This window comes from Prionailurus viverrinus, chromosome A2, assembly GCF_022837055.1.
Source record: "Prionailurus viverrinus isolate Anna chromosome A2, UM_Priviv_1.0, whole genome shotgun sequence".
Taxonomy (NCBI): domain Eukaryota; kingdom Metazoa; phylum Chordata; class Mammalia; order Carnivora; family Felidae; genus Prionailurus; species Prionailurus viverrinus.
Window position 1 is genome coordinate 152323491 of NC_062562.1, and position 144179 is coordinate 152467669.

General features: G+C 38.7%; 1 protein-coding gene across 1 annotated transcript; it reads right to left on the reverse strand.

Moving 5' to 3' along the window:
• Window positions 1-18137: 18137 nt before the first annotated feature.
• LOC125154000 (protein Shroom3-like) lies at window positions 18138-88234 on the reverse strand. The gene is given in 16 exon segments (XM_047837596.1): window positions 18138-18495; window positions 19232-19462; window positions 48090-48226; window positions 60060-60156; window positions 72869-73009; window positions 80397-80473; window positions 81725-81820; window positions 83873-83952; window positions 86733-86871; window positions 86874-86964; window positions 86966-87165; window positions 87167-87216; window positions 87219-87317; window positions 87320-87390; window positions 87392-88138; window positions 88215-88234. Coding segments are annotated over 16 exon segments (2634 nt in total).
• Window positions 88235-144179: the final 55945 nt, after the last annotated feature.

Here is a 144179-nt window from a genome sequence, read left to right on the forward strand (position 1 = left end):
AAACTCATTAAAATATGTAAGCTCAGCTTTTGTCAATTTGTTTTTGTCTCTTATTTTAAATATCAGCAAATTATACTTTTTCATTACCTTCGTGGTGTTCCACGTATGCAACACTAAACTCTGAGTGTGTTAGTTTGATTTGGCAGTTTGTATCTTTGTATTTTTGTTTATTTTTTCAATTAAAAAATAAATTTTGATCCCTGTCTTAATTTTGGGGGGGGATTTTTTTTAATCCCTGTCTTAATCTGTTTGGGCTGCTGTAATGGGCTGGGTGGCTAATAAACAGCAGAAATTCATTTCTCACAGTTCGGGAGGCTCAATGTCCAAGATCAAGGCACCAGCATGGTAGCCTTCTGATGAAAGCCTTCTTCCTGGTGCACAACTGGTACCTTCTTACTATGTCCTCATATCGTGGGAGGAAAGAAGATCTCTGTACAGCCACTTTTATAAAGGCACTAATCCCATTCATGAGAGTTTCACCCTCATGACCCAATCACATCTCAAAGGTCTCCCTTACTAATATTATCCACTTTGGTAGTTACGCTTTGTACATATGAATTTTGGGGAGGAAGGGACACAAACATTTAGATTTTAACAATCCCTTTACCTTCCACTGTATTTGGAGTTTATTCTGTTATTTTAACTTTTCAGATTGGATGCATAGCTCAGTATGTTTCAGGTTTTTAACATTTTCAAATATAATTTTAAAGATCAAATTTTTCCTTTGAGAATAACTTTAACTACATTAATGCGTTTTTAATATGGAGAACTGTTATTGTTATTCACTTGTAAGTATTTTCTAATTTGCATTATGATTTTTTCCTTGAATTTTTTTTGTAAGTTTAAGCGATCTGGAGGTTTTTCTTTTGGTTATATTTAAAATTAATTGCATTGTACTTAGAAAACATGGTCTGTGTTTTTTCTAACTCATGTGTGTGTGTGTGCGTGTGTGTGTGTGTGTGTGTTTGATTTGTTTCATGGCTTAATATATAGGTAATTTCCATAAATATCTTTTTATGCTGAAGAATCCAGCCTGCAGTGTTGAATATGTAGTTCTATACAAATCCATTGATCAAGCTTGTTAATTGTGTGGTTCAAATGTTCTCTATCTTAAATGATCTCATTTTTATTTGATTGATCTACTAATGACTGAGATTCAGCCACCATGGTGGTGGATTTATCAAGTTCCTCCTATACTTCATTCAACTTGTACTTTATTGTTTTTGAGGCTGTATTATTTGGTGCCTTCAGATTTCAAATTGACATATCTTTCTGGTGAATGAGATTCTTCACTTTGTTAAAGACTTTTGCCTTAGGTTTTATTTATCTGAAAGCGATAGTGGTTTCATTTTGGTGAGTGTTTGCCTGTTATATAATTTCTCATTCTTTCTATTTTTATGATGTATGTGTATCTTTGTAAGCAATATAGGTCAGAAATCAAAATTTTTTTGAAAATGTTTTTTTAATAAATAAACTCAATCCATTTAAATTATTTGGATTATTAATTTTATGTTATCGATATATTCTTACTTGTGTGCTCCTTGTGCAGTACATATTTTTTCATATTTTCTCTTTCGCATTTATTTTGATATTAAATAATTGTGTTTTTCATTTTTCTTTTCTTAATTGGACATTATATACTGTCTTTTTAGCTTATGAATAATTACTCTTATTAGTAACTTAATTACTAATAGTTACTCTTAAATTAATACTAATAGTTAACTCTTGAGTTACACTTAATTTTTAAAATAAACAATATCTTTACCCTTCTTTCTATCAAAACAAGTACCCTAGAAGGCTGTCACTCAAATAACCCATTTCTCAGATATCATTATATTATCTACTGTTTTAATATGATTTTAATGGTGATAATCTTTCAAATTATACATTATTATTACTTTTATACATATCTATGTTGACACACTTATCTACGTGTTTGCAATTATTTTTGCCTGTCATTGTCCCTTTTATAGTAGACCTTTTTTTTTCTGGGATCATTTTCTTTCTTCCCAAAGTACACCTTTTAGGCTTTCCTTTGACGAGGGTCTGTTGGTGGTAAAATTCCTCAGGATCATTTATTTTTAAAGCCCAAAATATTTTTATTTCACCTTCATTTTGGAAAGACTGCTTTTTCTGTGTATCCAATTTTAGGTTGGCAGTTCCTTTCTGTCAACTCTCTGAATATATGTTATTACACTTTGTTTCTAGTTTCATTTGTTACTAGTGCGAGACCAGCTCTCAGGATAAACGTAGCTCTTTTGTTGGTCTTTATTTTTTTTTCTTCCAGTCTCCTTTTAGTCTGCCTTTGGTGTCTGCAATTTTACTACTGTGTATCTAGCAAGGACTACTTTTAATTAAACTATGTGGCGGGGTGCCTGGGTGGCTCAGTGGATTAATCATCTGACCTCAGCTCAGGTCGTGATCTTGTGGCTCCTGGGTTTGATGCCCACATTGGGCTCTGTGCTGACAGCTCAGAGCCTGGAGCCTGTTTCTGATTCTGTGTCTCCCTCTCTCTCTCTCTGCCTCTCCATGCTTATCCTGTCTTTCAAAAATGAATAAATGTTAAAAAAAACTATACTGACTCTGATGATTCACGTCTTCCATGTGTTTTGAATATTCTTGGCCATGAACTCTTCAGGTATTACTTTTCAGCAGCCTCTTACTGTCATCTCCTTCTGTAAATGTCATCACAATTAACTTTCCCATCATTCTGTATGGTTTTTGTCCTTTTATGTTGCTATGAAGTGGTATTCAGAGACCAGAAAATTTTTTTTTATATTTATTTCGAGACAGAGAGAGAGAGATTGAGAGAGAGAGAGAGAGAGAGTACACTGGGCAGAGGCAGAGAGAGAGGGAGAGAGAATACCAAGGAGGCTCCATGCCGTCCGCACAGAGACAGACATGGGGCTGGAACTCATGAACAGTGAGCTCATGACCTGAGCCAACACCAAGAGTTGCACGCTTAACTGACCGAGCCACCCAGGTGCCCCTAGCAGCAACAACAAAAATTCAAACTATAATGGAGTTATGTGAGTATAGTATATTAAAGATTATATATTGTTTCATTAAAAACCCCACAAGACTGAGTGTCTTCAAACAATAATTATCATTTTCTTATGTTCCTGTGGGTTGGCTGGATATTTCTTCCATCTTTTTGCTTGGAAGGAGTGATTATGTCAATGGACAACTGTCAGCATGGCTACACTCACATGTATGAGCCTTATTTAGCCTTTTTATGGCTAAAAGCAAGAAAGCTTTACTTTAGGAAGTAAAAACAAACAAAAACAGGGAAAAGCCATTTTTTTTTCTTTTCTTTTACTGAAAAGCAGAGAAGATTTAAAAGATTATTTGGGCATGTCAAAAAGACTCAGTAGTCAATATGAAAAAGCTGCCAAAGCAGGCCAGTTTGATAACCCTTAAGAAAAAATACACCAATATGTTTATAAGTTAATAATAATATTAATTTACAAAATAATGGTGTTGAGCCCTTGCATGGCTCAGTAGGTTAAGCGTCCAACTTTGAGCTCGAGTCATGATCTCACGGCTAGTGAGTTCGAGCCCCATGTCAGGCTCTGTACTGACAGCCCAGAGCCTGGAGCCTGCTTCAGATTCTGTGTCTCCTCTCAGTCCCTCTCTCGCAAAAATAAATAAACATTAGAAAACAATTTTAAACAGTGTTATTTGGACATTTGGAAAAGGCTGTGGATCAAATGCATTGTTTTGAAAATTGGTAAAAGAATAGCATGACGCTTGGGCACCTGGGTGGCTCAGTCGGTTAAGTGTCCCACTGGTGGTTTTGGCTCAGGTCATGATCTCATGGTTCTGTGAGTTCAAGTCCCACATCGGGCTCTGCACTGATGGTGTGGAGCCTGCTTGGGATTCTCTCTGACCCTTTCTCTCTGTCTCCCTCTCTCAAAATAAAAAAGTAAACTTAAAAAAAAAAAAGAATCACATCAAGCTTTTATCCTGTCTTTCCTTTTTGTATTAGGCTTCAAGGTAATCAAATGTTGATAAGAGAAAATTCTCTTTGTAGATGCATTTGAACCAATGGTTGAAAGAATGACGGAATTGAATATTGCCATTTTTGCAACCCAGACTGAAATAATGGATCTCGGCAGTAATTATTAATTGTTAACATCAAAAAGGAGAGACAAATAGACACTACGTGTCTCTTGATAGAAGTATGCGATGCTACCATAAAAAAACCATGCGAAAAAAACAAAGCCAAAACAAAAAAACTTGAATCAGAGCTTTAGATCTAAGTACCAATGTACAGCATATAAGAAATAGAGGAACATGTTAAATGACACCACAGAGCGGCAATCAAAAAAATTCAGTTTGTAATAAACTAGAGAAGATAAATGTCTAGCTGCTTCAACAAATAGATTTCAGGAAAAGGAGAAAAAAAGATGGTGGAATGAACTGTTGATTAAAACAGCTTAAGGGACATAAAAACAATCACAGTGTATAGCTCTCATTTGAATCCTGATGAAAACAAATCATAAAATACAACATTATGAGATAATTGGGGAAAACAGGAGTCTTTTTTTAAGGGTGATAAGGGCATTGTGCCTGTATATTTTTAAAGATTATCTTTTAGAGATAAATACAGAAATGTTTATGGGTTAAATAAAATGATGTCTGGAATTTACTTCAAAATTCAGTAGGGAAAGTAAGGGGCATGTTATCAAACAAAGTTTCTATGAGTAGACCACTGCTGCACATTATTGATGGGTCATGGAGATTTGTTATATTATTTGTTATATTATTCTCTCTACTTTTGTATATGTTTGAAGATTTGGATTTAAAAAAAATGGTGCTAAAAGGAGAAACTAGTTTTCCGTGGTGAGGTTAGGATTTGAACAGAGGTAGGAATAAAACCACTGTAGACTAGAAAATAAACTGGAAAATTTTTATGGTTTGTTACCAGCTCATATTTTTGATTGCCTGTTTCATTTCTTTAAATACATTAAATCTATGTTTTAAAAAAAGTTGTATCCCATTAAAAAATTTTTTTAATGTTTTTAATTTATTCTTGAGAGACAGAGACAGAGTGTGAGTGGGGGAGGGGCAGAGAGAGAGAGGGAGATACAGAATCCGAAGCAGGTTCCAGGCTCTGAGCTGTCAGCACAGAGCCCGATGCAGAGCTCGAATTCACAAATGGTGAGATCATGACCTGAACCGAAGTTGGACGCTTAACCGACTAAGCTCCCCAGGCTCCCCAGTTGTATTCCATTTTTGATCATTGTAACAAGTTTGGTGTTTTGAGGTCCAGTTCTACTCTGTTGTTGTGTAACTCAGCCTCTTCTGGCATTTACTCATTAGGTTCTCAAAAATTTACTTAAATTAGGAAAGAAATCAAAATAACATCACTTCACAGCAAAATATTGAAAGCAAGTAAGAGAGCTTTCAAGTCAGAAAAAAAAATGAAGCCACAAATTCACCACTTACCATCTGAACTTGGACAGATTACTTACTATTATTTTTTACATCCAAGCTTACTCATCCTCAAAATCTAGACGGTAATAGATATTTCAGAGAATTCCTGTGAGAATTAATGAATAATTCATGGAAAATAGCACAAAGCTGATATGCTTAAGTACTCTAAAAATGGTAGCTTTATATAGCTATATCTATATAGATATAGATATATGTATAAATATATCTTTATATATGTGTGTGTGTGTATATATATATATATATATATATCTCACTAGCTATGATTCCTGAATTGGGGAGTAATGTAGATAAATCTCACATTTGCATGTAAAACCACCAAAGGATTTTTCCTTCATGTCCATTGACCTGACATCTAATCTTTAGACTAGGAAATCAGATATGTAAATAATGCTACATTTAAAACTGGGCTTGGATTGTGTAACTGACAACACTCTTAGAAACCACATCTAACATTTTCGGGGTGCCTAGGTGGCATAGTTGGTTAAGCATCCGACTTGGGCTCAGGTCATGATCTTTTGGTTTGAGGGTTTGAGCCCTATATGTCGGTCTCTGTGCTGACAGCTCAGAGCCTGGAGCCTGCTTCAGAGTCTGTGTCTCCCTCTCTGTCTCTCTGCTCCTCCCCTGCTCATGCTCTGTCTGTCTCTCTCAAAAATAAATAAACGTTAAAAAAAAAAAAAAAGAAACCACATCTAACATTTTGGACCAATCACATTGAGTAACAGAAATGAAATATACTTGGTTATTCCATTATCTTTTTTTTTTTTGTTTAAAGTAAATGATGTATCTTCTTTAAAAGAAGTGGAAATCTAGGGTTTACAAGATTGAAATTGTGAAATTCAATTGATGAAATTGTGTTGAGTGATTTAATCCTTTGCACAAATAATTGACTGCAGAGCATGGGTTGAGTGTATTGTTGGTTTCCGAATGATGGTCTTAATTATGGTCTACGCATTAGAAATTAAATCATTGTATAGTTTTATTTGTTTGAAATTAGAGCTTTCTTCTTACCCCAAAGGACTACAAGGAGGAAATGCTTCAGTTATTAACCCTTTCAGGACACCAGAGTCAATTACCCTAATACTGCCTTGGCATCCCGAAGAAACAATTCCATATATGTTACTTCACCAAAACCGCACAGGAATAATTTCCTACTTGAGAATCTACTTTGTACGATGCACTTCAGTGACTCCAAAGATCATTTTTCAGAATCTCAAGGGCAGGTCTCTCCTTTTGATTTGAATCAAAGGTTTCATCTACAAAGAAAAAATATGAAGAATGACAGTGTCTTTCCGTTTGTCATGCTCAGTTACAATTGTACTGAGTGATTCATGCAACAGAATCTAGCACGTCATATATCAATTTTTTTTTGTCTGAAGGCCTGCAAGATATCTCACTCGTATGAGTGAAACTGGAAACTGGAACTATTTTCTAAGTAAAATGCTAATTCAAGTCCATACACCTGTTGTATGTGTTTCTAACATAAAATTCATTCTGGCCATCAGCTAGTTTACCCTCTTCTTTCTTTAGAAAAGAAATGGATGCTGAGACAAACCAGAAAATCAAAATCAAATAGTTTAGCTGCATTTTTCTTGTTATTCATTTATTTCACAATTGCTCAATAGGCACCTGTTGGTCACGCTGTAGGACCCAACCTAGAATTCTTTAATTACCTGACAAAACGCACTGGATCTCCAGTACTATTCAAGTACACACATGTGAAAGACATAAGAGGTCAAAAGTAAAGTCAGCACATGCATATGGCATTCCAGGGACATATGCAGTATCTTCTCTCTCCCTCCACTAATCCTTGTAAGTCAATTTAAAATAATGACTGATTGGGGCACCTGGGTGGCTCAGTCGGTTACGCGTCTGACTTCAGCTCAGGTTATGATCTCAACAGTTTGTGGGTTCGAGCCCCACGTGGAGCTCTGTGCTGACAGCTCAGAGCCTGGAGCCTGCTTCGGATTCTGTGTCTCTTTTCTCTGCCCTTCCCCAACTCACACTCTGTTTCTCTCTGTCTCTCAAAAATAAATAAACGTTAAAAAAATAAAAAATAAAATAATGACTGATTATTTTTTCGTCTCCCACATAATTACAGTCACCCTCAAGGATGATCTTTATATTTATTAATTTACTGCACTTTGCTTCTTCAGGAGACAGACAAATCAGGATGATGACATTTGCCGGGCCCTAAGCTACTGGTGGCTGCACAGTGATTCATGGATGTGTCCTCAGGAAGAGCCATTTCATCATCTGGGGCTTCTATAAAATTTGAAGTTAAAAAAATAAAACCGTGTGCGTGTGTGTGTGTGTGTGTGTGTGTAGGGTGACAATCCTCTCTCTCTTCCTTATTCCAGCAAGAACTGAGACACAATTGTCAAACTTCTCTCCCCTGCAGTACACATTACTTTGGATTGTTTCCTTTTGATAACATTTTCTCCCTTTCAAAGCTCTTTAGTTTGAAGATAGAAAATGCACCTGTAATATGTTGAGAGGGAGAGAGAGAACACTGTGATTTTTTTCCCTGACTTCTACACCCATTGAAGAATTTGTGTGAAGGTGGACGTCTGAGACCCCGCTGCAGGAACACAGATAGGTGAAGTTTGGATAGTTGCTTTTGCTGGAGAGCCAGGGGATCACTTCACAGCACTATGCTTGCAAGGCTAGCCCTCTGAGACTATTGATTTTCTCCCGGCTACTTCCCTCTTCTCCTAGTTATATGGAACTTTTAAGACATTTTAGCAAGGCCATGTTTTTAGGTGATGCATTTTATTGATGATAGAGTTAGATTCTACGCGCAGGGCTTATTCCTGACTACCGAGAGGTAATTAATGACTGTCCAATCTTGAGAACTCGCTGTGGCTGCTCACCTATGGAGTTCGGGGGAAAGGAGGCCAGAAGCCAGGCAACAGGACCCACAGGCTGTCCATCTGAAGTTTTCTAGCTAACAAGCCACCTGAATGAAAAAGCATCCCAGCCAGGGGAGAAAGGGACCCCATCTAACCAGTGAACAATGAGATGAGATAGTTCATTGATTTGTCTTGGCACTCTATCAACACACTGCCGCCCAGATTCAATACGTGGGATTTCCCTCCTCAAAATAGTTCTTGCTCAATGTTTAGACTTCTTTAGATCTATTTGAAGTTTCTGCTTGGAGACATAATTTCATATATTTAAGCAAAATCAACCACTGGGAACCGATAACATAAAAGGAAAATGTTCGAATAATAAAAGTTAGTAAAACATGAGCCTATCGAGTTAAAGCACATTTATTTATCGAATCACGAAGGGTAAGTATCACAAAAACCCAGACATCCAGCCTCCCTGGCAAGACTGGCATCTGTATTGGTTCAAGAAGGTGCATTTATGGTCCAGCTGCCTTGATAAGCAGCAGTTGGGCAAGTGTATGTCACAGAATCATATCTTAGATATTAGAAAGGGCACTGAACCATCACAGGCTTGTGGACTTGGGACAGCCAAGTCATAATATAATTTTAAAGGGAAGTCTAATTCCCATTTAAAAAAATGAAACAATCCTTTCACCTTAAGATGTGTTTAGCCAACAAAACAAGCACAGGTAACCCTTGCTTTTGGAATGTTGGCATTATACCACTTTGCTTTTATGAAGGACCTACATTAGCACCTGTTTTCGCTAATTAGAAGAAATCTGAAGAGGATTTTCTCTTTTTTTTTAATTTGAGAAAGAGAGAGAGAGAAAGAGAAAGAGAAAGAGAAAGAGAAAGAATCCCAGGGAGTCTCCACGCTCAGTGTGGAGCCTGATGCAAGGCTTGATCCCACAACGTGGGATCATGACCTGAGCTGAAGTCGAGTCCAACGCTCAACTGACTGAGCCCCCCAGGCACCCCAGAGGACTTTCTCTTTTAGGAAAAAAGGAAAAAAAGCAAAAAATAGCTTCAGCCAGCCCTTACAGAGGCAGCAACCACCCTGAGCAGTGAGAGTGGTCCCACCCAGCTCCTTCCCCAGAAACTACACTCAGCATCTCAGCATCAAGTCGCCAGAGCCTTAAACTGTGTCTGTGGGAGTCTGTGCTCTCTCTCAGTTTATTTTGTGCAGCCGCTACCAAGATGTATCCTAAGGTATCTGAAAAGCCTAAGAGAGGTGAGTTTTTGAGTCTAGGAACATTCACAGTTTTTTTCCATATACATTAATGGTAATACCTTCTTTGCTTTATGCCAGTTAAGTTTACAAAAATTTTCATAGAAGCACTGTGCTTCCGGAAAGTGGGGGGGGAGCCTGTATGATTCTAGTCATCATTCTATACGTTTTATACACATCCTCTTTGATGAACACTGGAGGAAGTCTGAGATGATGAAAAGCAATGCATTTGTTGCCTTGCTCTCAAGATGCCACCTCTCTTTGAGAAAACTGAACTAAAAGGCTCCGAAAAATAAGTAACAGGTAACAAGGTATGACAAAGCTGTATGAGACCACGTTCAAAGCTGTATGGACCTAACATGGAGACTTTCCTTTCTTCCATGCAGGTAAGTAGGCTAGCTATGACCTCTGTCAGTTGCGCCTCCCAGTTTTCTGGCTTTGGTCCTTGCAAAAGGACCTTGATGTACCCTTTCGTTATATGAAAGACAATGGAACTTGAAAGCACAATTGTTTACAGTGATGAAAATTTGGATTTAACTGAAATGTCCCAAACTATGAGTAAAGATTATGGACCATCTATCCAAAAGAATATGTAGCTATTAAAATGATTTTGTTGCTCTACATTTACAGAGTTGAAAAAAGGTTGATATCCAGGGAAACAGCAGGTTATAGAATTTTTGTAAAACTATTAGAAGAATAAGACATTTTTTCCTCCACATTTTGGATATAAGAAATGCCACATTTTCAAATTTCACTACCGTATATAGTTAGGGGGCAGGTAACCTGACATTGTTACCAGGGATTTGTATTAGCACGAGACCTTTGCAGAGTCTGGTGTAGTCCTTCTGAGAGGTCACTGTGGCCCTGGGTGCTCTGTCTCATTCTCTACTGTCCAGGAGGATCCCCATCCCAAAGGACCTGGGTGACCCTCTCTTCCCAGTGAAGGGAAACTTCTCTCCCCGGGGGACTGAAGGAGGAGTCTCAGGTTGGTAGATTGAGTCTGTGAAACTCAATTTCTGACTTCCCTAAAAATGAAAAAGTGAAGCCATTCCCCTCCTTTCTGATCTTTTTATAGTGACAAAAAATAAAGAAAAACCATGAATAAGTTTCCCTGCCAGTCTATAATGCATATAATTTATTATGTATGCATTGTATGATGTAAAGATTGAATGGATATATAACCAAAACATTGACAGGAATTATTCTAAAATGTCCAATTATGCTATTATTTTCTTCCTTTTTTTAAAAAAAAGATCTGTGTCATCTAGTTTTTCTCATTTTTCATTTTACAATAAATATAGATTGCGGTCTGTAATAACAAAATGATGAATTTTTGGTAATAGAGCCTTGTCCTTCTATATGTTTAAAAGCCATTTTAAAATATTTCATAAATAAGGGATACATTAAAAAATTTAAGTTTATTTATTTTGAGAGAGAGGGAGTGTAAGCAGGGGAAGAGTATAGAGAAAGAGAGAATCCCAAGCAGGCTCTGCACTGTCAGCACAGAGCCTGATGTGGGGCTTGAACTCACAGTGAGATCATGACCTGAGCCCAAATCAAGAGTCAGATGCTTTACTGAGCTACTCAGGTGCCCCAAGGGATACATTATTTTAATGCTTCTTTATTGATTGTGTGTGTGTGTGTGTGTGAGAGAGAGAGAGAGAGAGAGAGAGCGAGAGCATGTGCATGTGAGTGGGGTAGGAGCAGAGAGAGAGAGGGAGAATGAACTGTGAGATCATGATCTGAGCTGAAATCAAGCGTTGGACATTTAATGGACTAAACCGCCCAGGGGATACGTTTTAAAAAAATCATTTTTAGTGCTCACAATGACACTGTGATGTAGGTGTATTCTCCCTCATTTATCAATGTGATAACTATGTTATGAGGGATTCAAGTTGTGAACAAAGTCTTAGAGACTAGTAAATTGCAGAGTGAGAATTTGGAACATGCCTTCTCAATATAGATGTGTGTGGTTTTTTTTAACCAATCTGATTTTAGGGAGAAATACTAATTTGAATAATTTGTTCTTGGCTAATTTAAATTTATAGGATGCATTTGCAAGGCAAAGGTCGTCTCTCTAGTGGATCCTCTGGAAACCTCATTTGCTACTCTAGAGGGGAGAGAATGAAACAAGGGAGTGGAGACACAAACTTAGCAGCTTAAAACCACACAATTTATTGTCTCATAGTTCTGTAGGTCAGGAATCCAGGGGCTCAAAGAGCTCTATTCCAGGTCCCAAAGGACTCAAAGGACTGAAATCACGGTTCTGGATGCTCTAGGCTTTTATCAGAGGCTTTGGGAGACGGTCTGGTTCCAGACTCATTCAGTTTGTTGGCAGAAATGACTTACGTGTGGTTGTAGGAGTGAGGTCCCATTGCCTTGCTGGCTGTTGGCTGGGATCATTTTCAGCATGGAGAGAGCCACTGCAGTTTCCTGTGAGTCTTCCTGAGTGTCTCTGATTCATCTCTGCTGCCCCAGCTCTTCTCTGTCGTTAGCTAGAGAAACTCTGCTTTTAAGGAGTCAAGTAATTAGATTGGGCTCCCCTGGATAAAACAGGCTACCCTCCCTAATTTAATCCATAACCTCAATTATATCTGCAAGCCCCATCACAGCCCTACCTAGACAGTGTTTGAATAACCAGGGGATGGAATCTTGGGGGAACATCTTTAAAATTTTGCCGGTTGCAAATATTTTTTTCCCTTCAAAACCTGGAGATACGAGTACCCACACTATTTTCAAAAGGTTAATATGGTTTTGATAACCTCCAAAGCTATGCCTAAACATTTGATACATTTCAGATATTCAGAGAGATGGTTCCCCCAAATCCACACCATGAAGAGTTTTGTCTGTAGGTATTTCAGAACAGGGTTTCTGAAGTCTCACATGAGTGTGTATGTTCATCCTTGCTGGGAAAGTGGAACACAAATGTATTATTCCCAAGCAATCCATGATTTCATTGAGAGTTGAGCCTCTGTAAGGTTCAGGGGTAAATACCAACGTGAAAAGACCTCGTTAGTACACAAGTGACCTGGTTATCACATAAGCTTACAGTTCCACAGTTTGGGTATCAGTTCACAGCATAGCTGACTGTTGACTCACTTTGTAGACATTGGTGTTCATCTAAACAGTATTCATCACCAGTACTCTGGCCAGGATATACAGTTTTACCATGAATTTGGTTGCTATGAACATAAACTGAGTTCAAAGAGATAAACTTTGACGACTGGATAAACATCCAGTCCCCTAGACCTCTTCCCCACCCCCCGCCCCGGTCCTTGTTTTTAATGAAATAACCCAGTTTAGCTTTATAAACTTTATCCTGACCTGCCATAGACCACTTCCAAAAGAGTATTACTGTCTTTAAGGGATAGGCATATTCCCATAAATTAGCTAAAAAGTGGACCCAATTTTGCCATTAGAAAGTATAGATATATTCCTCTAGCGAGTTGCTCTCTTCCTTAGCAGAAAACAACAACAACAACAACAAAACCTAAAAGAGACAACACCTGGAAATATACCAGATGATAGATAGATAGATAGATAGATAGCTGTGATGGATAGATTAGATTAGTAGATAGATAGAGATAGATAGATAAATGGCAGGAGACAGTGGAGAATCTGAGAGGTTAGACAATACATTTTGACAAGGAAGCCTGAATGAATTCTGAAATGGAGATAAGATGAGTGGATATTGTTAAGGTAGATACATGTTTCGGAGGAATCAGTAAATAGACCTTTAAACCTCTGGTATTGCAAAGACCAAACTTCCTTTTTAAGGAAATTAACGAGAGTAGTAGATTATGACTCTGGTTCCCAAGGAAGGGATGCAGAATTTACTTTGCCTTTTATCCAAAGTCAAGGGGCATGGCTGGTGGGAGTAGAGCCTAGCAGAGATAGTAGGAAGGACCATGATGCTAACTAACATCACATTGTCGACTGCTGTTGTGGTCTAACATATGATAGGCAACTGCTGTCATGGCCTAACGCACGATAGGTTTTTTGGTTTGTGTGTGTGAGGGGGTGGGTGGGTGTTTGCCTGGGGAGGTATAGGACTAAGATGTCTTTATATGTAGAAGAGATTGATTTTAAGGAATCGGCTCAGTGATTATGGAGGCTGACAAGTTCAAAATCTGCAGGGTGAGTTGGCAGGCTGCAGACCCAAGAAAAGCTGATGCTTCAGTTCAAGTCTGAAGGTTATGCATTGGCAGAATTCCCTCTTGCTCAAGAGGGAGTTCAGTCTTTTCTTCTATTTAAGCCTTCAACTGATTAGATGAGGCCCACCCACATTTTGGCAGGGAGGAGGGGAGGGATGTGCTTTACTGAAAGTCCACTGATTTAAATGTCAATCTCATCTAAAAACATCCTTACAGAAATATCCAGGGTAATGTTTGAGCACATATCTAGGCACCGTGGTCTAGCCAAGTCGACATATAAAATTAACCATCACAGGAGATTGTAAGCTTGATCTTTTGAATGTGTAGTCTGAATTCTTACCAGTTTAGAAAATTTAGTTCACATGGTTGTAAAAATAACATCGATGCTACTTGTATTTCTAGGTTTGGATTACTTAGCCTAACAGCGCAAGTATATGTAAATGATTTCAGATCCATTATAAATACTAATATCTGTTAGCCCTGAGTACCTATTATGCCAGGCACTGCACTGAGTGTTTAATACAAGCAACCTACACGATAGATTATTCCCACTTCATAGATGTGCGGTTTGGAAGTAATTGATTGGCCTGTGTGAGAAAGAGTTAAGGAGCAGAGATGAAATCCAAAGTCAGTCTTCTCTCCTGAAATCTTATCTTTATGCCATATCGCTTTGCCTTCCATCTACCATGAGTGCTAGCTAGAAACCTGTCACTTTGATCTGTTTAGGCTATCCACAAGTTGGCTCTTAACGTCATAGCTTAAAAAAAGGCAGGAACATCAGATATTTTTATGATAACTTCAGTGTAATTAATATGGTCAATGGAAATTGAAATGTTTAAGAAAGTGTTTCCCAAGCTTGATTATTATGCAATAGTCTTTAATTATTAGCTGAAAATAGGATATATTTTAGCATTCTCAGATGGCTCTTATCTAATTAATATGAATAACATCACTGCCAACATTTCTTGAATAATTGTGTATATTCTACATAAATGGTTGCAGAAAGGAGCTGTCAGAACAGCTAAATGATTCTCTCTTGTGTTGCTAGAAGCACATATAATTTCAACCTCAGTCCAGGCTGGCTGGGCTACTGTCTTGCTGAAAATTCTATTAGAGTCAATGCTCTATATCTGCCTCTCTGTGTTCGTTGGCAAGGACCATGTGACAGCTCCCAAGGAAAGGAATCCGAGTAGTTCTATAATTTATTTGTTCATTTTATCCATTTATGAAAGGAAACAAGAGCACCAGCCATTTGGGAAAGGATTTACATAATATAATTAAATGTGATCACTGCCTTCCTATCTCAATATGCCGATGCAGTTGATAACATCCCAAATGTTTTTTAGTCCTTGTCTCCAATCTACCTTGAAGTCCCCTAAATTACATGGTCGCCCTGTTATAAGCCATTGAGGAGTTTGGACTTGAGGCACACATGAGGGCAGTAGGGGTGAAAGAGGACAGGTATTAGAACTGAGCCCACATTCTGCCAAGATGAACATATTCTTACATTATCCATCACTTCCGGCTGGGAAATGTGACAGACACTACCGGTTACCAACCCAACAGGCTTTCGTCCTTCCTTGCTGGTTGAGTCCTGATTTCCACTGCATCTGGTCACGTCTGGATGGATGAGATGCTCGGAGCAGTGGCAACCACTTAGTGACCATGAGAGAGGCTCCCGTGAGTAAGTGACACATGTTGAGTTTAAAGTCAAAAGAGATCCAGATATTGAAACGAACTGCTTGAATAAATCAGTCTTGGAGCTGTCTCCTCTAACTTACTATTTGCGATAAAAATGTTCCCTAATTTATTAACCTGTCGCTCCAGGAACAAAATGGGCTGTCGCCTTAATCTTGACCTTTCCATCCTCCAGAATTGTGAGGAAGGGACGTCTGTTGTGTAAGTCACCCAGTCTACGGTATTTTGTTATAGCAGCCGGAGCCGACTAATAAACATACCGTTTATTCTTATAAGACTTACCAATCATATAAGGACCTTCTTAATGAGTACACAGGTTGAGGGTGCCCAAGGGTTACATTATTTTGACATCTAAGAAGACAAGAAGGACACTTCAGGAGGGGAAAGGATGCATCCATTTTTTTAAATTGTATTTCTCTTCTTCTCGATGTGAATCTCTGTGGGAGCATGTCCAGGAGTCGGCGGGTGGCGGAAGGGAGCGCTGATCTCCTCTCCAGAGTTCAGTAATTCTGCAGCGCGTGTTCCTTTTGGAAGTTTGTTTTCTTTCTGCCTCAGAGAAAATGGCCCAGTTGGTAGATGAAAGAGGGAGAGAGTGTGGTGATGGTTGTCTGATGCACTCCTGCGGAGAAAGAGGTAGACAGAAGGAGCCCTCCACCCCAGCCTGGTGTCGCCGAGGCCTTCGTGTCATGTACATACACAGGGTTTTAGAATCTTTGATTTTGTACTTAGCTGACATTCAGACAGGTGAGTAATAGCGTGATGACCCAGGTTATTCATGGAAGAGTTGGGGCTTCATGGTCACCCACATCCAGAGGTCAAAAAAAAAAAATTCTTCACTTTCCACATAGCAGGTGAAGTCTTTGACGATTATAGTTTGAGCTCTTTGAAGCTGCCAATCCCAGGAACAAAATTTACTAACCACGAAACGTACGTTGTTCCTTCCGCTCTCGTGCATTTATTACTAAGTGTCTTTCAATCTTGATTAAAAAATTAATGTGGACTTTTTGTTTGTCAGCGGATTTAGGCAGAAGCACATTGTATCTTTGGCTTTAAAAGTGTCCAGGTTTCTTAATGAAGCGTTAAGAAAGGTCTTCTTACACCTCTCTCAAGTGGGGAAAAAGAAGACCACATTTGTTTTCATTTTAAAATGTTTCAGAAGCATAAATGGGATTTTGCCAACAGCATTTACCTCTGAGAAGGTGACTGGGTTAGCAGGGAGCAGCAGCAGAGGGGAGCTCAGATGTTTTACTTTATATCCTTTGAGTTACATCGTAAAAAATTTGTTCTTCAGGAAGAGAGCTATATAGACACTTTTGAAAAACAGGCTTTGGTATACGCGGGGATTGGAATAATCCTCTTTTATTCTATTTTAGAAAGCTATTAGGTGTTCAGGAAAACACCCATCTGAGGAAAAGTTCAGGCACAGACACCAAACAGATCAGTGTCTGACTTCTGACTCTGCCTCTTTCTGTTTGCAAGAGTTCTGCAGAATATTGGACACCTTCGCGTTTCCTCGTATACGAAATAATGGTAATAAAACACTGAAGAGCTTTTGTACTGACTGGAAAGGATATATGGTCATGTCTGTTACAAGGTAGATGTTAATAAAGTACTGGCTGTGTGACTGGGGGCCAGATCCCCGAGGCTGATGGATATCCCTGTTGATGGGGGCCTGTCCTGGTTTACCAACTGTCCCACTCTAACTTCTAAAAAAAAGGTTTATTTAGGGGCACCTGGGTGGCTCAGTCGGTTAAGTGTCTGACTTCGGCTCAGGTCATGAGCTCGCGGTTTGTGAGTTCGAGCCCCGCATGGGGCGCTGTGCTGACAGCTCAGAGCCTGGAGCCTGCTTCGGATTCTGTGTCTCCCTCTCTCTCTGCTCCTCCCCTGCTCATGCTCTGTCTCTGTCTGTCTCTCAGTAATAATAAATAAACGTTAACAAATTTAAAATGTTTTAAAAATGTTTATTTATTTAGAGAGAAAGAGAGTGAGAGCGTGAAGGTGCTTGAGTGGGAGAGGGGCGGAGAGAGAGGGAGAGAGAGAGAGAATCCCAAGCCGGCTCCACACTGTCAGCACAGAGCCCCATGCGGGGCTTGATCCCACGAACTGTGAGATCATGACCTGAGCCAAAACCCAGAGTTGGTCCTTTACCCGACTGAACCACCCAGGCGCCCCTCTCCCACTCTAAGTATTATTAGCACCCCTTGTTCATTCTCAAATCATTTGAATTGGAGGCGAAATTACATGGTCACCCTGTTATAAGCCATTGAGGAGTTTGGACTTTATACCAGAACTTCTGGGGAGCCTCTGAGGGAGAATACGCCCCAGAGTTAGTATGATTTCTGAAATTTTCGCCAATCCAAGGGGATGTCTGCGTGGGTAGTTACCTACGTATGTGTCCGGAGCAGGCAATGGTGAACGCCTAGAAGAAAGAGACTCACGTGGCCGAAGGAGGCCCTGAAAGATGAACCCGATGATGGAGGGAGACAGGTAGGCAATGAGGCCACACTGGAGCTAAGCTTTGCACAGCTGCCTGCCTCGCCTCTGTTGCTGGTTTGTTCGCTGGTTAAATTTCAGGACTGACAAGTATGAAACTGTGAAGATTCCCACGAATTCAGATTAAATTGGATTCACTGGCTAATACAGTGTTATTATTAGAGACTGAGTCATTCACTCCGAAACCATTCTCTGATACATTTTAGAAATGAGCGTTTAGAAGATGCGCCACTCTTCCTGTTTGGATTTGCTGGATGGACCACCTACCTCAGAAGGGCATATGGCATATGAATCAGGGGATAGGATCGTCCCTGTGTGCACAGGCAGACACAAAAGCACAACCCCGGGTAAAGGTTTAGACTTAGAGACAGTCTCAGGTGGAGATATTAGCGAGGTGCTCTCAGTTTTCTGAAGCAGGGAGTACTCTCTGAAAGGTGGGCGTGTATTCGCTCGTGGGGGAGTCCAGAACCAGATCAGATTCCATTCTCGTTCTGGTTGGTCTGCATCAGGGGATGTCTCAGCCTTCCCCAAGGAGCTTCCAAGAAAATGTACATGCTGGAGCACCACACCGGATCTACTAAATTAGAATGGGTGGGTGGAGGGGTAATGAATCTTGAAAACCTTCCCAGTGAATCTATCGCGGACTCTTCGATTCAAAACTAATGATCTAGGCCTGTGGTCCTGCAACCGTTGTGTGACTCAGGATGACCTGACCCTCAGATTTCTGGGCCTTGCTGCTAAGGCTTTGGATTCATTTGTCTAAAGTAGGGCTTGAAGATACCTATGTGTAACAGGTTCCAGGTAAAACTGTCCACACTTTGTGAACCACTTCTGAAAGTTCTTCTTCATCCCTGTTCCCACGGCTTTCTTGCAAGAGGTCTTAATTTATTTCTGGCCCAGACTATTACCTTAGGTTCCCATCTTTTGCTACTACCTTCTACCCCAATTGTTGCTAAAGTAATCTTTCTTTTTTTTTTAATTTTTAAAAGTGTTTTATTTATTATTTTTGAGAGAGAGAGAGAGCGAGCGCAGACAGGGGAGGGACAGAGAGAGAGAGAGAGAGAGGGAGACAGAAGATCCAAAGTGGGCTAAGTGCTGAGAGCAGAAACCCAATGCGAGGCTCAAACTCACAAACTGCAAGATCGTGACCTGAGCCGAAGTCAGATGCTCAACCAACTGAGTCACCCAGGGGCCCCTAAAGTAATCTAAGTCAGAATCATATCAGAACTCATGCCTTAAAGCGTTTTAATGGCTTCCCACTTAATCAAGTCTCAATGTCCTTTGTGGAATGACCCCATCATCCCTGCTACCGTGCCAGCCTCTTCTCCCACCATTGAACCACGCTCTGAGGCTTGCCTTCAAAGGAGGCCAGACTCTCCCAGAAGGCAGTGCCTTTATCATTGCTGTTGCAAAGCACAGACTTTGCAGAATTCCTATTCAAACTTCTACGGATCCACTTCCAGCTTGTGTCCTTGGGCAACTTATTTCTACCTCTTTGTTGCTTTCTTCTTCTGTAACAGTTGACAACATCGTGCCTACCTCTAGAATGATATGGAAATTAAGTACATTAATTATACACACACATTTTATATGTGTGTGTGTGTGAGAGAGAGAGAGAGAGAGAGCACATTTGGAAAGGTGCCCAGCAAGTCGTATACACTTAAAGGTTAGCTGCTGTGGGACCATCTCTTTCAGAGAATCTCCCACTCAGCTTTGAATACCAGTTTGCATAACACTTCCTTTGAGGAGACAGTCCTGTATTCTCTACATAAAGTGTTTCCTTCCTTGATCTCTTATAGTATTTAATTCATGTCTCATAACACTTAGGGGTTCTTTGCATTCATCCCTAAACCTCTAAAGAGAGATTTTTTTAAATTATTCTTTGATGATACTGCTCTTCCCGAAGCCTAGCCACAGCGCTTTTGGTTGCATGGCCACTTTGCTGAATGACCAAGTGGGAGACTCTAACCGCTGGATCCTGGGATTTCTGGAACCGGAGCATCATGATTACGAAGCAAGAGAACACCTGATGCCTGAAACAAGGAAGCCAGCGCCACATGGAAGAGAAGCTGGTAGTCAGTTGCATCTTTCTTTTGTGTCTCTCAAACATTAATATTGGCCATTCACAAATTGTACTATTATTTTTTCTCAAAAAATGTAAGAAGGGAAAGTCCTAAAGAGATGAAGAATCAGAAATAGTGGATGTTTTTGTGTAGGGAATGAAAATAACTCAGAGATTGGGAGAAGTTTTATATGGAATGTGTATATATATATACATATATATATATATATATATGGTGTAGAGCTTGTACATTTTTGCAAGATGTATGCCTCCATGGAACCAACGCTCAGACCACGATATAAACATTTCTTGGGGCGCCTGGGTGGCTCAGTCGGTTGAGCGTCTGACTTTGGCTCAGGTCATGATCTCACAGTCTGGGAGTTCGAGCCCCACATTGGGCTCCGTGCTGTCAGCTCAGAGCCTGGAGCCCACTTCGGACTCTGTGTCTCCCTCTCCCTCTGCCCCTAACCTACTCGCATTCTGTCTCTGTCTCTCTCAAAAATAAATAAACATTAAAAAAAATTTTTTTAGGAAAAGACATAAACATTCTTTTACCTCCAAAGCCTCTTTTATAGCCATTACCAGTCATTCTCCCTAAAAACACCACTGATTTTATTTCTATAACCACTTTTGCCACTTTTTGAGTTGTACGTATGTGAAATTATACCACAAGTACTTTTGTGTCTTGTGTCTTTGGTTAATCATTTTACCTAAGAGGCTTGGCCCTATTTTTGAGTGAAAAATAGTTTATTTTTTTATTGGTGTATAGTTTCTACTATTAGAATACACCCTGATTTATGTATACATTGTATGGTTGATGGACATTGGGTCATTTATAGTTTTTGACATATAAAATCACGCTGTTGTGAATATTCTGATAACAAGTCCAGTAGTCCAATTGTTTGGGCACGGTGTGGCAGGTGGACCCTGTGGTCACCCCCAGTGATTTCTACCTTCTGGTATCCGTGTCTTTGTGTTATCTCCAGCACTCCCACAATGAGGATAGGACCTGTAGCTTGCTTCTAACCAATACAATATGGCGAAAGTCATGAGATGTCTCTCCATTGATTAGGTTACATTATGTGGCCAAGGTGATATGTAACTCCTATGATTGTGTCATGGTACAGGTGAGCAGAGTGGAGCAAACGTTTTGTTTTTGGCTTGATGAAATGAGCAACTATGATAAGAAAACACCCTTTAGCAAGGAATTATGGGTGGCCTCTAAGACAGCTGGCCTCCAGCCAACATCCCCTCCCCACCCCCACAACAAAACTTGGGGTCCTTAATCATGAGGTTGCAAACAAATTCTTCCAGCAATCTGAATGATCTTTGAAGTGGATTCTTCCCCAGTTGAACTTCCAGATGAGAAGACAGTCCAAATGTTTACTTTGATTACAACCTTGTGAGACCCTGAACCGAAAATGCAACAAAGTTGTTTTCAGCTGCCCCACCCTTAAAAGTGTAAAATAGTAAATGTGTGTTGTTTTGAGCTGCTAAGTTTGTGGCAATGAAAAACTAATATGCATGGGATATGCACATACTGAACTTTAGTAGGTAATGTCAAATTATTTCTAAGGTGGGTTTATCAATATACACTAGCAGTGAATGACTTTAAATCGCTTCACGTATTTGCCAATATTTGATACTCTCAGGATCACTTTTCATTTTAGCCATTCCAGTGAGTATGGATTCAATTTGCATTTCCCTGACTAATGACATTAAGCATCTTTTCATCTGCTTATTGACCAAGTGTATATCTTCTTTTGAGAAGTATTTGCTCAAGTCTTTTGCCAATCAATTTTTTATTGATGCATTTTTAATACAGTCTAGATGTGAGTCCTTTTTCATCTATGTGTATTATAAAGATGTTCTCTCACTCTGACTTACCCTTTCCCTTTCAGTTGGTGTCTTAATGAATAGATGCCATGATTTTAATTTAGTAATCATCTGATTATGAATACTGATTAATTAGGCTCTATTATAGTTAGTACTTTTTTATAGTTAGTTATTTTTTCATGGTTAGTGTTTATAATGCCCTACTTACGTATCTTCCAACATTCAGGAACGTGTATTGTTTTACCTTTCACATTTAAGTGTATTATGTGTAATTTATTTTTGGGTATGGTGTTTGTGTTTTTCCATAAGAATAACACATTTTTCCAGCACTATTTATTGGAAAGATAAATTTTCCCCCATTGAACTGTAGTCACACCTTTGTTACATTTGTGGAGATGTGTTTTAGGACTCTGCACAGATCTACTTCCTATATTGTATCAATAGCACACTATCTTAATTATAACAGCTCTAACATAAGTCTCTTATTAACATAAGTCTTTAAAATTTTTTTAACGTTTACTTATTTTTGAGACAGAGAGAGACAGAGCATGAATGGGGGAGGGTCAGAGAGAGAGAGGGAGACACAGAATCTGAAACAGGCTCCAGGTTCTGAGCTGTCAGCACAGAGCCCGACGTGGGGCTTGAACTCACGAACCGCGAGATCATGACCTGAGCCGAAGTTGGATGCTTAACCGACTGAGCCACCCAGGCGCCCCATCACATAAGTCTTGATATCTGTTAATAAGTACTCTTTTTGTAGTTCTTTTTCCAAATTGTCCTCAATATTCTTGACTCTGAATTTCCATTTAAAAGTTATAAGTGACTTGTTGATTTTAACAGAAAAAGTATTATTGGGATTGTGGTTGGGTTTTGCATTGAATCTATAAATATGTATGAGGATATTTGACATTTTTATAATACTGGTTTTCCAATCTGTGGCATAATATAGTCTTTTATTATTATTTTATAATACTGGTTTTCCAATCTGTGGCATAATATAGTTTTTTAAATTTCCTTGATATTTTGTAGTTTTCTCTGAAGATGCATTAGCATATCTTTTATTAGATTTATTCATAGGGATTTGATGTTATTTGATATACTTATTTTAGATTTTAAACTTTTTAATCTTCTATTTGGTATTAGTATAGAAACTTTTTAATTGTGGCCTTGTATTTGTGTGATCTAGGAACTTCGCTGAATTCATTTATTAATTCTACCAACTTATAGGTTACTGGGGATTTTCTATGTACAAAATCATGTTGTCTGCAAATAATCACATTTTTATTTATTTCTTTCCAGTCCGTGTACTTTTATTTCTTTTTCTTGCCTTATTGCACTACCTAAGACATCCAACAAAAGGTTAAATGGAAGTTATAGTGGAGCATCCTTATCTCACTTTGGGTCTAAAAGATTAAACTTTCAAAATTTCAACATTGAGTATTCTATGTCCTCTAAGTTGCTTTTAAAGATAGCTTTCTATTCATAGTCAGCTACAAGTATCATGAGTACTCATTAAATTTTAATGAATACTTTTTCTGCATCTTTTGAGATGATTACATAATTTTTCTTCTTATTTTTATTAATATGGTTAATTATATTGATTGAGTCCTAAATGTTAAAACAAACTTGCCTTCTTGAAATTATTAATTCCTTACATGTTTTTAAAGAATTCAGTGAAGCCATCTGGGCTTATTTAATGTGAAAAGGTTTTTAAGAAACAAATTAGGGTGGCTCAGCTGGTTAAGTGTCCAACTCTTGATTTCGTCCAAGTCATGATCTCATGGTTGATGGGTTCAAGCCCCGTATTGGGCTCTGCACTGACAGCATGGAGCCTGCTTGGGATTCTCTCTCTCCCCCTCTCTCTGCCCCTGCCCACTTGTTCTCTCTCTCTCTCAAAATAAATAAGCTTTACAAAAAAAATTCATAAAATATAAACAAAAATTAGGGACACCCGGGTGGCTCACTTGGTTAAGTGTCCAACTCTTGTTTTCGGCTTAGGTCATCATCTCACCATTCTTGAGTTTGAACCTGGCATCAGGCTCTGTATTGACAGCATGGAGACTAGTTGGGATTCTCTGTCCCTCTGTCTTCTGCCCTGCCCCCACTTGGATGAGCGTGCACTCTCTCTCTCTCCCTCTCTCTCTCTCAAAATAAATAAACACTAAAAAAATTAAAATCTTAATATATATTGGAGCATTCAAACATTTGAAAATTTTCATTTTTCTCTTCTCTTTAGCACATGATTATACTTTGTGTTATCATTCTTTTAGCAGTTAGCCTAGGGATGACATACATGTATTTTTGACTTATTAGATCGACTTTAAATATATTTATTACCAACTACCAGAAGAAATGTGAAAAGCTTTAGGACAACTTTAAATATCATCTCTTTGTACTATTGCTGTCATGCTTTTTTATGCTAACTATACTTTACAGCCTTGAAATCGTTATTATGATTATGTAGTCAAGACTCATTTTTTTTTTTACCAGTTTATTTAGTCTTTTCTGGCTTTATTCTTTCTTACATGATTGTGCTTCTGCTTAGAACTATATTTCTTTATTGCCTAAAGATCTCCCTCCATAATTCCTGCTAATGATAAATTAGTAGCTTCCTGAAAATAAGAATTTAATCTTAACCTTCATTTTTGAAGGATTTTTTACCAAGTGTAGAAGTCTAGTTTGGGAAGTATTTTCTTTAAGCACTTTAAAGATAACGTCCCATTACCATCAGATTCTATTATTTCTTTTGAATAATTAGCTATTAGCCTTCTTGTTGGTCTTTCAATATAAATTTTATGTTTTATTTTGGCCTCCGAAGAGAGCTTAATAATTCATTCTTGGTTAATGTGATTCTACTTTTTGATTGGAAAAAAAAAAGTGAAACTGATGAATTTTCAGCACTACGTAGAATTTACTGGAGCATACACAGCACTGGGTTATTAATTGATTAATAATTGATTAATCAATTAATAATTGATTAATTGATTCCGCAGATCTGGTTCTGATTTTTGTTACCATTAACTAGCAATGTGGCTGTCAGCGAATAAAGGCCTCCATTTTCTTACCTGTCAAATGAAATTATTGGACTTGTTGAAAAGACCCCTTCTCTTTCTATTATAATTCTATGATTCTGGTCAGAAATGCTCTTCTGAGCAAGAGAAGGAAAAGTGCAAAGCAAAACATTTAAATGTCATTGTCCTATATGCCCTACGTGTCAGTCTACCTAATTCTGAAATCTCTTGGTTGTGTGTAACTACCACTATAGTACACAAAGATGGTACACGTAAATGGAATACATTTCCTTCTGACAGTCTGTGCATTTTTATGAATGCATTGGAGCGATCACAGGTTAGCTTAATAGAGTTAACTAGGATTTTCCGCACTTCGGGAGAGGATTTTTCCCATTATCATTGAATGGACTTGGCAAAGAAAGCCATGTATACACTTGATGCCCGCCCTTATTAGGTCACTTTACGGTGCTGTGCTTCAAAATAGGAGCTTAGTTTCCAAAGGACCTGGATTCAGATCCTTGCTGTGTAGACTGGGAAAGATATTTAACCTGCCTTTATTTCCGTTTTCTCAGCTGTCAAATGTCCGTAGTAGTAACACTTGGAGTGAGTGTGAAGTTTCAGTGGAATGATCCCTATAAGGCACTTTACATAGACTCAGGTACATACTAACAGTTTCACAAATAGTAAGTTATCATTATTTATGTCCCAGAAACTGGGGTAGTAACGCAAATGATGTCTGAGAAAGTTGCCTAGCTGATTTTGTATGTCCGTCTCATCCTTTCGACTTCAGTGCGTCTGTAATAGTTTTTGTTGTAAAATCCACAGGTTTATAGAATGAGTTTGAATGGGTTTTCGCTGTCCAGAGAAACAACTCTTCCTTCCTCATGATGGTGAATTATGCTTTCTTTCCATTATCTTAGGTAGCTACTGCTATATAACAAAATGCCCGAAACCTAAGTGTTTTAAAGCAAGCAACAATTGTACTTACAGTTTGTGTTGGCCAAGAGCGACGGTGCAGTTTAGCTGGGTCCTGCAGCTTTGAGTCTGTCTTAACACTCTAATCAACAAGTATCAGCTGGGGCAACAGTCATTTCCACACTCCATTAGGGCGAATCCTCTGTCCAAGCCTACTAACATGGCTGTTGGCGGGCTTCAGATCATTACTGATTGTTGGCCAGAGATCCATTCCTTGACATGTGGGCATCTCTGTAGGGTTACTCACAATATGGCAGTTTGTTTTCTCCAGTGCAGGGACAGAGAGGGAGAGGGAGAAGCAGAGGGAGAGGGAGGGAGGGGGGGGGGAGAGAGAGAGAGAGAGAGAGAGAGAGAGAGATGGAAGTCACCATTGTCTGTTACCTAATCTTAGAAGTGACTTCCTATCACTTTTACCATATTATGTCATTTAAAAGGAAGTCACTCCATTCAGCCCACTCAAAGGTGGGGATTGCACAAGATCATAGACACTAGGAGTCAGGGATCATTGGGGGCCATCTTGGAAACTGCCTCCCACACCACTGGAATGAAATCCAGATCCTTAAAAATGTTTACTCTTCCATTCAACTTGGTAAGGGGAAGGAAGTAACACCAAGTAGGTACAAGATAGAAATTGTTTTACATGTGTTTGCATATAATACTCACCAACCCCATGTATTAAATATTTTTATCATATTGGAGATTTGGAAGAAGTAACGTAATCTTCCCCACCCCCCTAAAAACTCCCTCTAAAACCCCTCTGTTTATAGCCAAAGCCTAACAAATTATGTTAATAGGATTGTTATTTTTAAAAACAAACGAGTAGTTTTTTCTAGATGACTCTAAATGATAGAAAAGATGTAGATGCTGGGCTCTAAACTTCCCAAGGTGAAGAGGGTAGGTAGGACAGTATACTGTCACACCTGTGCAATTCAACATCGTAACAGCTTCCTATTGATCCAGAAAACAGAATTGTCTCTGAAAAACAGAAGAACTGATTAAAATCTCTGCCTCTATGATTACTTACAGCATCTGCTTTGTGCCCTGGGGTCCTCCTTTATTCTTAATCCGTCTGGAGTTTCAAAGGTTCCTTTTTGCACCTGGAATCAGATGAATCTGTGACTCTCATCAGAGAAAATGTTAGAGTTAATTTATTCCTCAGAAAAGCCAAGACACCTATGCTCCACAGCTAACTAACATTGAAAATGGAGCTCAGACTTTCCTGTTCTTTTGTTCTTTGTATAAGGCAAATAGCATTGGGGAGTTTAGAGTATAGGCATATTTAATTCAAATTAGTCAAAGTATGCTTAATTACAGAGAACTAACATGTAGACACATAAAGCCCTTTAACAAAAGTTTAACTGCTAAGCCTTGTACTGTGTTATGCTTTGGCTACCAAAAAAGTTGTTGAGGAAAAATCAGTCTTTCTGGATGGACAGACTCTAATTTTGTGACTCCAAGAATAATTTGGATTGTAGAAGCCCGGGGAAATATTGAAATCTACACTCTTTCTAGGAAAATGCACATATTAACATACGTGCAAAATTTAATACATTGTAGAGAATTCACAGACCCTTATTAGTTTATACATGGATGTCCAACTAAGAAACAGTGCTGGGATGGAAAATGGAAATTTATTTAATTACTTTATTTTAAAGTTTATGTATTTATATCACTAATTCATATATATTATAAATTATATATAATATTATAAATTACTAATTTATGTATATATTTATTAACTTATGTATGTTTATATATAATTTATAATTATTTTATTTATTTAAATGTACTAATGAGGACATATTTATGGGAAGAAGTATATGCTTACGAAGAAGGCTTTTGAAACTTCCTTGAGAGATCTCAAGTGCTCTTACATGAGGACAGTATTGTGGAATATTATGGAATAAAGGAGGTACTTCTGTTGTAATAGTTCTCAAACTTTTGAATAAAAGGGCATAACCTGAGAAACTTGTTAAATGTGTACGTTCCAAAGTACAGCGTAGGAAATACAGTCAGTAATATTTTTGTAACTTTGTATACTGGCAGATGGCAACTAGACATAGTGAGCATTTTTGAATGTATATAAAAGTCAAATCCGTGTGCCCATGACATTAATATAATATTGTATATGAATTCTATTTCTTTCCTTCTTTGAGTTTTTATTTAAATTCCAGTTAGTTGACAGATAGTGTAATATTAGTTTCAGGGGTACAATTTAGTGATTTCAACACTTACATACAACACCCGGTGCTCATCACAACTATGTTTCCATTGAAAAAAATAAAAATAAATCCCTGGGGCCCTACCACCAACGTTGATTCAGTAGATCCTAGGTGAGGCTCAGGAATTCGAGTTAAAAGAAGCATGCAGGAGTTGCTAAGCCAGGTGGCCCCGGAACAAGGTTAGAGAAAGGCTTAGAGCAGCTTCCACTAAACCAAGTGTCAGACTTTCTCTCCCACTTGGATGAGCCAGGAGTCGTGTGTCAACATGCCCTTCTCTCCCGCAGGCTTTCAGGAGGTTTTCTATATTCCATGTGAAATATATCTTGGAAAAGTCCGGTGTAACTGGAAACAAAAAATGGTCCAAATGAAAAATAACAAGTCTTGAGATCTGCTAATACTAGACTCCAGAATTCAACAGAATTTTCTGCCAATGCCCAGGGAGCCTTCTACCATGTAGGAGAAGTGAGAACTCTCAAGACAGACTGTCCCAACTGATGAGGGGTGTGGTAGTCCAAGCTTGGTCTGCTTTCATTCTCAAGTTGAGCGATCTGATAAGTCTCTCCAGCTCCCCAAGGAGGAAATAAAGAGACCAAGAGTGGGGCTACAGAAAATTTCTGCCTGCGGAAACCGAGAGCAGGGGAAAGTGTTCCACCCAAACACCCTTGGTTCTGAGATTATTTTCATGTATTTTATTAATTATAATGTTATCAGTAATGGTTATTTTCCCCTTTTAAAGAGGCTCAGCTTTAAAAAGACACTCAAATCAAGGCTGACTCAATCTCTCTCTGTCACACACACACACACACACACACACACACTCAGAGACATATCCATACACCACAGATATACAAGACAAAGTCAGACAGGATTACTGCTTACATTTGACATGGTGCGTATGACCATACACAATCTTTTTACAAGAAAATCGCCCGGTAGGGGAGGAGATTGGAGCTAGGGGACTGCTTTCAAAGGTGCAGCTTGAAGAGCCAAGAGAGCAGAAGTCAAAATGGAATCTCACAGCTAATGCATACAGTTTTCTTATTATTTTTAAGATTAAAATTTATTTTTATTTTTGACATGAAAATTTAAAATCTTCATTCTTATAAAGTTTTATAGGCATGATGCTCTTCAGACTCCTTTGTTTGTCTTTCCCCAGTCTTGGATAGCCTGTGTGGATCTCTGTGGGCTTATATGGTGGGTAGGAGTGGAAGAGACAGAAGGCAAATTGGCCTTAACCCCAGGAAAGCCAGATTCGCTCAAGGATCATCAACAATGTTCTTCTGTTTCCACCCTCCAGGCATCCTTCCCCTCCCCCAACATACACCACTCCTGGAATGACAGCAGCCACCCAGATTTTATCCTCAGAAATGTCACTAACCACTAACTAATGAATTTATCATGATTCTATCCATTCTATTCGTCTCTCTGTGTTTTGCTTTTGCTGCCCCATGAGCCCTAAATTATCTCAAAGGCCCCTTCTAGTTTTGTGATCAAAGGTTTATTCTGGCTGGCATAGCCACCTCTGTTTTAAATTTTCTAAGACCCTAAAGACTCCCTAGAGAAAATTCCAAGAGTCTCCAGAATTAGGTGGCTTCCCCAGGACCTGGAGTGATGTGGATCTGACCCTCCTTGGTAAAAATGTAAACATCCTTTTAGGGAATGCTACTGCTCCATGGGTTTTACTCTGCTTTCTGCATATTAATATGCCCCAGAGGTTTTTGGATCAAAGATTCCTCGTTTATCAGATAGTCGCCGAAGCAGGGGGATTAGAAAAGCAGGAAATAGATGGATTGAGGTGTACAGGACATAGGAAATAGCGATGACAGAGGATGGAGGACGGAGAGCAGAAACGAGGGGACCAGGAAGCATCTCAATTGCATCAAATCACCTGGGGAATTTACTAAAGTGGATATCGTGGAGTTCAAACCAGACCTGTTGAGCAACGTCGGGGGCCAGGAGTGGGGACAGTCTTCATTTTGAATAAATTGGCGAAATGTATCTGCTTCACATCGATATTTGAGAGTTGTCAGATTAGAAGCTCAGGGGTCAGGGAATTCAAATGTGGGGAAGTCAACATTTATCCCCTAAAGGGATAAATAAATAAATAAAGTACTAAAAATAGTGCAAGCAAAACATGAAAGGGGTATCGCCTGGTTCTGCTTCTTTGGGGCAATTTTTATCACCCGGCAGGGCCGGTACTTTCTTCTGCTGGACCCTTGTGCCCCAGTCAGTGCTTGTGGCTGGTGTAGAAAGCAACCAGTGGCTGATTGCAAGGGTAAGTGTGTTTCCCTTCACATGGTTAGCTTGATGCTCCTTTCTTTTTCTTTTTTTTTTTTTGAGTTATAAGATATTTATTTATTAAAATATTTTAAATATTTATTTTTGGGAGAGATTGAGAGAGAGAGAGAGAGAGAGAGAGCAAGCAGGAGAGGGGCAGAGAGAGGGAGACACAGAATCAGAAGCAGGCTCCAGGCAGAGCCCGACGTGATGCTCATGACCTGCCCCCAAGTTGGAGAGTTAACCATCTGAACCACCTCCTCTCAAAGTTCCTCCACTGTGAATTCTTGAAAATCCTAGCAGGGGAAAAAAAAATCAGCACGGCTGCCTGTTAGCGTCAGTAGGACAAGAATAGTTTCTAATTAAACTCTTATGTCTTTGATTTAAAACTCCGTTTACTGCCATAATTCACCAACTTAAGGCAGCTGTTGATTACAGGAAAGTAAACCTTGAATCTTTGCAGGTTGTGACCCCCTTCAGGGCCTCATCAACCTTCCCAAAAGGAATACCACATGTGCCTTCTTAAGGAAAACTGAAAATTTGTCAACATTTGATTCCTTCCTCTTTGCGACTCTTTCTTAAATCATGGAGAGGCTGGCTGAATTCCAGATGTAGACTGTTATTCTTGCCTGCATTATTTCCAACCTAACTTCAGGGCCTGCTGGTTTATTTGGGATGGATATAAAGGTCATATCCTCTAGATTGTTAAGGTAGCTAGTTGTAGCCAGCAGATGAGATGGGCCAGCAGCACCTGGTTGGGTTTCTATTAGCCTGATGGGCAGCGAATCCTTCAGGGTCCATTGCTCTTTGGGGTTTTCCTATTTTGGGGTCCTGTTCCCACCCAGTTCTGGCTTAGAGATAGGAAGACCGCATAAGAGTCTTCTCCTGTCTCTTCTCGGGTTCCTCAGGAGGCTCCTCTTCCTAGGGCTTCCTCCTTATGACTCCCTATTTTAAAGAGCGGTGTCAGGAAGAGAAGGGGGTGGTAACTAGAGAGAGTTGTTTAGAAAAGGGTAGCTGGCGAGCTCATCCCATTCGAGTCTCGGCCCAGCTGGCTGCTGGTAGAACTATTAAGACTCAATAAGCGATGCTGCTGTCTTTGAAGGTGGGCTTCATGAACATGGCAGTACAGTTCAGGTAAGACTCCTCACTGGGTATTTGTTAAGATGCCATAGTTTGACTAAGAATCTAACAGGAGGGATAAAGAAGTACATAGAGTACTTTCGTTTAAACGACATGACTTCTACTAGTTGCTTCTAAGAGTCATTTTGAGAGGTTGGTCAAACTAACTAACTACCTTACTCTCATTGCCTACCAAATCAACTGCTTTTTCTGTGTGCAAAAGATGATGTGAAATGCATGGCTTACATGCACCAACACTCTCATTCTTGGTGTGCTTTGAGATGAGGGAGCTTATGCTATTGTAACAAGTGACTTCATAGAGTTTAGGGACCCTCTCTTGCCATGAGGGAGCCCACAGACTTTACTTGAGAAGTGAGACAGCCAAGAATAACAAGGCCTATTTGTGTGAAAACGCAAGTCATGTTGTTTTGACCTATAATGACAACGTTTGAACCAAAGCAGAAGACCTGAACTCTTGTTCTGCCTCTGTCAGCATCATTTTAGGGGGTCTGGGTAACTTTCGGCTCCTATGGTTTTAATTCATTGGTGGAGAATGTTGAGAATAACATTAACGTTGCTTCACTTTATGTTTTCTGCTCTTGAAAAAAGAGTTAACTATCTCATCAAAATAGATCAAGCTATGAGAAGTAGTAGTTTCTATAAGCTTCATAATATAATTCTGAGGACAAATTGCCCATAGAATTGTGTCTGATGCAACGTGAGAACTATTACTTTTCCTCAGCCCTTTGAGGCAAATCCTACTTTTCATCATGCTATAGGGGGGAGAAACTGAGGTTTAGGGAGTTTGAGTAATTTGAGACCACAAAGGTAATGACTAGCAGTGTTAGGACTAAACCCCAGATTTGTCTAATTTATATCCTGAACCTTGGATTTATGCACAGTTGTTTTTTTTTTTTATAAGTCTCTGGAAAAACTAGTGTGGAATGTAAGTTTCATATGGTGTTCACATATAGATACCAGCTGGCTCTATGTAAAGCTTCTTGAGTTTAAGAGATAGTGGGAAATGCCACTATATATATTATATATGTATACAACATACTAGCTCTCCCTCAAGAAATCATCCCACTAAAGTGACAAACATTTGTCTGATTGCTTCTAGATGAATTCTGATACACTGATGTATGCCACAGTTCTACACTACATTCCGTTGTCTGCCAACAAGTCTAGTATCATGAGAATTAATCTGACTATCCTACCAGCAAAATGTTCTTATCTCAAGTGAGGTGTTTCATAGCTGCTCCTGCCCTACCTCGATTTCCCACTTCACCTCCCTCAATTGGTTTACTATTAATGTCTCATTTGCGGGGGCAATGTGAGAAGCAAAACCATCCAACCCAGCTGGATTCCATTTAGTTCTATTGTGTCATCTCCGCAGAGACCGAAGTTCCCATGAGACTGAAGACTGGTAGATGGAGGCATGAATAAATTAGAGGCTACTCTTCACCACTAGTTGCTATACAGGTGATAGATCTCTTAATGCAGATACTTGGGATGCTGAGAGGATCTATGCTGGCTTCCAACTCTAAGATATTAATTCTGTTCAAGCGGATGTCCCCATGGGGAGTCACATTGCTTGAAGGCTCTTTATTGATTCACGTGTAGGTGCACTAATTTGAAACATAGAACCGACTCTTTGACATGTCTTTATTGATTTCAAAAGGTAAATTACATGAAGCTCCCTTGTCAGTTCCCAACTACAAAGTAATCATGAACCAGGGCTCTTTAAACATCTAGTTGCCTGGTGGATATTCAGTCAGATGCTATTTCTACCTTCATGTCACCAAGGCTCAAGGCAGATAATCTTCAGTTCAGAATTGATGCTTTTAGGTCTTCTGGTGTCATTCACAATGTGGTGAGTTACTTTTCTTGCTTCTCTATGGTTATCTAGCATTAAAATCCTAAATATCTGAGTCCAATCTAAGTTTTGGCGATGGATTATTCCCTAGATCTATATTACGTGCCATTTGAAGGCTACTGAAGCATCAAATGAGCCAGATTCTTTATTTTTTTATTTTTTTATTTTTTAATTTTAATTTTAATTTTTATATGAAATTTATTGTCAAATTAGTTTCCATACAACACCCAGTGCTTATCCCAAAAGATGCCCTCTTCAATGTCCATCACCTACCCTCTCCTCCCTCCCACCCACCATCAGCCCTCAGTTTGTTCTCAGGTTTTTTTTAAATTTTTTTAACGTTTATTTTTTTATTTTTGAGACAGAGAGAGATAGAGCATGAATGGGGGAGGGTCAGAGAGAGAGAGAGAGACACAGAATCTGAAACAGGCTCCAGGCTCTGAGCTGTCAGCACAGAGCCCGACGTGGGGCTTGAACCCACGAACTGCAAGATCGTGACCTGAGCTGAAGTCGGATGCTTAGCCGACTGAGCCACCCAGGTGCCCCTGTTCTCAGTTTTTAAGAGTCTCTTATGCTTTGGCTCTCTCCCACTCTAACCTCTTTTTTTTTCTTTTTTTTTCCTTCCCCTCCCCCATGGGTTTCTATTAAGTTTCTCAGGATCCACATAAGAGTGAAAACATATGGTATCTGTCTTTCTCTGTATGGCTTATTTCACTTAGCATAACGCTCTCCAGTTCCATCCACATTGCTACAAAAGGCCATATTTCATTCTTTCTCATTGCCACGTAGTACTCCATTGTGTATATAAACCACAATTTCTTTATCCATCCATCAGTTGATAGACATTTAGGCTCTTTCCACAATTTGGCTATTGTTGAGAGTGCTGCTATAAACATTGGGGGTACAAGTGCCCCTATGCATCAGTACTCCTGTATCCCTTGGGTAAATTCCTAGCAGTGCTACTGCTGGGTCATAGGGTAGGTCTATTTTTAATTTTTTGAGGAACCTCCACACGGTTTTCCAGAGCCAGATTCTTTAAACAAGACTTGTTCTTTCAATAGATCAAGCAATGTATGAGTATAACCATTGGAGCATTTGAATGCCAATGGCACTAGATAACTTTAGGTATAAACTCCTATGTCACAATAGAGGCAAATTCAATAAAAGTACAGAAAGTTGTTAAGAAGAGAGAAGTAGCCCTTTGAGGTTGTATAAAACAAGTTTCTCAGGTGTTAGAACAGGCTGGGAAGAATAAAGCTATAATTTGTGACCACAATTTATATTAACCATCATTAGATGTTTGACCTATGTGTCAAGGAACTAAGCATTTTACATTACAATTTTTTTTATGAGGTCTTTTTTTTTAAGTATAATTTGTAGCTGTTAATAACTAAGACAACTGGCAAAGTTGGTTTTCCATCAATGTCCATGTCTCTTAAGCCATATTCTTTCCTCCTAGGATCACCTAGAAAGGTGATCACCTAGGAAGCTCTTAGAAGTGTGATTATCCAGACACTAACCCGGAACAACTAAATCATGAACTTTATAGTGTAGAACCTAGATATCAATAATTCTGAAACTTCCCAGGTGACTCCAACATGCATCTAAGGTTGAGAAATTCTGGTCTAGAAGAAATGCTATATTTTAATTTTTTATTAAAAATTTTTAATTTTTTATTTATTTTTGAGAGCAAGAGAGACAGAGACAGAGTACAAAAGGGGGAGGGGCAGAGAGAGAGGGAGACACAGAATCCAAAGAAGGCTCCAGACTCTGAGCTGTCAGCACAGAGCCCTACGCAGGGCTCAAACTCCCAAACTGTGAGATCATGACCTGAGCCACACAGGTGCCCCTAGAATAAATATTATTAACAAGTAGTTTAAGGAAAGGCTAAATTGATATAATTTTGTTTTTTTTTTTTTTAATTTTTTTTTCAACGTTTTTTATTTATTTTTGGGACAGAGAGAGACAGAGCATGAACGGGGGAGGGGCAGAGAGAGAGGGAGACACAGAATCGGAAACAGGCTCCAGGCTCTGAGCCATCAGCCCAGAGCCTGATGCGGGGCTCGAACTCACGGACCGCGAGATCGTGACCTGGCTGAAGTCGGACGCTTAACCGACTGCGCCACCCAGGCGCCCCTAAATTGATATAATTTTGTCCGCTAATTCTAAGCTTTGAAATAAAAATCAAAGCTAGTTGCTATACCTTTGCAATAAATAAATTTGTTATAGTACAAATGACATCTGTAACTTGGACAGCTCCAGTTTAATCTTAGTATAAGCTAGTTAAAAGGCATCAGAAGCTTTGTTTCTTTAGCCCTCAAAGTTTAGGCTTTAGTAATCACTTCAAAAAAGTTGCTTTCTTGGTGAAAAAGATTACCAACCCAGTAAAAGGTTACAGTTAGCTGTAATGGGAGAAGAGCAATGAATATGAGTAGAATCTCAGATATGCTTTCTTATCTTAGAAATTTCTCTTCCTATCACAGCCTATTCAGGTCTAAGACTCTGAATTTCTAGTTTGAACTTCATTTGCTGTCCTCCTCATTAGATACTGAGCCCCATAATCAACTGGTTGCCTTATGTTGGCTATAGAGTACATCTAGAGTTTTAGTTTAGCTCAGAGAAACTTCAGGTTCAAAGTAACACATAGAATATTTCTAAGTCCTCTTTAACATTGGCCTTTTTACCTTTTGGGATAAATTTAGCTCTGTGTTCATACAAGTATCATAATGACTTTTTTTTTCTCTTAGGAAAGAAAGAAGAAATTTTTCACATTAAATTTTTTTCTCCCCTCTATTCTGTCATGTCTTTCTTTTTCTTTCTTTCTTTCTTTCTTTCTTTCTTTCTTTCTTTCTTTCTTTCTTTCCTTTCTTTCCTTCCCTTGGCATAGTCATTTGGTATAAACCTAGTCTATTTCTTTCTTTAGGGAACTATAATTTGAATCTAATAATATGAAGCTATTAAAGTTTTTTCTTAAACCTTTCATATAGACACTGCTTGCTTTAGGAATTTGACTTCACATAATATAAAATAACCAGTTAAGTGACTAATGTCATTCCCAGGTTCCATTTTTGTTACTATACTTTGCTATCACTTTGGTGAACTTTCTAGATGATTATTGTCAGAGTTGACTGTTCATCTGCTGGAAGTACATTAATGTTTATTGCATTAAGGTTCTAATCCTTTTGCTGTCCTCTTCCAGATTGGCGTCCTCTAGAAAGTAGCATTGACATTTGTAACTATTATGAGACTTGAACTTGTAAGAAGTCCCATCCCTCCCCAAAACTGGCCTGAAGCCTTTGGAAGAAAGGTGAATGAGAAATTGTATTGTGATGAGGAGGAAAGTTTTTCCTTTATCCTTCAAGATTCTTCTGGTTGGTTTAAGAATTTGGGGCGCCTGGGTGGCTCAGTCGGTTAAGCGGCCAACTTCGGCTCAGGTCATGATCTCACGGTCTGTGAGTTCGAGCCCCGCATCGGGCTCTGTGCTGACAGCTCAGAGCCTGGAGCCTGTTTCAGATTCTGTGTCTCCCTCTCTCTGACCCTCCCCCATTCATGCTCTGTCTCTCTCTGTCTCAAAAATAAATAAACGTTAAAAAAAATTAAAAAAAAGAATTAAATTGACATGACTCAAAAATAAATGAACATTAAAACAAACAAACAAATAAATAAAATAACATAAAATAAAGAGGTGCCTGGTGGCTCAGTCCAACTTTGGCTCAGGTGACGACCTCAAAGTTCGTGAGTTTGAGCCCTGCATCAGCACAGAGCTTACTTTAGATCCTCTGTCCCTCTCTCTCTCTGCCCCTTCCCTGCTTACACTATCTCTTCCTCTCAAAATTAAACATTGAAAAAAGGAATTACATTGACATGAAAAAGATAAACAGGAGAAAATCAAATTTAAATATGTACATATAGAGAATACACATAAACATGCGATTCCAAGGACAATCGGGCAGAGTGAGGTATATAGGTCATCCTGAACTAAGGAGAGGTGGGTAGGAGTCTGGGACTTCAAAGGAAAGGAAAGCAATTGACAGGAAAATGAAAAAGAGGACTGTTTGTTAAACAAATGTTTTTTGGACTTTTCAGAAAAAAATGGGACATAAATTGAACTTTGACCAAACAGACCTTACTAGGTTCCTCCCTGTCTGTCATACCTAGGTCATTTTATGTCATAGCTATCTATGGTGATAACTGTCTTCCTGGAGCAGGTCCTGTATCTAAATTATTTTAGGCAGTTAGACAGAAGGTCAGAATTTCTTCCTGGGTCTCTTGGGCTTTGTTTGTTTTCAGCTTGAAATACTCTGCATGCCAAGGTAGCACATCTTGGAACAATTCATTCTGAAGCCCTGTAGTTGCTATTGGCTTTTGGAGTTGGAACCATAATGATTGCCGCTTTCTTTACAACATTATGGTACAGAAGACTGAAGGAATCTGTTTGAAATAGTTTTACCACTATCCTGCAAACCTGATGTATGTGGTCAGTTGCTGTCTGGTTTCCATGTTTGCGTAAGGCTTCTTAAAACCGGAAGAGAAGCCATAACAGATCACAACAGTCCGGGACTATAAGGCAGTCCATCTGTAACTGCACAATAGCTTCAACAATTCACATTTTGGCTACAATGGTAACTTCTTGTCTCCTGGCATCCTATCCCCTTCCCTTCCCCCACCTCAGTCGGTCCTTACATTCGGTCAATTTGTCTTCAGCAGGAGCCCCTGAGTCTTAGTTCTCTCCCCACCCCTCTGCCCACCCTTCAGACATTAGCTCCTTTACCTCTCATCTGTTGCCTGCCAGAAATTCAGGACTGTGTAAGGCTAAGAGAGATTATTGTGGGTGTATCAAAAGATCAAGGTTTTGTACACAAGACATTGTCTTTAAATTGCTTAGACGGGAAGAGATGTGATCTCTGATTCTGGAATCTCATGTTTGGATGGGATTCATTATCTCTCATTTGCACTGCTTTTCTAGGACCCTTTGCGTTGCAACTGGGACCTATGTTTCTCAAAATTCCATGTGTTCACCCAGGGATGGTTATCTACTAGACAGAGGATAGTAAGTTCATGAGGGAAGGAAAGATAGGAAAATAAGAAGTGATAGAAAGCAGGGCATCAGAATCCTCTGAAGAGCTGTTTCTAAATCCCATCTGTATTGGCCGCACCAACACCCAAAGCTATCTCTAAAAAAAACAAAGTTAAAAGGAGCCGTTGGGCCAAAGGCAAAGAGAAACAGTGCTGAAAATGTCTCACATTTAGGGGTGCATTTTGTATTTGAGTTGTAGGGAAGTCTTCATTGCTTTCAAAAATCCTAGTTTTGAGGAGGGAAAATTAAGCTCTGTAACACCTAAGTGCTTTCTTTAGCTAACTATCCTTATCTTTAGGCATTATTATTGGGAGAGAAGAAAATAGGTTTTCCTAACTATGATTTTTTTTGGAGTATAGCATAAATCTGGCTCTGATGATAGCCTTGGTTTATGCCCTCCTGGGGAAAGGAGATAAGCACAGTATCCCCCTTTCTTTTTTTTTTTTTTTTAATTTTTTTTTTTTTCAGCGTTTTTATTTTATTTTTGGGACAGAGAGAAACAGAGCATGAACAGGGAAGGGGCAGAGAGAGAGGGAGACACAGAATCGGAAACAGGCTCCAGGCTCTGAGCCATCAGCCCAGAGCCTGACGCGGGGCTCGAACTCACGGACCGCGAGATCGTGACCTGGCTGAGGTCGGACGCTTAACCGACTGCGCCACCCAGGCGCCCCACAGTATCCCCCTTTCTATAGCACAGCCAAGAACTCACACAGGAATTCTTGAAGAGACAGGGTAGCTGGACATAAGTTTCTTAAACAATCTTGTCAAGAAAATGCAGGAAAGACAAGTTCGTTTGTTTCTGCTGAACAGGGAGAGCCACTTTTAGATGTCTTTTAGTGATCTGTGCGTTATCTAATTTGCATTGACCACTTCTAAGTTTGACACCTCGATGATTTCTCAGAGCAGAACAGTAAGCTCATTTCAATGTAAAAGCACTACTTTTTAGACAAGTTCATCTCTCGATTCAGTCCACAAATAACAGTGGTAGGTCACATGCAAAAGCAGCTTAGTGCGTGGAAATATCAGCTGGGGGATGGGTTATGTGGCCAGAAATGAGAATCAAAAAAGAACCAACAACTAGAGTCAAACAGGTCAGTTCAATTCTCTGATTCTGGCTAGTATTAAAAATAGATTTAAATACTTGTATTTGGGGATGGCTCTCAAACATTAGCAGTTAGAATTGGAAGAGTCATTTGGAGTGCCTTTAAAACTCAGATTGCCAGACCCCGTCACCAGAGTTTGATTTAGGACAGCTGAGGTGAGGCCTGAGAATCTGCATTTCTGACAAGTTCCCAGGTAATGTTCATGTTGCTGCTCTGCAGACCACATTTGGAGACAGTTGGTTTAGAGAGCTACAATTGTAGGGGCCTGGTATTTTCATTTCTTATTTTCATTCCAGTATACTTAATTTTATTATTATTTTTAATTTTATAGGGGCGTGGTCTTAACAAGAACATAGGTCATACCTGGTGAAGAATGCATTTGCTAAAATTTTCTAATTACAGTTGTTGCTATATAGAAAGTATTGCAATACCACATACCTTTACACTCATCTGACATGGGGCTCGATCCCACGGACCATGAGATCACGACCTGAGCTGCAATCGAGAGTCGCATAGTTAACCCACTGAACCATCCAGGCGCACCTCCACTTATCTTTTAATGGAATACTTCATTCTTTTCCCTTTCATAGTAGCTCAGAATTTTCCTAACCACTGGTAGAAAAGTGGGATATGGACGTAACTTCTCATCACCTGTTCTTATTTTCATATACAGGCTGGGGACTTCGGCTTCCTCTGTCTCTGTCCCGATATCTTCCACAGCTATCAATACTGAGGCTCTCTGGCTCCTTCTGGGTTGAAATGAGCTAGCATGGCCCCATAGGTTTCTATTATCTTCTAGTCTCTTGATGATATCTTCCAGAAAATAACTTCTCCACTTGAAACTCTGATATCCTACATTCTCTGAGGGGTTTTGCAGCTAATGGGGGAGAAGTTTCATTAGTGACCCCTTCCAAATGCAATTTCAGGCACTCTCCTATTAGCGTTCCTGATAGAGCTGTATCCTTAAAACTGTTCCTGGCAACTCTACCTCGACATTCCAGTGGTACATCTCTTATTAGTTCAAATACCATGAAACCTGACCTCACACTTAACAACTATCAATGAAAACTAGAGGGGGTGTGTGTAGATAGCATCCCTTATCCCTTTTGAACCCATATCAGGTGAAGGACTCTGCCTTGCTAATTGTATAGATATCATCATTTTCCTATGGAAGGGACCATTACCCAATTAGTCCTTGTGCTAGCAGCAAGATTATAAGCCACAGGATATGGAATATGATTGATTTAAGCCATTTGTGGTAATCAAATTCTTATTTGCCAGTAATTTGACTACGGGAGGACATGTGGCTAATTCTCACTAGTGACATAAGGGAATCTTAGGTCTTTTGGGGATAATTTTCTTCCCTCAGAGAGAAGGTACAAATACAGCTTTTCTCTCCACTCTCTTTGTTTCTACTTTGGATACTCCTCTGTGAAGATATATTGCTTGGAAACACTGCAGCCATCTTGTGACCATGAGGGAAAGGTGAGGTCATTTCAGAGATGCTCCCTCAAAGCCCTGACATGACTGAGCCACTGAATCATCTGGGGGAACTACCTAACTTTGGACTTCTATTTATTTAAGAGAATAACTTTTAGGGGTGCCTTGTGGCTCAGTCGGCTAAGCTCCCAACTCTTGATACTAGCTCAGGTCGTGATCTCATGGTTCTGAGATCAGCTCAGTGCTAACAGTGTGGAGCCTGCTTAGGATTCTCTCTCCCTCTGTCTCTGGCCCTCCTCCACTCTTGCTCTTGCACGCATGCATTCTCTCTCTCTCTCCCAAAATAAATAAACTTAAAATACAAGAAAATAACTTTTACTTAGGTCGCTCTTGTTTGTTTGTTTTTTGAGGAATTGAATTTTAATAAATTCTAACTGGTCACTAATGAAAGGTATATTAGGTCTTTGTTAAATAGCAAAAGCACAGGCCACTTATTTTCCAGGTTTGTTTTAGAGAATGGCCTTTGCTTCCCCGAAGGAGTAAAATTCACCCTTCTGTTTCCATAGGGAAGCAGATGAATGGCTCTTGGCACAAACTCACCAAGGACAGTGAGAAGAGTCTGGTTTTCTTAAGCCCTAATTAGTCTCACCTGGTTCACAGCCACCAACAACATTGCCAAACTGATTTTTTTTTTAATTACCAAGTGCTATGGCAATTATCACAATATTATGACATCGCTAATACAATATAGCCCAGCTAAAACACAGAGCACTCTCTGGAGAGGAAAGCAGAGAAGCTTGTGGTCGAGCTGGTTCTGAACTTTCTGTTCTACCTAGCAGATGAGAGGATGGGGAGGTAGAGGGCAGGTTCAGCATGCTATTCTGTTCCATATCATCAATATGTTGCTGTAGTGCTGAGACACCTGTTAGCTCTGGAGATGCCCCTTCACAGATGCTGTTGCCCAAACAGCCCATGACTCAATGACACTGCGTTGACTGACTTCACTTGATGAAGGGTGAAAATTCTGTAACCAAGGACCATTCTCCCAGCTGGATGAAACTTTGGTTCTGATTAGGCCCTTCAATGCCCTTCCCCTTCCACTTGGCCATGGATCCTAAAATTCTTCTCACTGGGCCTTCTTTTAGGTTTGGATTTTATGTGAAGAAGTTACTGCGTGTGTGCAGGGGGAGTGGGGGGGGGGATTGAAGAATGCTGCTTTTTCTCTTCAGAAGGGAGGTAATTTACTCAGATTAGGACTTTGTGGCCATGCTAATGGACTAAATTCCTTTGGATTAGATGCTTATGTTATGTAGTTGATAGAACCAAGGACAAGTGATATACTCTTAAAAAAAAAAAAGCCTGCAGTATAAGGTACAGGGTGCTATGTAGTTCTTAGGAGATGTAGTATATAGCTGGGGGAAGACAATGTGATCTTCCCCGTGTTATGACAATAATTAGGGACAATACCAGTAGTGGTGAACTACTATTGGGTTCTTTGATCACTGACTCTTAGGCTCCCAAGCTAAGAGCAGTGACAAAGTGCAGGTGACAAAGGTTCCCATACCTTTCCGATCAACAGAATCAATTAGTAATTTTCTTAACCTAGAGATTTATAGGTTCCACCCTGGAGCTACAAAATCAGAATCACAGCATGCTTGGGAAACACTGTTCTTGAGGAATTATTTTTAGGATTTAGCTTCCTTTTTCTGTGATTCTAAACTTTAGATGATAATCCCAAGGAATGCATGATCTAATGTTACCCCTTTATAGGGGACTCTTATTCCAGATGATAATTGGTTAGGTCTGGAATATTGTCTCTCATTCTTATGACTGTACCTCCTTTTTTTCAAAAGACTCTTCAGAGGCAGAAGGGAATGCAGTGGGTGAAGTTAGAACGTGGGAAGGAAAGGCACATTTAGGGAAAGGCGAATAGGTGACTCAGGTTGGTTTCTATTGTTGGGGAGGAAAATGTTTTTTCTATCCTTCAAGATTCTCCTAGCTGGTCTAAGAATGAAATCAATACAAGACAGACTAACAGGGGGGAAATTTTTAATAACGTGCTCACGGAGGCCCAGTAATAAAATTGGGACCAAAGAAATGACCAAGGCAGGCAGGTTTCATACTTTTTAGACAAAGAAACAATAAATCCATGAGGAATTGACAGGACAAAGAAAATTTATGTTTGAGAGTTAAAATTAGTAAGGAATTATAAACAGAATTTGGGCTAGGCCAGTAAATTAATAAAAGGAAAAAAGTTTGTTTATATAATTTCTCGGCCCTGAATTCCCCATCTCTGGTGGTAAGGATGTCTCTTTACCTCCTGGTACAGAGATGGTACTTTTCACATGGGAGATTTCTTTTCTACTTTTTGGAGAAAAAGTATGGTCAGCGTGTTGTTGCACTTGCTGTTTCTTAAGTAAAGGGCACATTTTGTGGTGGCCTGCCCTTGGTGCCCACAATATAAAGTCGTGAGAGGTGATCAGATAGGAAATATACCAGTTTATCAGGCTGTAGACAGCTGTCATTGTGAGGCTGAGGTTTTAACAGCGGGAAATCATGTCGGTGAAGGTTGATAGTATTCAGTCACTTAGGATGATTACTCAGTAGCAATGGGCATTGGTTGGCTAGCAACCTTTCATCACCACAGTCCAGTCTACTTGAATGAGGATGGCAACTGTGATGGTTGAAAGCAAGGAACATGTGGAAGAGTGCCAAGTGAAAGACAATGACTGGCTGTAGGGCGCAAGGGAGAGAAGCATCAAGAAAATGACAACATTTCTAAACCTTGTGCTGTAGGGACAATAGAAGACGGTAACTGAATTGGAAAAGATATTTGATTTGGGAGGGAGAAAAGTGTGGTTTTTAACATTATTGAAGAGATAGTAGCAATCCACAAGTGAACAAGCCAAGTGCCCGACTGAGGTTGTGTGGAAGGAGGTTATACTTGGAAGGCAAGTTTCATTCTGCATTCTTCGAGCTAAGCATGTTGCTGGGTGCATACACGTACATTTGACTTTTGAATGACTCGTAAGACTGAGAAAGAAAAGACCAGTGCTTTTAAGGAGTTTGCCTAATGGGCCTCAACTCTTGTACAAACAAAAATGGTTTTGTTTTGGTTTCATTTTTTTTTTCACCATCACTATATTTAAATATTCTCTGGACCTGATTTCCATGTCCTTTGATGATATTTTATTATAGATTCCACGGCTTCCTAATTGTTTTGATTATTAGAAGAGTCTCCTTTTGGTAATTTTAAAATTCCCAGGAACGAAAATCCAATCTTATGTGATTTAAAAGTAGAGTCTTCAATTCTGATCACACATTCTAATTCTCACCCCTTTGTGACCCCTAAGATGCATGGGAAAGGGTGCAAACTGTCCCTTTACAATTTCTGATCTTTCCCCTTTTCTCTAACTGCTGAGCCCTCAAGACCATGAGATAATCAATGTTGGGCTAGGAGGACAGACAGGTGATAGAAAAAGGAGCTAATGTTTTACCTGGCTGGTGTTTTTTGTAGTTATCTATACAGCTGGCACCCCAAGAGTGGCAGGGATTTGGTGGCCAGCCATTTTTTAGAGGTCTCTCTTTTTAACAGTTTTATTGCATGGAGTATATGCTTTGTGACTGGCTACCATTGTCTATCCCACTCCAGTCCTGTCCAAGCAAATCTAGGTTGGACGAATATCAAACAAAGGACAAGCCTTTGTCCCCTCGTTGTTCACTCTTGCCAACCAACTTCTTTATGAGGTGTGTTTAAGATGTGCTGAGCCTGGCTTCATGCATTTTGTTTTTCTAAATAGCAGAAGCGCACATCAAATGCCCTCTTTTCTTGCTTTGCTTTTGGGCTGCTTAAGAACCTCCTTCCGCCAGAATGCTCCTGGATGGACATAGGCATTAGTCTCTATGACATTCTTTGTCCCTGAGTTTCATTATCCAACATATAGTTCTCATGCTGTGTGGGCTGAGGCCTGTGAGTTTCTGAAGCCCAGTCATCATCTAGCTGGGGAATGAGGCCTCAGTCCTCTTTTCTTACAGACCCCCCCCCCCCATTTTCTTTTTTAAAATGTTTATTTATTTTTGAGAGAGAAACAAAGACAGAGAGAGAGAGCAAGCATGAGCATGGGTGGGGCAAATAGAGGTAGGGAGACACAGAATCTGAAACAGACCCCCCATTAACTCAAAGAATGAGTCTCTTGGAGCCACTCTCACTTGCTTTGAGAAGAAGGAGGAACAGAAACATAGTAAAAGCACTCTCCCCCAAGCCTATGGTTCCTGATTCTTTGACCTCACATTGAATATCTAGTCTTTTCTCTCTATAGGCTGAGAATAGTAGGTGGAGGAGGTTAATCCACATTACAACATATGCTGTGAGGCTATATCTACTATTTTTTTTTTTTTTAGAATGTGGCCATATTAATTGCCTATTGTCCAGAGCTTTAGCTAGAAATCTGAGATAACAGAAAAAGTCCCTCAGCATCCTAGAATGATATAAACCAATATCATTTAGTAGTTCTACTAAGTGCCAGATGCTGTTCCAGGTACCGAGGATCACAGACAAGGTCTTTGTTTTCATTACGTTTGTCCTCTTCTTGGAGAGTAGGGAGAAGCGACAGGAAACAGCAAATGAATAGGAAAATAACAAGTTCATAGCATGTTAACTGTGCAGAGTTAAAACAGGGGATCTATCAGTGACTGGATGATGAATCTGGAGCGGGTGGGGCAGGCAATGAAAGAGAGGACAGAGCTATTAAAGCTGTTCGGTGTTGACATTCACTTGACATGGTGAGGCCCTGGGGATAGTTAGACTCACACAGTAGTACTGGGGTCAGCCAAATACAGCCGAATCAGACCTGCCATGCGTTTGTGCAAATAAGGTTTAATTGGGACACAGTCACACCCATTTGTCAACATATTATCTGTGGTTGTTTTTGTATGGCAACTACAGGGTTGAGCAGATGAGACAGAGATCGTATGGTCTGTGGGCCTAAAATACTGACTCTCTGGTCCTTTACAGAACAAGTTGGTGGATCCCTGATTTGAAACTAAAAGGTGTCATGGAGTAGAGTATACTAAGCATCTGAATAACGTACCGAAGTGGCATTTATTTTTATTCTTTGGTGAATTACCTAGACATATTTCTTCCTCCTGTACATTCAGTCCATCACCGAATCATGGAAGACCTACATGTGGTTGCTTCATACTGATGAGAATCGCTTACCATTTATTGACTGAGCATCTGTTTATTGAATAAGCATGGGGATTCGCTTGGCCTGCTCATCGGACATAGTTAGCTTCTCTCTGTGGTGGAGTATTTGATTTAGATGATCCAGAATCTGCCATAAATATCAGAGCCTTCTCAGAGCCAGGTTTAGATTCTCACTTACGGAGTGTGAGTTTTCCGGCGTTTGTGCCCAGAAATGCCGTCACAGATGTTTAAGCCCATTTCCTGGCATGTTTATTTCCTGCTGTTTGGCTCCTGTGAAATATTTTTAAGTGTTTTTCCTTTTCTAATTTGTGTCCTCTACAAAATGTTTGTCAAATATTGATTCTCTTCCACAATGGGGCTTGAATGCAGCTGATGGCCGTTTTGTTTCACGACTTTGATTCATGCAGCTCTTGGCCACTGCCAAAGTCCTCCTCTGTGTACCAGCTTCATCCAGTGACCTCAGCTCTGCACTGGGAACAGGGTTTGTTTAATGGTCGCAGCTGGGGGACCACACATCCTCTTCCTGATTTTATAAGCTGTGTTGCTATAGAGCTTTTCATCTATGGTCTCAATGCCTTTCCCGGTTCTAACTGAGGTAATACAACAGCCCTGCTCTAGAAGATATAATTATGTTCATTCTTTTGTGCAGACGCAAACAAGGTAAAAGAATTTGTCCAAGTTCATGCAGGGAGTCCTCAATTATCCCCAAAACAAAGCATATGGTGCTACTTTTTTTCTATAAAATATGCAAATGTGATCAGACCTTGTTAAGATCACAATTTTCCATCTCATTCCCTAATTCCACCTACCCTCCTCCCTGTTCCACGTCTCGTTAATGTCTTTTCAGTTTGTATGCACCAGCTTCTCCAGCAGCTTTCTGGATCTTTTCTCCTGATGTGACCCCACTTTCTGTTGTTTATACCAATTCCAGTGCTTTTCATTATTAAAATGTTTCTGCAGGGGGTCCCAGATGCATTCAAATTTGCCATCATGCCATAAATCTGAGCCCTCAGAACCCTATATTTACTGCCATTCTTCAGCTTGACCAGACTCACCTCACAATTTAGCATTGATTTCTCTGGTCTTACTTTCCATCACTGTTCTTTCTTGTCTTTTTTTTCCTCCCCATGCTTGGCCTTCATTTGTGTTCTCTGAAAGCATACGGGTTTCATGGATTTTATGTTTTCCCCTCACTACTTTTCTTCTTCTGATTCATTCCATGATTACCCCTTTCACAACCTACATTTCTTCAAATAGTCCAGAACCTTCCCTATCTCCACATTTCGACATTGGATATTCTATCTCAACCACACAGGGTAAAAGAGAAAGTTTGCCTGGACTTTATCTTCAGAATCATCTTGATTACAACAAAATATTCCACTTACCTATAGGTTATAGTCATTGCTGGGTTTTAAGGAAAGAGAAGAACAGGAAATCTTTTCTCAATGAGTTTTTTGATATTATACTTTGGGAGCTCATACTTAAAGAGATCCAATCTAGCATGAAATGATGGTGTCTGTTGGATAGATCTTGGAAGTTGGAAAAAATATGAGAAAATTTCATTATATACTTTCCAATTAATATGATCTTTCAGTTTAGAAATGAATACCATGAGAAGAATATAAGACTATAGAACTAGCCTCAGGTTCATTTTTAAATATTTCATGTTTTATTTTCTACTAGCTTCCCCCCCCCCTTTCATTCTTCTTCCAACCCGTCAATCCTCTTTCGACACTGCTTGTCATAGTAATCTTTGTAACATTTGAATCTGAATCTGCCATTGCCTTGAAATAGTCCTTCTCTGGCTCATTGCCTAAAGGTCAAGGTTCACACTCTATAGTGGTCGATACAAACTCTTCATAATCTAACTTGTATTATTTTATCTTGCTCTGTTTGGAATGTCCTCTCTGCTTCTCCCTTGCCTTCCTGTCTACTTTCTAATATAGGAAGGAGTATGGACTCACCTGGAAGGATTCAGTAAAAACCTCACATCCTCTATTACTTCTTTTATGACCATCTTCTCTGCTGGAAGAATTGACCATCTTTTCCTTTCTGCTAAAGCACTGGGAATACAGGACTTATGACGAGCCTCTTCACTCATCTAGAGGGAATTGTGCATTATTTAATGGCAAATTTGGAACCAAGTTCTAGACCTCGGGTATAGGCATAGAAATAAATTTTCAGACTCCAACCAAATGCCTGAAATGAACAGAATCATGAACCAAGCCCCATGATGAATTTCAGTGGTATGTGGGATATAGACAGCTATATTATAGGCCAAACTTACTGGTTTATTGTTTCTAATCTAGCAAAATATCTTGAACTGGAACTTAAGTGTTACATCCTTAAGCTACAGCATAAAATACTGTGATATTTAAATTGCATGTTTGTTTCACTCGAGTCCCTTATTCCTCTCTTCATAATGAGCCCAATGACACTACTAATATCATCAGCTTTATTCACTGACACCACATTGCTGCAGTGTTCTGCTTGGAACCTTATCCTAAACAAGGAGCACATGGGAGGCAAATCTTATTTCCTGTGCTGACAATATCTGATGTCTCACACTTAGACACAGTAGTGGCCTGAGACAACTATTGCCGCTTAAATGTTGGGAAAGTTGTCTGCTTTCCCCTATTATACATCTATCACATATGATTTGTAAACTCTTAAGAAAATACAAGTAAAAATAAGAAGAAGAAATATAAATTACCTATGAGTTATTTCCCATCCCCTTTCCCCAAAGCAGGGTCTTATCTTTTGGATAAAATTTCATCTAATACCTTTCTACATATTGTGCTTCTATGGCATTATTCTACACATTGTGCTTCTTTTTCTTAAAATATAAGATATTCATGTATTTTATTTTATTTTTTAAATTTAAATTCAAGTTCGTTAACATACAGTGTAGTCTTGGTTTCAGGGATAGAAACCAGTGATTGATCTCTTACATATGACACCAGTACTCATCACTAAAAGTGCCCTCAATGCCCATCACCCATTCAACCCGTCTCCCCACCACCTCCCCTTGAGCAACCCTGTATTTAAGAGGCTCTTATGATTTGCCTCCCTTTGTGTTTTTATCTTATTTTTCCTTCTCTTCCCCTATGTTCATCTGTTGTGTTTCTTAAATTCCACATAAGAACGAAATCATATGGTGTATATCTTTCTCTGACTTATTTCGCTTAACATAATACACCCTAGTTCATTCCACATTGTTGCAAATGGCAAGATTTCATTTTTTTTGATTTCTGAGTAAATATTTGATTTCTGAGTAATTTTGATTTCTGAGTAATATTCTGAGTAATATTCTGAGTAATATTTTTGATTTCTGAGTAAACCAACACATTTGTTGGTTTCTTGTCTGTCAAGACTTTTTTCGTTACACACACACACACACACACACACACACACACACACATATATATATATATATATATATATATATATATATATATATATATACATATATCATATCTTCTTTGTCCATTCATCAGTCAGTGGACTTTTGGGCTCTTCCCATATTTTGGCTATTGTTGATAGCACTGCTATAAACATTGGGGTACATATGCCCCTTTGACTCAGCATTTTTGTATTCTTTGAATAAATACCTAGTAGTGCAATTGCTGGGTCATAGGGTAGTTCTATTTTTAATTTTTTGAGGAACGTCCATCCTATTTTCCAGAGTGGCTGCCCCAGTTTGCATTCCCATCAACTGTGCAAAAGGGTTCCCCTTTTCTCTGCATCCTCACCAACATCTGTTATTTCCTGAGTTGTTAATTTTAGCCATTCTGACAACTGTGAGGTGGTATCTCATTGTGGTTTTATTTTTTTTTTTTAATTTTTTTAATGTTTTTATTTCTTTTTGAGACAGAGACAGAGAATGAGCAGGGGAGGGGCAGAGAGAGAGGGAGACACAGAATCCGAAGCAGGCTCCGGGCTCTGAGCTGTCAGCACAGAGCCCGACATGAGGCTCAGACTCACGGATTGTGAGATCATGACCTGAGCCAAAGTCGGACGCTTAACCGACTAAGCCACCCAGGCGCCCCTCTCATTGTGGTTTTAATTTGTATTTCCCTGATGATGAGTGATGTTGAGCATCTTCTCATGTGTCTGCTAGCCATCTAGATGTCTTCTTTGGAAAACTGTCTATCCATGTCATCTGCCCATTTCTTCACTGGATTATTTTTCGAGTGTTGAGTTTGGTAATTTCCCTATAGGTTTTGGAAACTAACCATTTATCTGATATGTCTTTCACAAATATCTTCTCCTATTCTGTCTGTTGCCTTTTAATTTTGTTGATTGTTTCCTTTTCTGTGCAGCAGCTTTTTATCTTGGAGAGATCCCAATAGTGCATTTTTGTTTTTATTTCCCCTTGCCTTCAGAGACATGTCAAGTAAGAAGTTGCTGTGGCCAAGGTAAAGAGGTTGCAGCCTGTTTTCTCCTGTAGGATTTCGATGGTTTCCTGTCTCCCATTTAGGTCTTCCGTCTATTTTGAATTTATGTTTATGTATGGTGTGAGAACGTGGTCCAGTTTCATTCTTCTGCATGTCGCTGTCTAGTTTTCCCAGCACCATTTGCTGAAGAGACTGTCATTTTTCCATTTGATACTCTTTCCAGCTTTGTTGAAGATTAGCTGGCCATACATTAATGGGTCCAATTCTGGGTTCTCTGTTCTATTCTCTATTCTCTATTCTCTATTCTCTATTCTCTATTCTCTATTCTCTATTCTATCTATTCCATTGATCTATGTGTCTGTTTTTTGTATCATTAATGTCTTGATGACTACAGCTTTGCAATACAGCTTGAAGTCTGGAAGTATGATGTCTCCAGCTTTGGTTTTCTTTCTCAACAATACTTTGGCTATTCATGTATTTTAGGTCCACTTTTTCAATTCACATTCAAAGACTTGAAACTAGAAGGAACCGACAAGGTGATCCCATTCTGAATGTCTCATTTACTTACTGAGAAACTGAGACTACACAAATGTTACACACCTAATAAAGCAGAGAGCCAGAGCTTAGACTTTGATGTCTCCATATAAAACCAAATTCTGCTCTAAAATTGAAACACATTTTAAAAACTCAGTTATTGTTTATATTATTCATTTTGGGTTATTTTAGCTTTAGTGGTGGCATGACATAATTAAAGAAATAACTTTACATAAATAGAAGTCTAATATTTTGTCTCCAGTGCACATTAGATTTTATTAGCTTTAGTCATGTCATACATTCATAAAATCTGGCCAAATATCTAGAGGAATATAAAGTCAAAATGTATCCTGCTTGGGAAGAAAGGTCTTAGTATCTATCATTTCAACAAATTGCTTAGTTTATTGTACTAGGGGGAAAAAAGGAAAAAGAATCCTCTATTGTGATGCTACACATTTCAAAACAAAATCCAAAGGGATTTCGAGGGCAAGAAATCAATCCTCTCAGAATAACATCAATGTTAGTCAATATCATTAATTGTATTTCATTGTTTTTAGAGTTCTGACAGTAGTCACTCATCATCTTTAGGTCAAGGAGTGACAAGAGAATAATGCAGGATGCTGGAACAGACATAGACAAAGTATACCCGTGGGCTACAAGTTCCGGATGTTCTTCTGTAAATTAGAAACCTAAATCTACAGAGTAGAGTTTCCACTTACACCTACTGCAATGTAAGCCTTTTATTTCCACTCAAAAACTTTAAAAGTAATGCCTACAATTTACTTGCCATGTTCTTTATCTTGATTCTTCCCTTCCCCATCATTTATGCTTAGGTGTGTATATATAGAAGCTTTCTCCTTTCTCATCACCCATCTGCTTCTGGCTGAGCTCAAACTAGGTAACAACCGCCTGTCTGTGATCAAATGTTACACCCCAAACCACACATCATGACAACAGTGAACGCGTCAGGCAGGAGGAGGGAAAGGTGGCTAATTTTAAAGAATGGAAGCTGTGATTTGGACACAAATAGGAAATAGTAATAATCCCTGAAGTACCTGCCATTTAGAATGAGAGGGGAAAAAAGCCAAACAAGCAGGGTGGTTATGATAAAATCCAGGTCTTTATAAGGAATCAATATCATTCCTTTTATGACATCACATCACAAAGCTGTCCAGTGTGTATGTGCACATTTCCAGGGAGAGATGACCTCTGATACTTTTGGTAAACAAACCTGAAAGTTGAAAGTTTTCTGTGGTTTCTGGCTTTGGGCTGCCTGTAATCCTTTTCCATTGGGCCTAAAGGGGAGGAACTACTCATTTTATACGACAACACTTCTATCCTCTGCATAGACCTATCAGGCCCCCGCCCCACCCAGGCCTCTCTGCTCTAAGATAAGCATGATTTTACTTCATACTTTTCTGATGGGCAGGTCTCTTAGACTTCCTAGTCATATAGTTAATTCTAGAACCTTTCCAATATGGTCAACTACCTTTAGTGGAGAAGATATAGGTGTGGTCTGACAGAGAGTGGACTGGGACTGACACGTTGCCTTGTCCTGGTTGGTACACAGCTATGAATTCACAGCAATATTCACTTTCTTTTTGGTAGACTCACATGATTGACTTCCTGTAAGCTTACTGTCTATTCTATTATCTCATATTCCTGTGTTGTTTCCAAAATCTATTATGTTAACTTAGAATTGTATCAAAGTGACTTTTCTTACATAGAGTTCTATTAATTTCCATTTTGATAGATTTTATGAATCATTGCATTTTATTAAAGATATATTTGGATTGAAAAATGAAAATATCGGATGCTCTCAGGGGACAGAAGGGAATACTTGGCCGTGGACATCTTGACGATCTGGTTTCTTGTGGCCATTTGCGGAGACGATGTGAATTTCTGCTGGTTTTCATCAGGGTGTCCAAAATAGGATATTTAACTAAGGGCCACGATCTATGAAGACTTTAGGATTTTCTGATCTATTTCTCAGATGTTTAACTGTAGTTTTACCAGACATTTTTTAAAAACATATTTTACTTGGGTGCCTGTGTGGTTCAGTCGGTTAAGTGTCTGACTCTTGAGTTTTGGTTCAGGTCATGATCTCACAGTTGTGAGATCAAGCCCCAAGTCATTCTCAGCGCTGAGTGTGGAGGCTGCTTAAGATTCTTTCTCTCTCTCTCTCCCTCTGCCCTTCCCATGCTCGTTCTCTCTCTCTTTCTCTCTCTCAGAAAAATGAAAAAAACAAAAAAGACAAGATATATTTTTACTGTGAACAGTTTTACATATATACAAAAGCAAAGAGAATAATACAATAAATTCAACATACCCCTCTTTGACAATTCATTTGAATTCAACTATTAGCAATACCTGGCCAATATCTTGTTTAATCTGTACCTCTACTTACTCTGTCCGTATTATTTTTGAGTCAATCTCAGAAATCATATTTTATTTCTAAATATTTTATTATATATTTTAAATGGTAAGGTCTCTTTGTTCTAACAAAACCACCATATCAATGTCATAACTGAAAAAGCATTACCAATAATTCCTTAGTATCCTTAGATATTAAGGCAGTGTTGATATTTCCAGAATTATCTTTCACATGTTTTTTCTTTGCATTGCTTTTCTTTCTTTCTTTCTTTCTTTCTTTCTTTCTTTCTTTCTTTCTTTCTTTCTTTCTTTCCCTTTTCCCCCATTTTGTTTGTTTGAATCAGTATATATATCACAACTGGTTTGTTGGTTTCTTGTCTGTCAAGACTTTTTTCGTTATATATATATATCCATCCTATAGATTTTACCACAGTGTGAATTTTTGACTGAATCTACGTGGTATCACTTAATATGTTTTGTGTGTTTCTCTGTTCTTTGAATTTCCTGTAATTCATAGTTAGATCTATAAACGCAATTAAATTCATGTTCCTATTTATTTGTTTACTTTTGCAAGACTACTTCATAGGTGGTATTGTTCTGTGTTCTTCCATTAGGAGGTATACGATATTTGGTTGCCTCTCTTTCTGGAACACTAGTAGCCCTTGAAAACCATTGCATAAACCCATTAGCCCACTAGAGGTTGTATGATGTCTGTCATTCATTTGCATTTATTGGCCATAATTTATATAAAAGGAAACATTCCTTCTTCAACAATTATGTTACCATGTTGTGCAGATTTCGTAATAAAATCAGGGTAAACAGTCACCTCACTTTATATATATGAGATAATGAAGCAGTTCTCTAGCATCTCCCAGAAGTGACCAGCGGAATTTGTGTGTTGTGTTTAGTATCTGTATGCCCTTGTGGTCTTAAATGTATTGAATGTGTTTCCATTTATTATACTTATTGCCTTTATTGGTCTTTAAATTGTCCCTTTTTTGACCTGTAGGCATTTAGTTTAGACTCTTACTCTTTTTCAAAGGACTCTATTGGTCTCTGGTAATATCATTACTTTCTGCTCTCCCAGGGCCATGTTTTTATCCAGAATGTTGAAGGAGTTGTAAACAGAGACCAATATCTCCGATGGGTCCAAAGATCAGAGTATCTTTATTGAAAGAACAAGAGGAGGCACTTTCATGGCCAAGTGAGTCTAGAGTTTGCTTTCTAAAGCAAATAAAGAGTTTAATTAAAACCAAGAAAGATGGGGTACCTGGGTGGCTCAGTCAGTTAAGCGTCCAACTTAGGCTCAGGTCATGATCAGTTTGTGAGTTCAAGCCCCTCATTGGGCTCTGCGCTGACAGTGTGGAGCCTGCTTGGGATTCTCTCTCTCTCTCTCTCTCTCTCTCTCTCTCTCTCTCTCTCTCTCTGAAAATAAGTAAAATTTAAAAAAAAAAAGTTAACTATGGTTTAATGCTTGGTTTCATATTCAAAGATGAAGCATGGAGTTGCCCTGATAGACTTTATCTGGATGCTTAACCAACTGATCAACCCACATGACCCCAAAATAACACTTTAAAATTAGACATTTGTTTCTGTTTTCAGGGACCCTAGGTTCAATGTCCATAATAGTGCCCAAATCACGTAATCACAGAGGCAAGTATGTACGTAAATTATGATCAAAATACCATCTCACATTTGTGTAATGTTTCAAACTTCTTACAGTGCTTTAACATACATTGTCTCCATTTGATTGAAGTCTTTATAACAGATGTTTAAGGGGAAGAATAAACTCAAGGATTATACTAGTAGGTTGTTACTTTCTGGGGAAATCTAAGGGATGTTGTTTCTCTGTGGCAAAATATGTGAAATAGTAGACCAAAACCTTCTGACTTCATTCTGGTAGTTTTGGTGTTACAGTATGGAAAAACATGAAGTTAGTTAGGGTTATAAAAATAGAGTAACAAATTTCCCTCTCAGTATATATGATTTTTATAATGTTCATACTTAGGAACCCAGTTGGATACACCAAAGATTTTCATCACACGATAGAGGTCAACATGGTGACTTCACCTGTTGCTTTAATAGGATTAAATGTTTTCCTCCCTTATATTTCATTTATCTCACTTAAAATATATATATTTTCATATTCTTTAAGAAGTCAGAGTACTGACTATCTCCAACCATTTCAGTGACATGTCTGGAAATTACAGGAATGTCTTTCTGAAATCTATTTGCCAAGAGCTACACTTCTGGGCTTGAAGAAACTAAAGAGAAATTTGTAGTTAGCTTCACCTTTACTATGGGACTGATCACTGCCTTATTTTCTGTTATGGTTACAATAGTTGTGTTCTTTGTCTCTACCACAAGATTGTGATTTCATGGCTTGGTCAAGAGATAATCAATTATGGAATGAGATGCAGGCATCTCCTTTTCAAAAAAGGAACAGAACAATGTACAGGGTCTAGAACCAACTTCTGCTAGGATTTAGGAATCTGAAAGCGTCTCTCACTGTCTTGGTAGCCATGGCTGATATGGCTCATTTCATTAAAGGGGCTGTACTTCTCTTCCTGCCTTACCACACTACCAGATGCTATTGTTCTGACCATCAATGATTTTTTTGAGTAAGTAGAGTGTCATTTATTTCTGAAAAATTACCAGAAGTAATTCTAAATTCCAAGACCATTGGCCAGTTGCTAGCATCTCCATTTCTTAGCATCACTAAGCTGGACAAGGCAGGGTCAGTTCTCCTTCTTGTTATTGTTACCCTCACTACACAGGTGATAAGGAAAACTTTGCTTTCCAGATCTTCTTTTCAAAAAGAATTCCTGATCAAAGAATTTTCCATTAAACAGATGAGACTATTGACCTTAACTGAAAGATCTAATATTGACATGCTACCTCTAAGTATCTAAATCTTAATGGCCTCTGCCTACAAAGCCCTTTCATACAGCTTTCATCTTCAAATGTAAATAAACTGTAAGCTTTAGAATCTGCTAAGGTGTCCTAATTACAAGTACTTGCTTTTATGGCTGCCTTTAGCAACGTATTTGACATTACTTTCTCTTATTTGAATGCTGGTAATTTCAGCAACTCCAACACTGTAGAGCCTTAGAGTATATCTAGTTTTTGGCTAATTGTTGGCACTTGTTAATTGATTAATGAGGTCAATGAGTTATCCAGTATCCTTTACTTTTCCAACCACTGACGCTTACAATGATGATGCATTTCAGGTCTAGAGCACCCTCAAGGTCCATCAAGGACTGCTGAGAGAAAAGTAAGCCTCTACCCTTCAGCGACAGTTTTTAGGAACTTGCCATTTCTCTGATTAATTTACATATATTTTTTCTAAGTCTCTGCTTTGCAGTCCTCTTTCCAGTTTTAAGTGAATATTTTCTCTTTGCTCTAGCTCTCTGTATATGCTACTGTGGATTTCACAGAGCTAGTTTCCCACTCCAAGTTCTGTGTAAAGTAAACATTGTATGCTAATCAAGCTTTACTTAGATAAAGAAGAACCTCAGCCCACCCTGAGATATGATGGAATTAGATTAACAGTGTCCACTATATTCTCTTTTAACTTCTCATTAAAATAATAATGACAAATGAAAGGATATTCAATTATATTTGGAAATTATGGACAACAACCAACAACTTTACTGTAGGAAAGAATTTCTACTGTTGGTTACATGGATCAGTTTATATGCAAAAATTACAATTAGTTGATTAGGTTAATCTAATTATCAGTTTAGCCAACAAAAGATTGTATATACCTGGCTTAAAAAGTGAAACCCAACACCAAGCAGCCTCTTGGTAGAAATTTAGTAATTGTCTTCTGAGCTCATTCAGGTCATGTTTTCTCTTTATACCCTGTATACTATTTATTATCTCATTGGAAATGCTATTTCTGTACTTAGAAAATACAATTCCTGGTATAAAATAGGACATGAGTGGGGGTAAATAAGCAGTTGGGAACCATACACAATGATGTAGACTCTCCCTAGAAACCTTATGCTGATGAAGGAGCTATCAGAGAATGGGAGAGACCTGAAAAAAAGGACTTGTTTCGGGAATATATAATATATGATCAAGAAGAACTATAATTAATTAAATGTCTTTCAAATAAAAATCCTTAGCATAGTTGGATAACCATGAGATTTAAAGACAGATGAATGGATAAATGGTGCAGGGATTGTGGTAAGAATTTTTGCAGCTAACATGGAACAGTCACTTGAATATTAGGGAAAGTCATACTTATTTGAAATATACTTCCATAAATCAAGAAACAAAAAAAAAATAGAATGTGTCTTCTTTGTAATCCCATAAAATTTCAGGAAGCTCAAACATACATTTGAAAGTCCTTAAGTTGGTAATTGATAATTTTTAAATTTTTTATTTTATTTTATTATTTTACTTTTTAAAATATATTTCTTTTTTTAAATGTCTATTTTTTCAATTTTATTTTATTTTTATTATTGTTTAAATAACTTATTGTCAAGTTAGCTAACATACAGTTTATACAGCGTATAACATACAGTGTAGTTTTGACTACAGGAGTAGATTCCCATGATTCATCACTTACATACGATACACAGTGCTCATCCCAGTAAGTGCCCTCCTCAATGCCCATCTCCCATTTTCCCTGCAATCCAACTCCCCACCCTCCATCAACCCTCAGTTTGCTCTCTGTATTTAAGAGTCTCTTATGGTTTGCCTCCCTCTCTATTTTGTAACTTATTTTTCCTTCCCTTCCCCTGTGGTCTTTGGTTAACTTTCTCAAATTCTACATATGAGTTAAAACATGTGATATTTGAGGATTTCCAAATTTTTTTCTTGTGATTGATTTCAAGTTCCATAGTGTTGTGATCCAAAAGTATACATGGTATTATCTTAATCCTTTTATATTTGTCGAAGGCTCTTTTGTGACCCAGTATATGATCTATTGTGGAGAATGTTCTATGTGCACTTGAGAAGAATGTGTATTCGGCTGATTTTGGATGAAAAGTTCTGAATATATGTTAAGTCCATCTGGTCCAGTGTATCACTCAAGGCCATTGCTTTCTTATTGATTTTCTGCCTAGATCATCTGTCCATTGTTGTAAGTGCAGTATTAAAGTCACCTACAATTACAGTATTATTATCAATAAGTTTGCTTATTTTTGTGATTAATTGATTTATATATTTGGGTGCAATCATGTTGAGGGTATAAACATTTATAATTGTTAGCTCCTGATGGATAGAACCCTTAATTATGATATAATGCCCTTCTTAATCTCTTGTTACAATGTTTGGTTTAAAATCTAGTTTGTCTGATATAAGTATAGCTACTCCAGCTTTCTTTTGACTTCCAGTAGCATGATAGATGGTTCTCCATCCCCTCACTTTCAATCTGCAAGTGTCCTCAGATCCAAATGAGTCTCTTGTATGCAGCATATAGATGGATCTTGGTTTTTGATTCATTCTGACACCCTATGTCTCTTGATTGGGGCATTTAGTCCTTTTACATTCAGAGTGTTTATTGAAAGATATGGGTTCAGTGTCATTGTGTTATCTGTAGGTTTCGTGCTTTGGTGATGTCTCTGGTCCACTGTAGTCTTTGCTGCTTTTCATCACAGAGTCCCCCTTAGGATCCCCTGCAGGGCTGGTTAGTGGTCATGAACTTCTTTAGTTTTTGTTTTTCTGGGAAAGCCTTTATCTCTCCTTCTATTCTGAATGACCACCTTGCCAGATAAAGGATTCTTGGCTGCATATTTTTCTATTCAGCACATTGAATATTTCTTGACACTCCATTCTGGCCTGCAAGTTTCAGTGGACAGATCTGCTATTACCCTTATGTGTCTACCCTTGTAGGTTAAGGCCTGTTGTCCCTAGCTATTTTCAGAATCCTCTTTTTATCTTTGTATTTTTCCATTTTCACTATGATATGTCATGGTGTTGACCTGTTTTTGTTGATTTTGAAGGGAGTTCTCTGTGCCTCCTGGACTTGGATGTCTGCTTCCTTCCCCACATTAGGGAGGTTCTCAGCTATAATGTGTTCAAATAAACCTTCTGCCCCTTCCTCTGTCTTCTGGAACTCCTATGATAAGGATATTAATTACGTTTTATTGAGTCACTTAGGTCTCTAAGTCTCCTCTCAGGGTCTAGCAATTTATCCCTCTTTTTCTATCCCTCTTTTTCTCAGCTTCATCATTTTCCAATTTTATTTTCTATTTCACTTATTCTCCCCTCTGCCTCTTCCATCCTTGCTGTCACTGCAACTGGTTTATTTTGCATTTCATTTAAAACATTTCTTAATTCACCATGACTTGATCTTAGGTCCTTGATCTCTGCAGCAATAGATTCTCCACTGTCTTCTATGCTTTTTTCAAGCCCAGCTATTAGTCTTATGGCTATTATTCGAAATTATTGATATATAGTTTATATCTGTTTTGAGCAATTCTCTGGATGTCATTTCTTCCTGGAATTTCTTTTGAGGACAATTCTTCCATTTCACCGTTTTGGCTAGTTTTCTGTCTTTTATGTGTTTTAATAGCTTGTTATGTGTACCGCACCTGTGAGTACGACTATATTAAAAAGGGGTCATACACTGTCCAGGGCCTGGCACTTTAGGAAATGTTCTTGGAGTGTGTGGCTCACACTCCACTGTTGCCTCTTTGGTGGCTTTATCTCACTGCTTGTAGTGGTGGTTTCGACCTTCCACCAAGTGTACTTTGATTTGTTCACTGAAGTAACCCTAGAAAAAAAGAAAAAAGGGGGGTGGGTGGAAGAAGCCTTATTGCATACAAAGAGATAAATGACAGGCATGGAAAAAAAAGAGACCAGGCAGAGAATCAAAGAAACTATAAGGCTTAATCCAGAGAGAGAGAGAGAGAGAGAGAGAGGAAAATAAAGAAGAAGGAGGTGCAGAAAGGTATAAAAAGAATAGAGTAAAAATGCCTGATTAAACAAACAACCATAACAGAGAAAGAAAGAAAGAAAGAAAGAAAGAAAGAAAGAAAGAAAGAAAGAAAAATGGCAACACCCCAATCTCTCCTCCCTGGACCAGGTATCTCAAACCAGGCTGTTCAGGCAGCCCTTACAGGGTGGCACAGGCAGGCTGGCTTGTCCTGCTCCATAGTCTCCTGTGCCTCCTAGGCGCTATTTATTTTTGAAAGAGTGATAGAGCACATAAGAGTGAGGGTGGCAGAGAGAGAGGGGGACAAAGGATCCAAAGCGGGCTCTGCACTGACAGCAGTGAGCCCAAGGTGGGGCTTGAACCCACAAACCATGAGATCATGACTTGAGGCTAAGTCAGAGGCGTAGCCAACTGAGCCACCCAGGCACCCCTAAAGTTTGTATTCTAAAAGCCAATATCAACATTTCTAATCACTGAAGAATAAAAGTATATAAAACCTACACTATAACACAAGATAGATGACAAAGGAAAAATTAACGGAGTGTAAAAATTTAAGTATAAATTTGAGCAAGTATAGCTATTATGACAAAATATTTAAATGGGAGAAGCTACTTTATTATAAAAGCAGTGTTTGGAATTGTGTTAGCATCAATACCATCTGACACTTTCAAGATACATAACGCAAATATAGAAAAAAGATTTAAAAGGGGGTGCCTGGGTGGCTCAGTCAGTTGAGCGTCCGACTTTGGCTCAGGCCATGATCTCGCAGTCCGTGAGTTTGAGCCCCGCATCGGGCTCTGTGCTGACAGCTCAGAGCCTGGGGCCTGCTTCGGATTCTGTGTCTCCCTCTCTCTCTCTCTGTCCCTCCCCCGCTCATGCTCTGTCTCTCTCTCTGTCAAAAATAAATAAACATTATTAAAAAAAAGAAAAAAGATTTAAAGGAAAGGTGAATAATACAAACAAGAAAATACATGTCCATATTATTAATCAGACAATGTAGAAAAAAAATGAGGCAAAGAGAGTCACTGTCAATAAAAGCATAATAAAGTAGATTTAATTTCTACTGTGTTACCATTCAACATATATGATGCAAACCCTATTACTTATGTTTTGGGACAATATGTTTTGAGGAGGGATCTATTTGTGGAAGACTTTCATTCCTATTGTCCAGTACAGATCAACAAGGCTTAACACTGATTTGGATTTGATAAAGGCAGCTCAGAAAACACACACATCTCTCCTCGTAGAATACAATTCGGACCCTGAGTTGCATGAATAGTTTTAGGTGGATAATGTCTTCAGTTTGGAAACTTGTTTTAATTTAGAAGATGGGGGGAAATTTTACAGATAAAAATGAACTGACGGAATTAACATTTTTAGGTTTTCTTTTTTTGAAAGAGAGAGAGAGAGACCCGGGGCGGGGCAGAGGGAGAATCCCAAACAGGCTCCACACGGCCAGCACAGAGCCTGATGCAGGGCTCGAGCTCATGAACCGTGAGATCATGATCCGAGCCGATATCAAGAGTTGGATGCTTACCCAGCTGAGCCACCCAGGAACCCCTGGCAATAACGTTTTGAAAAATAAATCACCAAATGCTGGTGTACCATCAATATCAAAGGTAAATTTGGGCATGGCGGTATGAGATGCCTAATCCATGTAGTTGATGTCACCGGTTTGCTTCAAATATTAATGGCACTTGCTAGGGACTTTTTTTCTTTTTCCGTTTGTCCTTCTCCACCCCTCCCTGTTACAAGACATCCTTTGCTTTTGTCTTATTTGGGAAAAACTAAGGAGATTGTTAAAGGCGATTGGGAAATAGTTATAACTTTGTTGGGAAATGAATAGCACTTCTTTTAATATTTCACTTTAGAAGATGAGGAAGTGAGTGCCTCTACCTTTTCTTTTCCTTCTCCTGCAGCTCTACCTCATAACTTCAGCCATCTACACTTTCATTTTAACGTTACTAAGGTTGATGTTCTACGACATTGCGTTAGACAACCATGAAGTCCTTTTTGAGTATGTGATTTGTCTGTGGATTGATTCCAGAATTTCTAAAATCTGTATTGAACAATATTTACATTATAGCACCTGTGGAAATACTATTCACTGCATAGCCAAGCATTGTACTAGCACAACATTTATATTTTTTGTCTTTACTATCCCACCTATAATTTATCATGTCTTTTCATTCACGTTCAATTTTTCTTTTTATGTTGGCCTTTATCATAGTCTCATTTCCCCCTCTCTGCCCTGCATCCAATTCCACCTTCTCTGGAGTCCACTTGGTCCAGAGACCTCCCTCGTAGGGCCCTTGGCATTCCTTCCCCTCATGTAAATGTTGTCCTTTAGAATATCCAAAGAGCTCTCACCTTGACATTCCTTCTCTGCTTTTCTAGGTTGATTTTTTTTTAATTTTTTTTTCAATGTTTATTTTTGAGAGAGACAGAGACAGAATACGAGTGGGTTAGTGGCAGAGAGAGAGGGAGACACAGAGTCTGAAGCAGGCTCCAGGCTCTGAGCTGTCAGCACAGGGCCCGACACGGGGCTCGAATTCACAAGCCGTGAGATCATGACCTGAGCCAAAGTCGGATGCTCAACCTACCGAGCCACCCAGGCACTGCTCTAGGTTGATTTCTTACTTCCTTTCCTTCATATTTCATAATTCTTAGATTGCTCATGTGTTTGCTAACCAACTTCATAAGGCAGAGTGTGTGGGAGAAAAATTTCCAAGTTCTTATGTATCTGAAATTGCTTTTAGCCATCCATGGCACTTGATTGCTAATTAGGTAGCATGGGGAATAAGCTTAGGAATCCCCAGGGCTTACCCCAATGGGTTACCAGGGATAAAGAAGGACAAAGCCATAGGATGCTCACACCTGAGTTTGGGTAAATAAGATTAGGTGAATAAGGATTAGAGAAAGGGGGTTTAGACCCCCAGAATAGAGAGGGGGTGCAGAGGCCCCAGAATAGAGAGGGAGGGGCAGAGGCCCCAATATAGAACATAGGTATATAAAATAACCGAGACTAGATCTTCAGGGTGGAAGCACCCCCAATTTAGCATTATAACAAAAATCTGCTTTCACAGGAAGGAAGGACCAAGTTAGGTAAGCAGGTAAATTGGGCTACAGACTGCTGTGCTGCAGGTGAAGCAGCCCAGATCGGAGATGATTGACAAAAGAAAAGGTGCCTTGTTACCTCTGAGGTCACGTGTCCTACCTGTCTCACCTCCTAGTCTCCCTAAGACAAACAGAGGTGCTGCCTCATGTCCGCTGTAAACAACCTTCCGCCCGACTGCCTGGTGCCCGGATTTTGTTTTATATTAACTCAAACCCCAAACCCCGAAAATCTTCAAGACCCCCTTTCCCTCACATCCATGAGTTAATGTTCACAGTTTCATTGTCTCTCTGTGCCCATCCATCACCATGTTTGTAAGCCTTCTGATCCTAATAAATAAGGGGCAAGGACCCCTTTCGGGGCTCTTGTCTTTTCCCGGACATTAGCCATCTCTCGTTTTTCATCCTGCATCCTGCTCTCTTGCCGGACAAGAGAGAACTTTAGACCCAGAGTCTACAACAAGGTAGAATATGGAATTTTTGGTGAAAATTATTTTTCATGCACCTAAAGAACTTTGAAGGTATTGCTGTATTATTTTCTAGGATTCAGTCTGACGGATGGAAAGTAGGCCGTCAGTTTGACTATTGTTTCTTTTTGTATTATTGTTTCAACTTTTCTGCCTGTGGACATTTTTAGGATCTTTCTTTATCTGGAATGTTATGAAATATTGCAGTAATATTCCTAGAGATAGATCTTCCTTTATTTGCTTGGGTGGCCTTTTCAATCTGGAAACTCTGAGAAAATGTCAGTTATTTGTTCTGTAATTTCCTGGCATTTCTCTCTTTTCTCTATTAGGCAGATGTTCTCCTGGATTGATTCTTTGTTTTTTGTTTTTTTTATTTATCCTTTCTGTGTTTTTGTTTTTGCATTATGGATGATTTTTCTCAGTATTCTGAAATGTCTCTCTTTTTTTTTACCATTCATGTTTTATTTTCTGTTAAAGTTTTTATTTATTTATTTTGAGAGAGAGAGAGCATGCACATGGGAGGGACAGAGAAAGAGAGAGAGAGAGAGAGAGAGAGAGAGAGAGAAAGAGAGAGAGAGAATCCCAAGCAGGCTCTGCACTATCAGTGCAGATCCCAATGCAGGGCTCGATCTCATGACCCATGAGATAATGACCTGAGCCAAAATCAAGAGGTGGATGCTTAACCCACTGAGCCACCCAGGGCCCCCAACCACTGGTATTTTAAATTTTCAAAAATTTCCTGTAGTTCTCTGATGATTTTTCATTGCTTCTTGATTTTGAAGATGACCCAGGTTTTCAAAAACCATTTGAAAAAAACCAAGTGGAACCTTTTAAAAAGTTATAATTTCCCCCCAATTCATAATTATTCTCTGGGACATTTCCCCCCTTGTTTATCTTGGTCCCTTTTCTTTTTTATCAAGTTTGTATGGTATCTTTTGACTGCCCATTAGAAAAGATAAAGAATTTGATGCAAGTTTCCTTTCATTGCTTTTCCTTTTCTGACCCCTTGTTTTTATTGATTATTATCTTTACCTTGTCAAGGATTATGACAACAACATTTTTTGTGTAACTGCAATGAAGTTTACTGAGCTTTCTCTAAGGGTTGCACCTGAAGATTTAATCTGCAGTAAAACTGCATTTCCATTTTTATGATGATAAGAATATTATACACAACACAGCCAATGTAATGTGGTTGTAATATTAAATCACTAGGTACAGCCAACTGCTTGAAAGTGAATCTTGAAGTCTCATTTTTCCGATGGATTATCTTGACATTCCTTTTGAATTTATTTAGATTCTCCAACTTAATTACACTTTTCGGTTGCCTTGGGGATTTTGCAAAATACTGATACCTAATCTCACCCATAAACATTGATTGTTTTTTCTTTTTCTTTTTTTGGCCAGGGTTTGGGATGGGCAGTTTGGCTACAGGCATTTAAAATCTTCCAAGTGTTACTCCTTTGATCTCGATCACGATTTATGTGTTACTATGTTTTCTATCCCATGTTGTTCCCTGTTAAATATTTCTTCTTTAAAAAAATTCCCCTGAATTTTCTTCAAGTAGGTTTTTCATAATTTTCTTTGTAAATTTCAGAGTCATTGCTTATTTAAAAATGTCTTATTGTAATCTTACATTGGATTGACAGCTTAGCTCAGTATATATTTCTACAGCTGAACACGTTCAGAGAAATTATATTTAACATCTAATAGTGATGATGAGAAGTCTGATGTCAGGCTGCTTTTTTATTTATGTAGATTATATTATATAGAATTTTAATAAGCTTTTAATAGTTTGTTTTCATTCTTGGAGTTTTGAAATTTCTACAGTATATGTCTTGCTGTGAGTCTTTATTTTTCTTAGCACTAGGAAGCCTCTTTGAATATTATCTTTTATGAGCTCTGGGAAATATGCTCTGATTTTCTTGATAATCTCTGGTCTCTTTTTTCCCCTTTGTTTCTGAAACTGCTTTAGTAATGTCCAGTAGAACTATAATGCAAGCCATGTCTGCTGTTTCGAGTTTTCTAGTAGCTATATTTTCTAGTAGCCCTATTCTAAACAGCTAAAATGAAACAAGTGAAGAGATTTACATATTGTACTTAGCCTCATATAACAAACATAATCCTTTTAATATTCAAACGGCGTTAAAATTATTAATGAGACATTATCCATTCTTTTTTTAATATTAAGCCTTTGGAATCTTTTGTGTACTTTATACTTAGGATATGTGTCCATTCAAACTAACCACATTTAAAGAGTTCAGTAGCCCTGTGTGGCCAGTGTAATGGGTCCTGTCATGCTAACAAGTAGATGTTGGCCTGTTTGGACTTCTCCTTTTCCCTCCCTTTTCCAGGATACATTCCATTTCTTTTAGCTCTATCATCTGTAAGATTACAAATTTCAATTTTCAAATTACCAGCTTGGATTTTAGTACTATCCATCTTATTGTTTAGTATATTCACTGATATGTCTTCCTTTTTCCCCTCCTCCAAACCTCCCCTCTTTCTGTTTCTCTGTTTTATATACATTTATTTGCCAAATATCATGTCATAGCATCCTGCCTAGTTGGCGGATGCACGATTGTCTTTTAAAAAAATTTAAATCCAAGTTAGTTAACATGTAATGTAATAATGATTTCAGGAGTAGAATTTTGTGATTAGTCATTTAAATATAACACCCGGTGCTCACCCCAACCAGTGCCCTCCTTAATGCTCATCACCCATTTAGTCATCCCCCCACCCAACACCCCACCAATAATCGTCAGTTAGTTCTCTGTATTTAAGAGTCTCTTAAGGTTTGTCTCCCCCGTGTTTATTTTATTTTTGCTTCCCTTCCCCTACGTTCATCTGTTGTATTTCTCAAAGTCCACATATGAGTGAAATCATATGATATTTGTCTTTCTCTGACTTGCTTCGCTTAGCATAATACACTCTAGTTCCATCCACATTGTTTCAAATAGTAAGGTTTCATTCTTTTTGATAAAGTATATTATTCTATATATGTATGTGTGTGAGTGTGTGTGTGTGTGTGTGTGTGTGTGTGGACTACACACACACACATACACACACACACACACACACATCTTCTTTATCCATTCATCAATGGATATTTGGATGTTTGGGCTCTTTCCATACTTTGGCTATTGTTGACAGGGCTGCTATAAACATTAAGGTGCATGTACCACTTTGAATCACCATTTCATATCCTTTGGGTAAATACCTAGTAGGTGGATGCACTATTGTCTTTTTGTTTTTCAATTTTTTTTTAATGTTTATTCACTTTTTGAGAGACCGAGACAGAGAGGGAGCAGGGGAGGGGCAGAGGGAGACACAGAATCCAAAGCAGGCTCCAGGCTCTGAGCTGTCAGCACAGAGACTGATGCGGGGCTTAAACTCACAAACCAGGAGATCATGACTTAAGCCTAAGTCAGACGCTTAACCGACTAAGCCACCCAGGCACCCCATGATGCACTATTGTCTTAAATCTATCTGAGGGTAATAATTAGATTTTTTTTTTACTTTTTTTTAATATGAAATTTATTGTCAAATTGGTTTCCATACAACACCCAGTGGTCATCCCAACAGGTGCCCTCTTCGGGAGACTGTAGATGCTGGAGAGGATGTGGAGAAATGGGAACCTTCTTGCTCTGTTGGTGGGAATGCAAACTGGTGCAGCTGCTCTGGAAAACAGTGTGGAGGTTCCTCAAAAAATTGAAAATAGATCTACCCTATGACCCAGCAATAGTACTGCTAGGAATTTACCCAAGGGATACAGGAGTGTTGATGCATAGGGGCACTTGTACCCCAATGTTTATCGCAGCACTTTCAACAATAGCCAAATTGTGGAAAGAGCCTATATGTTCATCAACTGACGAATGGATAAAGAAGATGTGTTTATATATACAATGGAATACTACTTGGCAATGAGAAAGAATGAAATGTGGCCTCTTGTAGCAACGTGGATAGAACTGGAGAGTGTTATGCTAAGTGAAATAAGTCCTACAGAGAAAGACAGATACCATATGTTTTCACTCTTATGTGGATCCTGAGAAACTTAATAGATTTTTAAAACAATTTTTTTAATTTCCACTTTGGCTCTAAATTATCTACTTCCCCTAGCATCAGTTATGCTTAGTTTGTTGCTTATTGTTTTATAGAAGTAGTTTTTCTTTTTTTTTTTTTTTTTTAATTTTTTTTTCAACGTTTATTTATTTTTGGGACAGAGGGAGACAGAGCATGAACGGGGAAGGGGCAGAGAGAGAGGGAGACACAGAATCGGAAACAGGCTCCAGGCTCTGAGCCATCAGCCCAGAGCCCGACGCGGGGCTCGAACTCACGGACCGCGAGATCGTGACCTGGCTGAAGTCGGACGCTTAACCGACTGCGCCACCCAGGCGCCCCTAGAAGTAGTTTTTCTTAAATATGCAATGAACCTTTGTTTTTAATCCATATTTCTGAAAGAAGGATTTGGTTTAGTACAGGTGATGGGCATGTCCCCTGGGAAAGATAGTGCTCCCTATGAATACCATGTTGACAGGAAGACTTCCCTGAAGGCGCACTAGAGGTTAGAAAGGCAGCCTTCAAAGCAATGTAGATTGCAGTCTGGAGTCTGTGTGTGTGTGTGTGTGTGTGTGTGTGTGTGTGGTGTATATGTGTAAGCTCTTGGACTATTAAATTTCCTAGAGATGAGGAAGATGTCTTTTTTACTCTCTATTATATACTCCCAAATTCAGAGTAGGCTTTCAATAGTTTGAAATAATAGGTGATTATTTTTCTTTCTCTTTACTGCTTCTTTTAATTTTTCTGTCTTTGTTATTTGATCTTTGTTTTTATGTTATCTTTTTACTTGGAAGCTATGCAATGCTACTAATAGGTAACTTAAGAAAATGATGTGTTTAAAGCTATATGTTACATATAAATGTGCTTACATATATGTATGCATATATATGTGTAATGTCAAATATAAAAGCAAATATATTGACTCCCTTCACAGCACATAATAAAGTTACTTCATTTGTATCACCTCCTTTCTCCTGTCTTTCCTATAGGCATGTCTGTGACCTTAATTCTAGTCCATTATCAACAATTTGTTGTTATTAAATATGTAGTTTTCTTTCAAGATTTATAAAATATCCTCCTGTCCTTATTAGGAGTATTGTTATTGACCTTCTTATATACATTTATTCAGATTTAACGCTCTCTGCCAGACGTTTCTTTCCATAATTTAATCATTTAACCAGTTAGAATTTATATATTCTTTTTATTTAAAAAATTTTTTAATATTTATTTTTGAGAGAGAGAGATGGAGTGCGAATGGGGGAGGGGCAGGGAGAGAGGGAGACACAGAATCTGAAGCAGGCTCTAGGCTCTGAGCTGTCAGCACAGAGCCCGATGCAGGGTTCGAACCCATGGACCACGAGATCATGATCTGAGCTGAAGTCGGACACTTAACCAACTGAGCCACCCAGGCACCCCTAGAATTTCTATATTCTAATGCAGCTTTGGTTCCTAGGATTTTCCAACTTCAAGTAGGAGTGAAATGAAGGAAGTATTACTCCTATGTTTTCTAATTTTTTTTTGTTTGCTTAGGAAAATGTTTTCCAGTTTATGAAAAATGTCTTCCAACTGGAATAAAAACTTAAATTTGTGTAGAATTTTCAAATTACATAATTTTGTTCCCAACACACTGTAGATCAATCAATATACTGGAATCTAATTTTGCTTAGGAGAAAAGTCAGAGGTCACCTATATTCAATTTTCCTTCTGAATTACATGCAGGCACTTCTGGGATAATTAGGAAATTCTTTATTTTCAGACTTCTGTAAATATACCAGGATATGCTTTAGTTCACATTGCTTTCAATCATCTTGCTTTTGAATCTGACTCTTTAGGAATGCCCTATTTATTTCAGGAAATTCTTTTATTTCAGGAAATTTTCCCTATACTTTATACTTGGGGGAAAAAAGTTTTACTCCTGGGTGTTCTAGTTTGTCTTTCCGAGACCAATTATCCATAAATTGGATACATTGCCTTTTCTTCTGAGAATTGTTTTCTGTCTAGTTATTGTGATCTCTTTATCTTTTTATTCTGAATCAAGGAATGCCTTTTGGTGAAAGTCATATTTAAATTGAGAACTCAGCTATGAGAAACAGTTGACCAAGGAAAGAGATATCAACACATAATCGAGATATCAACACATAATCATTGAGCCATGGCTATATACCAGGCCAACGACAAGTCGGGAGCCAGAGAAATAAAGGACGTGGTTGTTATCTTGAAACTGCTTACGACATAGTGAGGCGTCACAAAAAATGAATACACAGTACAGTATTGTGATAAATCCCAGAAGAGTTGTACACTCTCAGTAATGATTTGGAGCTTAGAGGAGAAGCATCTGGCATAGCCAGGGGACAGAGGCTTAGATAAATCTTCCTGTGAAAGTTGATTTATCAGCTGAGTTCTAACGGAGGAAGGAGCCATCCACTTGAGGAATGACCAGAAGGCTATTCGAAGCAAAAACAGCAAAATTGGCAGGGCCTTGAGGTGGCAAGAGAGGGGCCTGCTTTCAGGAAGTGCATTCTGTAACAGAGCCTCTCAAGAGTTCCCTGATTAATTCAGGGATCTCTAATGGGTTCAATCTTTTATCTATTTTCCAACATCATATAGCTTTGGATCATCTCCAGTTATGAAAGATGTAGCTCCGTATTTTGCCTGTGTTCATTTTATACAAAGCATTTTAATGAAAGCTGCAGTATTCTAGGAATGCAACTACCTCATCACAGGAGATTGTTCTGCATTGTTGCATGTTAAAATGAATCATTGTGTGTAGCACTTATTCCATATCCGGGAGATTACTCTGTAGATCCATATTTAGTTAGGCTTATTGAGTTTGGCTCATATTATTAGCATTATTATGGAACTAATAATGGATGTACATTTCATTCTCCAGTGGAAAAGGCATTCCAGTCGTAATACTCAGAGCAATAGCTCAAGAGATATTTTTAATAAAATATCCCATTTACAGTCTCTAGTGGAAAAATAAAACACTCACGCCTCTGGCATAAAAATTTAAGTTTACTGAGGTGCATTTTACTTGGTGACTAAAGGGATATTTCACTGAGTCAGGCCAGGTACACCTCTGAAGAAAAGTTAGGGGAGGAGAGAAGCCAGGATTGGTACCAGAAACTAGTGATTGAGGGCTTAGTTATAATGTCACAAAGAAGATTTATCAGCTACACGAGAAAACTCCTGGGGCTCAGATTCATATCAGGAATTTGTCCAGAACACATTGGGATCGCAACTTTGTTTCTATGCTCTCTTTCTAGAGTATAATACGGGGAGGTACTAATGGAGCAGGTTTAGAAGACAACGATGCATGACCAGCACAGTGAACCCTCCTCATGGAAAGCCTATTTGTCTTTGTGGTTTAGAATATGTTGGAGGGAGATGGGGAGCTGTGGCTTCTATTGCTTTTATTTGGATAGGTTAACTTCTCTGAAAAAGGTTTTTCCCTCCAACACAACTGTTATATGATTAGGGCATCCTCACTGTTCACTGAAAATTGGGGGGAAATCTACAGATCTCTAGGCTGTCATGGGGAGGCCAGTTCCCTAGGCTGTTAGGGGAAATTTTATCTCTGTCCTCTTCCCAACTCTCAACTTACACTCCTCATATAGTTTTCTACCATTTTTTTGCTATTGTTGGTTTATTAGCTTTTTTGCCTGGTGCCTCAGAGAGCCTCAGAATAATGGGTAATGTTCAGGAGCAACTACCAAAATATATCTCGATGTATATACATTCAAAAGGGGGATCTTATAAGGTGTATTTATAACCTAAATATTTGCTGAGCGGCTACTATGAGCAAGGCTCTTTTAAATGGAGGCAATCAGTAATGAGCAAAAAAAGACCAAGTTCCTAACTTCATGGACGTTTTGTCTTAGTATTTCATCACAGTCTAGATGGGTCACAGGATCAAGTAGGTGACCTTGACAAGGCAAGCTTCCTTCATGTCCCTGGATCCCTTGCTCTCTTGTATTAATGTTCAGCACATGCAAAGGTTGGAGCAGTTGGATTTAGATGGCAAGTGCTGAAGGAAGCATGCATTACAGGAAGCCATAAAAAGAACTTAACTGAGAGACATAGCTGAAGAGTAAACTATTCTTTGTAGGAAGGATAGTGTAACTTCAAGTTGCTATACAGGCTTGTCTTAATTTAACTATCTTCAGCCTCCTTTTAAACTAGTTATTTTCTTCTTTATTAACTTACTGCCCTTCCACTATTGAAATAGTTCAGTCACTCTATGTTCTTTGTTGTCCTGAGATACATAAAACAATGTAACTCAAAATAAGAAAGGATTTTCTCTCCAAGCTGTGTTTTAAAAGCTTAGGTCCTGAGGAAAACCAAAAGCACACTCAACACAGGTAAGAGACTTGGAAAAGTGAAGTAGAATCAATTGAAGCCAAATCATCAATTTCTCCAGACTGGCTTTCCCCTGGATAAACCCTGAAATGAGGAAAGAACTCCCCATTAGGTGTCCGGGATATGAGAACAAGACTGAAGTCATTTTCTGCTGAAAGCAAGGGGAAATATCTGGACCTGGGAGAAGAAATGGCTGGCTGATACCTCTGGGGAGAAGTGGTCTCAGGTAATCTCACATCTCCTCAACCCTAGCACACTGTCAAAGCAGCACAATGGTTGCTTTGTACCTGAGATGGAAAGACATAGTAGAAAGCACCATCGGCCCAAAGGGGCCAGGTGAATAGAAATGCATTTTGTAGCAGTCAGCTCTCCAAGGACCAGGAGTGATGACAGGTGCCTTAGTGGATTTATGTATGGTCAAACTGTATTGGCCATCTGGTGCGACTTCCACAACTTAACCCCTAATAATATCAGAGAAGGTCATTGAGAGGATGTGACCACTGGTTGACCCAGGAGCTGGACCCCAGGCAATTGTAGGCTCTTAATCCCCTTGCCTGTCCTTGGATTTTATGTCCTTCCCATTGTGGGAGCCATTTCCAAGAATGTATCCTCGAGAACGCAAGGTGTTCTTGAGACCATCTGGACTGAATATGTGATCGAATCCCATTAAGACCTCTGTATAAACTTTTAATCTTCTGGAGGGCAGAAGCAGAGATCTATGCATCTCACAGCATACAAGACAAGCCTTATATGTATAAGTTTCCTTGCTTCTTAAACCTGTCACCTACCAATTTGGGTGCGGTCTGTCTCTTCAGCCTTTCCATGTCCTCTGTGTACAGGGGCCAGTTTCAGATTTCACCAGGGGAAATCTTGAGTTTGCAAACCAAGAAATATACACAGTAAGCTCATATTTGATATCTACATGTCATGGACCAATTTTGGCAGAAACACAACTCTAGCTGGATGAAGGTCCTAAATAGAAACAATGGGAAGACAGTGTGTGGACTGAGATTCCTTCTTGCTGTATTTTCTTTCTGTTCACTCCTATCTCAGGGAAGCTAGAGGCCATTATGGAAAAGGTCTTGGGGATCCAGCTTGAACTAGTTTAGGTCACTTTTCCTAAGTGAAGGATGTCTATCTATTTCCAAGTTTAGTGGACCTGGCTTTAACATAAAAAGATAACACTTTTTTTTAACTCCATGGCATTTCTTTCCCTGACCCCTAATTCTGTAGTATTCTATAGTATCATTTCCTCCAGTTATTCTCTAGTCTCTGCCTTTTAAGGGTATAATAACACATATACTTGAACAAATATAAAATAAATTTAAAGTACTTTTATTCTGTATTCTATTTTGTGTATTTCATCACTTAATATAAACATATCCTTGGCATATTATAAAACATGATATAATCTTGGTCTTGGTGGGTGGGGTTCAAGTTGTATTTACTTTATTTATAAGGAAAGAAGATTTTTTTTTTAATTTTTTTTTTCAATGTTTATTTATTTTTCGGACAGAGAGAGACAGAGCATGAACGGGGGAGGGTCAGAGAGAGAGGGAGACACAGAATCGGAAACAGGCTCCAGGCTCCGAGCCATCAGCCCAGAGCCTGACGCGGGGCTCGAACTCCCGGACCGCGAGATCGTGACCTGGCTGAAGTTGGACGCTTAACCGACTGCGCCACCCAGGCGCCCCGACTTTTCTTTTTTTTAACCACGACCATGGATTTGGGGGTGGGGGGTTGGGTGGCAGAGAAATGGTCTCCTTTTGTGTGGATTGATACTGTTAAGAATTGCCTCCTAGATTCTTTACTGGGAAGATATGTCTTGGAAAAAAGTGGGGATTAAACTTCTTTACATTTATCTTAGTTTAATCATATCTATAAGCACCTCTTTCTTTTATTGATTTTTTTATTGTTCTCTCTTTTTGAATTATTAAAATCTGATAATGCTGAGTGAAGAACAAATCCTAAAGGGCACTGATGGTTCTCCTTTAAAAGATACAAAAAGGGGGGCGCCTGGGTGGCGCAGTCGGTTAAGCGTCCGACTTCAGCCAGGTCACGATCTCGTGGTCCATGAGTTCGAGCCCCGCGTCGGGCTCTGGGCTGATGGCTCAGAGCCTGGAGCCTGTTTCCCATTCTGTGTCTGCCCCTCCCCCGTTCATGCTCTGTCTCTCGCTGTCCCAAAAATAAATAAACGTTGAAAAAAAAAATTAAAAAAAAAATAAATAAAAGATACAAAAAGGGAACATGGGACATTGTTATCAAAAGCTTTGTTAGATTATTAAATGAAATGCAAGGTGACATAAGAAAACTGTTGCACTTAAGCCTTTGGGAAGATAAGCATTTGTAGTGGTGTTGAATAATTTTACTTTTACTTTTGAATTTTATATTTAAAAATGTCTCTGGGAATAATGAGATGTTTGGGCTGATAAGAGTGCACTGAGGCCAAAGGGAAAGGAAAAAAACTCATTTGTATGTGATGTGGAAGAGAGGGCTGATGTTAGTTATCTGGATGCACTGGTGATATGAATCCATTTGGATTCATGGAGTGCCGCGTGAGAAGCAGGAAGGAAATCCAGCTGAGGAATGATTGTGTCTGGGCCTACCATGGTGGGGATGGGAATATGAACAGTGTGTGTGTGAGAATTGTGACCATCAAGTAATCGAAACAGGTGTGGTAAAGAAAGGATGGTTGAAGGGTCAGCTTCATCAACTCCTATTTTATTAAAGAATGCCCACGTGTCCTGTCAATGAGTTATGTTTTTTTCCCCTCAGTTTGAAGCATAGAAAAAAATCACCCCGATGCATGCATGTTCCGTGCCTCTGGATTTCTGACCCTATTACACAAAGACTTCTCCGCCTCTGGACAGCGATCTGCCTTTTTCTTTCCTCTGTGGCATAAGCCCCAAACAGGATACCGCTACTAACAAGGAATTGAGGCAAGACTGGTAAATGCCACCATGAGAATTTTCCTAGTGGTGTTAGATTGACTCAAAATTGCCCCTCGCAAATTGGGAAACAGTGTATAATGGACAGACAAATTAGTGCCTCTAAAAAATGTAGTGGTAATAAAGGATGTAATGGAAGGAAAATAAGCTAATTCTCAAGACAGGTAACAGAAAGAATGATGAAGCTAAATTTTCCTCAATTTACTATGATGGAGTTGACCCTCTCTCACGTCAACATTCAAAAGATACAAATATCAGTATTTTACATAGACGGCTGATGTTGGCTTGAAAACGTACGGTTACAATGTAAATTAAAAACAAGTGAGGGAAATTCCATTTTATCCTGATGAAAGCATCTGAAGAAAGTGATATCCACTTGCTTTAAGACAGACCTGTGTCTATTTCCTTTCATTCCTATTCTTGCTGAAGACTGACGTCCACATTCTACGCTGCCATTGGGGTTTCTAGCTACTTAAAGTAAAAGTTTTTATTAGGCTTGATGCTACTGTTGAATATCCATAGCCATATTTTGGCAAGGAAATCAGAGCCTGGCAGCCTTTTTCAATAATTTCCTATAATGTAAGAGGGCTTAATGCCCCTATTATAGAACTGATTTTATTATACTCTCTGCTCCAGAACTAATGGAGCACTCGACTTATTCATGTTAAAGAAAATGATTGAATATGAAAAGCTTCCAGATCCTGCTTCTTGCCAGGATTAAAACTGCTCTGTCCTTTATACTGACCAGAAAAGTCACCCCTTAATTAAGTTTATTGTTATTTTTCACCTGCCAGGAAGTCCCATACAAAGCATATAGAAATGCATTTGTTGAAAATTATTTTAGATCTCTTTTTAAAATCCTTATTTTTGTTTTATAATATGTAATAATATAGTCATTGACTGCTTAAAGCATGACAGATACTCTCCCAGTTCTTTATATGAATTGATTCAAATAATTCTCACAAAAACCCTAGGAGTTATATACTGTTCATATCACCATTTTATGGATGAAGAAAAGAAGGCTCAGAAAGTTAAGTAGATAGCAGAGTCAGGATTTAAATACACACCATCCGAGCCCTTAACCACCGTGCTAAACTATTTTTCCATTTAGCCAAGCGCATATGAAAGTGAACTCAGCTAGTGAGTTGATAATCACATCATTTATTAAAAATTTACTGAGTGACTACTGTTTGCAACATAATAACCGTAGCAGTGTAGACTGGAGAGTAAGCTAGATAAAATCAGACTGCTTAATTGGGGGAGCTTTTTGTCAGGTGAATGAGATGGGAAAGCACAAAGCTAAGTAAAATGTGAGGTGGTGCGTATTGCCCTACAATGCAAGCACAAACTGAATAACAGGAGCAGAGAGATAGGTTTATTATAATTATTTTTGTGGGGTCACACAGCACTTTATGGAGAAAGTGGCACTTAGGCATGCCCTTGAAGCGTGTGAAAGATGTGGACAAGTAGGGTTAGCAAGATACAATTTCTGGGTGGAGGGTAAAATATTAACCAAAAGAAAGAATGGCCAGGCTTGTTTGCTGTTTCTAGTTTGAGATGGAAAGTACTATAGAATCACATAATGTTAGATTTGATTGTGTTCACAGAGATTATTTGCTCTACATAAACGCCACTGATAGAGAAGCGAAACCCTAAAGAAATATTATGCACCTGTTGTACTTATATGAGCTCTTATTACAGAAAGGATGAAGGTTGCAAAGAGAAACATGAGCTTGAAAAGGATAAGTGGTATTCATCTGATGATTGAAATTGAGTGCCCGATTTAGGAATTTAGATTTCAGCAGAGAGTCAATGAAAGGTTTTTTTTTTTTTAAAGTGTGTTCAGTAGGGGCGCCTAGGTGGCTCAGTTGGTTGTGTGTCCAACCTTGACTCAGGTTATGATCTGTGCTGACAGCTCAGAGCCCAGAGTTTGCTTTGGATTCTGTGCCTTCCTCTCTCTCTCTGCCCCTCCCCTGCTCATGCCCTGTCTCTCTCTCTCTCAAAAATAGATAAACATTAAAACATTTTTTTTGAAAAGTATGTCTGGTAGTCTTTGTTGATCTCTGGATGCAGATCAGAGTTTAAATTGCACCTGTCACTTCTGTCCTTCACAAACTATATTGGAGGGAAGTTCATTAATGTCTCTCTTGATGATAATACTATTTCCTCAAAGATTTGCTCAAGGATACCTTAGATATCACGTGTGAGGTGTTTATCTAATACTGGCATAGAGTATATATAAGAGTATATGGCATCGAGGGACACCTGGGTGGCTCAGTTGGCTGAGCGTCCGACTTTGGCTCAGGTCATGATCTCACAGTCTTTGGGTTTGAGCCCTGCATCAGGCTCTATGCTGATGGCTCAGAGCCTGGAGCCTGCATCAGATTCTGTCTCTCTCTCTCTCTCTCTCTCTCTCTCTCTCTGTCCCTCCTCCATTCACACTCTGTCTCTCTATGAAAATAAATAAATAAAACATAAAAAAAAAGAGCTTAAGGCATCAAGTACATATTAAGTATACTTAGGTACACAATTATTATATTTGAGTTTTATGTCAGCGGCTTGATAAAATCTATGTTTTTGGGGCGCCTGGGTGGCGCAGTCGGTTAAGCGTCCGACTTCAGCCAGGTCACCATCTCTCCGTCCGGGAGTTCGAGCCCCGCGTCAGGCTCTGGGCTGATGGCTCAGAGCCTGGAGCCTGCTTCCGATTCTGTGTCTCCCTCTCTCTCTGCCCCTCCCCCGTTCATGCTCTCTCTCTCTCTGTCCCAAAAATAAATAAAAAAAGTTGAAAAAAAAAATTAAAAAAAAAAATCTATGTTTTAAAACAATAACTGACGGGGCGCCTGGGTGGCTCAGTCGGTTAAGCGTCCGACTTCAGCTCAGGTCACGATCTCGCGGTCCGTGAGTTCGAGTCCCGCGTCGGGCTCTGGGCTGATGGCCCAGCCTGGAGCCTGCTTCTGATTCTGTGTCTCCCTCTCTCTCTGCCCCTCCCCCGTTCATGCTTTGTCTCTCTCTGTCTCAAAAATAAATAAACATTAAAAAAAATTAAAAAAAAAATAAAACAATAACTGACAAGAAGTGGATCACATTTTTCAAGTGAAAAAATTGGAACCATGTTGATCTATATTACAATGTCCCAGGAAAGAAGTGAAAAGTTACTGAACTGGATAATTAAGAAAAGAAAAATCAAAGTCTTAAGGATGCAGAGTCTATAGCATTTGGTCACTGATTACATGTGAGAAGAAACTGGGAGAAAACATAACTGATTGACAGGGCAAATGGGTATCCCTTTAATAAAATGAATTAGGAAGCTAATCCCTACACCCATGGGTTTTAGGGAGAAATGAGGGACAGTGATCTATGTACAACTCTTGAAAGAACTACGTGAAAAGAATTATCCCCAGGAGAAGTCATGCTTTGGGAAATTTTCACAGATGAGGATAGGGACACAGTGGATTTTTCGGGTGACTGATCGTGTGGTCTAGAAGACACACTGTCTCACTTTGAGGTTTCGGGTGGCATATGAGATTGGGTCAATTCAAGATTTAGTAAGCCATATAGGCAGGACAATGTTTAGATGAGAGAATCTGGGGGGCCCATATTTTCCGTGGTGACTGATACAAACAGGGACAGAAGGCTTGACGGGATTGTCTCTGATGGTCTCCAAGACAGATTTAGATGTTGATACTACAACTGTTGGAGAAAGGTGGGGGGTAGGGTGGGGGGAGCTGCAGGAACACATAAAGTTATGTTTTCATTCCTTGGCATCTTCTTGCAAGGCAGTTTTGAGAACCCAAAAGGGGCCACAACATACAGAACACTGTGAGAGCTCCATTACCTCTGACGGCATTGAAGCTGAAAATTTTATTTTGAAAAAGGAAAGAAAATGAGAAAACTACTCTGTACAGCATTCCGAGCATCGGTAAAAAGATCCTTGGTGAAATGGAAGTGGTTGAAACCTTAGCAAATATGCTCAAGCAATATTTGAGGTTAATGTATCAAAGAAAATTAAAGATCAGGCTTAATCAAATATGGTTCATAGACTTTAGAAAACAATTAAAAATTCTCAGTGATCTTACAAACCAATAAGAAAAATAGGAAACACCCAAATGTACATAAAATAATAAATAAGGGTCAGAAACCAAAATAGCCAATAAAAAAATAAAACAAAAAAGCTTAGGGAAAAATATTCAATATAGCTGTTATTCAAGAAAAGATAAGATAAAATGAGATAACACCCTTCCCTTAACATACGGCAAACTTGCAATTAAATTCTACCTAATAAATATCTAAATATTAGTGTATAAGTATACTGATATATATGTGTGTATGTATTCATCTCCGTGTTTGAAAAGAGGCAGGAAAATGAAATTTCTCTTCTGTTTCTGAGGAGAGTAAAGAGTTAACTTGTAAAATGTTCCCAACAGATACCTGATTTTATATACTAAATGTGTGTATAATGTTCACATACTCTGACCCCTTGAATCCACTTTTGGCATATATCCTAAGGAAATCAGATGTATACTCAAGGATTTATTTGTGTGCATTCTAATTACAACATCATGAAATGAAATATCACAAGTACTCTAAATATTCAAATAAGGATGGAAAGCAGTTACGTCCCTAAACGTCAAAGTCTATTGAAGGATTTGGACAACACTGAGAATATTTTAAATACATTTTATTATGGAATATTAGATCCACATGAAAGAATATTCATAATATGCATGTACAATCTGATGCATGATTGAAAGAACATGCATGAACCACCTAACAACCTAAGCACTAGAACATTCTCAAATATCACTGGAGCTATCAACAGGACTCTTACTTATACAGCTAGTATACAAAAACATATCCCTAATTTCTTGATTGTGTTTATGGAATTATTGAAGGGTGACATACATACAGAAAAATGCCCAAATCATACATATACAGGTAATGGATGTTATAAACGGACATAACCAGCACCCAGATCATCAAACTGAACATTAGAAGTCCTCCTTGGGTTCTTTTCCTCGTGCTTCTCCCCAAAGGATAATCATTATTCTGAGTTCTAATATCATAATTAGTTGTGCCTGATTTTGAACATTATATAAGTGAATTCACACTGTCTGCATTTTTGTGCGCATCTCACTTTTTTCTAAGCATTGTAGGTGTGGATATCTCACTTCCAGAATGGTGGAGTATGGTATTCTGAAAATCTGCTCCTCCCTATAAGAACAAGAACATTGGCAAAATCTGTTAAAATCAGCAGTTTCAGAATTCTCGAACAACGTGCAACAAAATGAGTAATGTTTTACTCAAGACAAACAGTGGAATCTTGGTAAGAACAGACAGTCTTGTGGCTTTTTAACTTGTTCTAATCCCAACCCTTCTCCCCAGCTCCATAGTAGCTTTAAAAAACCAACCATGGTAGCTGGGAAAGCAGACAGACTGGCACCCACAGGATGGGGAAGAATGAGTTTGGAGCACCCCAAAAGCCCATTCCCACTGATTTGCCACATTTGACCCTTCTGGAAAAGCTTCATTCTCAGAGTGTGTTTTTATTTCACCTGACTTGGAGCTCACTGGAAGTGAACTACCTACAGGGCCTTTTACAAAAACAAACAAACAAAAAACAAACAAATCATTAGCAAATGTTTAACTTGCAGCTGCTTTAGGCGGCATTACCTACCAGTTGGGGTTAAGGAAAGCCTGACCAGACAGAAAACCTTAAAAGGAAAAGCAACCTGGGGAATCAGACATCCCTCAGCAGCTTTGAGAAGCTCTAATATATTCCTGGGAATGTAAAAGGCCACACACATATGCAGAACTGAGAGCATGTGCAAAGCTATGCACATGTCCAGGAAAGACCTGAGAAGGCCCCAAGCTCTCACCTCTGGCTGACCTTGAGACTCTGTACAAGCAGGAGGTAAAGGCTAATGCAGAGTTATAAACTGCCTCTTGGAGCACTGAAAACAAATCTCAACATATATTAAACATGCAATAATCAAGTTCAGCAAGGGCACAGAACACAAAATCAATACACAAGTATCAGTGGCATTTCTGTACATGAGCACTGAACAATAGGAAAATGAAATTGGGAAAGCAATTACTTTAAAGGGCATCCAAAAATAAAATACTTCGGAAACTGCTTAAACACAAGGCATGCACGGGAAACTACAAAATGTCATTGAAAGAAATTATAGAAGATTGACACAGACAGAAAAACATCCCATAGTCCTGGATCTGAAGAATTAAAACTGTTCAAATGAAAATACTCCCCAAATTGATCGATGGGTCAAATGCAACATTCCTGGCTATTTCCTGTCTCCTACCGAGTAAAAGGCTGTAATGCTGTTAATACTCAAATACCATGGCTCTTAGAATTCTATTCATATGAAGAACAGTATGGATCTTTTTGCTTCTGCAGTTTCCTCATAACCATTTGTTTAATGCTGGTCACATTATTATCCAGGATACAGCATCTTCATTGTGCGCTCCATGAATACTGGTTCCCAATGACTCAAAAGTTGTTAACTTTGCTTCTCTGATGATAACCACAAAAGCCAACATTATCTAGAGAACAAAGGAAAGTGTAAACAGTAATTCTTTATCTGGTCATAGTAACTTTATGATTTGAGAACATAAAACAACACATTTCCAACTCCATCTGTTGAACTCTTTAGGCCGCAATCACTACATTCTTAGAATGTGATCTCGTTTCATGTTGTCCATACCTTCTACACACTGCCACCGGTAGAGAAGAGAGGCAAGGACCCAGTGTTCAGAACAAGCATGGATCCATTCATGTAAGGAAGATCCATCCCTCATTGAGGATGGTATAAGCTTGGCTGAGGAAAGCACAACCATGCCACATTGGTTGGAGTCCAGAGGACATTAATCAGAAGGTCCCTTGGGCATTATGGAGGTACCGTCTCATCACCTTCAGAGGAATTAGGTGCAGCCATTCCTGAGGCACTGCCTGGAACATGATGCAGAACTTGTGAAGAAAGTGGGTGACCTCCCTGGGGACTGATGGTGGGAATCCTAAGAATAAATATTGGCTGCTGCCATCCCCGTTACCCTTGGGTGCTACACACCTGAGGCACAACCATGGTCCAACACAGAAGGGTAAGGGGTCCATGCAGGGTCCTACCCATGAGACTCATTCCCAACGGCTGACAGCGGACCATTGCTAACTCAGAGTTCTAAGCTTGTCCTATGTTCTGTCTTGGATAAAAGTCATCCCAAACCAATGTGCCAGCACTATGCACATTGTGCATAGTGGCCCCGTCTCATTGGAGTGTCTAGCCAACCCCACTGTCTGTTTAGAGGGTCAAATATCTGAAGTGGAAAAGCAGAGACTGTGGCCCACATAGCCCCTGGTATTGACTCAGGGCACCCCAGCTGGAGAGTATTACTAGCCATGGCAGGTTTGAGCTACCGGGAGTTAGAAAATTTTGAGTTTGATGCTTCCAGTGATAGAAACTCGTATGGGACCAGGTCTAGACTCTAGGTACACTGCCCAGAGAACAGTGCTGGCCCTGATGAGTTCCAGGCATAGGCTGGTGATGACTTAGAACATTGTGGGAAGGCATTCTGAAACATGGGGATGCCTGAAGCGTGGGGGCACAGAGCAGGAGCACCTCTCGCACAGGTCTCAGAATGGTATTGGCACAGACTACTATTAGTTTACCAAAAATCCATTTGCTTTTCCTCTAGGCAGGCAGCAAGATGATATTTTCTAGATTTCTTTAGAGTTAGGTGTGACCATGTGAGTTCTAGCTAGTGAGTTGTGTGTAAATGTATGGAAAGAAATGATGTATGCCGCTCCCTGACTTAACTTATTATATACTCTTCCTACATGACATTCTGCTGGCTTTTCCTTTGTTTTATTGGATATAGGTAAAAATTCAGGGTAAGCTTGGGAACTATGGACCAAAGATGACCTGATTGGTCTTGGTTATATGAACCATTTAGTGAAACAGAGCCCTCTACCTGCCCTGCAGGTTAAAGCTTGAGAAAGATATAGGCTTCTATTGCATTAGACCATGGAGATAACAGAGTCTATAGTAGCCAAACTCCTGCAGTAATATTTTAAGACTGTGTATATTTATGTCAGAGTTCTTAAAGTTATTAAAATTAAGCCTGTGAAATAATTTAGAAAAGGAAATTGGGGCCACTAAAGACCAAAATAAGTCTATTGAGCATTTTGCCCTAAAATTAGATGTGGATGGTAATATTAATTTCACATATAAGAGAAATACCATGGATGTAGTTTATCCTAGTTGTAGTAAGGCTATTGACCACATTTCTCATGGGTCCCTTTTGGCTGTATCCTTACGAATACAAAGGTAATGTATAAGGAGCTATGTCAAGATGTGAAAGTTTCTAGCCAAGTTCTAACATCTCTGTCATTGTTTCTCTTTCTTCATTTTTAGTAGCAGCTTGGATGGAGGCAGATGAGAAATGCTTATCTAATTTGCAGGTGATGAAAACCAAGATGAGATAATACGATATGTCAGAACCAAGATTCACAATGATAGACTGAAAAGATGGACTGAAATAAAGAAAATGAAATTCAGCAAAAACAAATGTAAGACACAATTTAGTTTTAGTGTCACTTACCTCAATATGACAGATAGGGCTTAGTTTAAAGGGTAAAAAATTGAGGACAGTTCTCAAAGAAGTAGTTGAAAATCCACAACCTGCCAGATATGTCACCAAAATGATACTATAGTTGCTCCTAAAAAAATGGCTCAGATAAAGATTAGGAGCACAGATAGATCTAGAACCCTTCAAACAGGGATTTGCAGTAGAGGTGTTTTGGAAATTTGCAGATGTAATTTTTTTAAATCATTCCAGACCTTTTGGCAATAGTGAGCATCTATCCAGCAATGCTACACATCCTACAGTACATGAACCAGGTCATGTTCAAAGAATTTTCCTTTGTCATTTTTGACCTTCAAACGTCCTACAGGGTATTATTATAGGCAAACATTGCTTATAATCACCTAAGCTTAAAACCTAACTACTTGTAACATAAAATCTTAATATATTACTACAGAGTATTAATTTTCCAGGTGTATAATTACTAGGTATAAAAAGGGAAGCTTATACTTTGGTTTTTGATCGGAACTTTACTAGGAGCTATTTACAAGTTCACAAAATTATGTCCCTAGTAGCCATACTATTCACTCCTGTATCAGCTAGCATTTGAGGTTGGTGCATCAATGCAGATTTTATTTATGTACAGGTGCAATCATCTCTTTTCTTCGTTATGTCTGCCATTTTTTGTTAGCCTTTTGCATACTGAAATACACATTATTTTGTTATATGCGACTCTTCAAAAATGTCTCCTTTATATTACACTTAGGATATTACATTAACTTTTTTTACTATCTTTAGCGTGCTTCATCTCATTAATGTTTTCCCCAAATACAAAACTCAGAGATCGTTGGCTACGTCCGTCACAAAATAGAGTAAGATACATGGTTAGCATACAGACATAATGGTCTTTTTCATTTTTAAAAACTTAAATAACAACAGTGTTCAAAGCTTTACAGTTTTCTTTTATATGTATGTCACTTTTTAAGTCTTTAAGGCTTTGCAGACCCTTCATGAGGACTATTTTTACTTGTCCTCAGGGGGCACTGCCCACAAGTAAGGAACACCATTATGCCTACATTCCTGAAGGTGACACACACTGATTTATGTTGCTTCAGCTTTTTAAAAATGAAAAATAAATAAATAAATTAAACAAAAACTGAAACACATCAAACACCCTCCAATCAGTTCTCATGATTTCATGAATTCCCTTTCTAGTACAAAGTAATAATAGAAAGGGGTACTTTCCCGACAGCATTCAAGCTCTCAAAGATCAGTCATGAAGAGTGAGAAGGAAAACATTGGCTTTTTACAGGATACAGTTGTTTCCTTTTATCCAGAGGAACCCCACTAATACAGTTTAAACTGCGGTTTACATTGAATCCTTTTTCGGCTAAAATTGTATTGAAATCAAGGGCAATCTTTTGGTTGGGTATTTCAGAAGAGGTTAAAGTGGAGAGGAAGTTAATGTTGGGAAAGTGTCACTGAAAGTACACCCCCCCCCCCCCCCCACACACACACCAGGAGTCATTTCACTGGCAAAGTTGGGGGGCAGAGCCAGAGTCCAGGCCTGAGGAATGAAAATACAAGGCAAGAACCTCCAGCGGACCCGTGCCTTGCTCCGGGCCTCCTGTGATCTTGTTGCCCAGCTTTTGCTGCTTAGGGAGGAGGGTTGACTTGTTTTCACAAAACGCTGGTCATCAGAGTTGCTCTTCAGAAAGGCAGTTGGTCAGGGGCGCCTGGGTGCGTGGCTCAGTCGGTTAAGCTCAGGTCATGATCTCACGGTGTGTGAGTTCCAGCACCCTGGGCTCTGTGCTGACAGCTCAGAGCCTGGAGCCTGCTTCGGATTCTGCGTCTCCCGCTCTCTCTGCCCCTTGCCTACTCACGCTCTGTCTCTCAAAAATGAATAAACGTTAAAAAAAAAAAAAAAAAGAAAGAAAGAAAGAAAGAAAAGAGAAAGAAAGAAAGAGAAAGGAAGGTACTTGGCCAGGATATGGAACACCAGGCATTCCCACGGGTCCTGGAGGGTCGTGGCGCTCCCTGGGAAACACAGCCCCTTCCTCTGCGCGCCCAGGGGCTCCGGCTCAGCCTCCCCTGAGCCCCCCACCTCGGTCATGTTCTCAGGCTTCCAGTAGGAGCTGCTGGGGGTCAGGCAGGGGGACCGAGGGCAGGCTCAGCGAGGACCCTAGGGGGTGGGAGCAGGGAGGGGGGGGGGTGCGAACTGGGGGGAGGGGTGCAGAGGGGCGGGGTCACCCTCCCCTGGGGTCACGTGGTACAGTTCCCGCAGGGTCTGCAGGGAGACAAACACCAGCTCCCCTGCTCGAGGTCGCCTTTCCAAAGTAGGTGGCCTCGAGAACACAGGACTGTGTGCCCCCCACCCCCCCGCCACCCCTGGGCTGTTCTCGTCAGCGTGGGCGACTTGGGTGGAGGGCCTGTAGTCCTGCCACAGGGCCTCCTCGTCCTGGCTTCAGAGCCCGAGGGTGCCCAGGCTGCGGAGCTGGTGAGTGTCCTCGGGGCCCGGGTGGGGGGTGGCGGGCCAGGCCCCTGTCCACACCCCTCTTCAGCTGTTCATCCTGTGGCTGTCAGGAACCCTCTTCCAGCTTTGGTTCCCGCCCTCTTTTTTTTTTTTTTTATTAAAAGTTTATTTTTCAATGTTTATTTATTTTTGAGAGACAGAGCGTGAGCAGGGGAAGGGGCAGAGAGAGAGAGGGAGTCACAGAATCCGAAGCAAGCTTCAGGCTCCCAGCTGTTTTCACGGACCCCGCTGCGGGGCTCAAGCTCAGGAACCATGAGCTCAGGACCTGAGCTAAAGTTTCAGGCTTAACCGACTGAGCCACCCAGGTGCCCCTTGGCTCCCCCCTTTTAAATGGCTGCTCCCCACTGTCTAGGGCTTCAGGGAATTCAGAAAACCAGATATTGGTATTTGTGTCCTTGAAGTCACCTCCCAAGGTATTGGGAGTTGGGAGGGCCCTGTTGGGCCTGTGGTTGTGGCTGTAATGGAAGCTGCCCACCCTCGGGGGTCCCGGCTTCCTTGCTTCTGCTGCTCCATCTTGGAAACCTCCAGCCCCCAGCATGGTGTCCCCTGCACGGATAGCCCCGCAGAGCCTGCTCCCGCCCAGAGTGGATGTGTGCTGGTGTGGCAGGCAGGGTGGCTCCTCTACCTGGGGTCTGGATGGTAGGAAAGTGACCAAGGTGCGGGTTCTCCCCTCAAACCTTGGATAGGAAACTGGTCTGTCCACCAGGCTCCTGTGATCAGTCACAGCTTTCCTTCCAGAGTCCTCTGCCTGGGCGTTGGCTGGACAGGTGGGCAGGCCCTCCAGGGTAGCCCTCCTGGGCTCCCCCTCCTAGCCCCAGTCTGTTTTGCTCCTTAGACTTCCAGGAATGTTGTGGAGAGAGGAAAAGGCTGCCTTGGTCCCGCCACAGTTGCTCGACAGGCTCTGGACTAGGCCTTCTCTCTCTAGCCTTCATTGTGGTCTTTGTGGAGATCGTCCTCCCAAGGCCCTGAGATCCTGGAAGATCCCTTATCTTCACCCACTTGCTTGAGGGGGTTTGAGGCTGTGGGAATTGCTATATGATGTCTTGCCCTGGGTGCCCTTTCTCTCACTGAAATCTGAGCTGTTACGTTGGAGAGGTGTGGGATGTCTCTTTAGAGAGGTATTATCTTCGTTTTCAGGTAGGGAAGAGAAGTAGACTTTGTGGGAGATACATTTGGCTAAAGTTTCAGGTTTCCTCTCTACTGAGGACATTGAGTCATATTCTAGGGGCTCATCGAAGGCAAACTCAGGCCTTCTAGATGTATTTTGGTTTCCGTTCTCATCAAGGGCGGCCATCTTGTCACAAGCTTCCCAAGGAACTGTATGTCCACTTTGCTTGGCCAATGCAAGGTGGAGTGTGCTGCTGTTACTACTCGTGGGAGGCTGGGGCACCTGGGCAAAGTGTGCCTCCAGGGAGGGTACCAGGTGGATGCCCATCAGCGGCAGAGGTTGGAAAGGTTGGGCCTTCTGGGTGTAATTCTGCTTGGGCTACACCAGAGGGCTATTTTCTGGACTCTTCTCTAGCGCAGTAAGCAAATATTCCTCTATGAAGGGAGTTTTTAGGGAGCCTGGAGAACTGTAGAACTGGGAGAAGGAGGAGCTATAAGCCAAGTCCCTGTTGTTACAGACGTGTCTGAGTTGGTCAGTGCTGCTGCTGGACTTGCCAGGGGAAAGAGAAGGACGGGGGGATACCCCCCCCCCCCATTGGGTTCCAGGCTCTCCATGCTCTTCTGGGAGTAGCACCGTCGGGGACCTGCCTCACAGAAGCATGGTCTTAGTTGTAGAAGAGCTGAAATGGTGGCTTTGGGTTCAAGGATTGCCAGTTGTGCCTTGAGATGTTTAGCATCATGCTGGCATTGGGTTGGTTCTCCCCAGATTTGGTGTGAATGCCAAGAGCGAGGTCAGCCTGCAGGTTCACTGCACCTTGGCCTCAGCAAAGCTTTGTTCCTCCTGTCTATGCTACTTTCCTGTGCTGGGGGGTCAGAGATGAGGTGCTTTGGGCTAAAGGAGTCAGAGGTGACAGTGTCTACAGGGTTCAGATGTGCACACACATCTCATCGCCTCTGGTGTGGCCACAGCCATCCTCAGGGCTTCACAGGCTTCAGGCCAACTCCAAGTTCAAACCTTGCTGCCGCTCGGCACTTAGCCACACTCAACCATGGGCCACTTGGCCATGTTGCGGCTGTAGCAGCTACAATGGTCAGGTCTGTGGTTCAGGGCTTGAGGGCGCTGAATCCAGATATATTCAAATATTAATTATTTAAAAAATTTTTTTACAGGTAGATTAATTTTCTACTAATACATTTCAAGGATTGTGAAGAGAGTTTTACAAAATATTTAATACAAAGAGGTGTTGAATCACATAGGTTTGAAAGCCACTGCTATAAATGTCTATATCTCATCTATAAAAAATTTTGATGTCCTTTATAATTTAGAATTAGAGTGACAGTTTGTGACATGTTAATAAAGAATTTAGAATATGGGCCATTTAAGGAAAATGTCAGATATCTGGGGATAGAGACGATGTGAGAGGAACTTTATTGAACATATAAAAAGCACCAAGTATTATGCTTGTTTATTTATTTATTTTGAGGGAGTAAGGAGCAGAGAGAGTGAAAGAGAGAGAATCCCAAGCAGGACCCCTGCTGTTAATGCAGAGACCCAGTGGGGATGAACTCCAGGACAGAACCATGAGATCACCACCTGAGCCAAGATCAAGAGTTGGATGCTTAACCGACTGAGGCACCCAGGTGCCTCACTGTCCTTTTTTATATATCATTTAAAAAAATGTTTACAATAAAATGTTTAGGTAGATATTCTTTTCCCATTTACAACTGAGGAAGCTCAGAGCATTTAAGTAACTTGTCTGGGTGGAAAAGCTATCTTGTTATGAATACAAGATTCAGACCCAATTCCATTTGAGTTCAAAGCCTAAACTCTTAACCACTGCGCAGGAGAAGATTAACTGAGGCATGATAGCTGTCTGCAGTCCCTGAAGGACTGATTTTCAAAAAGGATACGTTTCACCTGGGCCATTCCAGAGGCTCTAAAGCTTGGAATAGTGAAGAGAAGTTAAATGGTGGATTTTGCCTCAAAGAACTCTATCACAATTGATTATCCCTCAGGAGAACAGACCACCGCAGGAGGTATTGCCCAGAAAGGTAACAGCAAACATAAAATCTAGTGATTATCTCGATCAAAGTTATTGAAGAAAGATTTTCTGCATTTGAATAAGATAGCTGGTCCAGAGGTAACACAGTTTTAACTCTGAGATTCAGTGACTCTTCTGAATTATTTAGTTCAACCTCCTACATGGAAGTCCCTTCTAGAATGCCCTGGGATGTGATCTTAAAGCCAGTTGGAGCCTACTATCTCTTACATATTCTCGCCTGCAATTAATTCATAGAACTTTCCAAAGTTTTATTTATCCTTGAATACCACCTTATATTCTTTTTGGAGCAAGGTGGCGGGGAAATATGTTTCCTCAAAAAGTTCATGCCATCATAAGCACAAAGGATCAGGAGGACTTTTCTTACATTGACCTTTATATTTCTATTTGTTGGATCTTGAAGTATTTGAAGGTGGTGGTCATGTCTTCAGGTTGCCTTTGATAATGAACCATTGCTCATTTGACCTCACTTATTTGTTCGCCAACTTCTCTCTTAAAAATATTTTAGTTTTTAAAAAATTCCTTTCGTGGCACAGACACCAAAGTAAAACATAATTGTATATACCATCGTCACACAAAGTTTAAGAAGCTTATTAGCTCTGGTCAACATCTTGGCCCCTCTTTCAAAAAAATCTTGAATTAAGGGGTTAAAACTCTGAAGTACAAGAAAACTTTGCTTATACCAAATCAACTATACATTATATACTGACTGGTATAACAAAAAAATCTTCTAATGATCACTCTCATGATGGATTATTATCCAACACATCTACAAAAGTCTTGGACAGATGATGATGATCTTTGCCCCCTGCGTGGATCAGAACATGAATTTTAAACAGTTCGAGACTTTTCAACTCCAGGACAGTCACCTGGAGTCATGCCTTGTAGCTCTAGTGGTACAAGCAAACGAAAGAAAGAAATTTTTTGACAAAAGACTCAGTGGTGGATTGCCACTGAGTTGCCCTGGGCACTGGTCTGGAGATTTGACCTCAGTGTTTTCAGACTTTATATTTCACAGCCTTGAACTTTGTTGACATTTGCTTGTTTACTATGCTTTTTGCCTGCTTCAACATAATAAAGGAAATGGGGAATATAAGTGTCCTTTCAGTTACATACAGATATAAGCTACATAAGGGACTTTTGTGGGAGGATAAGCAGTATGGAACCCTCATTTGGAAAAAAGAATTTCCTAATTGTAGGCCAAATATTTAAGTTAAAAAAAATCACCAGTGTCTTGAGTTTCTAACTTGTGCCTGGCACTCTAAAAATCAGTGGAACTTGTTATAATGTTCAGAGATGATGGCTACTCTCTGACAGCAATAGAAAGCAATTAGGTTTGTATAACAGTAAATTTTTTAGAATTTAAAGGAATTATTTCAATTCCAATATACTATAGCCTGAGAGGAGAGGGTAATTTTAAAGCCTGTATAAACCTGTGATCATTTATTAAATTCTCAACATTCAGTGGCCAGAAGAATTAAATGGTTTTCCAAGGCTACCCACCTACAGATTGACCTCAAAGTGGCATCTTTTGATAACCTGCCTGATTCTCTTTCCACAGCTCCATATAATTATGAGATGTTGGGATATAGGACTCTCATATGTTCGTCTATGCTTTATATACCTAGCAAGATTCTGTAAACTCAAAGACTGTGTTATGGGTATGTTGAATTGAATAGATAACATATGTTTTCCCTTGACCTAAACTTCTGTTCGCAGTGGGCCTCCCTTAACGTTAGTTCGTTCCTTGTCTTTTTGCTCCCATTGGTAAAGTTACTGCTCTAGAAAATCTGTTAAAATGCCAACTGAGAGAAAACCGAGGGCTTTGGAAAGGTTCTTCTCATTATGATCGTAGCATGGAATTATCAGTAATTTAGCTAATTGAACACAACGAATGCAACAAGATATGTAAACCTCTTTTGAAGGATGAAGGATATTACTTCTGATCGGCTGGTGAGATCAAGGTTCAGACATGCACAAGATGGGGAAATTTGAGAATCACCAACAGATGTAAACCACCCTGCCTCAGCAAATCAGAGACTTTATCATGCTAGGCATGTGTCAGTGACGTGGAGAGGATGTGAGGCTCCTGGCAGTCCAAAAAAATTAGTTTCCCTAAGGCTTCCCTGGGGAATGGAATTGTGGGTTTGTAGCCTTTAAATGGGAGAACGGCTGACTTAGGCGACGAAGCTTTCACTTAATCCATGGTACTGCTCAGAGAAGCCCTTGCATTTTCAAAGCCAAGTCTATCAAGCAAAGAAACCAATGCAAAACAGGTAGACCAAACAGCATAGCACCGCTTTGCTTGAATCCATAAATATCAGAGCAAACTTTCTCTGAGCCTCGATCTCCAGCCTACTTGCGAATGATGTCATTATGCAGACCTAGCTTTGGCATGAAGACATAATTAGTATTCAGTCTGACAGAAAACCATTTCATTTAATTCCACTGGCTGAGATCCAACCGGCAGCGTATATATGACAGCATACGAAACAGGCACTTTGGGTAAAAGCAGGCTTGGCATTAGTACGCTGAACAGTGACCTGGAATGGGAACAGGGACAGAGCAAGGTTGGAAGGAGCAAAGGAACAGAGGGAGTTGTCATTCCAGTTCAGAAACCCACTGAGTTTGTGTTTTAGATGCAAAGAATGAGGTCTATTTCATAAAGACTCTTCTACCCGGTTAGTCATGCTGTCTGACACATTTACGAACATAGTCCTGATTAACTTTTAACCTGAAAAAATTACAGGAATCCTCCTAGGAATTTACCTGGAATGAGAATCTGGTTCCACTTATTCAATGTCTTTCCCAATATGTGCTGAAAGTTGTATGCTGTCTCTTGAACATACTTGTTCTTTCTCTGTGACCCCCAGCATTTAACTGATCTGGGAACTGTCTGTGAAAAGTACTTAATTGGCATAGAGATTACAGTTAACCAGTAATGCCATTTAATGTTCTAGATTCATCTCCACGCTTCTCTTTCCTGTTCTCTGTCCTGGGAAAGTGACCCGTATAGACTCTGTCGGCAGTCTTCCTTGTCCTGTGACTTCTAGTTGGATTTTGTCAATAGGAGACACCAATAAGAGATTAGGAGATGGAGAGGAAGTTCCTGCAGGTTATCTGTGGGTAAACTCTGCCCTCTGTTGAAGGCTACAGTTCCTCCTAGGTGGCCCTCTCTGTAGAGGACTCTCTCTAAGTTCTATTATCGCTCCTGTCTCTTGTCTTTTTCATGCCTAGGAGTAGCTTCCTGATCTCAACAACCCTGGGGTACTACATCATTGCATTTTCCCCCTGCACCCTGCCCATGTCATTGAAAATGGCCTTTATTAAATTCACCTCAAATTGTCTAATGTTGGCTTTTCATCTGTTTCCTGATGACTGTTACCGACAGTTACAGCTTCTGACATGACTGGGCAAAAGTCAGAATCATCCAGAGAAAAAAGAAGAGAATGTAGTCCAAGAATTCCAGGGGACTGTTGCTTCCCAGGAATGGAAAGTAGTAGAATTAATTGGTGAGAATTTCAATGGAAAGGAGTCTCAGATGTCTGAGATCAGTTGATGGGTTCATTGTCCTGAAATTCATGGGCAAGGATGTTTCTATAAATTCATTGCTAGTAGAGTATGTGCTTTGATGTGCTTACGGAAGTAAGGATAAATTAAGGTTGAGTTATAGTCTATTTTTTATTTATATCTATAGTTATAGAATTGACGTCATGAATGAAAATGACAGTTTTTATTTGGTAAATATGAGAATCAAGCTTTCCATGATGGCCTCACTAACATCCTTTTCAAGCCCCATCCATATCCCAGCGTTAAGATCCATGCCAGCCCCTTGCATGGGGTGATTAGTAATGGCCACTCCATCTTTAAATGGGAGTGGCCTTCTGACTCACTTTTCTGATCTTTTACCCATTCTTTCATTAATGTACTCTTATTTCCTAATTCATAAATAAATCTTATTGATTGATTGAATGGATCTTTAATTCAGAATATAAAGTGCCTTATCCTTTTTTTCTACTTGAACCTTTCATTCTCTCTCTCTCTCTGTCTCTCTCTCTCTGTGTCTCATAAATATTTTTAATATGAAGAAAAATAGGGGAAGTGGACAGGGGAGAGAAGGGCAGATGTGTGTGACTAGAAGAGGGGCACTTTACTGTGAGAAGATTAGCAAAGTGAAGCAGTTGCTGAAAGACGTAATAAAATATTCTACTCTTGTATATCCCTGCTGAGAATGCTTGCCTCTTACACTGGGTTCAGCTTAGGTAAATAGTAGAATAAGGTTTGTGATGGTAACAATAAGCAACCAAAATATACTGCAAGTCAAAAGAAAACTTTGGCATTTTAACGTTTTAAAAGCAGCCACAAGACTGCAGAGAAGATGCATATTTATATGACCAAAACCTAGCAGAGTTCACATGAGGTTATTTCTTTGGGTCAACAAATATTTTTTGAGTGCTTACCGTGTACCAGGCACAGTCATATATGCTGGGTACGTTGCTGTGAATAAGGTGAGCACACATTCCTATTCTCATGGATCTCACCTTAAAGTTGGGGTAGACAGTCAATAAAACTTGAGTTAAATATATAATAGGCTAAATAGTGATCAGTGGAGGAGGTCTTCAAGAAGACGTGACCACCAGTCGACCTGAGAGCAGGACCTGGGCCATCAGAGTCTCCTCATCCCCTTACCATATGCTCAGATGTGTGTTCTGCCCACTGTGGGGACTGTTTTCAAGGACAGGTGTAGCCTTCAGACAGCAAGGTGTTGTTGAGACCATCAGTTGAGACCAACTGAATACCTGACTGGACGTTGTTAAGGCTTCTGTCTAAACTTTTAAGAATCTGGCAAGGGGGTGCTGAGATCTTCCTGTCTTGTGGCCTCCCAAGGCACACTCTGTACATGAGTTATCTTTCTTGTTAAACCTGTGACCTACAGGTCTGGGGTGGTTGGCCTGTTTCTTGAGTCTCTACATGCCCTCTGACAGTAAGGGCTCTAGAGAAAAATGAAGCAAGGAAGGAATATAGGAAGTGCCATAGAGGCGAAGCGTTGCTGTTTTAAAAGCATGGGTGGCTCAGTTGGTTAAGTGTCAGGTCATGATCTCAACATGGAGTCCCCCTGGGATTCTCTCTCCTTCTCTCTCTGACCCCTCCACCCCTCTCAAAATAAATAGATATTTAAAAAGGGGGGTGCAGTCAATAAATGTCTCATTGAGAACATGGCATTTGAACAAAGACCAGAAGTAGGTGGGCATGCCCATGTATGGATAGTCAGGGAAGGCATAGAATTGGGAATAGTGCAGAAGCCTTGAAGCAGAAGCATGTTTGGAATATTGATTAAAAAAAAAGAACAAGAATATTAATGTGATTAAAGTAGAGGAAGTTGAAGAGTTAGAGATTAGAGAGAGACAGCTTGTGCAGGTCAGGGGATAGCAGTTAAAGAACCAGACAGTAAGTATTTTAGGCTTTGCAGGATGCATGAAATCTCTGTCATATACGCTCCCCCTTCTGTTCTTCTGCTTTTCCTCAATTCTCCTCCTCTTCCTCCTCCTTCTCCCTTTTCTTCATCCTCTTCCTCCACTTAAGCTCCTGCTTCTCCTTCTGCTTCCCCCTTAAAAGTGGGAACATCACATTTGGCTTGTGTGTTGGAGTCTTCTGTCTGGATTTAACCTGCAAACAGGAGTTTGACCACTGCTGGCATACATGAATTTAAGGGGGGGGGCACGTGGAGATCGGTTACATTTTATGAGGGTCAATTTCTTGGCTTTCTAGAAAAGACCGTAGAAGACAAAGACAGAAGCAGGGAGGCGGTCAGCAAGTCGTGCCAGCTCTCCAGCCATGGATGATGGTGACAGCACAGATTCCACGATTGCTATGGATGTGGTGAGTTTGATTCTACTTAGCTTTTGAAAGAACTGATGGCAGGATTTAATGATGGATTGGATGTGCATATGAGGGATACAAAGACCTGGATAGTTCTATTTTTTTTTTCTCTGAGTAGTTAGAAGAGGGAGTTACTCTTTGCTGAAATAGGGCATCCGGTGATCAGTCAAGTGTGAGGAATATTGAAAAGTGACCTTTGAGTTTACCAGGAAGAGATTATTGCTGACTTTGAAAGTTTTAGTGGTGTTTTGAGGGGGAGGACAAACCCCTCATTCAGTCAGCCTTTTTTTTTCTTTTTTGAAAGAGACCAGAGACCTACAGAATGGAGATAGTGAATAGAGACAACTCTTGGGAAATTTCTTCTTTTAAAAGTAGCGTAGAAATGATATGGTAAACGAAAGGTGGTTTGTAGTAAAGAAAGGTTTTTTTTTTTAATTATTTGTTTTAGATAGTAGAGATTGCAATAGGTTTGTGTGCTTACTGGAATGTTGCTGTAGCGAAGGGAAACTGATGATACAGGAGAGAAAGAGGAGAATTGCTAGAATGATATCCTTGAGTAGGTAAGAGAGGATGGGAGCCAAGGGACAGGTGGAATGTGGCCTTAGCTGGAGCTTGAGACACTGTAGCCATCACACAGGGAGGAAAGCAAGGCAAAGATAAAGGTGAGTGAATAGATGTGTTGTGGAAATTGGAAAAATCCCCCTTGGTTTCTTCTGTTCTCTTTCTGAAAGAAAAGCAAGGTCGTCAGCTGAACCTAAATACTGGGGAGAAGGGGTTCGGGGTTTTAGAAGTTAACTTACAAAACAGTTATGTGTGAGAAATGTCGAAGGGTTGCCATCAGTGAGTGGTCCGTATAAGATTAGTGGATGCCAGTTGGAAGTGAGACTAGCCAGCATGCCTATATTTTTATCTAGCCATTTTTCACCTGCAGAAAGGCAAGAACACTGGATTTAACAAAGTAAGTTGAGGCAAGAGAGGGACAAAATTTTCAAAGCAGATGCAAGGGATTGCTATAATTTGGATTATGATATTTCAACTAATTAGAGAAGGAAGTAAAACACTGAAGAAAATAAAGGGCAGTGAAAAATAGGCAGGATGAATGGATTTACTGGGGTCGAAAAATTGTGGGAGTTGTGGCACTAGATGGAAAGAGCTAGAAAGATAGGTAGTGGATGAAGAGTGGGACACTTGAAAATGAGGTCTGAGGAGGTTGTAGGTGTGGGTGGTGACCAAGTCTGGGATATGAGCATGAATTATGGCTCTGGTAGGGTGGGAAATAAACTCCTTTTAGAGAATTAAGGAATTAAGAGTGTGGGTTTTAGAATAATCATCTACGTGAAAATTTAAACCACTAAGAATCGTCCCAGGTATGTTGTTGCAGAAAGTGACAGTCAGCCGGGAGCTAAAATCTTCAAGGAGTAAGCATGAGTGACAGTTGGGTGATGATAAATGGTTATAACAAGGAGAAATGGTAGTGGTGTAGTTTGACGACAGGAGAGTCAAAGTTTGTTTTGTTTTGCTTTCGTTTTTAGAGAGGAAAGAAAGATTATGTTCTAGAAGCAGCAAGGAGTGTACAGTCCCAGTGATAGGAAGGGAGTGAAAGACAAAACAGATCCTGGTAGGGCTGTCAGGAAAGTCAGGTTTCAGTGGAGAAGGATATTGGAAGAGAAATACAGAAAAAAGATAGAGGATATAGGGAATTTTGCCAATGGCTGGCTATGAATTTCAGAGGGAGGTGTGGCTGGGTTTTGGAGCTGGGTGGAAATGAGAGATGAGGCATAAAGAATGTCTAGGGAATTAGAGATGGAAGTAGAGGGGTAACCTGGAAGCTGTGGGTTCCCTTTGGTGACTGAGTACAAACAGGTACAAAAGGCACGGTGATCTTGGTGGTGTTAGTCTCAAGGCAGTCAAGACTGGGTTGCTGGGAAGAGAGGGGTAGACATCTTGTCAGAAGCCACACCGAGATTGGGACTGCATTTTGCTCCTGCCAGAGTGGTGTGGGGGAGTGGAGGGTAAGTGGGGAGTGCAGGTGCATATGTGTGGGTATATTAAATGGCAATCTAGTGAATAAAAATTACTGTTACGGTACTATATTAAACACAACTCTTTGCCACCCTCATTGTCATACTCAACTATGAAATATCGAGTACTTATTCCCTGCCATGGATTATAACTGGAATTTACAAAAACTTTTTATTATGAACTAATCACAGATGTCCTAGGAAGTGGACACTGTGAAATCAATTTGTCAGATTTTAAACTTGAGACAGCTGAGATACAAAGAGTTTAAATAATTTGTCCGAGGTCTCACAGTACGTGCTAGAGTTCAAACCTGGGCCACGTAGCTCTCAAATCACTCTTTTCCCAGTAATACTAACCATTTCTCCATTAATACACATACCTATTGTCTCACTTTTTAATTATCTCACTTGAAATTTTCTCTTCTGTGATACCACACAGAAATCTGTATATGGGAGAAGTGCAAGCTTATCTATTGATGGATGATTTTCTGAGGTTATTTTCTTTAGAGAAAACTAAATATTAATTGAAAACCTATCTGTTTTATTAGTGATGTCAAATGTAATGATTTCCCCTTGGCTTGGTATTGTCTGACAGAAAAAAAAATCCAATTATAGACTAATTGATTTTTTCCAGAACTCAAACAAATAGAGATTTCCATGATCTTTGCTTAAAATAGAATGTAATTATCCTTCCTTTATTTATATGCCCTGCCCACTCTAGTCTTCAAGTCTCCCCCTTCATTTAAATGCCCTCTTCAGTAATTCACCTCTGGACTTTTTCTGGTGATTAATGCTGGGTTCATTTAATATGTTAGTTGAATTTGATTATCAAAGGGACCAGTGCTGTAGAAAGTACAGCATCTGACACCAATAAAAACTATTTTTCATCACAGCTTAGTAAATAACAAACTCCGCTGTCTTGGACAAGAATGAGTATCTGCTTTAGAAACTGGCTTTAGCATTTCCCTCTTTTCATGCTTAGAAGGGAAGAGTAACCGCTCAGAGCAAGATGCAAAAAGTTTCTGTTTTCGTATGTGAAAGAATTCAGAAGTTTTACACATTTTAAAACCTGTATTCTATTTGGATAGAGTTCCTTTGTTAATCTTGGTGTCTCCTTGCTGATCTTCCCATATCCTTTTCTCTCATATTTATGCTAATTCTTCCCCTCCTGAGCATCTTACGTAAGTTAAATAAATTTTTAAATTAGCAGAAGTAAAAAAAAAAGTCATGTGTAGATTATCTTTTCTACCCTTACTCCGAAATGTGCATGCTGAAAATAGTATTCTGAAACTAACAAAATCATCTCCAACAACTCAAACATGAACTGTGAATGAACGTTGATCAAAAGCAAAATATTCAAATGGCTCTTTTCTGAAGGAAGAATATCTCCTCTAAGGCTATAGCTGTATCTTCTTTGTTTGGGGGTGTGATATTGTGATTTGTAATAAGAAATATATATTTGGTCTTGGACCACATTCCTGGCCAGTGCTCCTCAAACACTTGGAATTTTCTGCAGTAAGAATGATAAGGTGTCTTTTCTTATGTTAATGAGGTAACTTTTGGAAAGCTCAGTGGTAACCTAGGGATGGGAACTGGTTTTCAGGGAATCAGCCACATAATTAGATGATTGAAACTTGGAGCTTACACTACCCCCTACCCCAGCTTCTAGGGGTGTGTAGGGAGAGCAGAGGAGCTGGAGGTGGAATCAGTCACCAATGACCAATGATCAGTCATGCCTATGAAAGGAAGTCCCCATAAAAACTCCGAAAGATGGGGTTTGGAGAGCTTTCATATTGTGACACTGTGGAGAAGCAGGGAGGGCACAGATGCTCCAAGACCTTTCCCCATACCTTGCCTTATGCATCTTTTCTATCTGGCCGTTCCTGAGTTATATACTTTATAGTAAACCAGTGATCTAGTAAGTAAAACATTTCTCTGAGATCTGTGAGCTGCTTTAACAAATTAATTGTACCCAAGATGGGAGTCCTGGGAAACTCTGACTTATAGCCAGTAGGTCAGAAATACAGGTCACCCTGGACTTGTGACTGCCATCTGAAGTCCAAGGAAGGGGTCGTTGGAACCTCCCATCTATAGCCAGTTCATCATGGGCATATTTATTCATTCGCTCATTCATTCATTCATTCATTCATCCTATCAACAGTAATTGTGTAGCCACTGTGTATGTGTCAGGCACTGTGCTAGGTATAGAAATATCAAGAGGAAAACTTCATGGACCCTATTTTTATTTTCTGACTTACTTGTTTACTCACTGATTCAACAAACATTTATCAAATCTCACTGTTTTCAGGCATTGCTTTAGGCATTTAGAATACATCAATGAATAAAACAGGAATCTCTTTACCTGTGAAGCTTTGATTTTAGAAGAGGGAGGCAGAAGATAAATAACACAATAAATACTATCTTGGAAGATAATAAATGCCATGGAAAAAAATGGCTAGATCAGTGTAAAGAGGCTCCAGAGGGCCAGCGTTGGATAGGGGTTGTCTGATGCAGTTTTAGGAATGGTGAAAGAGTATGGAAGGCAATAGCCCTGAGAAAGTTGGAAATAGACACAATTCAGAAACTGAGTTGATGTGTGCAACTCTAGGTACGTTATATTAATTAGATAACAGGAATTCAGTGTGTCTGGTTTATGTAATCTTTGCCTCTAATAAGATCTTCTTTTTTTGTATGTATGCTGCTATTTTAATAAAAATATGTGTGTTGTAGTCAGAGCCTGGGAATTCTTTTCCTTGCTTCCCATGGAAGAGATATCCTTCCCACCTGCTCTGTGCCTTTGTCCTTTTTCTTTTCGTTTCTTTTCTTTTTTTTTTTTTGTGGCAGAAATCCAACTGAGGAGTGCCGGTTGTATAGAAAGCATTCACTCAGTGTTAATGAGTAAAAGTAAGGACAATCTCAGTTCAAAAGGGGTGACTAGTCACTTTAAGTCTTATCAAATGGTGGCTGATACAGTATATTTATAGTAGGAACTTTTCCATGGACATGGGTCCTTTTAATTTCTAACCGTGGCTACCTGTTTGTAAATCATGCCATTGGATATGGGGAGAAGAATGAATAAAGAGGAATGGTTCAGAAGTAAACATTTTCCTCTTAGAAAACCAACTCAAAATAGAATTCCCTCCTGATGGCTGGGTCAGAGAGGCCACACCATATACAGTGTTCTGGAAATATATTTGTTGCTGTGGGCCTGCTAATCGTTTCGTCTGACTTTGTCCAATGAACTAAAGTACTTGTTTTCTTACGTTTCAATTTATACTTCACATCAATCTTTTCTGGCTTTTAAAAATAACTGTTAGTACAATTTTTCTAAAAGTATGAATAATCCTAATAATAGACCAATGGAATACAGAAAAAAAAATATCCCAACTACTTGCCCAGGAGGAGGATTGGTCCAAGTTAACATTCTGCATGACAAAGAGATAACAAATGTCTGCAGTACTAAGAAGTAGACCTTAAACTCAATCTGACCTAACTTTACAAAGCATGTGAGAGAGATGGCTTTGTCAGGACCTCAAGAATACCAAGTGTCTGTAAATGGGTATGACTAAGGGTAGAATTTCAGAAATATATCATCCAAATGTTTTTTTGTCCACATACCTGGAAATGATGAAAACAAACATCTACCAGAAACACTGATTAAAAAAAGGTTTTAAACCTATGAAAGCTCTTGGTCTAATGTGCAAAGCTACCACCTGAGACAAATAGTTGTCCTCTACCTCAGTTATGTCACTATGTGTACCCTCTCGGGCAAACAGTTACTCTTCCTGATCCTGAAGATGAAGAACATAAATCGGAATCATTAAGATCTGTTTTCTCTCACTGGTATGAACACCTTGTCCCTTGACTTATTTTTTTCTTTCAAGTCTACAGTGCATTTTGTGCTTGAATTATTCTCTCCAGTGGCCTCCTGTAACTTGTAACTTAGCTTTGGTGTTCTCCAACCAGGCTTTTCAGGGAAGACCTGAAAAGAGTCTGAAGAGGGTTGAGACCATCATACTGAGATTGTGAGCTATTTATGCCTCCAGCCAAAGGCCACATGCCTACTTCTTGCCCCCTTGTCATTCCCAGTCCTGGAGACACTGGAGTTTGCCCTGACACGAAGGATGAGCTTGATCCTGGAGGTCCAACAGTACCAAGTCTAGGGCCAGAGAAGAGCAAGTCTTAAATTCAGAGTAACCGTAGATCCTTAATTCCCTGCTCTACTTTTTTCCCAGTGATTCCTGATTCCTCTAGCCAATCCACCACTTGTTTTCTGCACAGTGCTTCATTTATTCATCCAAAGTGTTTTGAATGCCAGTTCTGTACCCAGCTCTATTTTTGTGCCAGGACTGCAGTAGTGAGAAGCATACCCATAACCTTGAAGAATGTTCAACATAGTGAGAAGAATAAATACTTAGTCCCGCCCTACAGGGAAGGGGCTTACAGGCAGATGTTGGGGAACTATGTCCTCTGTGGCCAATGGTGTGGAACAGCCGAGGGAAAATATGTGAGGAGCCATGTTTGCCTGGGAGATTAAGTTCCCTCCGCGTCTGTTCCACGGTATAGAATGCTTCTATACAATCCTTTTGTTTATTTATTTTTCCATAGGGCTATTCCTAAGTTCTGAGATCCTAGATATGTTTAAATTTCAGCCCAACATTGTATAGTTTTGCTGTTTAATCTATTTTCAAGCCTTCCCCAGTAATAGCCTTCAAACAAAGGGGCGTCCAATTTTGAAGGATCTTCTTTACTGTCGTAGCCACCAAGGAGCCTTTCCTGTTGTCCATATTAATTCTTCCCCTTGGAAACTCACATAGCACTTTGTTCCCCTTTAATGGCAAATTTTCTTATTCAAAATTGTTTGTGTGCTATTCCTTTTTTAAATCTTTGCTTATTATTGAGAGAGGGGAAGGTGGGAGGGGCAGAGGTGGGGGGCAGGAACAGAGGATTTGAAACAGGCTCTGTGCTGATAGCAGAGAGCCCTACGTGGGGCTCGAACTCATGAACTGCGAGATCATGCCCTGAACCAAAGTTGGACACTTAATGGACTGAGACAACCAGGAGCCTTGTATGCTATTCTCAATTTGATGCTTTTGAGAATGTAATAAAATTAATTAAAAATCCCATGAACAGAACAGCCTTCTGAAGCTATTTCCCTCTGCCAATCCATACCACATTGCCCTTTCCTTTCTAGAAAAAAAGCTAAAACCAGCCCAGCCTTCAGGACCAATCTTGGTAAACCACAGGACCGAGTTCTCTGTGCATTCAACATAGTTGTCAGGTGTCAAGCTGGGATTCATTCTGAAGTCAAGCTGATGGGTGGGATTTTTGGATTTGATCCCCCAACTCCAGCAGAGTCCCAGGATGGAAAAATGGGAGGGACCTAAGAAAGTTGGAGATCAACACATTTATTAGAGCTAGGGGAAATGCATAAGGGTTCAATATACTGTAACATCAGCATAGTTCGTTCACAGGCCAAGGTGTGGTTGAGGGTTGGGCCTTTCCTATACAGCTTTGATAGTGCCTCAGACATTGGTGGTACTGGTAGGTGGTTGTGGAAGCTTTTGCTTCTCCTCTGTGATATCCATGAACATTTCTTCTCTCTCTCTCCATACTCCTCACATACGGACAACTGACATTTTCTGCATCCTATGTTATTTGCTATGCAAATCTCTCTAGCCGAAGCCTCTTCCTATCTCAGTAAGATTCCTTACCCTAATATTACCCCCAGTAGAAATGCTAACCCCACCATTGGCCTCAGAAATTCAACCAAAAAGCTGTGCATGCATTTGTCGGTATCACCTCTGGCCTGAGTCTGGACATTGATAGGGTCTCCCAAGCAATGTATTATAGGAATCAACCCTAGATTAGTTCTGTGGTCTTTCAAAACCTTCAGATTCATCTTTGTCTGAGAAATATAACCTCTAATCACTTACTCTCTAAAATGGGATCTATAATATTACTATCTCCTTTGTGTGGGTATTGTGATAATTAAAGAATGAGTGTAAAATGTTTAGCACAGTGACTAGCCCATACTAAATACTGAATATGTGTAGGCTGTGATAATGATGACTGTTATGATGCCATGGACCTATTTGTTTTCAGCCAGGTATTACCAGTAACCTCCAGTTACACTAAATCTGTCTCATGTCCCTCTCGATAGTATACTGGACTATGTTTCATATTCCTCAGACTAAAATATCCCTATCTTATGCCCAGGGAGTGCCAAGGCATTTCTGAACTAACTAAAGGTAAGTTACTTGTTCTACAAGAGAGAAGAGCTCTTAACAGTGGTCTTAGGTTGGCTCTTAATCCATTCACGTTGGACCATCAATTCTATATGAGAGACGGGAACATTACCACGTTCTAGCCCGTCCTGAGCAAACTACAAAGTTAATTCCTTTTGAGTAATATATACACAGCCCACCCCACTTTTCTGAGATCTTTAAAAATTTAATTTTTACATTTGTAAGGTTGATATCCAGAGAGGGTATTTGTGGTATTATCAGCTGAAGATTTTTGTATTAACCTTATTGAGCAAGGATGTAGCTTTTTTGTGTTAGCATGTAGAAAGTGATGAAGTCAGTGGCAAAGGTTGGGGGAAGGGAAAGGGTGGTATTACATTTCAACAAACGTTTGGAAATCTTTGGAACTTGAGGCTGTACAAATAGAATCAACCAAAAATGGAAGTTGTGGCTATTTTTGATGGATATTCCAGCAGTGACATATTATGTTCTTTTGCATTTTTGTTTATTCAGCTTGACGGAGGATATAAAAAGGTGCTTTGAATTAAGCTCTTTCATGTCTTACATTGATATAGTACCTTTCACCCCAAAGGGTTTAATAAACTATGTTTAAACGGCTTTATAAATCTTATACAGAATTGGCCTTTTCTTCACCAGAACTAGTAGAAGGCCATCTGTGGTAGACATCTGCCCCCCTGAAGGAGGTGAGGAATTCAGGCCAAGCTCACCAGGGTAGATTCAGCTGGTGCAGGAGTGTACTAAAATCCTAACTATTGGGCAAATACTGGCTTGGCTTATGAGATTGGGGGAAGAAGTCCACTGAGATCGTTAGTTAATATATTGTTTAATTAATTCATTAATCTACTATTTAGACAGTTGGTGTTGAGTTGCCTTGTTCTTGCTAGTATGTAGGGGGGGTTCATGAAGTTTTGACATTACCTGTATTAAACCATTAACTCATTTCTATCAGCTTGATTAAAATGTAACAGTAAATAAATACTTTACCAGTTTTCATTCCCACAAACAGTGCATGAGGGGTCCTTTTTGTTTACATCCTCACCAACACTTGTGTTTTTTATTTTAGTCATTCTGACAGGTGAGAGGTGATCTCTCATTGTGGTTTTGATTTCCATTTCCCTGATGATAAGTGACACTGAGGATCTTTTCATGTGTCTGTTGGCCCTCCGCATGTCTTGTTGGGAGAAATGTCAGTTCATGTGTTCTGCCATTTTTTTAATTGGATTACTTGCTTTCTTGGTGTTGAGTTGTACAAATTCTCTCTATATTTTGAATACTAACCCTTTATCAGGTATGTCATTTGCAAATAATCTTCTTGCATTCAGTAAGTTGTCCTTTAGTTTTGTCTGTTTCCTTTATTGTGTAGAAGATTTTTATTTTGATGCACTCCCAATAGTTTATTTTTGTTTTTGTTTTTCTTGCCTCAGGAGGCATATCTAGAAAAATGTTGTTTTGGCTGATGTCAGAGAAGTCACTGCCTGTGCTCTCTTCTAGGATGTTAATGATTTCAGGTCTCACATTTAGGTCTTTAATCCATTTTGGGTTTGTTTTTGTGTGTGGTATAAGAAAGCGGTCCAGTTTTATTCTTTTGCATGTAGCTGTCCACTTTTTCCAAAAGCATTTGTTGAAGAGGCTGTCATTTTTCCATTGCATGTTCTTGTCTCCTCTATTGAAGATAATTGGCCATATAATTGTGGGTTTATTTCTGGGTTCTCTATTCTGTTCCATTGATCTTTGTGTCTATTTTTGTACCAGTACCATACTGTTTTGGTTACTACACCTTTATATTATATCTCAAAATCTGGGATTGGGATACCTCCAGTTTTGTTCTTCTTTTTCAAGATTGCTTTGGCCATTCAGGGTCTTTTGTGATTCCATACAAATTTTAGGATTATTCGTTCCAGTTCCATGAAAAATGCTGTTAGTATTTTGATAGGGATTGTATTAAATTTATAGATTGTTAGGGTACTATAGGCATTTTAATAATATTCTCCTAATCCATGAGCATGGAGAATCTTTCCATTTGTTTGTGTCATCTTCAATTTCTTTTTTCACTGTCTTATAGTTTTCATAGTACAAGTATATTGTACTGTATATTGATTTTTGGAGATGATTTTATTCAACGTTTTTTTTTTTTGTTTTGTTTTGTTTATTTTAATTTTTGGGACAGAGAGAGACAGAGCATGAACGGGGGAGGGGCAGAGAGAGAGGGAGACACAGAATCGGAAACAGGCTCCAGGCTCCGAGCCATCAGCCCAGAGCCCGACGCGGGGCTCGAACTCACGGACCGCGAGATCATGACCTGGCTGAAGTCGGACGCTTAACCGACTGCGCCACCAAGGCGCCCCTTTTGGAGATGATTTTAAATGATAAACATCACCTTGGTTATAGCCATTAGTGTTAAGTAAGTGGAAACTGTTACAGGATTTCATATTGGGGTCATATTATAGGTGTCATGCACTTATAATAGTTTTATTAGCTCATTCTTGACAACTTAAAAAAACCAAACATAGCTAATTAGATGTAATAATGGAAGTAAAATTGTAATCCATAAATAATAATTTATTATTATGTTCTTGAGACTTTAAGTAGCATTTGATCTTTAATATTCAGTATGACATCTTTCTCTCTGTCTTTGTCTCTCTCTCTCACACACACACCCCACTCGCATCCTTAATTGTTGCCATCCTGAATCAGGATTCAGAAGACCTCTAGATTAATCTTGATTCTTGTCAGAGATTAATTTGCTGGTCAGTCTCTCTTAATCTCAGTTTCTTAGTTTATGTTACTTCCTATGGAATGCAGTAGTGGGAAAAGTCCATATATAATAATATTGTTATATTAAATGTATGCATCTTCTGAGGAATATGTATGACTCTTGAAAATCTCACTTATCAAGTTAAAAATAACCAAATTGTTCTAGGTCCTACAAATTTTTTAAAGGTGTGAACTTTACAACTTTGTTAACCTTTCCTTTTACTGTGTTATCACTTATTGCATTAAATCAGGATGAATTAATTCATGAAGTTTTAAAGGATGCCCACTTCCAGTTGAGAACTTGAAAATTCTTATTCATTTGGTACGTATCTGTGCTATGTTCAGCTGAATTGAAGAAGATACCAAATTCAATATATTACATTATAAGCATCGTAAAATGCTTTGTGAATATCCATATCTTGGAAGGACAAGAGTAACACCTACCTTAAATAGATAGGTTGAAACTGTATTATTTCTTAGTTAATACTTCAAGCTCTTACGTATCCAAATTTCTGCAAATAACTGGATTGTATTTGGGACATTCCATATTTATATAATTTGTAATGATGACTTTCCTTCCATCTGTATTGTTTTTCAGCAAGTAGGAACATGACTAAGCTCTGAAGTTTGGAAGTTCATATTTTAAATCAATAGATTAGAGTAGTATTTATGAAGAAGTAAAAAAGCTAAGTATCATAGTCTGGGGGAAAATCCATGTGTACTGTTTCATTGTATTGTGACAGGTATAATTTCAGACGACAGGTATGTTTATCTTGTTGCTCCCAAAGGTACAACAATCTCATGCCTTGTTCATACTGCTTAGGAACAATCAACTCCACTTTCTTTGTAGCCTATTATATTTTTCAGAAAACTGCTTGAGTAAGGAACTCCCCCACATTAAATTGCTATGCGCTAGGAAATGGATTATGGCTGTGCACTAGGAAACAATTGATCCTGTAGGCTGGATTTCATGGGAAAATAAAAACCAAAAAGAAAATACATTTTGATAAAGCTGACTGGGCTGATACAGTTCCTCAATCAGCTGCCTGCATGATGGTTTTTGCTGGGTGCCATACATTGTGAACGGTTGGATTACAAATAAACTTGGCATTTGACTCTATATCCATCTTATTAGGAATACCTGTGCTTATGACAAGAAGGAGAGTTCAAATAGTTCAACTAAACGTTTTAGTGAGTCCTTAGAGAGTCCTCTACTGTGGACTCTGTGTAGTTTCTACTGTGTAGAAAACAAAGATAGAAAACATACCCTGCTTGTACTGTCTTACCTAACTTCTATTCTGCATTGTAGTAAACATAGCTCGTTTAAGTAGATTATTATTTTTTTTCCCTGGAGACAAAGGACTATGTCATGATTGTTTTCATTTCTCTCCTCACCCAAGTACCATGCCTTGTATGCAGGAGGTTCAATACATTCCTGGAACATAAGACACTTAGGAGACTAAATATTAGAACTGAAGAATATATTTTCCCTTGGTTTTTAGATTTATAAAAAGGAAAACAATGATAAGACGCTTAATATGTCAAATTAATAGAACTGTAGAATGGTTTCCCAGCACCTAGAGAGAAAGTCCAAATATATTTGGCACTCAAGATCCTTGATAATTTGTCATTGCCTACATCACTAGTGTCAATTCTATGACTTCCTCCTCTGTATTCCATTTTAAGCCATTTTGAGTTATGCTTGGATGATCATACTTCCTGATTGGCTCAGAATGGACATGGTTTATACCTGTTGTTGTGAATAATTATTAGTAACTCAACTTTTCACTTTTATAAGTGTATTGGTTCAATCAAGCGTGTAGTTACCTTAATTTTTTTTAAGTTGATTTATTTATTTCGAGAGAGGGAGATCTCATGAACTGTGAGATCGTGACCTGAGCTGAAATCAAGAGTCGGCCGCTTAATTGACTAAGCCACCCAGGTGCCCCGGGCACCTTAATTTATATAGTTATTTAATGGGTGTGTGCTCCATGCTTCTTCATAGTTTCAAAAGTTACTTTTAGAGATTCTGTCTGCCCATGGGTGACACATATTTGGGTACATGTTCACATTCAGCCTAGAAGGTGAGTTGGCTTGAAGTTTCTGGGAGCTTCAAGTTTCTTAAGAGCTGTTTAAAACCAGAGGAAGTCTGGTTGTTTTAGATATTCTCTAGAGCAATTCTGTTGATTCCATTGAAGGAGTTCCAACACTGTGCTTTTCTTTGCATAATTCTAGCAACACCTTGGATCTGACTTAGTTGTCAATTTAGGACTACAGTGACCCCTTCTTATACTGTTCCAGAAGGATCTAGAAGCATGGAAGAGACTTACCAGTTTTTTTCAATGTGCACCCTATATGATGTGTGCTTAGTAGTTTGAGGATTCCTTTATTTACCATATTTGTTTACCATATCAGTGTTTCCAGAGTGATTCTAGTCTCTTCTGAGAGAGAGAAGAATTTCAGACAGGAAGTATTGAGGGACCACAGGGTGTACATTTGGAGAATTAGTAACTTTGATAAATCTTAGGTTAGTTTCTGTCTGCTTCCTCAAAAAAAAAATGCTGACAGCCAATAGGAACAAATCCAGAACGTCTGCCTGGTTGAGTTACTTTGATTTATACGAATGTACGTGTGCACAGATTTACTGAACTGATCTCCATGGCATTGCCTTCATCCATGATTTTCTGTCTACTTGCCTCCCACCCCTGCCTTTGGTTTTCAGCTTTCCAGCTGGATAGTAAACATTTATTTTCTCATTTGGCTCAGGACATGCAACTTCTGTCACAGTTAATACAAGGCATTGGCATCTGTTAAAACTGCAATGTTGCTCTGAAAGCCTGTAGTTCAAATGACAGTTCTAAATCTTCTTTTCTCTTGCCTTTATTTTTAGTCATGAGAATATAGGAGGAGGAAAAGTTCACAGTTCTGAAAGTTCTAGGAAAATAATTTATTCTGCCTCTGTAGAACCAAGAGAATTGGAGGAGACGTTGGAAGGTCTCACAGGAGCCAAGGGCACCTGTAGCCGCTACAGCTGTCTACCCTGTGTCTCAAAATGGAAAGCAAAAAAGACTGTGAAAAACATTGATAGGATAAATTGGCCTTATTGTGAAGTGAGAATGATCTTCAATGTTGAGATCACTTAGGAAAAATCATTAGGACTATTTTTATAAATCGTGACCCAAGGCATGTGTGACTCTGTGTCTGTGTGATCATAGTCTGTCCCCTGAAAAGTGTTTCTCAAAGCACTTTCCAGACTCAAAGAGAATAATTAAATCTTTGAGTTAGATAAGGTGCTAAAAATAATAATAAAAATACATTAACCCTTTCTTCTTCAACCCCCTGTTATTTCTGTACCCAGAGGTCTATTGGCAGTTCTATTTACTCCTTCTCAGTAGAAAAAATTAAAACAAATATTCATAAAGAGGGAATATAATTAATCTGAGTGATAGAAGAATCTTGAGTAAAAATTAAATATTGAATAGATAGATAAAGGTTTAGGGGAAACGTGCTTGTTATTCATAAAATTATGAACTTCATATCAATCAAAACCCCAAATAACAAAATTAGTTGGGTCTTGCTTTTACAAGTGCTCTTTGGGGGATGAAAAAATTATTTCCAGAAATATGGCCAGGGTTAGGGAACAAAGAATGATGTGGAGTCTAGCAATAGGAGGACACCATTACTACCCCCAAACCTAAAGGAACCAGGAAAGAAAGTGATGGTACTGGAATCCAAGAAGATCTATTACTGAGGCGAGAGCTTCTAACAAGAGCTGGAGAAGTCGTGGGACACAATCCCTGCTGGAACCACAGTGTTAAATTAGAGCTGGAGAGGCTATTTTGGTCAGTGTGGGCTTCTGTAGCAGAATACCAGAGAATGAGTGGCTTATAAATAACAGAAATTTAGGGGCGCCTGAGTGGCTCGGTCGGTTAAGTGTCCGACTTCAGCTCAGGTCATCACCTCGCGGTTCGTGGGTTCGAGCCCCACGTTGGACTCTGTGCTGACAGCTCAGAGCCTGGAGCCTGCTTCAGATTCTGTGTCTCCCTCTCTCTCTGCCCCTCCCCTGCCCACACTCTGTCTCTTGCTGTCTCTCAGAAATAAATAAACATAAAAAATAAAATAACAGAAATTTATTTATGATAGTTTTTGAGCCTGAGAAATCTAAGATCAAGTGGCTGGTAGAGTTGGTCTCTGGTGAGACCCTACCTCCTGGTTCATAGAAAGCCACCTTCTTACTGTGTTGTCACGTAATGGAAGAGGCAAGGGAGCTATCAGAGGTCTCTTTTACGAGGTCACTAATCCATTCATGAAGCTTCCACCCTCATAACCTAATCACTTCCCCAAAGCCCCACTTTCAAATACTATCACAGTGGGGGATTAGAATTTCAACATATAAATTTGCCAGGGACAGAAACATTCAGTCTATAGTACAAGGGGAAGTACCCTGATTTGTATTTTCTTTTTCTTTTTCTTTTTTTTCCTCCATTCTTAGATGTCCTGCTGTGTCTCTCCTTAACTGAATCCAATTAAAGGATAGAAGACAAGGGAATCCCATGTAATTGAATCCCTAGGGATCAATCCTCTGGGGGTACAGAGCAGAACCAAGAAAGTTGTTCTGTGAGTAAGGAAGGGGAAATAAGGTAGAGAATTCTAAGCATACATTTATACAACGTTATGACTTAGGTATTACTTTAGTTCCCATTTCCCAGATGGAGAATTTGAGCCTAGGATCATTTAGATAATTTGCTCATGGTCACACAGCCAGTGGAACTCAGACTATACTGCCTTGAATTTTTGTTTCTTACTCAATAGCCAATGTTAAGTACTGTGATATGTTGTCATTCCAATATTTATATTTTTTCAGTTGATTGCCACTGTTAAGAATAAATATTTAAAGAAAATTTATGTATAAAATCAAAATTTATGTGATTAAACTAAACCTAAAGCAGAATATAAGAAAAATGGAAGCTAGATTTTGTATGGAGGTGGTATAAAGTCAGTAAATACTGCTTTCATCTTTTCCATTCTTTGCTTCCATTGCATGTTTTATTTCTTACATTTCCAGCAAAAGCTTAGAATTCCTGTCACATCAATCCCAAATTAGCTTTTGTAGGCTAAGGGCCTTAGGCATGAATGTTTCTGCAAATTGGATAGAAAGAGCATTGCAATGGTCCAAAGGCTCCCAAGTCAGCTTGAATTTACAGCATAGCTTGGACAATAGCCTGAACTGCCAGTCTGGGAAGTGTGGGTGTGAGGGAAAGGATTTGAAACTGTCTCCTGTTTCATACTTTCAACATTGAACAGAAACATTAAGAGGGAAATGGCTTCAATATTTTATCATATATATATATATTATCTCTTATACATTCTAAGCTGAAAAACTGTTTTTAACTGGGGAATAATGGGCAAAGCATAAATATCTATGGATAAGTAAATTGCGGTAAAGCCATATGAGGCACAGCTATGTAGCCATTAAATGAATAAAATATGTTTATATGGATAGGAAACTGATAGATCTCAGATGTATCTTCAAGTGAGAAAAGATACAGATCTACAGAAAGGTACTGAAATAAGAAAGCATTTGCAGTATGCATGACAACAAGTGAACATATGACATACAGCATATCATGTAAATGAACGATAGCAAATGAAATTTTCTCAAATACAAGTGAGAAACAAACCTGCATTATCTTGATTATAAAATGTAAACTCTTAGATATATTGTTTCTTATGATATATTGTGTTCTACTTTTCCATAAAATGTAGGGGTAGTCCCACCACCATGTAAAATGACAAGTTTGGAATATTTTAACTCTTAATACAATGGGACATCATGACAGGCCATAGTCCTGAGTTGAGTTCATGTCGTTTATTTATCTATTTAATTTATTTATTTTATTTATTTCTTTAATTTTTTTCAATGTTTATTCCTTATTTTGAGAGAGAGAGAGAGAGAGAGAGAGAGATTGAGAGAGAGAGAGACAGCATGAGTGTGGGAGGGGCAGAGAGAGAGGGAAACACAGAAGCTGAAGCAGACCCCAGGCTCTGAGCTGTCAGCACAGAGCCTGACACAGGGCTCAAACTCACAAATCGTGAGCTCCTGACCTGGCTGAAGTTGGATGCTTAACCACCTGAACCACCCAGGCGCCCCAAGTTCATGTCGTTTAGATTTTCTTTTCAATAATAATTGTCGGACAGTAGAGGCCTAAAAGGATAACAGAGCCAATGAACATCACTAAGTATTGAGCAAGCAGTTCGTTAGTGCCTAAAGAGATAAAACAGAAGAAGGAGGGGTCATCCAATGGGCAGCTTTTCTGTAATGTGTTATTTAGTAAAGGGTTTATAAAAGAAAGGAAATAGGGAATGTATTATCAGACACAGGAGAGCAAATGAGAGGGTGTAAACGGATCATTAATGTTTTAAAGGAAGGAAATGTCATGTTTACTAAGAAAAAAACCCCACTTTTTAAAAGATGACATACAAGAAATGTGACATGAAAGATGGAGGAGTCAGTTGTCAATAGAGAAAGAAGTATGTTCCGGCCAGAAGGACTGGTATGAGCCAAAACATAGTTTTGGGAGGCAGCAGCTAATGCGGGCTACTTTTAGGAATCCCGTCAGGAGATTAGTAAGAAATGAGAACTGTTGGTTTTTGGTTAAGGTGGTTAAGGGCAGACAGAAAGTGGTGGGAGAACATGGAGGATGGATGCCAAATCGAGAAAATGGAAAAGGAAACACGGACTCTCTAGGCCCTTTGGATGTAACAGGAGGGGTACAGGTTGAGGTAATCGCTTCCTTGGTAGTTCATTTCCTGGAAATAAATTCAGTCTTGAAAGACCCATGAAATCTGCAAGTTAATTTTACAAAATGGATAAAGAGGCTGTATGTAATCTCCCAGTCCTTACCCTTTTTAGTATTATATAGATATTTACATCAAACAAAAGTGGGTATCTCATGTCATATGTTCATTTGGATAAAAAAAAGCAAGACACCTCAATGTGCTATCTACAAGAACACACTTTAAATACAACAAATATGTTTTTAAAAATATTGAGAAAGGTATCACACAAACACCAACCAAAAGAAAGCTGAAGCAGCTATATTAATTTCAAAGTAGACTTAAGCACCAGGAATGTTGTCAAGTTATGATACAAAGGGACACCACATAATGATAAAGTGTCAGTTCTCCAAGAGCATAAAACAATCCTAAGCGTTTGTTCATCAACAGGGCTTCAAATACATGAAGCAAAACCAGATGGTTCTGGAAGTAGAAATGGACAAATCCGCAATGACAGTTTTAGACTTCAGACTCCTCAGTGACGGACAGAACAAGGAAGCAGAAAATAAGTACGCATATAGATGGCCTGAATAATACTACCAGCTGTCAATCGAATTGATGTTTACAGAACAACCCAGTGAACCACAGTATACATATTCTTTTCAGGTGCACATGAAACATTCACCAAGATAGATCATATTATGAATGGTATAAAACTACTATTAATGAATTCATCACTTAGACCTTTCTGCAGGATCAGATTGCTTCTAGGAATCTTATGGACATGCCTGGTAGACACTTTGAACTGTATAAAAGTTTTTTTTAAGAATGTCAAAGGCAGGAAGAAGACTGAAAAAAGTTATTCAATTGCAGGTGTGCACCATCTATTATGGAAAAGTTAGAATGACTCAGAGGCCAGAATACAAAGTGTTTGTCCCACTTTGTATCCCTACCAGCAGTGTATTCGAGTTCCAGTTTATTCACACCTTGGACCTTCTCCAGTATTTGGTATTGCCAGTCTTTGGGATTTGAAATATTCTACTGGTTTCCAGTGGTGTTTCATTGTAGTTTTAATTTGTATTTCCCTAGTGGGCATTGATATTGAAAGTTTTTCCATGTACTTATATGCTATTTCATTTTTTTTTTTTCTGGGTGAAGTTTCTGGCTAAAGTTTTCTGGGTAAATCTTTTGCTTTATTTTTTAAATGAGTGGGTTGTTTTTTTCTTATTTTTAAATTATAGAAGTTATCTGTAATCTAGACATACATCTTTTATCAGATACATATTTTTCAAATATTTTTCCAAAATATGCCACATGTTTTCATTTTATTGTAATATAAGTGAAAATGAATGAATTAGAACAGTAGAAAAAAGCACTAAAATTTAAACCAACGTTAGTGCTCTGACAAAGTTAATAAAATAAAAAATTCTGCAACTGTGACCCAAAAAAGTCTAAGTACAAAAATATATAAATGTTGGGATTTAGGGATCCCAAATGATTCAGATGATTTTTTAAAGTTATAAAACCCTAAGCAAAAGTTAAAACTCTGGTAAACATCTCAGATATCAGATGTTATCAATACTAGATTAAACAGAAATGTTTGAAAAGGACAGGAACTATAGTAGGAACATTCTATAAAATTATAACTTAGAAATGCTCTGGGATAGTTGCTAGAATGTTGTTTAAAACTGTCAGTGAAAAAATAATTCTCTTTTAGAGTCTTCTATGGAAGGAATAAGTAATATTCTTATGTATTTTATTATGTTACGTACATTTTAGTAATAATATCCACGAAACCTAGCTCCTAAAATGATGAAATTGCCACTTTCGAAGAGAGATACAAATACCCAGTAAAAATAAGGCTATTCAAATGTTCTATGCAACAAAAATATAACATGTACAAGTAGGGTTTATTCTGGGAGTGCAAGGATAGTTTAATGTTAGGAGATCCATTTATATACACTACCAGGCACTTAAAGATACTTACCAGACACCCAACTCTTATTTGATAAAATGCCATCGTGATAATTAATTAACGTTTTATTAAGTTACCAGATGTGACATACTACTTAAATCTCCATCATTAGAAGCATTCTCAGGAGAGTTACAGATAAGACAAGGATGTTTGTTACCAGCGAGTTATGCATAATACAATTACACAAAATATAAATTAAATGTTCATCAGAGAAGAGTGACAGTTAATATCCTTCAATATGTGCCTGCATATATTTATCTTTTTCCTTTTTTAAAGAAATTTTTTAAGTTTATTTATTTATTTTGAGAGAGATGGAGAGAGAGAACAAGTGGGGGAGGGGCAGAGAGAGGGAGAGACAGGGTCCTGAGCAGGCTCCATCCATGTCATTAGCACAGAGCCTGATGCAGGGCTCGAACTGACAAACTGTGAGATCATGGTCTGAGCCAAGATCAAGAGTCGGATGCTTAACCAACTGAGCCACCTCGGTGCGCCAATCCATATATTTTTCTGCCTGGAAAATTCACGGTCAACTGAAAGCAACTGAGAATTAATCCACACTAAAAGAAAGTTCAAATAGCAATAGAAAACAAGCAATAGTTTTTTCATATCAGTAATAATCACAAGTTGGGGTACCTGGGTGACTCAGTGGGGTAAGCGACTGACTCTTGATTTCAGCTCAGGTCTTGATCTCATGGTTTGTGAGTTTGAGCCCTGCGTTGGGCTCTGGGCTGACAGTGTGGAGCCTGCTTGAGATTACCTTTCTCCTTCTCTCTCTACCCCTCTCCCTCTTGCGCTCACTCTCTCTCGCTTTCAAAATAAATAAATAAATGTTTAAAAAATTATCAGAATTTATACTTAAAAATATTCATAATATATATTTAAAAATTTCTGAGTATATTATAAATAAATGAATCATGTCTAAAAATAAAATTATAATTTCTATTAAGATTTTTTAGAAGATGCACTTTTATAAAAATACAAGTTTTCCTCATCCTCAAAAATATAGCAGGAAGTATGGATTATTTGATTATTTAGAACAAGTGGGGAAAGTGGTACCTAAATATTTATTCAGTAATGTTTGTAAAAAATTTTTGGATTTAGTTGGAACATAGTCTACATTCTTTACTTCACAGGAACTTTCTGTTATGTAACTGGTATTCTTATGGTACCAACCCGGTCTCTGAAGGCCAATTAATTTTTAAGTCCTAGTTAGTGGAATTACATATAATTATTTGTATATGTATTATATTACATAGAGGCAGCCCTCACTTGGCATGTTCTGACATGCATAAATTCTGTTACCATGGTTTACTGAAAATATACTAGTTCCCCACCTGCACAGTTCTGATTTCAGTTACCAAAGGATATTAAATGTAAATAATTGCATACGGTACAAACTTTGCTATTAGCTCTTCAGTCCACAGATTAACAGATCACTATATAAATGATCACTGACCAATGGCGTCCCTTCTTTCAAAGTTTATAGATAATTGGTCAATGCACATCTCTTCACAAAGAAAGTCGTTTTTAGGTGCGTTCATTCCTCTCTTCCAGTGAGTGATAAACCCATATGACATTTTACAAAAGTGAATAATCAAAGAGGAATTTGGTCAATAAAATCAAAGTGTAGCCTAGAGATGAAAAGTATTAATGGGGGAAGAATAATTAGAAAGTGGCTGTAATGAAAAAGGGTATGAGTGTCCCAAAGAAGGTGATGATGGCAAAACTTTCACATTAGAAGGACTCTTGGAGGTAGTTCACAACATTGGAAGTGCAAAGGAAAAAATGTTGGAAGCTAATCCAAACTTAGAAAGGGTAAGGACTATTGGCCACAGTGTAGAAAAGATACTCAGAATTGTACGTTATACAAGAAGACAAGCACTTTTCAAACTGTTCTTGATGCGATTGTTTTTAACAAAGAAATAAAAGATTCCAATTCTTAATGCTTCTGATATTTTATATTGCAGTGTACTTCGTGAATACGTTTTACTATTTTTTCATTTTCTTATACAATTATAACCAAGAATAAGGGAGTTTTTATATTTTGACAAAAAGTTTTAAAGCTAACAATTATAATTTTGCTCATATATTATTATATTCTCAGATTCGCCTTCTACATATTTACAGCCCTGCACTATCATGCAAAGCTAGGACCGACAGTATATATGTTGTAATATATATTATGTATTATATATTATATATGAACATTAATGTGAACATAGTTTAGAGACGTTCCGATTACAAAATAAAAACAATGAAACAAGTATTCATTACCAAATATTTAGGAACATTATTTCAAAAAATTTCACATAATACATTAGAAAGTGAGCAAAAAATTAGAAAAAAATTTTCAGATCACATGCTGGGGTTAATATTACGAGTATAAAATGAATAGTTAGAAATCAGTGAGATACATAGAGCAGCTGAGTAGAAAAATAAGCTAAAGCACATGAGTAGGTACTCATAAAAGACAAAAAAATTAATGGTCAGTAAGCTTATGGAAATATGTTCAGTTGTCAAGGACACATACTAAAACAGTGATGAAATTGTGCTATGTAGCAGTATTTATCATATCTGGATATGCATCAGAATCATCTATGGAAATCACCTATGAAATATAATTCAGGCCACAGCTTCAGAGGTACTGAATAGAATAGTAATATTAAGACCCTGCCTGAAAAGCAAGAGGTTTTCTTACATATTTTACTTTCGAGGAAATCCTCTCAGAGTAAGAGACATGCCAATATCATGTGGCTGGCAAAGTGATCTGTAATTTAAATCTAGGTAATTGGCCTAAAAGATTACTATTTTTACCATTTCAAGTGACCTTTATAGCTTTTGATTGAAAAGGGCCATGTTCTGGAATATTGTATTTTTGGTAATGGTTTTGTTCCATCAAAACTGTAGATGTCTCTAACTCTGAGACCCTCTTGTACTTATGATGTACATAGGATAAAGAGTTCAATATGGATGTAATTTTGCACAGCTAATCAGGTTCATGTAGCAGAGAGTTCCATGCTATTAAAAAAATGTAGGGGCGCCTGGGTGGCACAGTCGGTTAAGCATCCGACTTCAGCCAGGTCATGATCTCACGGTCCGTGAGTTCGAGCCCCGCGTCAGGCTCTGGGCTGATGGCTCGGAGCCTGGAGCCTGTTTCCGATTCTGTGTCTCCCTCTCTCTCTGCCCCTCCCCCGTTCATGCTCTGTCTCTCTCTGTCCCAAAAATAAATAAAAAACATTGAAAAAAATTTAAAAAAAAATGTAAAGCATTTCATAATAGGAGTAAAAAGGCAGGCTTGAGATTGAGAGTTAACTTCCAATATAAAGCATATGGATGAAAGAATGGTGGAGATTAGAAAGAAGAGTAATACCTGATTTCTGTACAAACCATCTAGAAATGTGTATCTTGCCATCACACTTTTTAAGAAGATGGCATTAACAGAGCTCCGTGTGAAATTTGGAGGAGGACAGGGAGAAAATTACCATGACTTGCACAAGTCATACCGTAAGGGTATTTTTCCCCTGGATCGTGTTTTAATCCCACTTTCTTGACCTTTTGCAATTTCATACAAAGCCAATAATCTGAGGCTTAACGACATACAGGTTGGCTAAAATTAGGAGCTATATGTCTCCGGGGCGTGAAGATGGGAAATTACAAAATTTATGATGAATGTTTTTCTCTCTTGCAATGCAGTCTACACAATTGGATCTAAAATAAGTGGCAATAAGCTTCCTTTGCTCTATAATTTTTCATAAGTTAAAAAAAATCTTATTCTGTTGATACCGTCAAAAAATTATCTCGGGGCACCTGGGTGGCTCAGTTGGTTAAGCGTCTGACTTCAGCTCAGGTCATGATCCCATGGTTCATGAGGTTAAGCCCCGCATCAGACTGTCTGCTGTCAGCACAGAACCCACTTCAAATCCTCGGTCCCCATCTCTCTCGGCCCCTCCCATCCTCAAAAAAAAAAAGAAATGTTAAAAAAAATGTCGCCGAGAAGTTGTGACAAATGGTTCCAGACTTAACTCTAGTAGTGAATGTTAGAACACAAAACGTGACAGAACAAAACAAAGCCTACTACTTATTTGGAACTGGTGCATCAGTTTGAAAGATTTCAATTTAAGGCTTGGAATGTGCTTCGTCCTTGATTGGTCCAAACTCTTGACCAAGCGCTGGGGAAATACTTATTATATTTATATATTTTTAAGTATGTTCCTCCACAGCCTAGAGTCTGTCTTGGATGTTGGATTTCAGGAAAAATTTTCTCCTCTATTCATTCTTATGCCTAATCAGATTTTTCTCTGCTTTTTTAATTCTCTAAAAAGACCGACATTTTTCTATTTTAAAAATCCACACCACCCCCAAAGTGATCAAGGCTCTAGAATTAACTACAGAGAGTACAAAAAGTACCAGTGCACAGAGTTCTGTTAAAATATACCACTGTGATGTAGTCTGCAAAATACATATTGGAAGAGATGTTACATGTCCACAGGGAGTGGTTTCTTAAACAAATAAATTGCAATAAAAAAATAAAGTATTGATGGAAGAGGTATCCATGAATTAAGAGACTTATTAACCAATTGTGATGTATGGACCTTATTTGCATTCCAGTTCAAACAAACTGTCAAGAAAAAAGAAACTCTTAGAGAATTGTGAACACTAATTGTATCTTTTGAGGTGTTAAAGGGATATTGTTAATTTGGGGTATTATGAGAATATTGTGATTATGTTAAAAGCACCTATGTTTTTGAGAGATACTTAATAAATGTTAAGGAAAAATTATAGGGTATCAATGAGTTCTGAGATTTGTATCAAAATATTCAAGAGAGTGTGAGTAAAAGGTGAAATGAAGCGAGGTAGATTGGAAGTTGATGGAAGTTGAGGCTGGATGATGGAGGAATGGGGATTCAGTGGATTGTTCTTACTATATTTATGTATATTTGAAAATTTACTGACACCTAAAGGAATCAGCAGGAAATAATAGCAGCTATTTGATTTGTCTTTCACTAATTTTAAGCATTTGAGTTTTCTTTCTCAATCTGCTTGTTCTATTTTTAAATGTTTTAGAATAACTAAAAATGTGCTTAATTGTGACTGGGCAAATAATAGCCCTGTACCTCAGGGTACTCAGTTGTAAAACGAAGATATTAATAGGACTTTCTCAAAGTATTTCTGTGAATATTAAGTGATAGAGAACACATACGTTCTTGGAACAGTAAATGCAAGTACCACTTTTAACCTGGTATTTTTAATTTTTTTTTTATTTTTTAAGGTTTTTGTTAATGTTTATTTACTTTTGAGAGAGAGAGAGAGAGACAGCACAAGCAGAGAAGGGCAGAAAGAGACAGAGAGACAGAATCCAAAGCAGGCTCCAGGCTCTGAGCTGTCAGCACAGAGCATGACATGAGCTCAAACTCATGAGCTCTGAGATCATGACCTGAGTCCAAGCTGGATGCTCAGCCGACTGAGCCACCCAGGAGCCCCAATATGGTATTGTTTTAAATGGTTGGTTACCTGTTTAATCCTACCCATATAAGTACAGATATTCATCAATTATCGTTTGTTCTATGTGGCGTTTTCACTGGCAGATAAAATGAAATCAGGGTTATTTATTATAGTAAACAGATGCCTGAAAAGTGGCAGTAAAAAATACGGACATAAAAAGGGTATTAAGAGGAGGGAGATAGCTGCTCTCCACTGCTCTTGAAAATGGAATGGTGATTTGCTCCAGTAGGTCCCACAGGTACAATTGTTAACCATCAGAAAAACTAACAGAAATAACAAAGAATTTTTGTCTGTGGCAATGAAACGAATTAAAAACAAAGGTAAAAATGAAAGAGTGGTCAAGATAGTTTCTGGAGTGACTTCCACGCATTGTGATTTTAAGATCTCATGCTGTTGATTTTCATAATGTGATGGTCCATGAATAGATAATGTTCAGCATTTGAGAGCTGGGTGTGAAATTTGGTATGGGGTTAGAGAGAGAGAGAATTATCACTCTATTACAGGGGTGAGGTGATAGACTTACAAAGGAAATCTGAGGCTGATTTAATAGCAAGGGATTTTGCTTGTGAGATATTAGTATTAAGATTAGTCTTACTGGTGTGAATATAAATAAGCAAATATATTAAAATATGGCAAAAGGAACACGAATAAAACGTCATTGGAAATGAAAAATCATTGAATTCGGGGAAAATATATAGTAGCCCAAAAGAGTATCTTCTGTGTTTATTGATAACTTGAAAGGTATAGGAATTGTGATTGTAAAATTAAAAAAGTAATTTGTTGCTAACTGTAGTGAATTAGTGTTTTGTTTTTTTTTTTCGGTGCATTTTGAAGCTATTTTCTCTTGAGAATTTTTATACTTACCTAGGAAAATTGTTGTGGCTTTTTAGAGAAAGTTTTCAAGGCATTAGACATTATATCACAGTTTATTTCTCTCCTGTTAAAAATAATCAAAAGTTTCCTGCACACTGATTTGCTCACTTCTGCCTTTCTTTTTTCTTTTCTATTTTCTCCTTCTCTTTCCCCTAAAATAATTGTTAAAGAACTTGTGTCAAGTCCCAGCTCACTTCTTTTAAAATGGTTTCAATGAGACGTAATTCACAGGTCATAAGTTCACAAATACATAGTCTACAATTCAGTTGTTCTTAGTGTACTTACAGAATTATGCAGCCATCACCAGAATCTGATGTTGGTACATTTTTATCGGTAAAAAGAAACCCTGTAAATTTAATAAGTCACTGCCCATGCTGCTTATCCTTGCTCCCCATCCACCAGCCGTTAGCAAACACTAATCTGCTTTTTGTGTCTATAGATCTATCTATTCTGGACATTTCCTAGAAATGGAAAAAATATATATGGTATGTGATATTTCTTTCCTTTTGCTTAGTCAGTTTCTTTCATTTAGCTTAATGCTTTCGAAGTTCATACATGTTGTAGCATGCATCAGTATTTCACTGTTTTTAATTGTATAATATTCCATCGAATGGATATACCACGTTTTATTTATCTATTCATCAGTCAGTGACCACTTAAGTTGTCTCTACTTTTTGGCTATTATGGATAATGGTGTTATAAATATTCATAAGCTTTTGTGTAGATGGATCTTTTATTTCATTACAGAGATATACCTAGGAATGGAATTGTTGGATCATGTGGTAACTTTATCTTTTCTAGAGATTTTAAATTGTTACTGTTTTTAAAAATATTCACAGAAATATCAACAGTTCTGTTGTTTCTTTGTGCAGAAGGTCCACAAAGCTCTTCACGTTGCCATTCCAGAAGGCATCTCTCTCTGTTCTCATTTTGTCTCATTGCAAGTATATCATCTGTATCTATGTTGATATTCATTTGGTCAATTATTCTACTATATTTTGTGGGGTTTTTTCCTTAGTAATTGTTCTGCCTTGCTTTTTCATTGATACAGGGACCAGAATAGCCATTAAGGCTTACGACTTGTCTTATAGTAGAAACTTAATTGTAATGTGCAAATAAGATAACTACTGGTGTTGGTGTTATGCTAAGCCTTTTTAATGATGCTTCATTTAATTCTATAACAGATTATGAAGTAGGAACTATGATATTAATTTTATATGGAAGAAACTTAGCTGTGAGAGATTAAATAGCTTCCTAAGAGTGAAACCAGATCAATGGGTCTCCACAGTAGATAACCACTCTTCTCTGTTGCCTAAAAAAAACATGACCTGAATATAACCGAATAGAATGTTTTCTCTGGAGTTGTTTAGTTCAACAGTTGTCAGCTAAACAGAGATATTCTCAAACTGAGGTACTCTGTACAGGATACTGGAAAACTTCATTTCCTGTGTGTGTGTGTGTGTGTGTGTGTGTGTGTGCGCGCGTGTGTGTTTGTGCACCATGATACTATTCCCACCACCCCCTCTCTTCTTTGTAGATCCACTGCTGTGTTATTAACCCCAAACATGAATTTTTGAATAGATAAAACATTTCAACAAATCAAATGCCTATCCAACACTCATACACACACACACACACACACACACACACACATATACACACACACACAGCACTATATATACATAACACTATACAACACTATATAATATGATCTATACATATCATATATAGATCATATATATATATATATATATATATATATGATCTTGGATTCCTATATAAGACTTATTCAATTTCCTGTGTTGACAATTTAAAGAATCTGATTCTGTCCAACTTGGAAGAAAATATCTTTGCTACATTTTAAGACACAGGATCTTTTTATGAATTATTTACCTGAAAGGTTTAGATTTTCATAGCCATTTACTCAGTTCAAATACTTAATGCTCCTTTAAAACATCTTTTTTTTTAATTAAAAAGTATTTTTCAAGTACTTTTGGAGAGACAGAGAGCTTGTGCGAGTGAGGGAGAGGCAGAGGGAGAGGGAGGGACAGAATTTCAAGCAGGCTCTATCCTTAGCACGGAGTGTCCTTTGGGGGCTTGATCTCATGACAGTGAGATCACGAATTGAGCCAAAATCAAGAGTCGGATGCTTAACCAACTGAGCCACCCAGGCGTCCTTCTTCTAAAACTTTTTTAAAAACATTTACACAAGACTGAGAGCAGATGTCCAAATAAGACACACAAAAAAATATATCAGATACCAAACCTATCTTAATCCAAGTATAATTTTTGCTCAAAAATTTTAAGGCTTAAATAAGAGAAATGATGTTACATGGGTTTCTCCCTTTTTTTTGGAAAGTCCATAGCAATACACTGTTTTCTAGGCTGTCTCCTAGAAGCTAGAAAGAAAAGAGCGATAGGAAAGGAGTGGTGTACTTATAGGCTCTGTTCAAAAGGGAGTTTAACAAAGCAAATATTTTTGGGGTTATGGCAACATAGAACACCAAATCTGTATTTTCGAGGTTGCTATTCTCAAAAACCATTTCCGATTTCTTTAACATGCTCCGTGATTCTCTACAATAATCACAATCAGCATGGAATGATTTTAAGAAGTGCATAAAGGTATTGAAAATATTTAGAGATACATCATAGCTTTCTTTAGAACAGTTTGAGCAGTGTTAAAGTGTGGGCCCTGGCCGAGAAGTGGTGGGGTGTTAGTTGAATATTGATGAGGAAGGGTAGAGGTAGTTCTATGAGTTAATATTCAAGTTGGTTGATAAGTTAACTTTTTCTTATTGGCAAAAAGTTATAGCATTGAATGCAGACGTTATATACATCATAAAAATAAGTGGTGTATATTTTCTGCCTTGGATAAATCGGGAAGTATGGAGCATAAGGAGTGAAAGAAAATATAAGATTAATTCCTCTGGTATAACAGAGCAGGCTAATTAAGTGATTATGAAAACCAGTAATAAACTCTGACATTAGTGACTTTCGGTTAAGCAAGAAGCTGGAGTAAGTGTGATAGGATTTTTGAAACACCAAGTACAAGTAACTGACTGGTCAGACATATATTTTTCCAAAGTCTGTAATGAGAGAAAGTCAAAGTTTCACAAGAAAGAGGAGGGAAACCGAAGTTCAGTTAAGAGATGGTTTATAAGTGCCAGCAAGAGGATTTAGTATCTAAGGGATCAGTTTATACTTACATTTTATGCTCCTTTCGGTCTTTCTCTACATCACATCTTTGCAAAGCATTCTTTTTTTTTTTAAGATTTTATTTTCCAAGTAGTCTCTGCACCCAATGTGGGGCTTGAACTCACAATCCGAGATCTAGAGTCACATACTCCACCAGCTGAACCAGCCAGGTGCCCCCTTTGTAAAGCATTCTTAAAGGTCATCTAACGTTCAGTACAAGTGTTTTTGCTACTTACTTAACCAGAAGTTATGTTTTATAGAAAAAGAGCATCATGAATGGAATTATTTATTGTCCGTCATGCTTCCAGTGGTCCCTGCCTAAGGAAAATCCCCAGTGGAGGGATATTCAGACTTAAGTTGACATCTTTCAGAACTGCAGGCACAGCACTTAGGAAAAAAATGATCAGTAACTGTATGGTTAGTCCCACATTTCCAAACATGTTAAGTGGCAGTAAACATTAAAATCCTCTTTCAGAGAGAGCATTTTTTTCCCCCTCACTATTCTTTGGAAGAAAAGGAGATCAATAATAAGAGCCAGTTCTTTGAAATGCAATCTCATTTCCAGAAAGGCAGTGTGTCTGAAGTCACTGTATGGCAAATATTAAGCTCATCTGCCTGAAAAGCACAGGCACAGTTGCTTCCCTAGGGTGCATTGCCCGAGTTTTTGATTTTCAAAGAACCAAGGAGCTAAGATACATGTAACCCTTTTTGTAACAGCTCATCTTAATGCTCAAGCCCTCTGCATAGTCCCCGTCTCCTGCTAAGCAATTAGAATGGTCCTGAGCTTTTCAAAGCCATGATAAAGATCGTTTTACCTTTATGTCTTGATAGCACAAGACGCAAAGGGAAATGCTTCTAAAGAGGTGAAAATGCAGGGATCTCCAACAGAGTCATGCATGGTGTAGCCCCAAACCCAGCCTTCCACAGTGAAGACAAAGCGAAGAAAGCAGCATAGACAATTGACAAAATGATGTAGTGAGCTCAACAAATACTTCTGCCGTCTCCTACTTATAATAGCCGGGCTGATTTTTAGCGTTGTTTTCTGTTCTTTCCATCGATTATTTCATTGAATCATTGTAACCAGCGAGGTTGGGGTCTGTTGGCTTCCAAAGAAAAGTATGCAAGGCTCCTCTATGTTCCTTTTTCAATTCTGTCTTTAGTCATTCCTTAAAGATAAGTTGGGATCAAGGCCCGTTACCCCACTTCAAGAAGAAAATGTCCAGATTTGGACCAGTCAGATTTCATGTTTCATACTGGATCTCAGTCCTAATGCATAAGGATCTATACCAGCACAGAAACAGTAACAGTTAGAAGTGTGCACTCTGATTCAGTATCAGTGCCTTGGATACTGGCCTGGGCTGGCTCTTTTCCAAGCTTCGAGGCATATGGACTTACCACTGTTATTCCTTTTCCTTTGTCACTAAGAGGTGTAGTTTTACTTTTATTATTATTTTTTCCAACATAGAACTGCTGAATTAGAATTTAGACATTGGGGTAGATATAAATGGAACAAGATAGCAAAAGCACACTTTTCCAGCCTCGGTCACCAGGTCCTGCCCTGGAGTCTGGGATCAGGACCCCAGCTGGCTCTGTGCAAATTTCAAGGACTTTGTGGGCAGAGGTGAGTGCATTAAGGGAGGATTTGGGTTTGTGGTTCTGGTTAAATACCATGATGCCATTTTAATTGCACCACAACTCACATATCCTCAACAGTCTTAGTATTACAATTTTACACATGAGAAAACCCAATAGCAGGGAGTTTAAATAATTTGCACAAACTCTGTGCTAATACATGGCAAAGGCAGAATGTGAACTCAGGGTCATCTGACTCCAAAGACTTTAATTTTTTTTTTTTTTTGCTGAAGTCATGTTTATTGAGGTATAATTGACCTACAGTAAAATCCACACCTTTTAGATATGTGAAGCTATGAGTTTTTTAAGTCTTTTTTTTAAAATTCATTTTCCTTGAGGTGAAATTTGTCTAGCGTAAAATTAACCATTTTGAAGCAAATAGATTCAGTGGCATTCAGTACGTTTACAATGCTGTGTAACCACCACTTCTGTCTAGTTCAAAACATTTTCCGTATTATGAATTTAGGCAAACTCAGATGAAAAAGAAGGTAATTCTGCAATATGCAACAATTGGATGAACCTTAAGGAACTTAAGCTAAGATGAGCCATTTCTCTATGGACAAAGGACAGAGCCTATATGATTCCACTTATATGTGATATCTAAAGAAGTCAAATTCATGGAATTAAAGAGTGGAACAGCGGTCGTCAAGAGCTGTGGGGAAGGGGAAATGGGAGTTACTAATCAACAGACATAAAGTTTCAGTTAAGCAAGATGAATACGCTCTAGGGATCTGTTGCAAAACATGGCACCCGCAGTCAAGAATAATGCATCATGCCCAAAGCCTTTACCGTTAATGACTACCCTATGGACTAGAATGATTTTTAAAATAATAGCAATACATAACATATACAAACACCAAGTGAATGGGACATGGGATAGCTCGAGACACAGTAAGGTGAAGCAGATGTTGCCGTGGACAATGAGTCTTCATTAAGGAGCTCCTGATCCATAATGAAGCCCAAACACAGAAAAGTGGGGAACGTTAAGCAAGAAACAGAAACAAGAAAGGAAAAAGCTAGCCCCGTTCAACATGGCATGCTCTGCGTGGACCCTTTGTAGCTGGACACATTTATGTGGTGCCCAGGGAAGGCTTCCAACAAAATAAACCAGCAGGTGACCAGAAAGTGACCATAAGTTGGAAGTCATACCTTACCTCCACCATGAGTGTCCTTTCTTTCCCCCTCTACTACAGACACCACCCATTTGGAGAATTCAGTAGTTATTTTCTCTCTTTTTTTCCAACTGAAAAAAATGAAAACACATGGCTTGGCATGTTCAAATGTATTTCAGAAAACCCTGCAACAGTATTAAAATTTAGAAAATTCTGACATTGTATTGGATGCATCACAATGACCATGTCACTTACAAGGAATGGCTCCCAAATCAAGATTCTCTCCTCTGTTGGGTTAACACAGTGAGTGCTCTTTCAAAATATTTGTTTTTTTAAACTAAGATGTTACTAAACCAAATGAAGGAAGACCTAAATGATGTGAATTATGCAGAAATTATATAGCCATTTATGATTTTGAAGATATGTAGAAGATAATGTGTTTTTATGTTTGATACAAGTATCTGAGAATCTTTAAACAGATATCTTAAGATAGACCATGATAACATAACATCTTTATCTTTATGTAAATATATAATATCTGTAACGGGCTCTGACAAGCATTTGTTTGAAATTTATGAGGCTATTCTGTTTGACATGTCTTTGTTATGTTTCTCACATGGTGTGGGTTATCTTTGTATTCTAAGCACTAACCATCATGAGGAAATAAACTCAAAGAGATTTTGTCTGAGAGTGGAGAATGATATACTTAAATATTTTCAGAGCTGGAGATTTTTTTCCTATGAAGAATTTGTTTTTCATTAAAAAAAAAATTAAGAGTCACCTTGCTCTAGTGCTCTATGCCCACACAACAGAATCTTTCTCCTCCAGGATATCTTATTTGTCTTGATGAGGAACATGATGATGGTGATGGTGATGATGGTGGTGATGATGATGGTGCTGGTGGTGGTGTGGTGCTAATAAGTTATATTTTAGAGACATTTTAATGGATTTGGCTTTTGGTTTGCCATTGGATTTAAGAAGTGTCTTTGGGGTGGGCAGATAATTTTGAATTCAAAATGTAGCCGACTTGTGCTGTTCTGTGACTGCTGTATTTCGCCAAGTGTGGGACTCGTATTTGACCTTCTGCAAGACTATGTTTGAGATGTTCGTAACAGTTTGTCCGGAGAGAATGAAGACAGCGTATGCATTTTGAGCTGCTGGGTTTGCGTTTCTTTCTAAGGAGAGAATGCTTCTTTTTTCAGATTAAACCTACAAAGAACCAAATTATGTAGGAAACCTGTCAAAAGCAATCGATTTTGAGTCAAATGGGGCTGAGGGCCGGATTCCTGACCACTCAGAGTCTCATCATGTGACCGGAACATGAAGCAGCTCATGGAACCCTGAAACTTGCCTGAAAAGAGTCTGAAAACCTCTGCTTTTGACTATGTTTAGGACTCAGGTGAAGGTGTAGGGGATCAAAAATGACGTCTTAAAGTAGAGTAAGTAAAAAAAAAAATGTATTCAAGGCAGGAAATGAGCAAGGTATGATTGTCTTTCAAAAAAGCATATTTTAGAAATCTATTTGGAATTTGTCATATTTGATAATGTTAAAATGATATACAGGTTTCTAGCTCAGTGCTCCTAATACTCAAATGCCCATGGAAATAATAATAGCAATAATAATAGACTTACTTTTAAAAGTAATGCCTGGGTCGAGGGGAAAAAAAGTGAAATATAGTGCATTCAGTTACAACACATGGTATGTTGAATTAATATCTTTAATAAAAGAAGACAGACAAGCTTAGCTCATTAGTTTAGAAGAACAATGGTAGTGTCATAGTATTTGTAACGAACAACTCATCTTCCTATTTGCATATTATGGAATTTTTAAAAAAATCAAAATTAGGATTGGGAAAGAAAATATGAAATCAATAATGGAAGGCCATTTTGGATTAAAGAGGATTCAGAAGAAAGGAGTAAGAAAGGAGTGCCTTTGAAATATGTGTGGGATCATCTTTACATTTGCCCCCTTAACATTTATTCAACTAGGAAAAATTTATCCCTTGCCCTGAATTAAAATTTGCCAATCTTGTCACTTTGCTCTTCACCCTAAGGTAATACGGCTTCACAAACACAGTGTTTTGAAGGGAGAACCAGTAGTACTGGAAGAGGATGGATGTGCCTTTTTTGTTTTGTTTTGTTTTTCTTTTTTATTATCTCTCCGTACACTTGCCGCACTAATGGTGGAAGCAGAAAGTTGGGCCGATATTGTTGTAAAATATCTTCAAACTCTCTGGGACTAGCAAGTATATTCAGCTTGTTTTGCTTTCATGCAAAACTCCTTTGCCGGACCCTTCTGACTGCAACTCCTGTGAAATAACGTCTTCTATTTCTCCTTGGTTGCATTTCCTTAGTCCATGGCTTTTCAGCAATCCACTTCAGAAATGCTCTCTATTGATCTCTCTTTCTCTCTCAGTGGTTCTCTTGGACAAGGACGGAGTGGCCCCAGTGCAGCTATATCACTACCATGGTTCCCACATCTAGTCCCCAGAATTCTCAATGGCTTGTTCAATTGCCATTAGGGATTTTTTTTTTTCAAGACACAGCTCCTCTGCTACTTTGGTCCTGACAAGTCCTTTATCTGATGAGTTCTCAAGTTTGAATCAGACACCTATCTAGTATGCTCCCCACATTCCATGGGAATACGTCAGCCTCTGAATGATTTCGATCAATTGGAAGAAAGGTAGTCTCACAATCCTCACTTATGGGCTGGGTTTGAATCATAGTACAGCTTGTTTCCAAGCAAATCATTATAGGAAATCTACTCTCTGCCAAATAACCCTTGTTAGGTTAATTTTGAAATCAGTTTTTGACCTTTTTTATGAAAAAGGTACACATGCCAGTCAAATGATGGAGCTTTGATTCTAACCTAGGCATCCTGGCTTAAGAGCCAAAGCTGCTAATCACTAAACTATAGCGCTTGAATCATTATGCAGTGCTGCCTAATAACATTTTCCCTTCTAGGTTCTGTGAGTATGTGCCTGATATCTTCAGTTAGAATTCACACATCTAGAAAATGGAGATTATATTTTGTGCAGAATTCTCTTCTAATCTCCATAAAAAATACAGAAGTAATGCTAGTGCTTCTGGTGCTTCCAGTTAATATTACAGGCTCTCATGACATGACAGAGCTACTCTGTCCTACAAACACTTAAAAATTCTGTATAAAATAAAGTAAAATTTATTTGAAATTAATGTATAAGCTCAAAACTTTGAACCGAAGGATATCAGTTCCTTGAAATGAGGAGAGAACAGGAAATCAGAGAAGTGAGAGATCTTAGACCCAATCACTCAGTAAAGCATCAAAACCATGTAAGCCTTAGTAACTAGGAACAGGCGTCAAACACCTTCTACCAAGAAAAAGACATGTGACCCGGAGGCATAGAAGAAAATGATCAACCAGTGTGAAGCCAGGACTGCTGAAGGAATGCCTTGTCCTAGAAATGGAAACTAGATAAATTCTGTCTACCAACTTAGGGAGAGTTTTCAGTTACAGCTGGGACGAAAGTCATCCACAAAATGTAAATCCTCAAAGAATCAAAGGAGGAGGACATTTATTTCTTTTTTTTTAATGTTTACTTATTTATTTTGAGAGGGAGAGAGCACCTGCTCATGCACTAGTGGAGGGAGGGACAGAGAGAGAAGAGAGAAAGAATCCCAAGCAGGCTCTGTGCTCAAGGGGCTCCATCCCACAAACTGTGAGATCATGACCTGAGCCGAAGTCAAGAGTTGGATGCTTAACTGACTGAGCCACCCAGGCATCCTGGAGGACATTGACTTCTAAACTAAAATCAAATCGTGTTTAGACGTAGCTTGGTGACATCATACAACATGAAATAACATATTGAAAGTAAACAGAAGAAAAGGAAACACTTTTAAAGGAATTATTGTTAGACTGATGATAGCATTCTGTCATATTCCTACCTTTGAATTCTGAGAGGAAACAATTTTTGTATTAGAATTCTATACCCAGCTAAAATATTATTCAATGATTAAGGTAAAATAAGGATAATTTTGGACAGCCAAAAACTGAGAGTCTAATATTCTTAAATTCCTGTTCAAGGAATATTACTAAATGATGTACTTAAATAAGAATTGGACTCCACAGAAAGAAGGGAGTCCAAAAAACAAAGTTGAAGGAAGAAAAAAAATAAAAAAATATTTTTGGTTCTATGACTTTGATACTGTGTTTGTAGATTTTCATAAAATAATACTGGTTTTGTGTCTTTAAGTTAATGTTCTCATAGTGTCAATCAACATGAAATTTGATTTTTTTTCACCTTACATTAGTTTTTAATCAATATGTCTCTACAAAGCAAGGAAAGAAGATGAAATGGTGTAATAACATATAAAGAATATTAACTCAGTAGATAATTTTTATGTAATTAAAAACACCTGGAGCAAAACTGACTAAATTTTAAAACATTAAAATCTGAGTGGTGTGTATACAAGTGTTATGTTTTATCTAATTTAATCATTTTAAAATAAAAGGATAGGAGCTACACATCTAAAACAATAGAGTAAGGAAATGGAAAAATGGTAACTCTACAGTGGAAAAACCTGGCAAACATTATCCTGTGAAAGTGATGAGGTTTAACATCACCAGTGATGGCTTGTTAAATCACGTTCCCCCTGATTTGATCACATGTATCATAGTCTTTCTAACACCCTATAACATCAATCTAATCATGAGAAAAACAGTGATAGATGAGCTCAGATAGAGAACCTTCTGTTAGGTACCTGGCCAGTGCTCCTCAAGACTGCCAAGATCGAGAGAATCAAGTAAAGACTGAGAACTCATTGACCAGAGCTTGGGAACATATGACAACCAGAAGTATGGCATCTTGGATTTGATCTTGGAACAGAAAGAGAGAATTTCATAGAAAAACTGACGAAATTCAAGTAGTCTAGAGTTTATGGAATAGCAGCATACCAGTGTCTGTTTCTTAGTTTTGGCAAATGTTACAAAATAATTTAAAAAGTTAACAATGGTAGGTTAACAATGAAACTGGGTAAAGAATAAACTGAAACTCTCCATAGTATAACTCTCCCATAAATCTGAAATTATTCCAAGAAAAAAACATGTTCCATAAAAATAAAAAAGTAAGCCATTTTAAGCTTAAGAAAGCAATATCCCATTGCTTTACAATATCCCATTGTAAATCGAATGCACAGTATTTTATATTTCAAGAAAACATGATATATTGAACATAAAGGAGGATGCTGTCCAATTTTGCCTGAGAATGTGTTAGATAGTTTGCCTGAAATATTTAAATAATTAATCCTCAGAAAACCATAATCAGTTGAATGTTTAATAGAAGAATACCGAGATTCCATGATTTGCTCCATGTGGAATATCTTTTAAACTTGGATTTAGTTAGGAAATTAGTTTGTCTTCTAACAAGTTAGAGTCTTTTAAACTCTTCCCATTGCCACAGTGTTGGGCAGATCCCAGAAAATATTCAGACAAGTATAAGGTTGGTGAACGCTGATCACAGAGCAGAACAACATTGCATTACATCAACAGATGCCTTTTCTAGATTAAAGCAGGCAGCTGGCATTTCAGAGTTTGTTGAGAAGAAACAATCTTCTTAGCACTCTTGTAGAAAACTGTATTTAAAACCTAAACTGTGAATAACTGTTGATACAGAGACTAAGAATTCTAATAAAGGGAAATGTTAACTCAGCACAAACTTGCCAGCTTTGTAACAACGTGGGGCATTAAGAGGAAAAAGCCCAGGGACATAGCAGAAGACAACAAAAATAACTGCATTAGTAATCTCAGTCTAAGGTTTTCACCAATTTCTTAGAAAAAATTGAATTCAAATTGAGGACCTGAACTTTAATCTGTGTGTGGATATTTGCATTTAAGGTTACCATGATAAGCTTTATATCATTCTCATTCAGCTCTTGTCCTAAAATTGTTAATCGAATAATATCAAGTGTAATTATCAGTAGATATCTTTTTTTTTTTTCACTGACATCCCAACAGTGCTTGGCACGTAATAGCTACTGAATGACTAAATGAATGAGATCCCTTCTGTGCTATCAGCCACTGATGTCTCTTAGTGATGGCAGGGAGTCTCAGGGTCAGCAGGGAAGTATCTTGGTCAGTAAGCGTATATTGGCCAGTCGTTGGTAGTCAAGAGATCCTGATCAGTCCCCTTTCTGGTGCCACCAGTTTCTTCTGGTGTTGTCAGCAGGGCTCCAATTCTGTCTGGGGAAGAATGACCTAATTGGATCACTGTCCCAGTCAGCTCGGGCTGCTATAGCAAAATAGCAGACACGGAGTGGCTTAAACAGTAGACACGTATTTTCTCACACTACTGGAGGCTGGATGTCCAGGATCAAGTTGCCAGCGTGGGTTGTGGGTTCTGGTTTACAGATGGCTATCCTCTCTCTTCAGGCTCACATGGCCTTTCCTCTGTGACTATGTACCTTTCTCTCTTCCTATTCTTTTTTTTTTTTTTGATAGAAACTAAAGTTTATAAAATATGGGAGCTCCTCTTTGATGTGGCCTCTTCTCTACATTTAGCTGTGAAGAGTCTGTTCTGCCAGTCTTCAGGGTCATTTTCTGGGGTATTTGCAGTGATGTGGATGTCATCTAAGTGTATTTGTGGGTTGAGGTGAGCCTAGGATCCTCCTACTCTGCCATCTTCCCTGTAAGTCCTCTCTTTCTCTTATAAGGGCACTAATCCTATCATAAGGGTTCTACCCTCTCAACCTCATCTAGACCTAATTAACTTGCAAAAGTTCCACCTCCAACTATCATCACCCTGAGGGTTAGGCCTTCAAAATAAACCTTTTGGGTAGGGGGACACAAAGATTCAGTATTCAATAGTCACTTTCTCTCACTGCCTTAAGGGTCTGGAAATGCAGTGTCTAGGCCATTTTCTTTTGTTGGGTGTACGTACAGTCTTAAAATGCCATTGATATTATGATTTCCTTTAGTCTTGGGGTCCTCAATCCGTTTGCTTTCCTCTTCCCATTTTTCAGTATTCTCCCTTGATTGCCTCTTGCATTTTTTTTCTAGGCTTTTGTATTGTACTTCGAAATAGTAGGGAGAAATGAGTCTGTGCTATCTTGTTCCCACCAGAAATTACATTTAATTTTGTGGTCCATGGAAGGTGCAGCTAAATCCTATCCTCTTATTGCCATGAGCTTCCCACAAATATTTGAGAACTTAAAGTCCAGTGGTTTGTGATCCAGATAGTGCCAAAGCCAACTATGCTCATCTAGAGAGTCCCTGAGCTGAATATTATCTGGTTATAAAACCTACTTATAAGCTTTTCTTTTAAGCTATTTGATTACTGTGAGAGTAGACTCAGTATATCAGAGAACAAAAAGTGGAAAATTGCTTTTAAAGGTGAATTTTGGTCATTTCTCTCTCACCCAGAGGTGTTGAAATTGAGTCACCTTATCATGGAATTTTCCCTCTCTCTTGTTGGCATGATTGATTCTCTTAATTTTGACTTCTTTAATTTTATTCAGTGAATTAAGTCATCATTTGTGTATGTATGAAAATGTAACTGAGCTTATTATGCTTGAAAAGGAGTGACGGTAACTATTTTGACTTATTACTTTCTGTCTGGTTAGGATAATCAAACATTCCGCAAGGAAGAATAAAAGCACCGTAGGTGGTATAAATGAGCATGAAAAAGAGCTTCCAAAGATCTCTTCCAAATAGAGAACACTTCCCGCTCCCTCCCCTCCCCTCTTCCCACTCCACCCACATCCTTTCCCTACTTTTAGACTGTTCCTAAACCAGGAAGTAAAAGTTGTGAGTGGGAAGGGGTGGGGAGTGTGTATGTGTAACCAACAAGGGAATTTATTCTCTTGATGAATCATAATGATTGTACTATAATCACACATTCCCACATACAGCCCTGAATTCTTGTGCCAGCATTCAACTCCCTTTGCAACTGGGCAAGCTAGCTCCTTCTGTTTCCTTCTCCAGCTTTTCAAGCAAAATGATATAATCAGAAAATTTGAGATATAAGGTGACTCTTGAGACCATCAAATTCCAGCATCTCACTTACAGGAAAGAAATTGAAGGCCTAGAACATGATGAGAGTCATTCAAGTTCACCAACTTGTTAGAGGTGGAGTTAGGGTTGAGTAGATCGCATGGTTTTCAGGTCTGTGCTCTTTTTATTTCAGTCATAGACACTAGGTACTGTCATGTTTTAATATACAGTATTTGGTAAGATCAGCAACAGTTGAGTGGTGATCTCACTGCTACCTGAGACTATAAAAATGTGAGAAAAGCAAACACACAAATAAACAAATGGTTGTGATAGTGATAATTCACAATTTTAAATGTACACTCAATGCTTACCATTCACATAACTGGTACTCTCGGTATCTCGTCTTCATTTTTTCTTTCCTTTGCTTATGAAAGAATAAGAGACATTATGGGGCTATGCAGACACTTTTGTCTTCATATTGAAACTTTTTTTACTGGAATACAACAGAGTGTCTCACAGCTGAAGCCCAGACACTTAAGGGAAGAGAAGCACCCAAGAGAAAGCTTTGAGTGGGTTCTCACTCCCTTTTGTGTGCCCAACTTGAACAGAGGCCCTAGCATGTGGGAAGTATTCAGTAGTGAATGAAACTTTGAGTGAACAATTTTTATAATCAAGACATGTTGTATTCTAGGCTTTATGTAATAGAACAAAACAATTATTAGAGGGATTCGCAAAAATTCGGAAACTGGTTCCAAAGTCTGTGAGGTTAATCATAGATGATAGGAGAGTCAGAACCTGATATCTGAGGAAATGGGAATCCCACCTGTTAAACAGGGATTGGTACTTGAAAGAAGTACGGTATTGTTAATGGATCAATATTTGGGAAAGAACATTCCCTGTAAATTGGGGGGGAGAGAAAAAATGTACAAGGCGAAACACTTTTCCCCTGTTTCTATATGGATCTGGATATAATCCTGTCTGAATGAAGAAAGAGTGATCATAGGCAAATGTAGATAAGTTCTTGGCATATTAGGGAAGATTTGATTTCTAGCCAGCTGTGTGTCTTATAAGTGAGGTGAGTGATGAGCTTGTGCAGAAATACAGAACGCATCGAAAAGAGTATCAGAGAGCAAGGTGGCTTGATGCACATTGGGGAACACTACAGAGGTAAGTCTGTACAAATGTGTTGCCAATGAGCAAGTCCTAATTAAGAGAGTTTACTCAGGGAGACAGAGAAGAGCTGGGGAAATAGAAATAAATAGAATAGAAATCTAGAAATAATTTAGAAAAAAATAAATGAACTTTAAGTGCCGTCTGATCATAAAACAAGGAAGGGGTTTGGCAAGTTATTGAACAAGATCGTTGAAAAGAGGAAATTCGGTAAGATCGTAATAACCACATGCAAATATCTGAAAGATGATCATGTGGCAATAAGATGAGGCAGATTGAAAACAACACGGAAGGTAGAACTGGCACCAGTGTGGGGAGTGAAAATAGGAAGTATTTTTTGTGGAGCATGAGGGGAAAGTTTTCAATAGCTAAAATAGCTCAAATGTATAATGGCCTGCCTTGGAACTGGTTTATTCTTACCATGGGTAGCATTCAAATACAGGCTTAACCACCAGTCAACAAAATAACATAAGGGAGAATTCAGGAACATAATAGATTTATTACTATAGGGTCCTTAATGAACTCCTATATACCTAAATCCAGCCTTCTGTGATTTTATGATTCTTCTAAAATCACTCAGGCTAGTAAGCATTAGGAACAGAACAAGAACACGGCTCACCCTTTTGACACCCATTCCAGAAAAAGTAGCTCAGTACCTGTTGGAACTATGTATATATTCTGAGACCAGTGTTGCATAATCAACTTGACTGCTTATCTAATGGCTATCACAAATACCTGTTGTATCAGTCGTGTTCCTGGTAGAAAAAAAATTCACCCCAAATTATTCGAGTTAAGAGACTTTAATGAAGGAAGTACCCAGAATTGTGGGAAGTGTTAAGGTAACCATCACAATTCTGAGGCTGGCAGTAGCTGGAAGCTATTATTGCTGCTAACGTTGTAGGAGACAGAGAGGCATCAATATCCTAGGAGCCAGTAAGAGCTGCTCAGCTGGACCTGTCTTCATGGAGGACCACAGCTACTGCCCAGCTGACGCAGGGAGAGAAGAAGCCTTTGTCTCTCTTCTCCCACTCTATGGTCTTCCAAAGCCATTTTGTGGCCAATTCCAACCAGAAGTCAGCCAACACATGGAGCCCAGCTAGTGCGTGACAGAGAATGACTCTGGAAGGTCAAATGAACAGTAACCAGAAATCTACAATAGATACTAAGTTGTAGTGCAGTCCTAAGCCATAACACGTATCGCTAAATACTGATTACACGTGTACTTTATTCTTACTATTTTTTGTTATTGTTTTAAGATTTTATTTTAAAATTAATTTTTGGTCTTGTTTTTGTAAGGTCTTCAAATACAGGCTTTAGATTGCAACGTCTTTTATATCAAAGAGACTGCTCCTTTTATAGAAGCTTAAAATTTATTTTACTTTTCATTTTCTCCTATGTTGCCTTTTCTTTTACCTAAGAAAGTTTGTATTTCCCGGCGTTTTTCCTTACACCTGTCTTGTAATGCTGTAAAATCTGGTGACATTTCCTTTATCAAAGTCTGTGTTGTTTATGCTGCTAATTTAATGATTGACAAATATGACTGCTGAACAAATGATATACAGTAATAGCAGATGGTTGCTGCGGTCTCTCATGCCAGAGGTTTAAATCAATGGAGTCATTGCTAGAACATTGGGTATATGTTAATGGACAGAAGAAAGCCATAATGATTTCAAGAACTGAACGTTTCTATGAAGAATATCAAATGTTACCTCTCAAGCCTTTGATGGTTACTTTTGCAAAACTGCATATTTAAAAGAAGCATAAACACATATTCACATCTTTTGAAGTTTTGACACCAATTTCTACAGATTCTCTATGTTTCCACCTACAAATGTCTTTGGTTTCTCTTTCTCTCCTTCCCTTTATTCACTGCCCTTCCCCCCATTTATCTCATCTGTCTTCAGTTCTGTATTCATCATGTAAACTTACAGGGCTTCTACAATACTGTCAGTGCGCAAGTGATTTAAAATAAGATGATTATTGCAGGTTGGGGAATGGAAAGTAGAACTTATGGAGAATAAAAAAAGTGCAGATCATATATTTACAGATTTCCTTAAAAATTTGAACACATTGAAGTTGATGAGATAGATTGTTCAAGACTTTATCTTTTTCCAAATTACCTGCGCCTAAATCTGGCAAGAACACGTACTGAATTACATTTAGAAAACAACATCTTCTTCAGTGCCTCAAAGGGACAGGTTTGGATTAGTTGTTTGGGGGACAAAAAAATACATAGATGTAGATATAGATAGCTACAGATCTCAAAACAAAAACTAAAATGAGTTAGTGTCCCTTGGCAAGAGTTTGTAGAAAGAGAGGAATCTAGAGAATTTAGAGAAGTTGTATATTAATATATCACTATCATTTTTCCTTGTAATACTTGACATCAGTGTATATAAATGGAGGACATCCACAATGTGGAAATACTGTTAGAATTCACAGTAAAGGCCATAGGAGATGTAGCAGGAAAGAATCATTTAGGGGGGGAAAACCACTATATAAATGCCTAGAGGAAGGAACCAAGAAACGAAGGTCCTAATTTTCACACACCTAAGGTTCTACTGGTGGAAGTTACAGCTGACACACTACTGCTATGATGGTGATGTGCTCGGAAGTAATCTCTGTCCCTTTATGATGGATGTTGTTACGGTTTTCTGAAATTTTGTAGCCATTCCAGAAGAAGGTTGTATAAAACAGGGTTGGCCAAGAAAGTCTCTTATATGTGGGCTACTACTGGCTTCTATTACATTTTCGTTTCCTCTCCAATTCTGTTGCCTCTACCGAAAATAAACAAAGAATTAATTCCTCATTTCAAGGCAGGAAGAGGCTCTTTCTCAGAGAACATATAATTAGGCCACTAAATCTTTGCTCATTTAGACTAGCCCCTGTCTAATTTCCTCTGGAAATTTAACACTCATATAAAGTCGCTCTGTGATGAGAAACACAATGTTTTAGCAGTCTTAAGATTGCTATTTCACATTTTCACCCTTAAGAAATGAGGAGAGAGTATAATTGATGGTATTTTAAAAAGTCTGTAGTTCAGGCATTGATATAGTTGTCACGTCCTCTCATGTTCAGACTTGGTTATTTTTCTGGTGGTATGATGGGGCATTGTCGACAGACCAGTCAATAAATTGATTGTGGCACATTGGAGGACAGAATGTGTCTTATTTACTGTCTGAAAATTATCTATTCAGACCTTCTGAGAAGAATAAAAAAATAGGATAAAAATGTAGGGCCAACATCTTGGTCCAAAATTGTATAAGCATTATGGAGTGTTCTAAGAGATACTGCATTTTCAAAGCTTTGGGCAGCACATTGGTTGATACTGTGTGGAAAAATGACGATATTGATGATACCGATGCCATGATAAAGTAATAAAGTTGTTGTCTTTCTACCATAAACGATTAAAAAACTAGACTATGTTCAGCTATTAGACAACTGACGACACAGGTCTGTGATCCTTAAGAGAGGACAAATAAAGAGGTCGCTCTATGCTTGTACCAAATTTCAAAGTGGAGTCACTTTGGTCCTGCAGAGAGGGGTCCCCAAGCAGAGCCCTAGGGACTTACCGAGTTGAGAAAACAAAGATCTGATTTTAAGAAAATAAGTCAGTGAGAATTTCAAAAGTTGTTTACTGCAAAATAAAGGCAGCTCTACAGAAGAAAAATCTGCACAGGGTCCCCTTGGATCTGTTACTGAATAATAAAGCTGTGCCTGACTAGGGTGAAAGCCTATGAAGCCATGTAAAGAATGTCAAAGAAGCTGAAAGCTTAACAATTCCTGAAGCTCACACAGGGTTGGGACACATTCGTGTTTATCCTGAGAAGAAAATCCCTCTGGAGCACCAGGACATTTAATAGAAATCTCAGAAGGGTAAAGCCTTACATGGATGGCTAAAATAGCTATGGATTAAAAACTGCTAGAGATCTTTTCCGAGCAAACTTTGAAAATATAAAGCTAGTTTGCAAATAACATAATTGCCAGCCAAAACAAAATTCCGTACACTATAAAGAAAACAATGAAGTCCAGACACTCAGCAACATCACAAGTCAAGCATCAAAAAAAAAAAAAAATTACCAGACATATAAATAAACAGGCAAATATGAACCATAGCCAGGAGAAAATTCAGTCAATACAAAGAAACGCAGAAAGGAGAGAAATAAAGCAATTAACAGGAAAATGCTTTAAAAATGTTATAAAAAATATGATTAAGAATTAAATGAGGATATGAACATAAGAGAAATGGAAGACGTAAAAAAGGCAAGTGCTACCTCTGATAATCAAAGATACAGTATTTAATGCAAAAACTCCGCTGGATGAGCTTTTTAGCAGATTAGACACTGCAGAAAAAAACTGCAACATGAATTAGCTTAAAGATAGCAAGAGAACTATGAAAATGAAGCAGTGAGAGGGAAAAAAATAGAAAAAAAAAACTGAACAGACTTAGTGATGTCTCAGAAAATATCAATCAGTCTAACAAGTAAGTTGGAATTGGAAGACTGTTGGAAAAATATTTGAAGAATTAATGGCTAGAACTTTTCCAAACTTGATGGAAACTCTAAACACACAAATCCAAGAACTTCAAACAAACAGAATATTCAAATAGAATATTCAGATATTCAAACAGAATAGAAGCAAAATTGTACCACATAAAATCCAAAGTAAAATTCCTGAAAGTCAGTGATGAAGAAAAACTATCACAGGCTGCCAGAGAAAAAAGAGAAACAAAGAATTAACTACAAATGTTCTATTAGAAAGGCAAGCCACAAGATAGGCAATGGAACATTGTTAAGGTGATTACAGGAAAAAAAAATCTATTAATTGAAAATTCTGTGTCAAGAGAAAATATCCTTTAAAAATAAAGACAAAATGCTTCATCAGACACATAAAAACTGAAAGAAATTGTTATTGGCAGACATCATGGCCCACTTAGAAAGAAGTTCGAAGATAGGAAAACATGATGGTTTTGTTTTGTTTTGTTTTTGCTTTTTGTTTTAAGAAAGAAAACATGGATCCCAAAAATGACATGAAAATTTCATGTTGTTGACTGAAATAAATAGTTTTACAGTAGGTCTCTAGCCTGTAGCGCTTAGAAGAGAAAGTAGCATCATCAGTAGTCAGTATAAACTTAGAACAAAGACACGGCAAAATAACTCACCCTTTTCCCTGTTGGTTTACTTGAGAGACAGGCTAAGAGCAAGTGATAAGCTGGTGTATCTTGATTTCCAAACTCACCTTAACAAGCTCCCTCCTGACCCCCTCTGGGCAAGATGAAAAAAATTATATGTATTCACAGTACAGTTGAGTGTTTTCTTAGCAGATTAAGGATTATAATCTAAAATAACAGAAGAGGAAAAATTTTAACAACAAAACAGGGTTTTTGATAAGTATGAGTTTTCATTTATTGAGAGGAAACAAAGTCCTCATCAGATGTCAAATATTCTTTTATAGAATAATGGGAAAAAACATTGATTAAAGCATACAAACTCTGTCCTTCAGTAACATACTTTTCTTATGTGTATAGTGTCTATGTCACTATGTTTCCCTGTGATTTTATGTCTTCAGATTTTGAGGGAAAAACGTATGGTTTTTGGACTTGAAAATTTCTTAAGAGCTTTTATAGTTTCAACAATCTGTTTTTCTCAATTTCCACAAATAGTTACAAATCTATTTTGTTAATTCACATCCTCTAAAGTGGAGAGATAAGATGATGGATAGTACTGGGAACTGCATTGTCACAGTAATAAATATAACTACAGATACCTTGTCTAACTCTGAAACTCAATTTAGCATTTTATAATAACCTGTTTTTGCAAGATTTTTCTGAAGCAGTTAGAAAAAGACCTATTATAAACTCTAGGTAAAGGCAATTCATTTAATTAAACATGCTGCATCTGCCTAGGTACATACTAGATGGAAAATTAGAAGGCTTTTAAATATTTAAGAGGGAGGAATATAAATTGGCAAGAGAATATTATTAGAGAAGACAAGATGCATAAAGAATAGTCAAACAGAGATTAATTATTTCTCTCCTCCCCTAAAATAGTAGACATAATTACCAAAGATGATGAAGTTCAAGGCATGAGTATTGCCCCATCTTATCTTTGATTATTCCTCTTTCTCTTCTTTCTTTCACTGATGTAAAGAATATTTATTGGTGAAATGTAAAGGATGGGAGGTCTGATCTCTTTCTTTCACACACACACACACACACACACACACACACACACACATACACACACACACACACCTTGAGTACTGATGTTTTCCATAGAAGCTTTTTTTTGTCTTTTTCTTTTTCTTTTTTTTTCAATATATAAAATTTATTGTCAAATTGGTTTCCATACAACACCCAGGGCTCATCCCAAAAGGTGCCCTCCTCCATACCCATCACCCACCCCCCATCAACCCTCAGTTTGTTCTCAGTTTTTAAGAGTCTCTTATGCTTTGGCTCTCTCCCACTCTAACCTCTTTTTTTTTCCTTCCCCTCCCCCATGGATTTCTGTTAAGTTTCTCAGGATCCACATAAGAGTGAAAACATATGGTATCTGTCTTTCTCTGTATGGCTTATTTCACTTAGCATCACACTCTCTAGTTCCATCCATGTTGCTACAAAGGGCCATATTTCATTCTTTCTCATTGCCACGTAGTACTCCATTGTGTATATAAACCACAATTTCTTTATCCATTCATCAGTTGATGGACATTTAGGCTCTTTCCATAATTTGGCTATTGTTGAGAGTGCTGCTATACACATTGGGGTACAAGTGCCCCTCCATAGAGGCTGATATGCCTGAATGTGTAGCCAGAAGTGAAACCAAGCAAAGAGTATTTGTTGGAGACTTCTAAAGATGGTTAGAGTTAAATTGCTTCTAAGCAGGGTGTATCAAGACAGATATTTGAGGGACATAAATACCTTTATTATTTTCTGTGTACTGCTGGTTCTTAAAGAGCAGTTTTATCAAATAAGCCACATTTATATAATAACTTTCTTATTTATCCTCAGTATTGCATAGGCAAACACTTCAAAAATATTCTATGACTAAAAAGCTTATCCTGGAAATTTTCTTGATTGGGCACTTAGATAACACTTTCTCTTGTGATTTGATTTCACATAGGACTACACTGTCACCTCAAAGTAGTAATATTTCAGCCTCTGACTGATCAGTTATGCATAAGAAGCAGAACGAATCATAAGTTTTATGACTTGGAATATAAAACTACGATTGTTCCTTTAAGAGAGAACTTTTTGAATCTATTAAAGGCCCCAAGAGACATGGTAACACTCAGAAGTCTGGATGTGGGGGAAGAAAGAAGAATATTAACTCCCATCGTTCAATTACAATCTATATGCTGGTGATGCTTAAATATGTATCTCTAACTCAGATCTCTCTCCTGAGATTCAAACCCACATGGCTCATTGCCCGTTGACATTTCCACTCAGATGTTTCATAGGCAACGGGTGTTCAAGTTTGCAAAAGCTGAACTTGTTTCCTTCC